Source organism: Syngnathus scovelli, chromosome 2 (genome assembly GCF_024217435.2).
Source record: "Syngnathus scovelli strain Florida chromosome 2, RoL_Ssco_1.2, whole genome shotgun sequence".
In the NCBI taxonomy this organism is placed as follows: Eukaryota; Metazoa; Chordata; class Actinopteri; order Syngnathiformes; family Syngnathidae; genus Syngnathus; species Syngnathus scovelli.
In genome coordinates, this window is record NC_090848.1 from 22,543,276 (window position 1) to 22,684,850 (window position 141,575).

Genomic DNA, 141,575 nt, shown 5'->3' on the forward strand with positions numbered 1-141,575 from the left:
GATTTTCTCAAAATTTAGACAAGGTTGATGTGTGCCCAATGATACAGGTGCCAAACCCTAATGTAGGGGAAGGCCAACTCCCACATACATATGTTTTCCGGCCATGGACATTGGAAGAGGCAAGAAAAGCTGTTGAAGGGGTTACCCCTGTTGCTGAAGACCCAGCTATATGGGCAGAGGACATGGCTGGAATTATACATTCCTATAGACTGAATGGACATGAGGCAGGAGAAGCTGCAATGTCCTCCTTGGGAAAAGACTGGGCAAAGGTTAGAGGAAATTATACAGGTAGAAATAATCAAGGGCCTTTTCCCTATCCCGTTGAGGGAAATCAATTGGGAGAGGAGTATGCAGCACAATGGAATGGTCTTGTGCAAAGAGTGCGAACTATATTTCAAAGACGAGCGAATTATGGTCATTTGGCAGGAATAAAACAGAAGCCTGGCGAAGATACTGATGATTTTCGTTTGAGATTTGAAAAAGAATTCAGGGTGCATAGTGGCATCCCATTCAATGATACAGCTGAGAGTGCTTATCAACAACAGCTTAAAAATGCGCTCCTCACTAATTTCCGCCCTGAAATAGGCAACTGGGTGAGGAAACATTTGGTGGAAGTGGATGTTGCAAGTGTGACAACAACTATGCAATGGGCCAGACATGCTGAAAAAGTGATCAAAAAAGGCAAGAGTTCTGATGTATTTCATCTAGATAATGATGATGATGAACTAGATGAAGATACAACAGTCTTCTTCCAAGGGTCCCAGCTAGGCAGAGGGAGAGGTAGAGGCCAACAAGGTCACAGGCCGCCATATAAATCAAAACCCCCATCAGATACAAACTGTTGGAACTGTGGGAAACGAGGACACTTTGCAAGGGAGTGTCGCTCTGCAAAACAATATCAATCAAAGGGTGCAGGGAGGGGCAGAGGAAAGGCCAAATTCTCAGCATGACTAGACCCCCCCCCTTTGACCCCTGGTGCTCCTATAGAGGAAGAAATAGTAGATGTCCATACAGCATGGGACATTCTGAGTACATTAAAAGAAAAACCATATGTTACTCTAAACATTGGAGGCAGTGATGTTGAGTTTTTGTGTGATACTGGGGCTTGTAAAACCGTGATAAAAACTAAAGTCCCAAATCTAAAGGCCTCCCAAAATACTATTTGGGTGAAATCTGCTGATGGGCAGGTACACAAGGAGAGTATCTCTAATCCAGTTGAAGTGAGAGATAAGGAAACTGGAAGCATGGCTTCAGTTTCAATTGTCCTATCTCCAAAATGTCCCATAAACCTGCTGGGACGAGATCTGATGACTCGGTTGGGAATTGCAATAATTCCAGTAAAGGATGGCATGCGAGCATGTAGAGTGAGAGATGTGGACTCATATGCTGCACAAGCAGGTGAACAGATTTGCTGCTCCTATGCCATCCCTCCTGAACGAAATCCTAAACTCCCAAGCAGATTGCTGAGTGAAGCTCGAAAACAATTGTCCCAACCTGAATCAGAAATGACTTGTACTGAATTACATGTCACCATGAATATTCTCACTGATCCACAAGATGACTATATTGGAAGTTTTCTCAGCGACACAGAAGTAACTTTAACAATCACTGCTCTGTACACTGATCGCAGGTCATTTGCGGCTGCCGCTGTACGCCTGCCCGCTCCTCAGAAAGATAGATACAAATTGTCGGCTGTACCCCACATCTCATTGTTTAAACCTCACAATATAACGTGGGCAGATGTGGGTTCCCGAATTAAACTTGCTGGATCTGTGACTGATTATGAGGACAAAGGTGATGGGTGGAGCTACAGTACCAGTTGTGACGTGTGGAAGCAAACAGTGTGTGAAGTGGCTGTAGGCAGAGCAGGCGCTTGTGCGCTTCCCTGACTAGTTGACATTTGTTTGAGTGAAAAGGAGGAGGGGGAATTGGCTGGGCTTCCTGAAAAACTGTGGACCAAGGGCCCATCTGATGTAGGACTTTTAAAATCCATTTCCCCAGTACAGATCAAACCAAGATCAGAGTGGCGTCCAAGAGTTAAACAATATCCTTTAAAACAGGAGGCAATGAACGGGATTGCCCCTGTTATAAATGATCTTTTGACAGGAGGAATCATTAGGGAGTGTTCGGATTCTCCTTGCAACACTCCCATTTTTCCAGTCCAAAAGGCCGACAAAATTAATTGGCGAATGTTACAAGATTTACGAGCAGTGAATGATGCAGTGCAAACAAGAGCACCCAATGTGCCTGACCCACACACACTTCTGAACACTTTGAAACCTAATCAGAAGTATTTCACAGTAATTGATCTCAGCAATGCATTTTTCTCAGTGCCAATTCACCCAGACTCACAGTTTTGGTTCGCTTTTACCTTTAAAGGACAAAGCTATACATACACCAGATTGCCACAAGGATTTGCTGATAGTCCAACTATTTTCGTTCAAGCTATCATGTCCTGTTTGGCTGATTTTCAGATGTCAAACAAAAGCCAACTTCTAGTTTATGTAGATGAGCTCCTGGTAGCCTCTGAAACTGAAGCTGCTTGCAAGGCAGACTCCTTAGCATTGTTACACTATCTCTGCAAAACAGGGAATAAAGTGAACAAAAATAAGTTACAATGGGTCAGACAGGAAGTGAACTATTTAGGTCACACTTTGTCAGCTTCTGGAAGACAGATACAAAGAACCAGAAAGCAGATTATTTCAGATACACCGAAACCTGAAACAAAAAAACAAATGATGTCATTTTTGGGGCTCTGCAATTACTGCAGAGCATGGATCCCATATTATGCGGAAAAAACACAACCGCTGCTGGATATTGTGCATGGAGTTCCCATGACAATGACAGAAAAAATCATGTGGACACCAGCAGCGGATGATGCTTTAGTAGTGCTGAAACAGGCTCTGATAGAAACCACAACTCTTATCTTGCCAGACTACAATAAAACCTTTGTGCAAACAGCAGACTGCAGGAATGGTTTTATGACCTCAGTGTTGCTGCAGAGTCATGGCAGCAAACTAAGACCAATTGCATTTTATTCAAAAAAACTGGATCCAGTGGCTCTGTCTTTGCCAGACTGTGTCCAAGCAGTATGCGCGGCGGCGCTTGCAGTGAGACAATCTGCAGATGTGGTGCTCTTTCACAAAATGGAGCTGCTGGTTCCACATGCTGTAGATGTGTTGCTGCTGCAAAGCAAAATGAACTTTTTGTCACCAGCCAGACATCTGTCCTACACTGCTATACTTCTGTCACAACCACACATTGTGATAAAGAGGTGCACAATCCTTAACCCAGCAACGTTGATCCCGTTGCCAGGGGATGGAACACCACATAACTGTTTGGATGCTACAGAACATCTACAGCTGCCCAGAGGAGATTTAAGTGACACGCCACTTGACAAGGGGGAAAAGTGGTTTGTGGATGGATCATGTTCAAAGGATCCTAAAGGAAACAATCAAAGTGGTTATGCAATTGTGAAATTGCCAAACCAGATTGTTGAAGCAGAGAAGCTTCCATACACCAGGTCAGCACAGGCTGCTGAGCTGATTGCTCTAACAAGAGCTTGTCAATTAGCGGAAGATAAGGAAGTCACTGTATACACAGACAGTCAGTATGCGTTTTCTACTCTGTTCTATTTTGCGAAACAATGGGAGCGCAGAGGGATGACAACATCAACCGGTAAGCCGGTTACCCATGCCTCCTTGTTAAAAGACTTGTTGCAGGCCATTCTTTTACCTGCTAAACTAGCTGTGTGTAAATGTGCTGCTCACACCACTGGCAGAGATGAAGTCTCAAATGGAAACAGATTAGCAGACAAGATTGCAAAAGAAGCAGCTGCAGGGAGACATGGCCATGAAATTTTTTTAATGGGTTCAGAGGACACACAACTCATAGATAAGACTGTACTGACAGATATGCAGGGCAATGCTCCAATGATGGAAAAACGAATGTGGACGACAAAAGGTGCAATAGTGGATACAGATAATATCCACCGCATCAATGACAAACCTGTTTTACCAAAATCACTTTTTAAGGCAGCAGCGCTTGCGACACATGGGCCTTGCCATGTGTCGACAGGAGGGATGAAGTCCATCATAGATCAACAATTCACTACCTTTGGTTTAGATGCTTACTTAAAAAATTTTTGTAAAGCATGTCCTGTTTGTGTGAAACATAATCCACAAGGAAACATGAGACCTAAGAGAGGCTCATTTCCAAAACCCTCTTATCCATTCCAAATCATGCATATGGATTTTATTGAACTCACACAAAGTGGACCTTACAAATACTGCCTAGTGATGATTGATGCATTTTCAAAATGGGTGGAAGTAGTTCCATCTAAACGCGCAGATGCCTTAACAGTGGCAAAAGCTATCTGCAAAACCATCATACCAACTCATGGCATCCCCCAAACCATTTACAGTGACAATGGTCCACACTTTGTGAACCAAGTTGTGCAGAACATGGCTGTACACCTTGGAATAACGTTAAAAAACCACTGTGCTTGGCATCCTTTGAGCGCAGGCCTGGTTGAACGGGCAAACTTTACCATCAAAAGCAGGTTGAAAAAATGCATGGAAACAACAGGCAGACCTTGGCCAGAGTGCCTCGACTTAGTGAAGCTCTATATGAGAATTACTCCCACTTCAGAAGGACTAACACCTTTTGAAATCATACATGGGAGACCATATAGACTACCAGTGTTCCCTGCAGATTTGCAAAAAGCAGATGAAGAACAGACCTTGGCAGATTATCTAATCAGGACGCTCAAACTGAAAGATGTGTCAAATGCAAATTTACTGCCGCCTGACCTCTCTCCCTCACAGGTGGACAACACCATCAATCCAGGAGACTGGGTCTACATCAAGGTCATCAAAAGAAAGAACTGGGCCAGCCCGCGGTGGGAGGGACCGTTCCAAGTTTTGCTTGCTACTCCCACGGCGGTAAAAATCTCTCAACGGCCCAGCTGGATTCACCTCAGCCACTGCAAGTTGCAGAGAGTGCTGGACCCCTAATTCGGAGTGGTGGGGAAGGCTAACTACAAAGGGGCCTCGTCGTTTAGGGCGAGGCGTCTCAATGTTGGTGAAGAATTCATCGATCCCCACTCCGCTAGGCGAGGGGATGTCCCAGTGTCTCTGCCATCCTAGTAGCAACGGGGCTCCATATGCCAGATGGATCCTCTGCTGCGTTGTGGTTGGAGCGTGCTATGGTCTATTGACTCATCTGAACAGACCAAATGACAATGTTGCCCGTGGTAAACGATGGTCACATGATGAGAACTATGAAGACTGGTCAGGGGACCCCAGAAACCCATACGAAACCAACACTTGGTACCGGTATGTCAGGTTCACTGTGAGAGCTCACACACAGGAGGGATGCTATGTGTGTTCGAAACTCCCCCCTTCCTCCACGCAAGTTCGCTTGGAGGCCAGAGCAATGAATGTCACTGAAGCAAAATGTATGGCATCCATGGGAGGAGTTGGATATCAGCACCGTGCCGTCGCAGTCAATGATGCCGACCCTTACCGCCCTGGACTTGCTGACGGTGCCTGTGATCAGCTATTCTGGACAAATCTCAATGTGACTGTTAGAGGACGAACAATACCACAAGTGGCCTACACAGAGAGACCAGCTGGAGTGAATTACACATGTTACATCCAAGGTAACAAGACCCACGTCTGCATTAACGACGACTGCTCTCCAGGAGGAAACTGGATGGGAGCTCTGGACATCACCGATGAGTGTCAAGATAAGAGAGCCATTTCAGGAGGGGAGGGCTCTCCAACCAACATGGCTACACCATCGAACGGAACATACTTCATACAGAATGGCTGGTGGCTTTGTGGTCACAAGGTTTATCCGATGCTGCCCGCCAACTGGACAGGAGTGTGTGCACCAGTGTGGGTGACAGACCACACCTACAGGATACGACACCATTTGTTGACAGGAGCACGTAACTCTACTGGACGTCGACGCAGAGCAGTTGCAACCTTTGACCCTCATGACCCTGTCTGGGGTGCGAACGTTCCAGAGGACCATAAAGTATGGTCTGCCGGAGACAAAGTTGTCCTTGCGCTCTTCCCCCAGAGTGGGGTTGGGAAACTATCGCTCTTCATCGAGACACTGAACTATCGTTTTCAATCCTTTGTGAATCTCTCACTGCAAGTCAACGATGGACAAAATAGAGAGATTCAGGCTATTAGACTGATGGTCTTGCAAAACAGGATGGTTCTGGACTTGTTGACGGCAGCACAAGGTGGTGTGTGCCACATCATTGGGACTTCCTGTTGCACATACATACCAGGAGAAAATGACACCCACATAAACGACGCCATGAATTCGCTGAAGAACTTACAGCAGGCCATGTCTAAAGACAAGGTCCCACTTCAGTTTGATTTCTTTTCATGGCTATTCTCTGGCAACTGGTGGCAACTGCTGTTGAAATTGCTGTCTCCTGTGCTTGTTGTGCTGATGGTGTTGTGCTTGTTTACGACCTGCGTTATCCCATGTTTGAAGTCTGCTGTGTCAAAGTTTGTGTCCTCTACTGTAGCCCAGGTTCATATACAACTCCTTAGAGATGACGGATGTGATGACGATGATGAAGCGGGGATTGCGTAGATGCTGTTCTATTGAGCATGTTTTACAGAAACTTGATGATTTGACCATCGAAAATGCTTCGCAAGTGATGGATACAATGATGTACTGTTTCTGTGTTTTTCTTTTTATTTTTTATTATTCATAGCATTCTGGTTGTCTTAGGCAAAGGGACCGTGTAAGAATTTTCCTGCTAATAACATCTGGCCGGCAGGTTTTTCGCTTACACAATAAGTTTGATCTTGGGGTATCAAGGTAATGCCTCATCTTCACTGGAAAGTGTTGCTATCATTGTTTGTTGTTTTTATTTTTACCATTCTACTTTCTTCATTATACGTATATATGTTTTTTTCCTTGCTTGTCTTTGTTGTTTGGGGTGGCATAATCATATGATAAATCAGGAGGGAGATGTTAGGGTTTTCCAGGTTATCTTTATCGTAGGATTATGTTGGAGTGCAACAGGTAATAAATACCTTACCTTGTCCTCCTTATCACAATGTCATAAAACATCCCCTGACATGTTTAGACTAGAGGGCAAGGGCTTTAGCCAGCCTACCCATACCCCCACTCTGTTTCTCTTAATAAATATGCCCTTGCAGGAAGGAGACCTTTGAGATTTCATTCCTGGAGCGAGTGATCTCTCCACCTGCAGGTGTCTAAAAGAACTTGCTTGTCTACCGTGTGGTTCTTGCAAAATAAGTTGGAGTGAGCAAATCTCTAACATTTTGGTGCCGAAACCCGGGACCCTCATACCCATCATCTGGCTGACGGAGGACGACGCGCTGTACACCGTCGACGGGCCAGCGTCCATTAGCCGGACCTGGTAAAGAAAGACCTGGGAAGGAAATTCTTCGCTGGGCCAGCATCTTAGGTCTGCCTTCGTCTGACAGAGGTGGATTGACGGGACCCGGCAGTGCAACGAACCAGGGGACAAGTAAGTTAAAGGCTTGAAATTGTGTTGTGTTGTTAAACGCGTAACACATAGAGGTGCACGGGAGATAGCTTGGGTTCAAGTCCCAGTGGAAGAAACAGGCTAAGAAAGGCAGAGCTTCTTTTTCGTTCATCGAAGAAGTGTGTAGACTCTTCTTTGTCTGTTTTTCCGAGCTGAGGGATCTGGCTTGGGTTAAAGTCCCAGTGGAAGGAACGTGCTAAGAAACACGGAGCTTCTTTTTTGTTAATCAAAGAAGGGCGTAGATTTTTCTTTGTATGTTTTTCCAAGCAAAAGAATAGCTTGGGTTCAAGTCCCAGTGGAAGAAACGGGCTAAGAAAAACAGAGCTTCTTTTTCTTAATTGAAGAATCTCTAACAGGGATCCTTCCATCTGTGGTCCCTTCTCAAGGTTTCTCATTTTCCCCTGGCAGGGTTTTTTTGAGTTTTTCTTTGCCCTTTTGGGAGCTTAAGATCAGGGGATGCTTTGAGAATAATTGTCAATTTTGGCTATGTGAAGCCCTTTGAGACTGTTTGTGATTTAGGGCTATACAAATAAACTTGACTTGACTTGGAAGGGGGAACAAAATGGGCCACTGCTTTTTTTAAACTGATGCTGCCTGATGATGCTACTGCAGACTTAAGGGACAGTCTACCTTTCTACCCCATCTCCCAACGTATTTGGGATGCACTTCAGCTGATATACCCATCTCGGCCTTCTACCAAGGCTATGGGTGAGGTGGTGCGTGAGAAGGGGGAAAGCCCTGCCAAGTACTTTGAACGTGTTCGCTTCTTGTGGGAGGCTGAAACAGGTGAATACCCGTTGTCCAACAATCTACAGTCTCTGATGAAGCAGGCAATTTACAAAGTGCAACCTAAAATGGTACAGGAGGCATTAGATGCTATTGTAGACCCAGACGCATTGTCTTTGGAGAGCTGGGGAAAGCATCTGTGCCATTTTATAAACAACAATGATAAGGTTCAGGAGGATGAAAATAAACGGGTTGAGAAGCTTGATCAAAAACTTAAAAGAATGCAGTTGCGCGCCCTGAAAGAACAACTCGAGAAGAAAGACAAGGAGGCTTCAAATTTGCAAAGGTCACAAACTGGGGCTTGGCAGCGCAACTCTGCTTTCTATGCAGGAAGGGGGTGGCGTGTGCCGGGTCAAGGTAGAGATTCAAGAGATTCAACATTCAAGAGTTTTTTATTCGCCATGTTTGAGCGTGCCAAACAAGGAATTTGACTTCGGTAAATCACAGCCTCTGTTCAACATTTAGGTGACTAACAACACCTAGGACACCTCAGGACATGTGAAAAACGAAAGATATTCTCAAACATCCCCTGATCTTAAACTCCCAAGAGGGCAAGGAAAGACTCAAAACTCCAGCTAGGGGAAATGAGAAACCTTGAGAAGAGACCACAGATGGGAGGGTCCCTCTTCTAGGATGACCAGGCTGCAATGGATGCAGAGAGTACACATAGTACAAACAGTGTAGACAAAAAAGGTGTGGAAAGCGGGATGTTATTGCACAGTAATGACTCTGAGACTCTAAGAGTGGTGTGAGTTCATCAGAGCGACAGCCTGGGGGAAGAAGCTGTCTCTGTGTCTGCTGGTTTTAGTGTACAGAGCTCTATAACGGCGTCCGGAGGGGAGTAGTTCAAACAGGCTGCAACCTGGGTGCGAAGGGTCTGTTGAGATGTTACTTGCACGTTTCCTGGTCCTGGACAGGTACAAGTCTTGGATAGATGGGAGGTTCCAATTATCTTTTCTGCAGTCCTTATTGTCCGTTGCAGTCTGTGCTTGTCTTGTTTGGAGGCCGATCCAAACCAGACAGTGATGGAGGTGCAGAGGACAGACTGGATGATGGCAGTGTAGAAGGTCTTCAGCAGCTCCCGCGGCAGGTTGAACTTCTTGAGCTGTCTCAGGAAGTACAGCCTCTGCTGGGCCTTCTTCCGGACAGAGTCTATGTGGCCGGTCCATTTCAGGTCCCGAGAGATTGTGGTTCCCAGGAACTTGAAGGTGTCTGATGAAAGAATAGCATTACTGCGGATAGTGAGGGGTGAAAGTGGTGAAGGGCCTCGCCTGAAGTCCACTGTCATCTCCATGGTCTTGAGCGGGTTCAGGTCCAGGTGGTTTTGGCTGCACCAGTGGACCAGCCGCTCCACCTCCTGTCTGTACGCAGTCTCATCACCGTTCTGGATCAGTCCGATGAGAGTGGTGTCGTCTGCATACTTCAGGAGCTTCACAGAAGAGTCACTTGCGGAGAAATCGTTGGTGTAGAGGGAGAAGAGCAGTGGGGAGAGGACGCACCCCTGAGGGGCTCCAGTATTGGTGGTCAGGGTGTCAGATGTGATGCTCCCCAGCCTCACACGCTGTCTCCTGTTGGTCAGGAAGCTGGTGATCCACTGACAGGTGGAGGCAGGCACCGCGAGCTGGATGAGCTTCTGTTGGAGGATGTCAGGAGCGATGGTGTTGAACGCCGAGCTGAAGTCCACAAACAGGATCCTGGCGTACTTTCCTGGGGTGTCCAGGTGTTGCAGGATGTAGTGCAGTCCCATGTTGACCGCATCATCCACCGACCTGTTTGCCCGGTAGGCAAACTGGAGGGGGTCCAGCAGGGGGCCCGTGACATCCTTCAGGTGGTTCAGCACTAACCTCTCGAAAGATTTCATGACCACAGATGTCAGTGCAACAGGTCTATAGTCATTCAGACCTGTGATGGCAGGCTTCTTGGCCACTGGAACGATGGTGGAGCTCTTGAAGCACGAGGGCACCTCACACAGCTCCAGGGAACTGTCACGCCCGTGCCACAGCACGCTCGGCCTGCACTTTGCTCGGCCACACCCCTTTCGTTACCATAATGTCTGTCACCTGCTTCCTATTGTTACCCTGTGTATTTAAGCCCTGCCCGTGTGTTTCTCCCGGTCGGTGTCTACTGTTGTGTCCATTCCTGTTCGTGCCCAGTGTTCCTGTTCGTGTCATCTGGTTTTCCCTCGGTCTGTCTGAAGGCTCACGGTCAGAATTTTAATCTTGTCCAAGGGGACTTCATGTCGGTCAGTCTGTCTGTTTTGCTGGCCGTGAGTCTTCCTCCCGTCTGTGTCGTTCGTTCCCCACCTGCCTCCCTTCCAACTCCTTTTCCCTGCAATAAATCCTGGTTCAAGCTGCATTTGGTCGCCCTGGCTCAACTCATTCCTGACAGAAGACACCGACCATCACAGCGACCAGCGCTTGGACCAACCCTTTGCCGGCTCCCGCAACTGTTGCATGGTCGCCAAGGAGATGAGTTCAAGCGACGCAAGATGCACGGTTGCCCCCCCCCCAAAACAGATCCGACGGCGCGGATGTTGCGGCCGCCACTTGTTCCGGCGGCGCGGATCCAGCGGCTGTCACCGTCGGCCTTCAACGGTGCATGACGCACGGCCGCCCCCCGACCCAGTCCCGACGGCGCGGATGCTGCGGCCGCCACCAGTTCCGGCGGCGCGGATCCAGCGGCCGTCACCCCGTCGGCTTCAACGGCGCATGACGCACGGCCGCCCCCCGATCCAATCCCGACGGCGCGGATGCTGCGGCCGCCACCAGTTCCGGCGGCGTGGATCCAGCGGCCGTCACCCAGTCGGCCTTCGGCGGTGTGTGACATGCGGCCACCTCCCCATTTCCTCCCGGCTCTTGTTGGACAGTCTTGGACTTTTTCTTTTTTGGGACGTCGGGAGCCGTCCCTTGTGGGAGGGGTACTGTCACGCCCGTGCCACAGCACGCTCGGCCTGCACTTTGCTCGGCCACACCCCTTTCGTTACCATAATGTCTGTCACCTGCTTCCTATTGTTACCCTGTGTATTTAAGCCCTGCCCGTGTGTTTCTCCCGGTCGGTGTCTACTGTTGTGTCCATTCCTGTTCGTGCCCAGTGTTCCTGTTCGTGTCATCTGGTTTTCCCTCGGTCTGTCTGAAGGCTCACGGTCAGAATTTTAATCTTGTCCAAGGGGACTTCATGTCGGTCAGTCTGTCTGTTTTGCTGGCCGTGAGTCTTCCTCCCGTCTGTGTCGTTCGTTCCCCACCTGCCTCCCTTCCAACTCCTTTTCCCTGCAATAAATCCTGGTTCAAGCTGCATTTGGTCGCCCTGGCTCAACTCATTCCTGACAGGAACGGTTGAAGATCCGTGCAAAGGTGGGCGCCAGCTGCTCAGCGCAGACTTTCAAGCAGGAAGGTGACACGCCGTCTGGGCCCGGTGCCTTCCTGATCTTTTGTCTCCGGAACATCTGGCGCACTTCCTCCTCGCGGATCTGGAGTGCGGGCGCGGCCTCTGCAAGAGAGAGAGTCGGTGACCACGGTGATGGAGGTGTGGACAGAGCAGTTGTGGGGGGAGGTGAGTATGTGGATTGTGCTGCAGGAGGTCCCGTTGTGTGGGAGGACCGGTCAAACCTGCAGTAGAACCTGTTTAGCTGGTTAGCGAGCCTTGGGCTCTCCACAGGACGGGGGGTTTGTTTCTTGAAGCCCGTGATGCTCTGCAGGCCTTTCCACACTGTTGAGGGATCAGGATTGGCAGAGAGGTGTCTCTCCAGGCTCTCCCCGTAACACCTCCTGGCTTTCCTGACCTCTCGGTTCAGTGTGTTTCTGGTCTGCTTGAACAGGTCCCGGTCGCCGCTCCTGTAGGCCTCCTCCTTGACTTTGCGCAGCCTCCTAAGGTTCGGTGTAAACCAAGGTTTGTCGTTGTTGTACGTGCAGAAGGTCTTAGTCTGCACACACAGATCCTCACAAAAACTGATGTATGATGTGACAGTGTCAGTGAGTTCATGCAAGTCTGAATTTGCAGCTTCAAAAACTCTCCAATCGGTGCAGTCAAAGCAGGCTTGGAGGTCCTGCCTTGACTCCACTGTCCACTTCCTTACAGTCCTCACCACAGGCTTAGAAGTTTTTAGTTTCTGTCTGTAGGCAGGGATCAGGTGAACTAGACAGTGGTCCGAGAGTCCTAAAGCTGCACGAGCCACAGAGTGGTATGCATCCTTAATTACGGTGTAGCAGTGGTCCAGTGTTTGTGCCCCTCTGGTGGGACACGTTATGTGCTGTCTGTATCTGTTTGTGTGCGAGGTTCGCCCTGTTAAGACCACCCAGAACAATGATTAGTGAATTTGGTAGAAGTTTCTCCATGTCTGTCACCTGGTCAGCCAGCATCTGCGTGGCTTCACTCGGACGTGCGTGTGGTGGAATGTAAACAGCTGCCATGACGATCGAGGAGAACTCCCGTGGTGAATAGAAAGGCCGGCAGTTTATGAAAAGTGGTTCTAGGAGAGGGCTGCAAAACTCTTTCAACACCATGACATCGGTACACCAACGTTCATTAATGTAGAAACAGAGACCACCTCCCTTTGATTTTCCGGAGAGCTCCGCGCTGCGATCTGCACGTGTTAGCCGAAACCCAGCTAACTCCATGGCGTGGTGGGGGGTTCGTTCGTAAAGCCACGTTTCAACAAAACACAGCGCGGCGGATCTGCTGAAGTCTGTGTTCCTTGAAGTGAGGAGCAGCAGTTCGTCCATCTTGTTCGCCAGGGAGCGGACATTCGCCAGATGAATTGACGGTAGGGCAGAACGGAACCCTCTCTGCCTCAGCTTTACGAGGGCTCCGGCTCGTTTTCTGCGCCGCCGCCGTCGCGCTAGCTTGTATAGCACCGCCGCTCCGGCTAAAATCTCCGACAAACAGTCTGAATCAGAGAGAACAGGAGAGAAAATACCAGAAAAAGACTGACTGATGTTTAACAGTGCTTCTCTAGTAAAAGTGATCCGGGATGGACAGCAGAAGACACAGAAAACACACAAAATAAGACAAAGAAACAGAGAGCGACTCACCGTGGCAGCCATCCGCGGCGCCATCAGAGGCTTTAAACCTAATAATAGAACCCAGTACTATGACTATAATACCAATCTATACAGTAACTACCAGTGTTACATATGTGGGGAATATGGACACATAGCTCGAACTTGTCCTAGGGTTACATCACAGGTCAGTTCACTGCCCTCATTTTAACAGTCTTATCCGGCATTACCCCCACCAGAAACGTCGAGGGTACCAGCCTTGACGTACCAGCCACCTAACGCATATTTATTGCCTTTAGTGCAGCATGCCCAACTGCACATTAATCAAGCATATCATTCCGGATAGGGATGCCCGGACCCCACTGGGGAGGGTGAACCATTTACAGCTCCAGAAAGCATGCTCAAGGTACAAGGAAGACAATACACATTTATGTTAGATCAGTGGTTCTTAACCTTGTTGGCGGTACCGAACCCCACTAGTTTCATTTGTGCATTCACCGAACCCCTCTTTAGTGAAAAAAATAAATATTTTTTTCAAATTCAAGACATCTATGTTTTTTTTACTGGTGCACAAAATGAGCCGTGCATGAACTAACTGTACATTTACAATTCAAAATTCTCTGAAAGGACATTTCTGCATCAGTTTTTATTGCAAATGCCCAACCAACTTGATGGCCAGGGACTTGGTTGCAGCATTAGAGGCCACAATAATTTGTACAGCAAAATATATAGATGTTAAGTTTCCTGACAGGCAAATTCTGCTGACATTTGATCACGTAGATCGAGATGAAGGTTCTGCTGTAATTAATTGGGCAGCTCTCGATTTTCCCTCTACAATGATAATGGAAAAAACCATTAGGCCCTAGTTGAGTCGGATTGAGGCACTTTAGAGGGTATGCGGCGCCCGAAGATGAGTTCCAAACCACTGTGAATTATTTCCTCTTGCTGGAATGACATAATGAAGAAGAGATGTACACCGAGTACTTTGGAGACATTTCCCATGTGTTGGCACCCTCTGATGCTAAATTGGAGGTAAAAAAATATTTAGTTGTCATTGGGAGAGTGGGTGTGACTGCTCACCCAGAGTGGAATATGGAGCTGGTTGAATTGTACAAAATGAATCCTGAATTGGCACCTCACATATCACTTCTTGTGCCAGAGTGGGAGCAGGCAAGAAACCTTGGCTCTATGATGGTACAAGCATTACAACAAACTGATTAGCATCCTACAAGTGAGGATGGTTTGGAACATTCCAAGGCAGCCAACTTGTTTAGAATCTTGGGATGTGAGAAGCTAGAGGCAAAACTTGACAGAGTGATCCGCTCACGTACGCATGGGTAAGAAGGGACTGACTCTGGGATACCGACAGATATGCTATCTTCCGTGCTGGAGTGGGTGTGGGCGCAATGCCCTTTTATTGTAACGTGGAGCCAGTTGTGGTTAAATTGGATCTTGAGGTACTAATTTGTCATGCTCAATACCTGGTCAGCAGTCTCATTATTGGAAAAATTGAATTGACAGGGGATGCTTGCACCGGGTGTTTTGGTTCCCTGCTTATCACCTTACAATACCCCCATAGATCCGGTTGATAAAAACGGGTAAGCCACATGCTAGGTTGGGTGATGATTGAAGACTTATCAACACGCACGTCAAACATGTATCATTTGAGACCCCAAATTTTGGCTAATTTGTCATCCAAGCATAATTGGCTCACTGTTATGGATCTTTCGAATGCTTTTTTATGCATACCACTTGCAAAACAGTCAAGGTCATATTTTGCTTCTACATATAAGGGACAACAGTGCACTTACACAAGGGTGCCACAGGGCTTCTCTGATTCGCCTGCACTGTTTAATGATGATAAAGTTCAACGTGAATGTTTGAAAGAATTGCATGCTGCTGTCCAGTTTATTTCTTTTCAGAATACCGACCTCCTACACTCTGATAATTCCAGTCCTGATCCTCCGGAGGTGCCTTCCGGGTTTGTGGGTGTACAAGATGGTCCTACGCCGGGAATGAAATGAGCCACGGTGGGCTGGTCCTTTCAAGGTGGTTGAGTCTACAACTCATTCCTTACGTGTCTGGCTAGACACGACGGAAACGTGGAAGAGTAGGTGTTGGCACAAGTCGCACTGTTGGGTAACAACGCAACCTTTGGAACGCACACTTTGTGAAATTCGGGCTAATTTGGCCTTAATTGGGGAAGATAACGATGAAACAAGGGGGTACGAGAGGATGAAGAATCATGAAACTGAGGTTGTAAATATGCTGTTTGTGTGTATTTTTTTAATGGCATGTTTTCAGTGCGTCTTCAAATTAATGGTGAAGAAGAGTTTCTAATTACTTGTTTTGAATTACACTTATGGGGAGACAATCACTTATCAATTTGACTTGTGACATAATGGATTGTGGGGCGTCAGATATGGAATGGAGATATTATGATATGTATATATGTGGGTTTACGTAGGCGGGGCCGAGTGGGTTGGAATTGAGGACAACAAATAAGAGGTGGTGCCCTTTTTACTGGGATGTTCTAGGGTCTACTTCCCCCACAGCGAATAAAGATGATGGGTATTTGGGAAATTGCAAAGGTTTTCGGCTCGCCTTGACTTATAATTACTATAAATGGAAAAATGCAATGACAAAACAAGCTAAAGGCAGGTATCATCATAATCTAGTTTTGGCATGAAAAACAAGATATTTTATGTAGGAATCTTTGTCTATTGTGCGTGGGCAGGGTAATGCCAAAGATTCCTTGAAATTGAACTATATTTTTAACGATCACAAATTGAACTTTGATGGGTTGCCAATACTTGGAGCTCGCTCATCTGAGGATCAAACAGGGAGGTCATTTCATCTGACTCTAGGGGGTAGATACGTTTGGAAGGGACCCCATGAAGTTATTAAAAATGTATGGTTAGAATTGATTAAGTTTGCTGTACACACTGCTTGTAAGTCCAATTGTATTGTATGTTAAAAAATCAGGCACACCCTTGTATTGGTTCCATCAGCTATGGGAGATAGAAATGTGTTTATCAATAGGTCTGATGCTGGAGTATGTATGGTAGCCATCATGAGTCGAAATACACCTAAAGATGAGTGTATTGGGTGGGTGTGGTGTATCCCATGACCCTGATGAGCGACACTCTGCCAGTCTTTGCTCCAAGAGTCCAGCAGAAGGTGAGCTGTATCATGAGGAGTCAGAGGGCTGCTAAACGTCGGATGAACTTCCATCACAGCGTTGCCATAACACAAGCAATATAACAGGTAATGCGGCCACCAAACTGTTAGTGGCAAGAAATGACATTTGGTGGTATTGTGGGGGAAGATCACTCTATGGGTATTTACCTCCTGATTGGAGTGGTCTGGTTCCCTTACTATCACCAATTAAAATTTATGAAGTGGGGTCCGGGGATATAGAGCGGTTGTCATCAATGTTTACATCGGGTTCAAAGCATTGAGAAGAGTAATAAAGGCTTTTAGTGTAGACCCGTATTATGGTAGCCCGGTATATATTGATGTCATAGGGATACCCAGGGGTGTCCCTAATGAATACAAACTAGTGGATCAAATTGCTGCAGGGTAGGAATCTATTTTTATGGATCACTCCTAACAAAAATGTGATGGTAAGAGCTTTGCCGTGTCGGGGGCCACACACACATATAGGTAGGACTTTTGCACACACAAACAAGGGGTGGGATGAACTGGCAGTTTAGGCTAGTTCAACAGGGGGAGATGCATATTTTTTTTCATCAAAAGCTCAAGTATAGTTGAGTGACCCATAAGGTCACTCAAACAGGGGGATTGTTTGAATAGGCCTCTTTGGCACATGTGATTAGCTCGGTAGCTTGAGCTATGCTGTTATCGTGGCTTTCCCTTCTCTATGACACTCTTTGTACATATTAGTTGATCTCAGTTAAGACTGCAAGGTCACGCATTGTCTCACAGGCTAGGCAGAGTCGCCCCCTTGCAGGAGGGCGGCCAAGAGTAGTATAAGGATAGAGACCTTGGTTTAGACCAGTGGTTCCCAAACTTTTTCAGACTAGCGCCCGCTTGGCTCCCCAGTGAATTCCTAGCGCCCCCCCGTCGACTGACTCGTCCAACCGCACATGTGTACAAATTGTCGTCCGTCCACCCACAACCGCACATATTGTGTACAAATTGTCGTCCGTCGACTCACATGTGTCGTCAAACAAACGTTCGAACTTCTGACTTCGGACTGCGTCCTCACCGCCCCCCCCAGATCTTTCCACCGCCCCCAGGGGGGCGGTACCGCCCACTTTGGGAACCACTGGTTTAGACCTTCTTCCGCAATCTCGCAGAGAAGGCTCCACAGCTTTGTATCGATCTTTCTGGCTTACATTAAAGAGTTAGATTGAGAAGGTAGCCTCCTGGTCATTACTATTAGCATTGTGATCATTAAAGCTAAAAGATCTGGGACATAATCTAACAAATCCATCCACAGTGAAGAAAATATTGAGGTGATAAAGTCTCCATTACCCCAGGATTCAAAGGTTGTGCACAATTGTATGTATTTTATTCATACCATTATTGACACGTCAACTGTTGAAAGTCATCATTAAGGCATTGAAAATTGTTGAGAGAGAGAGAGAGAGAGAGAGAGAGAGAGAGAGAGAGAGAGAGAGAGAGAGAGAGAGAGAGAGAGAGAGAGAGAGAGAGAGAGAGAGAGAGAGAGAGCGCAGCCTATACACAAAGTTTCTACAAGATGGTGGGTATTTCACACATGCGCAGTGCGGTTGGCGGCAGATTCAGTTCCGTGTATGTAAAGCTACGTACCTCTATGGACGAAGATGAATGCCGGTCAGTTGCTGAATCGCTTTGACGGACAATGGAAGCTGTTGGCCCGGTCGTTGTTTTTCGGGGTTTCCGGTGCACACAGAACACTCGAGGTCTTCAAGCGACAGCAGCGGGCCACACCTGACAGATCATTGTCCGACTTAATTGAAACACTTTGTCGAGACGAAATCACCTATCCAGGGGGGAATGGGCAACCCCTCACCGTGTAAGTCCAACCTGATAGCTGCGAGTCAACTATAAAATTCGCTTTCCAGTGCTTCTAATTGCAAAATATGAACTCTAACGCGAAATGAGATGTAAGGAAACAGTTGCAGTAGGAGTATTAAGCAGAGATGAGAAAACAATGCGCACCAATAGCTAGCTAGCTTCAAGTTGTACCACATAGTTCTCAAAACAAAATTCAACATCGAAAATAATTCCGGAGTCCATATTGTCATAAACATGTAATCTCACTTTGTGTACCTACTGTAAGAACATGGACTATTAGACAACATTTTAATTCCGTTTTGATGATGCAGTCCTGTGTCATCTATGCTCATCAGTAAACCAATCCTGCCAAATATGTATGCCACCTACGATGATGACTGGAATTTTGTGGCATATTTGAAATTCAAATTTATCAATTACAATACTGTGTTAGTCTTGTTTGTGCTTATCTCTCACAACTGTTTCCCCTCACAGTAAACCTCTGGTGTTGCTCTTTCCACCGCTGTTCAAGCAAAACTTGCTGGCGTTCATCTTCCTTATCCACTCACGCTTCCCCAAAGCCGCCATCCTCCATCTACTCCGGTGTCTTGATCTGGACCCCTGTCCAAGCTTGTGGGTCGCCGTATGGACGAAGCAACTGAAAAGAATCATAATGGGCTGTCCCCTCGAGGAACCCCTTTACAGCCCAGCGTGCGCTGAGCGACTAACAGCACTGTCACAGCGAGTGGGTGGTGAGACTGGATGGTGGGATGAGTGCAGTGGTTTGCAAGTGGAGGAAGCACAGACTGCGGCTGTTTTGTCTGAGACAGGAAGTCAGAAGAAAAGAAAGGCCCGTTTCGGTATTCTGAATGAAGAAATGCAGCAGGAGAAGAAACGAATGAAGACAGATGAACCCATCGATGGGCAAGTGCATGATCGGGATTGTCTGCTTGAACATATGAAGGTAAAGATGGACAACACACAGATTTATTCACTTACTGTCATTATTTTAGCGTATTATTTGGTACTGGTACGTGAGTCTGTAGTATTATTAGTCCATCTGGAAAAATGGTCCCTGCAGAGACCTTCCAGTTTGTCCTAAAATCAAATTATTAAAATAATCGCTTTAATCCTGCTTGTCTCATTTGCTCTTAGATGGCAGAAGAATTGGAAACGGATGCGCCAGAACAGGCCAACACCCATGAACCTCTGCCTGAACATATGAAGGTAAAGATGAATGCGTTTAAATCCATCACTTTTTTCCAAAGTTCTTGTTGCAAATGGTGAAACTGATGATTGGATACCCTTTTTGGTACACTGCTACACATTAAGTTCATTTTCATAGCACCAGGTCCTATTGAGTAAATGTGTTGTCTTTTTGTGCGCTACCTCAGGCATCTGTTCTTCAAATCAAGGAATTATTAAAAAGTCCAACTGAGGTATGTAGAGAATTCGGATTTCTTCTGCTACTCCGCAATGTTTGTTGTGACTTTGTTTAATCCTTTGACAGTGGGACAACCACTCACTTGATGAGTTAAAAGTGCTGAATGACTGTAATGCCACTCAGGTATGTGCTGTACTAGAAATCTTTTTACACATAAAGCTGGCACATCTGAATAGTTCTGGCATTCATTTGCCGTGTCTTTCACACTGAACCCAGCAAAACTTGACATTGTGGAGGTTTGTGTGCTTGCACAAAGACACACATTTCACAAAGCCAGCGTTCCACCTCTTAGCGCTTTCCCACTGCCGAAAGCAAAGGTTTTCAGTTTTTTTTTTTCCGCAGGGATCGTTGTTCTGTATGGTAAAAATTGGAAAATCAAGAAATTATAAGACTACTACACGATCCTTATTCACCAGGGCCTTTCAACTTTGCAAATTGGGACATTGCAATGTCTACTATGTACGTTTTCGCACAGCCAAGATGGCTTTTCGCATTCAGATACTTGGAGGACAGCAGAAATTGTGTTCAACACAAGGAGAGAAGTGAGTCCCAGGTTTTCAATTTGAAGCCCTTGTCCCGGCTTTCCACTACTGCCCTTTTACAAAACTACCACGCCTCTTCAGTAAAGCAACAGCAAACCCAACAACTTGTTGCAGATGTTGAACGACTGCAGTCTCCTTAGGACGTACATCCTGCTCTGCGTTTTCCTGTGCAGATGTCTGGTGTGTGCTGACCAGTCCAATTTACTATCCAGTCACACCCCAAGATATTTGTACGGGTCCACAGCCTCCACCTCAGCCCCCTTTAGTAGTACAGGCCTGGGCTTTGAGCCGGTCTTTCCAAAGTCTATGACCAGCTCCTTTGTCTTTGAGATGTTGAGCTCCAGATGGTTGCTACGGCACCAGGTGACAAAGTTCCTGCTTCCTCCTCATTGTCATCACCCCCCAATGGCTGTGTCATCCGCATACTTCTGTATGTGACACAGCTGAGAGTTGTAACTGAAGTCAGAGGTGTACAGGGTGAAGAGAACAGGGACCAGCACTATACCCGGGGGCCCCAGTGCTGCTGAACACAGTGTCAGAGATGGTGTCTATCAGCCAGACGTACTGCCTGTGAGGTAGTCAGTTGGTTCTCCTAAGTCAAAGCAAACTATTGCTCAATGAATTGCTCAGATCTTGAAGAAATCTCAAGTTAGGTCGCTGCTGTCAAAGGGATTCATTAATAGCAGAACCCATTTTGTATTTTAAACACCAGATTGATGGTGCTGACATTATACTGACATCAAACTGTGGCAAATTGTCTTAGCTCTCTGACAGCTCGAACAAAAGCGTCAATGTTTAATGCTGGTGAAAGACACGGGCAAATAAATGCTGGATCTATGATTACATCACCTTTGTTTAAAGATCCTCTGTGTGCCCCTGGCCCTCGTTCTGTGTTGCTACCTTTCACACAGAGTAGCAACGGCACCCGTTGGAGCCTTTTTGACACAGTGAATCATTATGCTGCTCTTTTGTGTAAAAGGTGGAAGTGCTGTGTGGCCAGTTGAATTTGACCGACTTAGAGGAGCACACTCTGATACAAATCTGCGGCAGAATATCGGTTCTGTTGCCCGACCTCAGCTTCAGTACGGCAGCGACGCTCATCAAGAATCTACTGCTGCAGAGGGTGCGTACAGTCTGTGTTACTATTCACTTTGGGTCACTGTGCAATGATGGGTGGCTTGACAGAAGTCACCGCTGTCTGCAGGTGCTGTCTCTCACCGAGCCCCCGTCCAGATGCCTGGTGAGTGCTGTGACGTCACTCTGCAGCAGCTATCCCAGATCAATGTGCCACGCTCTGATTGGTCCACTTATAGAGCAAGACAATATGGGTGAGATTATGTGTCTCTTGAAAATTGGAGAGAAAAAATGCTGATGTGAATCCCAAAGCATCCTTTAATTAGAGCAATTGTTTATTTTAGGAGGTGCACAAGCTGAGCTCCTGAACAAACTCATAGAAGGCTGCCTGGATTCCCACTACAGGCTGCTTGTGCTTCAGTAAGACCAAATATTTCAGCACTTTGTTCTTAAATGGCTTCTTTTTCCTGTTTTTCTTCCAGGATGACACTGAAAATATCATGGAGTGAGATGTTGCTTTCTGTTATACACAGCTTGCTGGACTCCAAGGTTAGCGGAGGTCATTTTATGTCCAACAAGTAGCATCATAGAGTAAAAATATTTCCCGTAACAGTCAATTTTGTTTCTTTTTTTTTTTTTTTTTTGCAGCCTGACTTGAATGAAGAACTGTTCACACTGTTGATTGAACAGCTGGTTAACCAGACCCCTCTGTTCACAAAATCTGTCCGCTTAGCAAAAATGATGCTGACTGCCCTCACAAAATATGGCAACCTAGTAAGTATGCAAAAATGCATTTCAATATTTTACAAGTATTCATTTTTAATCATAATGTATCCATATTTTACTTTCCAGGTGAATGCTTTACACAAGCATTCCCTGTCTGATTGCCTGATGCTAAATGAGACATTCTTAAAAAAGGCTCTTCAAGCAGTGTTGAAAAGAATCCCAGATGCATAAAAAAAACATTTATATTTATGTTGCCATATACAAACCTATTGTCTTGCATGCACTGTATTTTTCCCCCACACGTGGACAGTGTATTCATCTTTTTTGGGGGGCTGTACCTGCAAAAGATCCATTTCACCAAAGCACTTTTTTCCTGACTTGTTGCAGAATTTCCCATTTTGACAGCTATACTTTTTTAGTTGTTATATTTACTTGTATTTTATTTTATTAAACGAGTTTTACATTTTGCACAGAAAGGAAAACACATAAAAACATAGTGTCATTATTAATATGTGAATTTTAAACAAAAATAAACGATTCAGTGGTTCAGAAAATTAATGGATGAGTGGACAGAATATAAATTTAAAACAATTAAAAACTAAAAACCAACTACAGAGGAATCACACTCTTCAGCCTTACAAGTTCTATTCAGGGGTGCTGGAGAGTAGGGTCTGTCGGGAGGTCGAATCGCAGATTCAAGAGGAGCAATGTGGTATTTGTCCTGGCTGTGGAACAGCTCTACACCCTCAGCAGAGTCATGGAAGGTGCATGGGAGTTCGCCAACCAGTCTACATGTGCTTTGTGGACTTGGAGAAGGCCCTCGACTGTGTCGTTTGGAGAGTTCTGTGGGGGGTGCCAACCCCACTGATAAGTGCAGTTCGGTCCCTGTATTAACAAAGTCAGAGTTTGGTCTGCATTTCCGGCAGTAAGTCGGATTTGTTGTGGTGTTAGACTCCGCAAAGGCTGCCCTTTGTCGCCGTTTCTGTTCATAACTTTTATAGACAGTATTTCTAGGCGCCACTGAGGTGTTGGTCAGGTTTAGTGACCTCAGTGTAAAGCGGAACGTGTGCATGTGTGTGCATTTTAGTCTGTAAACCTGCTTTGTGAATCACGCTGTGATCGCGTCTGATACAATCATACATTTATACATTTTTAAGTATCTACGGAAAGTGACTGCCATTGTTTTTTTTTTCTGCAAAGTTGTAAAAAAAACAACGATTCTGCCGTTTGATTATGACGTAGGTTATAGGCAGCATTAAATTGACGCAACTTCCTCTTGCACTTCCTTTCTAGCGTAGCGAGTCAAGAGGACAGCTGCAAAAATGAGGTAGAGCCTATCTAAATAAAGTAATCTGGTTAAAAGAAAGTTATATGGTATTTGAGCCCGGGTTTTTTCCCCAACATTAGTAGTGCTTGATAGGTGTAGTCATTTCATGTAATTTTTCCTTTTCGGCTGCCATACAGCCAATAGTCCGTTATTGTTGCACGGCACGTTGTTACGTTTCAGGACATAATCTCCGTGCATCCATGATTATCCGATACATTTAGTCTTGCTTTTTTGCGTGTAATTTACGGAATAATTGTTAAGCATCACTATTCTTTCTGTATTAGTGGATTATCGTGTGAAAATGGATCAAATCTAGGATGTGCTATCGTATGTTTTATTAAGTCAACAGTGACAGCGGTTATTAAAATTCAACCACTGTAAACAGTGAACAATACTATATACGGTTCCTTAATCAAGAACGAGACTATTTCTGATAGATATTTTAAGTTGTTTTCTCAGAAGTAAACGTTTAACATTTGGAAAAGCTGCCATTTTGTTTTGGCAGTGCTTAGTGTGTGCTGTACCCGGCAACTCACCCGCAAGAGTTTTTATGCCTTAAACTGCTTAGCTCGGTCAAACGCTGGAGCGAGGAAATCTGGGCCAGCCGTGGAGATATTGGATATGATTTATAGGCTGCCTTTAAACATTTTAGTCAGTTTCCAGAATAACTGACTTTCGATTCCATCAGTAGCCATTAGGGCGACGTGTTTTTTTTTTTTTTGTTTGTCTTAAGCTTCACCAAGGACCCCAGGAAGAGTAGCGCTGGCATTGCCATAGCTAACGGGGATCTAAATAAAACAAACAAACCACAAGCTACTTTAAAATTGTTTAACTGCGTACTTCAATTTTTGATTACTCAAAATACAAACAAAACATAACTCGTTTACAACTCCAGACTGGCTGCAAGATTTGTTAACCTAAAAAAAAAACCCAAATGAATAAAAAAGTGGCACATAATTAGTACTTTTAATCCTCACGCGATTCATTTGTAAACGCTGTTGGTCACAGTGAATTAACCACCGAGTTTTGGGTATACTATTCACATCCCCACACCAGTCTTATAATCGGGCAATATTCTCTCTCTCTCTCTCTCTCTCTCTCTCTCTCTCTCTCTCTCTCTCTCTATATATATATATATATATATATGATGGTGAATTCCTCCCAAAGATTCACAGACAAACTCATTATAGCTCATGAAATTCTCATCCCAGTTCGTACATACATCAGAGGGTGACAAGTAAGATGGACTCTAATAAAAATTCACGACTAAAGAAGAAATTGCGTTCATGAAATTGTGTGGTCACTCAACAGCTTTATGCATGCATATTGCCAATCAGGGTGCGTTGGCACCCTAGTGTGCCCTGAGCATCATTGCAATGGGACATTATCGATTTTCACAAAATTTCTCAGCTGTTTATTCAATATTTTTTTGTTGTCCTTCTATTTGCCAGGAATGTATAGTGAGCGTCAGAACAAATAAATGTTCTGGCAGAGGGTACAATAAATCTTGAATATCCAATGCAATTTGTCCTAATTTGTGTTGCAGTAAGGTTTCCAGAGACACTTTGCAGGAAGCTGTGAAGGAAGTTCTAGCGAACTCCAGAGCTAAGAAGAGGAAGTAAGTTTTCATACCAGAACATGGCTTTGCCCGTGACTATTTTACAGTAAAATGCTAATAAGTGTGTGTTGCTGTATTAGGTTTGTGGAGACTGTGGAGCTGCAGATCAGCCTGAAAAATTATGATCCCCAGAAGGACAAGCGTTTCTCTGGCACTGTCAGGTTGGACCATTTTCTGTCTCACCAGACCTTTTCCCTGTTTTTTGTCTGGCCCTGTCAGAATGTTGAGTAAAGCTGTAGTGTATTGATTTTTTTGTTTTTTTTTGTTAAGCTAAAGTATGGTCAGACAGGCCAGACCAGGCATGGAGAAGTACTTTGGGTCGTCTGCTTGAGGTGACAGTCTTCTTGGCAGACGGACCCTTACCCTGGGTCTTAAAAGATGAGGGAAGGCTTTGAGGGGCTGAGCTATTTTTTTTTAAGCTCATGACCCTTTGAGCCGACCAATATTCACTATATTATGAATGAAGACTCCTGGCCTTGTGGCGGTATGGTAAGACTTTCAATATAGAAACTGATGTGTTGTACATGAGCTCAATTCTTGCTCTCTACGTTGTCTGTAGGTCTTAAATTATTTCCAGAAATAGTTTCATATCAAGTGACTTATTTTGCTAGTGCCATGCTTAATGAACTGTTCTGTTATACACGAGCTAGATTCTTGTCTACTCTTGCGCTGTAGCTTGTCTATAGGTCTTAAATTATTATCAGAAATGGTTCCATGTTAAGTGATCAATGCGAAAGTGTATTAAGTGAAGTGTATTTTGCCAGTCCCTTGCTTATTGATCATTTTGAAGAAGAAAAAGTGTTTTTGTTTCTTTTAAAATAATGTTTGACACATAAATGAGTCTTGAGAGAGAATGTTTGGTTCCACTTGTGAACTTGTAACTCTTATTGTGTAGGTTGAAGACTCCCCCCAGGCCCAAGTTCTCTGTCTGCCTCTTGGGAGACCAGCAGCATTGTGATGAGGCCAAAGCTGCTAACCTGCCACACATGGATGTCGAGGCGCTCAAAAAGCTCAACAAGAATAAGAAGCTGGTCAAAAAGCTTGGTGAGCAGCCTTCCCTGGATGTTTTGAGTTGGCTTGGGGTCTTGACTACTTGCGTGTCTTCCAGCCAAGAAGTATGATGCGTTCCTGGCTTCAGAGTCTCTGATCAAGCAGATACCCCGTATCCTGGGCCCGGGGCTCAATAAGGCTGGAAAGTTCCCCTCGTTGCTCACCCATAATGAGAACTTGAACAGCAAAGTGGATGAGGTCAAATCGACAATAAAATTTCAGATGAAGAAGGTAAGATGAGCTGCCAGTGTCTTCTGCAAAAGCTTCACGCAATGCTTCATTGCTAATTTGTGCCCCTCAGGTGCTCTGCCTGGCTGTGGCTGTTGGACACGTGAAAATGAAGGAGGCTGCGCTGGTGTACAACATCCACTTGGCTGTCAACTTCTTGGTGTCCCTCCTTAAGAAGAACTGGCAAAATGTGCGTGCCCTGTATATCAAGAGCACCATGGGAAAGCCACAGCGCCTCTACTAAATGATAAGATTCCACAAATAATAAAAATGTGGATTTTCCAAGAATGTTTTTGTGCCATGCTCATTTTATTTACTGTTGTAGAACTGACGACAGACACAGTTCCATGATTTCTTTCTGTCCTGTGGCTAAAGGGGAGCTGAAAAACAATTCATAAATGTTTTAGAATATCAAACAAAATGTCAGAGGCTTAACTGTGGCTAAACGCAGGCTTGGGAGCCCTGGTCCTACTGCAGCCATATCCTGCCTAGTTTCCATGTCTCTCTGCCGCAACACTCCCAATTCTAATGTTAATCAGTTGTGTTGGAGTAGGCAGACTGAAAATAATACTGGAACAGGGTTCCCTACTCGGGATAACCGTCTGCTTGACAGTGCCTAGAGTCTAGGCCAGGGGTGGGCAAACTTTTTGACTTGCGGGCCGAATTGGGTTCTAAATTTTGACCGGGGGGCCGAACCAGGAGCAGATGGATGTAGTGTTTGTGTGAAGTAATATAAACGACCTGTAAGGGTCATTGCATAAAAGGTTTTGGCCTTTAGTAGGTAGTAAAGCATGGATATTCAAAAAAAGTTTTTTGAAAACAAATGCATTTATTAACAGCATTAAAAAAAAAAAAAACATCCCTAAAAAACTGCTATCAGTGATTCTCATAAAATATGACACTGTTATTATGAATAACAGTCTCCATCACTTCAGTGCCTGCAGGTCAGATTAATGAAAGATGTATGTTTATCTTATGAGATCACATCAAACGGCAAACATTTTGACCAAATATATCATCTTGAAGAATCGGTGAAAGCATACATCCAAATAAAGTAATCAAAACGGCAACACGGTGAGGGGTATCTGAAAATCAGAGCAGTTTTAACTCACAAACACCTGGTAACAGAAGTGAGGAAACGGAAAACACTTCCTTAAAGTAAGCCTTAAGAACTTTAAAGGTTAAGATTAGTCACAAACAGGTGGTGCATCAATGTCCTTGAGCATCCTGCATTGTTTGAAAATGAGAATGGTCGCTAGTTTCAATCCCTGCTATTTGTACAGATCATATTCAAAATGCATTTTTTTACAACAAACTTGAAAGCCTCCCCTTCATTTTCAGTGTTCATTTGATGTTGATGTTCATGTGGCTGAACGTCACGTCGCGTACGTCGAGCCAAATTGGCCACTCTTTTTAAACACTCGGCACTGTGTCCACCTTGCTTTTCCTTGGGCGACTCATTTTAATGGAAGGATTCCAGGGGAAGGTTTGTGGGTGGCTTTAGCGTAAAACTGTATCCGAAAACTCGGCGCGCAAATTACAAGAATGCTGTCATCACAGCCCACACTCTAAATTCGGTACTGCTACAAATAGAGCGCGAGTGCGCCATTTCCGTACTACTGAGTACGTACACGCACTTGTGAGTGTGCACCGAGCTTTCTGACACGGCTTCCGGTAGTAAATGCGCAGGCGAGTGGTTCCCCATCTACTGGGGAAACGCAGTCATTGCAGGAAAAATGACCGAAAAAAAAAAAAAAGTTTAATAATACAATTTATTTAGGGTTGGCGGGCCGGATTAAACGGTCCCGCAGGCCGGATGTGGCCCGCGGGCCGTAGTTTGCCCATACCTGGTCTAGGCAAACATGGCAAGCAGGAGGCTCAAAGTTACTTGTCCTGTTATACCTTGACTGTGGATCTCATAATGGGATTATCTATTCTCAGTGCGCCACACAGTGAGTCCAAATGCAATACAGAGTAATCGGTCACCATGAAATAGGTGAGAGGTAGCGCTGAGGAATTGTATTCTCCTAAATCAGTAAATGGAGCTGTAGAGCAGTCATGCACCCACAGGTGAGTTGAATCGAGCAAAGGATCTAAAAAAATTTCACACATGCAGCAGCTTGGTTGTCTTTTAGCTGGATGCGGAGGCAAACGGCTGTCAGGCGTCGTTTCATGACAATGATGACAGTGATTCAGGTTAGTTACAAGAATACACAGACATCTGAAACCCTTAAAAATGCTTGGTTACAAATTGTACTCATCCCGGAAATTGGGTCAATTTCACCACGAGCGCTATACATATGTATATGTGTATGTATAGATCCCTTTGATGGGAATAAGAAAAACTGACTTAAAACAAATGTCTGTCACCTTTAGCAACTTTTAGCAAGTCGAATGAAACAACACTTTGGCTAAGAGTAGCAAGCACACAGCAGTCAATGAGATATAGATTTTTGCATGATGAAAAAGAAAAAGTGAGTAGTGAATCATATTTTGTTGTTGTTTACCTCAAATGTTACCAACAAAAGTGTCACAATAAATGCACATCTTACAATTAAGTTTTCTGAACGACAGAAAGCAGTCAGGAGGAGCCACCACCAACTAACTGGAATGAACTATCCATCATAGATCGAGTGGGCCTCAACAGGTCTCAGCCTGGCATCCACAAAATATTAATTTTACACTGTATATTAAATATGTGTGTTCATTGAACTTCTGTTTTCTTGACAGTGTTGAGATGTCAGAGACCGATTTGGAAGTAAGTCCATTTATTTCTATAGCTTCAGAGATTGTAATAACAGGTGAGTTACTAAAACGTCAACATCAGGCCCTAATTTGACGGTTTTACTTAACATATGGACACGAGTTGCCGTATACTTTGTCTAAAAAAAACACGGTTATTAATTCTGTTTCTTTTTATCTTCATCTGCACAGAAGCAGTTCACTCAGATTGCCTTGGCCTTCCGATGTGACCAATACACCTTGAAGCAGAGGCTCCAGGCAGAAGAGCATGCTCGCAACCTGGCCGAGGAGAATGTCCTACTGGAGCTTTCCAGAGGCAGAGAGACGCTGGAGGTATACAGTGCAGTAATACAGTAATACCAGTGACACAATGTGAAGGAAATGCAAGCAGGTGTGGGTTGTACAGTGGAGTACCATAAAGTGTGTGTTTATGGTGTTTTATAGGCACTAAAAGGTCTGTGTCTGGACAGTAAACGTAGTAAAATCGTGCAGAAGTTGGAGTTGTCATTGGACATCCTCACTGGCACCGTTGAACGCATCTCCAACACGGCCGAGGTGCTTGGAGCAGTACACCAGGTAAACGGATGGAATTGAACACTATGGCATCAACGTTTCATGATCATTTGGGCAATTGGCAATGAAAAGGAAATACTACCAAGCAGAGATGGGACAGCAATGTCACAAACCGACGGCCATTGTGTGGATGAAGGATGGACGACCAGATTACTCCTCTGTTTGTCTTTCACAGTGACTTTTCCTTCCTTGATCTGCTCAGAACACTGTCAGCAGTCATAGATGTAATGTTAAGAGTGTAAAACCTGAACCAGTGAGCGTATTACGTTTGCTGGCTGCTGTGTCTAACAGGAGGCTCGTGTGAGTCGCGCAGTAGAGCTCATGGTGGCTCATGTGGAGAACGTCAAGAGGCGACTGGAGCGACATGAGACGGAGCTGGAGGAGGTCAAGAAAATGATCCAGCAGCAGAATTTCCGCAGGAGCATCGACGAGCCTGGAGGTCCTCTTAATATATCATAATTTCCTTAAAGTTTTGTTTGGTTGTGTGATTTAACCAGATTTGTTTCACCACTATAGATGTGGACGAAAGTGACAACTGGAAGAAAAGCTTTCTGCAGGTAACGGGTCTCGTTTTCAGTGGCAAGATGGCTGCCGCTGCTTGGATTCACTCCTATGCTCTTGGCTAGAATGGCAGTCGTCGCAGAATTAGTATGTCACTGATTCCAAGTGACATCGAGGTGAGGCTTCTCTAGTGACCCGTCCATCCCACTGATCTCAACATGTATATGATTAGACAACTTGGTAACGAAGCAACAATAATCAACAAATTGTAAAAATACTCCAAAGTATTTTTCCTGTATATGTGCTTCAACCTGACCGAGACTTCCATAGAACTGCTTCAAAGTGTGCTTCAAGGCAACCGCTTCTTTCCCTAAACAAACCACCTGGTTTGCAGTCCAATTAGGTCCCAATAATGTCAATTTTGTAGCTGTTTGTTTCACTACATGTCATCACACGTGCATGTCCGCAGAGCTTCTAGAAAAGTTTTATTTAGAAAGGTTTACTTACCTCTCTAAATAATTTAGGCAAAACATTTTGACTGGTGTTCCTTTTCAAATGTGGTGGTTCTGGGCAAACAAACAGAAAACAATTCAAACTCAATACTAAACTTGCTAAAAAAACAATGTACCCAACTTTGAATATCTCCATCCCACATGGTGGTCATTGTTGCACCCAAGCCATTTCTCCCCATAATTTTCCGATCAAAATTAGTACACACTGCACATATTCCTCAACCTTCAACAGTAAAAATTTGTTTTCATTTGTAAAGATTTAATAAAGCCTTATACGTGTGTGTATGTGTGCATGTGTGAATCAAAACTTACAAAATAAATTATAAAATTTATTGTAGCCTTGCTTTTTGCCATCTAATTATTATGCATTAACCAACGTCTTAATAAAATAAATCATTGTGTCTCTGTGCTGTAAGGTTCATTCATGGGCCACATTTTATATGAGGTTTTATCAGAAACGATTTGTTTGCATGTCAGCCTCTCAAGAAGGCAAAGCGAGATTCCAAGAAGCGCCGCACTCGTAGGGAAGCTGACCCAGGCAGTAAGCTGTTCCCTGCTTGCCCGTCTCCCTGCTTGAGCTCGGCATCCAGCTGCAGCGGCATCAACAAGGACGACAACAACTTGGTGGATGACAGGTGCTCCACCCCTCCTTTCCTCTTCTTCCTCGTCTCCATTTCTTATTTAGTCCTTGTTCTTCTTCCATTATCTTTTCTACATCTTCAAGCCCACTTGATCCAGATGAAGTATCTGCCCATGTGCCTGAGTCAGAGCCACCTCCCCATCCGTCTCCCATCCCAGAAGGTCTTGTCCCATGTAAAAGTGGAAAGGTGCCACACAAAAGGTTGTTTATTCTACGCAATAGAAATTGACTGCAAAATTATGACCATTTGCAATCTATAAATATTCTGTCTTGATTAAGATGGTTTATTTAATCCTCCTGTTCTGTTATTGGATGAAAATGTTTATTGATGACTAGTATTTATAATCTCGTTACAATTTCTGTTGGCTTTGACAAAGGGAACTTTAACTTATTGCAGGCTTTCTTTATGTTAGAGTCGAAGCTGAGATTCGTGTCAATGTGTATTTATCATCTGTAAAACCTGTAGCTGCTCGTCAGAGACAAAAATGCCTGGATTTATGATTGAGTTGTCACATTTAGAGGGAAAAAAGCAGACAGTTTTGATGAGTTATATATAAACAGCATTGATTCAACAAAGATTGCACATCTCCATTGTCGTACGTCTTCCCATGTCCATGGTCTAATTTCGCAGCCAGCTAAGTCTTTGGTGTACAAATGTTTGTTTTTATACTAAACTGATGAATGTGCTTCCAACAATGGTCTTTCAGTTGCATGCTGGACACAACGAGGCAAAGGCACAAGAGCAAATCTTCAATGGCAAAGAAAAAGACTGCTGACAAGGAGAAGAAAAGGTCAAACGTCTGCCAAAGGATTTCTGTGTAAGACTCAGTTTTTGTTGAATCGTAAATCCTAACAAAAGATTTTACTCAATGATGATGTCGTCTTCAGAGAGGGCTCGCCGTCCAGGAAGCGCCCACTGGCTTGCCATCGCTCCCTGATGTTCTGCATCTTTGTGCTCCTTTCCTTCATCACTTGGATTTTTTTCTTTGTGTAAAAATGCTAAAAGTAACATAGTATGGGAAATATACTTTGAAATGCCCATATATATTGGAAAAAGTCTTATATTGGTAAAATGGTGCTTGCCCGACATTACAATCTGTGTGAAATTAAACAGAAAAAAAGTCAATCTTTTGTTAGCTGCCTATTGCTAAAATTGTGTCTGTGAGTGGGCAGTGGCTAAATTGTGTAAATGTACGTGTTTTGCCTTAAGAAGGTCACAGCCTTATCTTCAAGGAACTCCTACATGGTAACGGTATTCAATTTTGCAAACAATTCAAAACTTAAGTATTTTCTTATTAACACGTTGCTTTGTAGTTTCTTTAAAGGTAACCAAAGGTGTAAAAAGTCCACAAAGTGAAGTTGTAAATTCTTTACTTTAAATATAGAAAAAAAAATACAATCACCTGGTTAGTAAGAACATTCTGCAAGAACAACAAGCATCAAAGCACCATTAAAGGCATCAGTGAGGAAAAATTCATCTTTCAATTCAACGTACTCTATGTTAAATTTTAACAATGTTACACACAACCGGTAGGTTGACATCGAACCTTTAGTAGTCTCAGTTAAGAGCAACGACCTTCAAATAGTTTATAAATAGACACATTATATTAGGAATGCTTGGTGAACTTTTTTGTGCAAAATGTACGAGTTCTGCATTAAACATTGTGAGCTCCAAACTGGAGAAGAATCTACTAAAAAGCAATTAAAAATAAATAGCTTACTTTAAATTATAAAGGAGGGAGAGGTATGCTCATCTGGGAGTGCACGTTTGCTGAATGCAGTATAATCTCAAAGGTCCAAATACTTAATAAATACAGACTTAAATATGAACGATAGAAAGGGGCAGGATAGATCAAACTAAGACTAAAATTCTACACCTGGCTCACAATTTCATGGTCCTCTGCCACAAACCACTGGACTGGGGTCCCATCTGCAGATCTTTGGAGAACCAAATTACCTGAACCCTGGGAGAAAAGACAAAAGGATAGAAACACAATCAGTGTAAGTGTACAGCAGAAACATCAATGCAGAGAAAGATGGCGACGAGTGGGCATTTATTATCTAACTGCAGAGGGTAGCAGCTAGGGCACAACAGAATTGGCACCCACGGACACACACGCACAGAGTACATACGCACTCCAGTTGAAATGCTAGTATTTTTTTGAAAAAAATATACCAGGATGAATCACTTCATTAAACATTTAAAACAATTCAAACATTAACTGAGACAATATGGTTGCACAAGTGTGCACATCCTCTTAAAAGGAAATGAGGTCGTGATCAATATGAAGCATTAACATTCAAACTCATAATTTGTTAAAAGGGAGTTCATTTCATGAAGTTCCCATTTAGTTTCGACACATTTATATTACTGGTCAGCCCACATGTGTGTGTAAATTATGACAAATCAAAAGTGCTGAAAATATCTATTAGTGGTGGCAAAACAGTAAAAATCCAGCCACACTTTGAGTAGAAGCACCTGTGGCAAGGCTTTTAGTTTCTGGGCCAGGATTTGCCACGTCTGGCTTTCTTTGATAATGTAATATATGCATCATATTATCATTATAGACTAGTGTATCATGACAAATTTGATTCTTTTTTGGAGACGACGGGTAAAAAAAATAGATGTCTTATTAATTAACTGTTAAAAAACAGTTTCATTCTTAAACGAGCTCACTATTGCACTTGTGTATGGTTACGGTTAGGGTTAGGGTTACATTTACCAAGTGCATGTCTCAGTCAGCTGGATGACAATGTACCAACCTGATCAAACGGAGGCACGTGCAGTAAAGTGGGGCTCTTCATTCCAAGGGGACTTTGCAGCTCCTCACAGCCCAGCACTGAGCTGTGGCTCTGACTGCGCTGGTGCCACGACTTGAGCTCCTCTGACACCACTTCCCTGGGCATGATGCGGAGGCCGTAGCTGGCGTACTCTTTCAGCGAAGGCGTCCGCACAACCCTTGTGTAAGGGGGTGGGAGCTTGGGCACCTTCCTGGTAGAAGCTGTGCCCTCCTGCCAAGGTCTTTGCTGAGGGCTGCATTGGCTCACGAGTGGGGAGGACACCAAGCGCTTGCCCGAGTCCTGAGGGGAGAGGGGCTGCGTGTTCCCGCAACCAGGCAGCTCCTTCTTGAAGTGGAAGCCATACGGTGGAGGGCAGAGCTTGGGGATCTCCGTGGGCGCGTCCTGGCCTACCACGTAAGAGGAGGCAGAGTGCTCAGAGCTGCTGTCCTCCGAGCTAGACTGGTATGGCCGCAGGGGGGAGGACTCTGGGGAAAGCACCAAGTCTGTGGCACAGCGTCGCTGCGGCAGGCGGGATCTCACTCTGAGGGACTCTGAGCTGAGGCACTCTTTGTCAGCACACGGCTTACTCTTTGGAAATCTGGGGAGACATCATGAACACTTGTAAACGGCATAGATGGGTGTGTCAGTTAATTTTACCGATTCATTTGTCAGCGGCCTGGACACACGTCCGTCACGGCTTATAAACGAGCTTATAAAGTTTTCCTGTTTATCCTCTGTTTTTGTGCAGTGCATGTTTTGTGGAGTGTACCTGAAGGACTGAGAGTATTGTCGGCGCACGTGCAGCTCTGGTGTGGAGGGGGCGCTGGCGGAGTGGTTGTGCCGCAGCGCAGAGTTCTTAATGAACTGTGAGAGAGGAATTCTGCTGGCGTCGGCCGAAACTTGCGCTCCCACTGTACTGCTGGGTGCAGATGACAAAAGAGGATTTTAAAAATATGGAATCAGGAATGTCACAGAAGCTCGATTTCTACACAGGCTGAAATTCAAAAGTCCCACCTGGAGTTGCTGCCGTCAGCAGGCAGAGGTTTTGCAGCCTTGTGATAAGGCTGGTCCAGACTGGACTCCTTCCAGGGAGAATTCTGGATGGGAGAGGGCTCGTACTCCACAATGGGGGTCTGCAGGTTGGGTACCGGAGCAGAGACAGGGCCAAGGGAGTCCAGATCTGTGCATGGATACTAGTCAGCATATGGTGCCAGTTGCATTCAGTAAAGAGTCATGTACTGTCATCACCTGTGACAGCATCCTATCAGGCTAAACCTCAGCATACCTCAATAAACCTCACCTCAGCCAGCATCAAAAGATTAACTTTTTTTTTTTTTTTTGGACTTTTGTATGTCTTGTGCTGCTACTACTTTTACTTTGAAGGGATTCACCTTCCTGTTTTTGTGCCATTTCCCCAGTCTTAATAGGTTGCTCAATCGCTATAGAGATTTTTTTTTTAACTTTGCTTTGGATATTCTGTAACTTGTGTGGTGTATTTGAGTTCTTAATTCTGTCACTAAGAATGAAATTTGTCTTTGATTACCTTCATCCAGGGCCACCACATCAGACAGCGAGCTGTCATCAGACATATTCAAATCTGCATACAAAAAAAGTTCAAGTTGAAGATAGTGCAGTACCACGTCTGGTCTGAGGGTGGCAGAAGTGTCCCTCACCTTTGCCTTTAGCGGAGGTGTTGCCAATGCATGGTGAGTTGCTCCTTATCCTACACTGGAAAACCGCCTCCTGCAGCTCGCGCACCTTCTTCTCCTCGCGCTTGCACTGCTGCACGCGGCTTTTCTTCTGAGGCTTGCTGAGCTTCTCTTCCAGCGAGAGTTTGCGCGCCGCCTCATAGATCTGCCGCTGGAGAGCCAGTTCCGTCTCAAGGCCGTGCAACTCTGAGCCCTATGACCAAGCGAGAGATACACAGGACGGGTGGATCTCAACAAATCTGAATATTGTATAGACATTTATTTCAGTTGTTCATCCTTCTAGTTGCTCAGTTGTTGCCTTTTAGATTGATTGCGTAAACATTAGCGAGCGCTTGAGCTGCAAACCATTTTGAAGCTGAGAGCAAGAGAGCTGTTTATAGAGTAGCTGCGTGGTCAGAATACAAAGTATGTATGTATGTATGTTCCAAACCTCTTTCTCCAGATAGATTAAACCTTCGTCTAACTTGAAGGATGCCCCGATCCTCCTTCTGACTTGCGGCGGGTTCTCATCGGGCATGAGAGGATAATCTGAGGGCAGTGTACCAGTCAGCTCCTGTGGAGGGAATAACAAGTTTCATTTCTTCTAAAACAAACCCCGAATGTGATCGTTAGTATACACAGGCATTTGGTATGTATAAATTCCTTGACAAAACATTTATCATTATTCTCAACAATGACTCTGTGGCACAGTGGTGAGCTGTGAGTTAAATGACCATTTACTAATTACAAATATATCTTTGTTTTGCAATTTATATCATCGACATACAAACCAATTAAAACAAGTGAAAGGTCATCCATTAGATTGTCTAAAATACAATAAACCATGTCATCATTCATAAAACAGAATAAAACATGTCTTAAGATGTTTGATGTCCACCTGATGGTCCGTAAAGGTGCTTAACTACTTGAGTGCATCAATACTGATGTTGTGCATGTGAAAACAAAGTGTATGACTCTCGTATCTAGTCCTCTTAGGAGTCCCACACAGTCCAAGGCCCTCTCACACATATTACTGAAACGTTCTCACTGCTGCTTTGGTTAAGATACTTGCAGGCTGTTGAAGGAGGTGAACTACTGTCAAGCAAGAGCTGTCGTAATGAAACATTTCAGTCATGTACGTGATAGAGTTTCAGTCGTGAACGTGAGAGTTAATCCTGAATTAGGTCCCCATGGGCCTCTCAGAATCACTCCTGCCATCATAGAGACGCTTGCAATCACTCTCATCATCACTGAGGTATTACTCACGGCCTCTCGAATGCACAGCTTCCTCAGCTCCAGCAGGCAGAGCTCCAGACGGCCCTCCAGAGACTGCTGCTTGAGTTGGAGGGCTCTGGTGTGCGTGCTTGATTCCTTGACTGGTGACGTGGGGCTTTCTGGACCTGCTCGGCAAGCAAACGGCATCATGGCCTGTGACACGCGCCAAATTTCATGCAGTAGAAGCTCGAAAGGCAAAGGCGGGGTTCTCACCACAGTGCAATATAATCCCGCTGTCGGAGTCACTGATCTCCTCTTTGCTCTCAATGGCTGTCATCTTGATTTAGGAACTCTGTGACAAAGTATGGTTACAAATATGTCACATTGAGGAAGCACATTAGTACAACCTTATTATACTTTGTAATAGACATATTGTAGGCCAACTCATTAGCATACCTTTGGAATGCCTTATAGGAAAAGACAATACTAAAGGAAAATTGGAAAAAGGAATTACAATTGACTCCCACCGGCGATAATTTGGGGGTTCCAAGATGTTCTTTTTTCCTCACAACGTGGCTTCGTTCCTGCTGGCCTTCTGCTTTACTTGACAAAAGTGAGTGGAGAGTGTCTTTTCACACAACAATCCAGGCAGCCCCCTCTACCGTCTTTCTCCCTCCCACGCTACATCACAAAAGAGGCACACCCCCACAGGGTGACTCAGCACATGTGCGGGGTTAATCCCCATGGTGGTGCCATGGCGACGGCACACGGCCGACCGAAGGAGCGTGTCGCCATGAGGCGCAGTTGCAGGGGTGTTTCAAAAGTTTCAGACCTCAAAAAGGAAAGCAGATGGCTGCAGAAAGGAGCCCCAACTCCCACCCCACCCCTCTCCTGCTCTGCACCTGTTCTCCCCGCGCACCCCTCCCTTGGCCTCCTATTCAACCAGTGTCCACTAAACCCCCTGGGGAGCTTTGAAGTGGAAGAATGTCTCGATGCTGGGCTTGTCCACGCCGCATCATGTCACAATGAAGAGTCCAGTGACACCTTCACAAACAGGCGAGCACTAGTCACGATTACGGCCGGCCCACTCTGTTGTTCTTTAGGAGCCCTGCTCCAAACCAACCTCTGACACAGCGGTGATGAGATAACAACAACAGCAAAAAGAGGAAAACAATGACAATTAGAACTGCCAGCAGCAATGAATGGAATGGGCCCTTGCAACCGTGTTTTCGTTCCAGTGACCAAACTTTGATGCCATGCTCCGCCCACATTTAATGAATCTTGCAATTTGGCATCACCCATCTGTCTCGGATACCTGCTTTGGACTGGGGCTCATTTGGATGGGTCCCCTAGCAGTTGTTTTGGTGTTTCAAACGGGATGATGGGGAGGTGCATCAATGTGATTCGGTCAATGTGACACCGACAACAAATGCTATAGTAGGCACACTCGAAGACAACGACCATGTATCCCATCAATTGATACTGAAATTTTCCGATATATACACTTATACACTGACTTGGTGCGTGAATGAAGTACCTTGGCAATAAGTGGAATATGTTCATCTTTGATTAATTGACAAACTGATTAGTATCAAAATGATCATTATGAGATATGAAATAGTTGCTGCATTTCGACTGAAACCACATAAAACTGTAATCTGTGTTCTGACCACTAAAACAAGTGACTCCGCTCTAGGCCGACGTGCAAAATATAACATAGAAGAAAACAAGACTCGTCCCCCAGAAAGAGAGCGTCTTTCTCCTCTATTTTAGGTCAATTCATTTAGTCTGCATCTCACATGCTTGCTAGTGTGCCCTTGAAAAGGCTGATCACAAGGGATGGCATTACAGGAAATAACATGATTAACGGATGTGCTTTGCTTGCCCCTTCCTTGTGATAGTATCATGACAGCAAAACTGGAAGTAAACAGCAGAGATGCAAACAGAGGCATATGCTTCCTCTTCTGTGTTTGGAGATGGCTATCCAGGCCCTTTCCTGTCGGGATCAGGAAGACAGAGCATATGTAGTAGGATATGATTGTGTATTCCATATACGGGCCGGGACCATTCAACATGGCAACTCATGTGCACTGAGAAGCAGCCGCTAGCACAATGAGGCACAGGCAGCCTGATTCAGTAAAACAACAGTACAACAAAAGGCCTTGTGTCCACGCAGTGGCTTCAATATCCTGCTGAGGGTGCGAGATGTGCTGACAACACAGCCGGGAATCCAGCTCGGGAGGAAAAGTAATGTAGGACTTACCCACTTGCACCCCATAAGTCTTTCTGTGGTTATGTTTGGAATGAGTGGGTGGATGTTGGGGAGAGGGGTGGGACTGACTTATTTGGAGCTGACATGTTGCTACATTTTATAGTATCGTTGAGGCACTCGCCGCTTTTAGAGCCTTCCTGTCAGTACAGACGACATGCATTTCAATGTCTCTTCAACACATGCCTTTAGATGCATAACTATTAAGCACTGACAATTGCTTTCAATGCAACAAGGTAGGGGAAATAAATGTTACAATTTACAGTTAAATTGTCAGTTTTCTGCTATTCAAAAGTGATATTACAATGTGTCGGGAAGTGTTGAAATTGATAAGCGCCTCGTCTTCTGTTGAGGTAAGCAGCATTTTCAAGGTAGAGTGCAAAAATGACTTCACATTGTTATCAAACTTTGAAGGACGGGCAATGAGAAAGCGTCTATTGCCTGGTTTTGTTCCTGCCACCATTCTGTGCCCTTCCTTGGCTGAGTGGGGCAGTGGAAAGTTCTACCCCAAGTTGCTAACAGGTGATCACAGTGCAGCTCAAGTAAATCCAATCAGACACGATGTCTTATATAATGTGAAGTCATAGCATCAGCAACTGGCCAATTTATTTACTATCTATATCAGGAATGAAGAAGTGACGGCCCAGTTTTTAAATAAACTTTTTGTTTTTTTACAAACCCCCAAATTCTTCAAAAAAAGGAAAAAAATGAATTGGGGAGACACAAAATGGAAAAAAAACCCTCAAATATGAACAAATATTTAAAAAAGAAAGAGAAAAATAACAAAGAAATTCGCTAGGATACAGAATCGTTGGTGCTGAACAGTGAATATGCAGGGGAAAACTATAGTTTGTAAAACTACATATAATATCACCAATCATCACTAGATGGCAGAAATGCTGTAGTTGCGCTTACTTTAGGTCTTACACTAACCCTATGTACTGCAACATAAGTACTAAAATTATGAGTGAGTTGATTTTTGCGAGAAAAAAAAGTATAAAAAGAGTTCTTACACTTTATGCTGGTTTCTTGTTCAGCAGTTTTATGCTGTCGAATGGAAATTTTATATGAGAGAACAGTATGCACTGTGAAACACCCTCCCCTAAAAGTGGTACTTTTCTTTCCAAAAGGTCATATGAAGCAAAAAGCTCATATGAGATCACAGAAAGAGAATATGCATCGGAATTGTCTCAAGACTGATAATGATGACCATCACACCCATCCTCACAGCCCACTCGACCGTGATTACATTCACGGAAGGGAGTGTTTATAGGGAGAGATTATAAATGGGGATTCACTGTCTCCCAAATTTCCCCCACCACCCTTTCCCATGAGCCTTGGGAGTTGCAATTGCCTGGAATGTCGCCACCTCTGCATTCGTTACCACTGCGGTCGGCCCTGGAATTACCAAGTTGGACCGGCCTCAGCTCACTGAAGAGAGGCAGCGAAAGATGGCTGGAATCAAGCCGAGGCCTGCTGGAAACCAGCAATTAAAATCTTTCACGGAATGCTGATGCGAAAGATGGCTGGAATCAAGCCGAGGCCTGCTGGAAACCAGCAATTAAAATCTTTCACGGAATGCTGATGTGATGGAAGAAAACCAAATGACTTTTCAGTATGCCTAAATCCGAAGTCAAACCGAACATCAATGTGGGGGAGAGAAATGTAGTTTGGTGACAAGTGCTCTGGCAATGAATGCCGAAGCCCAAAGGTTTGCTCACCACTGTATCTTTCTGTGTGTCCGCAGGTGGGAGTGAGCCGAAACAATTTTGAATTGAATGTGTGTATATTGGTCACGTGGAATTTGTTGGTTGCCAAATATCAGTAATACTGTGTGGCTTCTACTACTAGTAGTTTTTACCTTTTTTTATTTTGCATGTGACCCATGATACTGATGAATAGTGATTCTACATTGCTTCTGAATTTAGCCAGCATTCTTTGGAGATGGCCTCATCTTGGGTCATGCGCAGGACTTGTTTACCAGCAGAGACAATGCAAAAGGTAATCAGCACCACCTAAACTGAGTGCAGTCCATATGCTGAGTAGACCAAGACTCAAAGAGAAGAGATTCTCCATTGTTCTCCACTGGTAGTGGATTGTGACACCTCATCCCATTGAGACGTCCTTTCCAAAGGACCAACAGGATGCAGATGCGGCTTTTCACCAAGGGTGAAATCCTATGGCATGTTTGGGGGTGGGGCGGGGGGGGTCATGCTGGGACCTGTCGTCTTAAGCATCGCAAGTCTTTCAACATGTGAACTGTGATGTTGATTCTGCACAAGTGTCACAATGGCATTTATCAGGGAAAAGACTATTTATAGTACATCAACTCATTTGGCCCACTCCAAGTGATCACATGAAATGAAAGGTCTTGAACTTTATAAAAGCAGATTTATAAAGTTTTCAACTTGCTTTCCTTAAACCTCCAGATAGTCTGTAATCATAAACAGTCATATTTACAATAGTTTTGTTGCTAACATGGCAAATCTAAGGCTGTGTAAAGAAAACACAACACTATCCAAAAGTCTCCGTTCAAGATACACTTCATCATAGTCATCAATTGATGTGTCTTCGATAGAAGTAAAACCTAATTTGAAGAGATGTATCACATATAAGGCTGACTGTCACTATACAATATTTTCAGAATCGATTATTCTATCACTGCGAATGGTTGGCAACCAGTTCAGGGTGTCCCTCACCTACTGCTGGATGACTGCTGGAATAAGTTCCAGTACGCCCGCGACCCCCGTGGGGAAAAGCGGTATAGAAAATGGATGGATTATTCTATCAATCAATTGAATAATCTGATACAATTTGATTTTCAATTAAACTGTATTACTAAACATTTTTATTCAAGCATTTCACTGCTTATTAACCAAATATTGTTGTTAGTTCGGTATTATTGAGTGATGGATGGGGAGAGAGAGAGAGAGAGAGAGAGAGAGAGAGAGAGAGAGAGAGAGAGAGAGAGAGAGAGAGAGAGAGACTAAATGGTTACTCGATTGTTAAAACTGTTGTTGATAAACAGTTGTTCGATAATAATTCGCTGCCGTTTAATTATGACACCTCATATCACAATCCTTTAACAATTGAGCCCACTTGTGTCAATAATGGATCTTAAATGATACTATTTCTTCAATTGAACTCACTGTATGTTTTTATTAAATTGGATGGTATGTATTCAAAGTACCATTGAAATATTGAATTTTGTTTGGTAGGAGTGCATTTGTGCAACAAAGTTTCTTCTGTAAATCGATTTGCATATCCAGGGTTGGAAATAATGCACATTCAAAATTAAGTAGGAAAAAAAAAACTTTTCTAGAAATACCGCACCATACATTCATTAATTTCATTAGGCTACTTGTACGAATACTGATGTTCAGAATAAATGTTTACTTACAGTTTGCGTTCGTCTTCAGGCACTCATTGCTAGTACGCCAGCTGCGAGACTTTCTCCTAAGGGCCGGCGGTCAAACGTGAGAGAAGAGCCGCTTAGGATATCTGTTCCAGTCCATATAATTTCTCTGTGAAGGGGGTGGACCTCTTAGTTTAATCCAACTAACCCATTAAAGTCACGGTTACTATTCTATCCAACCAAATTCGTAGATTATGTAATATTGACAGTCGAAAAGCAACGTACTTCCCTTAGTTTTATAGAAGAACGGTGACGTGATTTATTTCATCACCGATGCTCCCACCCCTCTTTGCTCTGTTCCAATGGTACAGTCTAACTTCGGACACGCTTTAGCCTTTCGGCTAGGCACGCGACTTGTTGCGAAGAGGCTTTGGTTGCCAGCTTTTTTTTCTCCCTATTGAACTTAGTTTACAAAGAAAACATTTATTGCCTCCTCTACAATTGTTGTAAGCTCAAAAAAGTCGAACAGTACACTTTAACGCTCATTCATTTGGAGTGATGATAAAGTGTGCCACATTGTTGTCCAGTTGTGTTGAGCCAATTAAAATTAACATTTTAATGTTTCATTTTTTTCAAGTATCAATAGACTTTTACTTGTAAGTTTACATTTATAAATGCAGCAATCTACAAATGCTGAGAAATATATTTTATTTCAGCATATTGCCTTAAACCTTTGTGTACCCTGTAATCACTAAAAACATAATTTTAAAATCGTTTTAGGCTATGAGCCATTATTGACATAGTTATTATTAGCTTGTGTAAAAACAGCTTAAACATACTGTACATCTGAAATGGGCCAATTTCACTCAGTGGCTAGGCCTTGTTTCACCAAATGTCTGAAGTGCCTTTACCATACCCTTGGGTAATCCCAGCATGTGTGTCCTGAAAAGCCTCCTCCAGATGGTCCACTTTCTCCTCTGACTCCGTAAAGGATTGAAAAGATCAGCTAATTAAACAAAGAGTCATATCCATGTGAAAGAGAGGTGCAGGTCCACGGGGAGAAGAGATACATGCAAATCGATCGCCAAACAATTTGAATGGTGTCCAATAAAACACGAGTGAGCCTCTGTGAGCAATACACTTTATTTTCACTGCTCTCAGGGAACAGCAAATGTTGTGACGTACAGTAAATCTCTCAGTTTGTTACACTGATGTTTCTTTTGTTTAGACATATTGTCCCAAAACATCCTGAAAATGTCTCATGACAGTTGTAGCCTACTGCTGAGCAGTTGATTCAAGTTAAGGTTAAATAACAACGTAACAGTAAAAAAAAAAAACACATCAAAACCACTCACTCAGCACACACAAAGACAACTGTGAAGAATACCTGAACCTGCTGTATTGAACTTGGTGTGTTTCCTGGCATGAGTGACTTATTGTTCAAAGTTGGACACAAGACACAATTTGAAAACCAGTGAATAATGTGTAGTAATTGCGGGGACCTCACTGCATGAACATCTGCGTGCGTCTCAGGTTGTCCTTCACACGAACAAACTCTGGTACCTTGTTCTGGTTTTCCTTCTGCCTGATCTCCTCCTGCTCGTACTGCAAAAATTAATGCGGTTTAGTTATTCTCCCACTGTAGAGCGACACACACACATGCACGCACACACACACGCACGCACGCACGCACGCACGCACGCACGCACGCACGCACGCACGCACGCACACGACAATTCAAAAGTTTGGGGTCACCCAGACAATTTAGTGTTTTCCATGAAATCTAATATAATCGCACAAGGGTTTTCCCATAATCCATTAGCCTTCCAACGCAATTAGCAAACACAATGGTCCATTAGAACACTTGAGAGATGGTTGCTGGAAATGGGCCTATGCAGATATTGCATTAAAAAACACGCTTGCAGCTAGAATTGTCATTTACCACGTTAACAATGTATAAAGTCTATTCCTGATTGGTTTAATGTTGTCCTCATTGAAAAAAAATAAAGATTTGATTTTGAAAATAAGGACGGGACGTTTCTAAGTGACCCCAAACTTTTCCCTTAATTTCTCAGGTTTCGTATTTGAGATCGTTGTCATTCTAGAGATGCAGCCAGTTTTCACAAAAACAGCCCATAAGCACAACCTCCATGTTCTACATTAGATATGGTGCTCTTTGGATGCAACTCGGCATTCTTCTTCATGCAAAACACCATGTGCTAACATATATTTTTGTTTCATTGGCCCATATTACATTCTCCCAATCCTTTTCTGGATCATCCACATGCTCTCTGGCATAGGCCAGGACATGAACTGGCTTAAGCAGGCAGACACGTCTGGCACTGCAGGATTTGATTCTCTGTTGGTGGAGTGTGTTAATGATGGTAACCTTTGTAGCCTTCTCACCAAGCCAATAAACGCGTACACTTCTTTGTCCTAACAAGTAAAGGGAAATGTGCTTAAACATATTTTAAGGTTGTGTTAAACTTATAATCATATTAATATCTAGTATTGGAGCGCTCGTGTGGATTGGTGGGTGGCGAAGAATGTGCAGGCAAACTGCATGAACTTGTTTTCGTTGAAGTGTTGTGGATAGGCCCAGACAGGGAGCACCGGACGAGAACACCTCAAGGTCGGTGAGAAACAAAAACAACAGCACGTCTATGTGGTCGGGCTTCGCGGGGAAATCCAACCACCTGACCTCAGCAATAACACCGACATGGGGAGGAGATGGCCATCGACCAATCATCTCACAATATTTTGCATGTTTTAATATTCATATTGTGTTTCTTTAAAACTGGGCAACCCGGAAGAATGTGTCGTCTTTTGGTGGTCACAAAAACGCACGAGTTTTAGTGTGAGGGACCCGGGACCCAGGCCTGTATTAGTGCGCTTTGTCAGGAATAAACAATTGGTAAATTTGGTCTGATTGATCTACTGGTCTTCTCTTTGACAGAACGAACTCGCAAAATTGTTAGGCGCGCCAGTGTGTGGATTCGGACATAGCAATTTATGTGTTAAGTGTTGATTGCAATTTGGAGTCAGATCAACAACTAAAATCCGTAACCTAACACAAGCAAGCAACTGATTAAATATCAATATGAGTAAGTTCATCAATGTTTTAAGTGATTTTCACGGGGGTTTGCTTGCTCACAAAACATTACTATGACCTCTTATTGGAGATATGCGCAACCATGTGGCGCAATGAGGTATAACATCTAAGTGGCATGCATGTTTTCTCAGCCACTGATTTTATTTTGGTTGTAACAGTTATTTATTAATTCATTCATTTATTCAGTCATTTATTTATTTGTTCATTTATTTATATTATATTACCGTAATTTCCGGACTATAAGCCGCACCGGACTATAAGCCGCACCAGCTACAATTCGTGGATATTTTAGTTTTTTTCTTACATACGCCGCGCCGGACTATAAGCCGCACGTGCAAACGAGTTTTTTTACAAAGAAAGACAGTACACAGAAAGCCTTTTTAAAGTTTTAATAACATACTTTAACATGTCTTTCTAAACATTGCCTGTGACGCAGCAGTAGTACCGCAGCAACACGGAAATGTGCACACGAGTTATTAACAAAGAAAGACTGGACACAGAAAGCTTTTTTAAAGTTTTAATAACATACCTTAACATTCCTTTTCAAACACTGCCTGTGACGCGGCAGTAATACCGCAGCAACACAGAAGTAACACAGCACTAATAGGGTTTGATTAAATAAAACATACCCGTAAAAGTCACTGAGACGCGGCGGTAACACTGCAGCAACACGGTAGCACAGCACTAACAGGGCTGGTTAAAGTAAAAGTAAAGAAAAGGGCTTCATCGTCTTCATCTTCCTCCTGTGCACTGAGACCGTCGAAGTCTTCCTCCTCAATTTTCGAATGGAATAGCGTTAGATATCCTTTGCCACACACTTTCTCAGTATCTCTTTCGTCGTCGTTTTTATCCATTTCTTCTAGCATTTTCCATGACGGGACCACGAAATAAAGAAAAGGGTGCCGCAATGTCATCAACATCAACTGCCTTTAGCTTAAAGGCGGCATCATGTGCATTTCTTTTGTCCCCCATAATGACGGTTTGTGTATAAAAGCTTCCTTTCAGTAATGTCCGTCTTGATCGCGTTTTGCGTGATGCGCGAAATGTTGTAAACACAAACTAGGCATCTTCTTCGGCGCATTATCTCTTCTTCGTCTGTCTCGCTCTTGCTTCCTGCTAGAGCGCCCCTTGGAGGCAGGAGGCCGTAAAAATCCATAAGTACGCCGCGCCGCCATTTAAGCCTCAGGGTTCAAAGTAACCTTCTGAATAAAATGCATTAAAAGTTCACATTCATTACAACTTGTTTTTGGTGAGCAAAATGTCAGAAGAATTGAATTTAAATGCTGAGTGATTGGGTTTTAATACAATGCAGAAGGTCCAAACAGCGTCACTGCTTTGTGTAATCTCTGAGGGTGTTTTCACACTTGGTCCCTTTCAGCCCTCGAAGCGAACTCATATCGATGACTCAGCATTTTTTGCGCATATGTGAACGCGGCAACCGTACTCAGACTCCTCAACGATACGGTTCACCTAATCTGTGCATTGTGAACACAAAGCGCACTGGGTTCACTTCGCCTTTTTGCACTGTATTGTAACCTCCTTGGCTTGCCGTAGATTGGTCACGTGACTTCAGGCGCAAAAACAAAACTGTAGAGAACAGAGAATCCAAAGTATGGCAGCAGCAAGTCGCGGTCTTGGTCGTGACCGTAGTTCTAATAGTCAACGTAGAGAAGCATGTGCCGTTCAAAGTTCTGCCACGGCACCTGGACGCGGCATAGTTTGGGGAGAAGGCAAAACGGAATGTCTTTTGGAAATTTGGAACGACGACAGCATTAAATCACAACTATCTACGACCCACTGTAATGCGAAATTATTTCAAGAATTTTCTGAGAGAATGAAAGCAGCCGGTTTTGATAGAACTTCTATACAATGCAGAATAAAAGTAAAAAAACTAAAGTATTTAGCTACTCGAGATAAAATGCGAAGAAGTAGGGAGTCAGGGGATATCAAAAACTACCCAGAATGCAGGGCAGTGGGAGTGTGAGAGCTCTAGAGGACCTAGTGTGAACAGAAAGAGGACTGAGGCCCCAACAAGGCTGAACAGAACCAGAAAGAGAACTCGGTCCTCTTTGAAACACACTCACAATGTGAACAGAAAAAGAACTGAGTTCATTTCCTCTTGGTCCACTTTTTGGTCCACTTAAAGAGGTTTGAGTTCGGTTGTTTTAAAAGGGTGCAGGTGTGAAAACACCCTGAGTCACATGGCAGAGTAAGAGAAAGGGTTTAGAGCACAGGTGTCAAAGTCAAGGCCCGGGGGCCAGATACGGCCCGCCACATCATTCTATGTGGCCCGCGAAGACAAATTGTGCATCAAATTCGTGTGTCATTACTAGAATTGCAAATTGTCTTCACTTTTAATAATATCTTTTTTTTTTTATATTTGACCAGTTTTTACTCGTCTGATTTGAAAACGAGTTATTTGTCAGTTTGTTTTGTAGCTTTTACTGTATATAATATGAGGTGCTCATACATTTATTTGGGTTGACAGTCATAATGGCCCTCCGAAAGACGCTATGACTACAATGCGGCCCGCGAAAGAAATTAGTTCGACACCCCTGGTTTAGAGCCCTTTGACGCAGGTCACCTAGCGTGGATTCCTACTAAAGCTCACAAGCAAGACAGCCAGAATAAGCAACAGCCATAGTAGTGTTTCAAAATAGTATTTTTGTTGTTGTTTTTTCTTCAAGATACCGCACAACAAGTGGTCCACAGCCTTTTTACGAGTGTATAAAAGTGATCAAGTCATCACAAAAATGGCGAAAAAAATCTTATATAAGCCGCACCTGACTATAAGCCGCAGGGTTCAAAATTTTGGAAAAAAGTCGCGGCTTATAGTCCGGAAATTACGTTATATTATATTATATTATATTATATTATATTATATTATATTATATTATATTATATTAATAAATCATTAAAATTTGGACACAAAATTTCACCATAAAATACCGACATCATTATCATCGTAATGAAACAACTAACAAGATAGCTTTACCAATTCTTTGAGACATACTTACTATATCTCAAGCCAGTGAAGGGATAGGGTCAAAAGACAAAAAACCCGCATAGCCACAATAACAGATAGGCTCACATCTCTTTGGATAAAGTATATAAGCAGACAAGTATATTCACGTAATCAACCAATAAGGACGACATAACTAGACATTCTTTGATAATACGATAATAACAGAAGTTGCTACAACTTCACGATTCAATATGTATTTGTGTGCACTGCAAAATAAATGTCTTTTGATATATTGCCCAAATAGCTGAATGACCTTTAAAGAACTGTGTAATGCATGCCTGATGTTTTTCTCTAAATCATGGACACGGCCAGAGTCGTCGTGACCGTTCAGTATTTGATTATATCTTGTGTTTTATAACTTGTGTTTTGACTAAACGTCATATGTTGCCTAATGCGAGACGCCAACTTTTTGATTACTACTGAACGTTCTGCACAGAGGGAAATATTTTGGCCTAACAAAGAAAAGATACGGTTGGAAACATGATTAAACTAAGAATATAATGACGTAAGCAAAGACATGAAGTATCAAAAGCACAAACCTTACATAGTCAGGTAAGAGCAATAGATTAATGATGTCACAGCCAAAAGCTAACATAAATTCGCACAGGATGACACAATTGAAAGAATGAGGTACGACAGTGTATGTCCAAGATTGGAGAAGAATGTTCACAGGAAGGTCACGTGGAGATAAAACTAGCAGATGCCAGAAGGAGCCACCCGAGAACTCGGCCAAAGATGATCGCCAAGGCCGAAAGACGGGAGGGAAGACAACAGCCCCCAGCCGAGAACTCGGCCAAAGATGATCGCCAAGGCCGAGAGACGGGATGGAAGACAACAGCCCCCTCCACACACACACACACCAACAGCCCCCCACCTACACACCGAATCGCCCATAACCAGCACCACTCCCATGGAAGCAGACTCTCCTTCGAACTTGCCCCACCCCGAAGACTCATCGCCCATCAATCCCGGCCCACAATGTGCTACTGAATATAAAACTGGTCTAACAACCTTGGACTTTGCCTTTTCTGAATGGAGACTTTCTGCTCTTGAAGGGCCCAGTGCTGTATTGTACTTTCCTGAAAACAGAGCTTTTTGAACAATAATTTGAACTCAACCAATCTGTCTAAGTCTAATTTCTGCTTCAGTGTCTTTGCATTTTCCTAAATCTGAAGAAATCAAACTAGCACGCAGTGAGTAAATTGGATAACAGGTGATTGGCAAAGGCTTTTGCCGTGAGGCGCAGATAACGCGCTCCCTAAATTGTGGACAGAATCCAACACCATCTTAATAGTGGTGTCTTAAGACAAAGGAAACATGTCTTGAGATGTCTCAATACATCTCATGTCTTCAAGTCACAAAAATCTGTTTCAGGCACTATTCCATATGCTGCTCCATCATGATTTAAGACAGGGGTGGCATCTTCAAACGTTTGTCTTAAGAGGTCTTGATGGACCATGATGTCTTGAGATGTCTCGATTTAGGTTATGAAAGTATCGTAAGACTTCTTGAAACATGTTGATAGCCATCAACATGTTTCAAGAAGTCTTAATGTATGTACACTGTATGTACTGTATGTACGGTGTGTATGACATTAAACAGACTGCAGTCGTAGCATACAGTACAGCATACACAATGGTCGATTTTTATAAAAAAGTGGCAAATCATTGAAACAAGACAGCCAAAGAAGCTTTGCAACTCAGTGCCATCCATTTTTTGTTTAGGACACCCTCTTCTGCTTGGGACTCATTTGCCCTCACAATTTTGTGTGGATTGGTGAAACTATTGTTATGAGCATTTTTTTTTTTTACTTTCCAGAGGGCACTTAGTTTCCTTGGGGGGCATTTAATAGAGGGTCTCTAAAGTCCATATTCATTTTGATTGAGACATCACATATTTACCAGGACTTGTCTCCATGCCAACAATACACAGGCAGCCTGTTACTGGGTCACTCAGAGTTCTCTGCTGCTACTTTCACTTTCGCTTTTGGGGCAGTGCGCATATTGTTGACACCTTATCCGAAAATAGCATGTTCCAAGCTCACAAAAAGAAAAGTGAATGGTGAAAAATGACATTTCAGAGAAGATTGGACTGAAATTTGCGCTTTCACACAGCTGTAGCTGTAACAAAGAGCTTTACAGAACATCACTGAAAATAACAACAATACAAGAGAACAAATAACATTAAACATTGACAATAATACGGTCATCCTTCATTTTCACCCCCTTTGACGCACTCGACCCTAAGTGATGCAGAGAGGTTGGACCATCAGAGGCAGGCCAACCCTCCCTCTCACTGGCTACTTTTACATGGACAAAATTGATTCTATCCGATTAGAGTTCAGATTTAAATTGTGATTGGATGCACTGTTTTCATAGGACACTATTAAAATATTGATCAGCTTACAACTTGCGTGTTCATGATTCACACTTTCGATCGGAACAAATCACAAACCACTTGTATCCTCCAGAACATACGTTTCTTTTTGCAAATGTTGATTATTAAGACATGAGGCCAGCTGTACATTCTTCAACATGTGATAAAGCTAGGGAGACGACATCTTACGTGAATAACAGAAAGGCGTATACTGACGTCACAGACATGCGCAGCGAAGGTGGTTTGTTCCGAAATGACACAATAAATGCTGTCATACGCAACAATTGGATTATCAATTGACATAAACCACCCCTCTCATTCAGAATAAAATACTGATCAAAATGAGCTTGAGCCAATCAGAATATTCCGAATGGGGTGTGTACATTTTTATGCCGATCAGGCTATTAATCAGAATAAATGCGTCTATAGCTACTGTATCACAAATCCTGTTCATTGACTATAGCTTAGCATTGAACGCACTGGCTGGCTAAGAAAATACTTTGGCTCAGACTAATATCCCATCTCTGCAACTGAGCGCAGGATATCTTCAGATACAAACCTATATCCTTCTTACTTTGTAAACAGTAACAATATAACTATAAATGAACTTGCAATGATTGCAGAGGAGTTTAATGATTACTATGGTATTGGGCCTACTTTGGCGGAAGAAGTACCAAAAAAAGGGAGTACAAGTGACCTAATTAAGGATGTACCCATAGCCAAAAGTATGGTTCTAAGGGGAACGGATGAGACGGAAATAATAGAAATTGTTAGAGGATTTAAAGGTAAAAAGTCAACTGATTGTAATGGGATAGATATGTCACTTGTTAAAAATATTATTGAAAGTGTGGTGAAACCCCTAACACATATTTGCAACCAATCCCTGACAAATGGTGTTTTTCCGAGTGAAATGAAAACAGCTAAAATTATTCCGATATATAAAGCTGGGGACAAACACATATTCTCAAATTACAGGCCAATATCTTTACTACCACAATTCTCCAAAATACTAGAAAAAATATTTTATAAAAGGCTTGATGATTTCATCACAAAACAAAATATTCTGTGTGACCAACAGTATGGATTTCGGAAAAATAGAACCACCACAATGGCTTTGTTAGATTTCGTAGCTGAAATAACAACAGCTATTGAAAATAAACGATATGCTGTAGGTGTCTTCTTGGATCTTAAGAAAGCTTTTGATACTGTAAATTATGAAATACTGTTAACAAAACTTGAGAGATATGGCATACAAGGTATGCCACTCACTTGGTTAAACAGTTATTTATCAAACAGGAATCAATATGTGCAATTAATGGACTTCAAATCAAAACTAAAACAGGTAAAGTGTGGGGTTCCTCAGGGCTCAATATTAGGCCCCGTGTTATTTATTTTGTATGTTAATGATATGTGCAAGGTCTCCAGGTTACTCAAGGCCGTAGTTTTTGTAGATGACACAAATCTGCTCTCTAGTGGGGACGACCTGGACCAACTACTGGATACTGTGGGTATTGAAATGGAAAAATTACAGAGTTGGTTTGACACAAATAAACTTACATTGAATTTAAGTAAAACAAGGTATATTATATTTGGAAACCGTCCGACAAACACAAACAAAATTCTTACAATAAATAATATAGAAATAGAAAGAATGAATGAAGTAAAATTTCTTGGAGTGCTAATAGATAAAAAATTAAGTTGGAAACCACATATAATGTATATCAAATCAAAGATCTCAAAATCACTGGCAGTATTGTATAAAGTAAAAGATCTTATAAACCAAACATCAATATATTCCTTGTACTGCTCCTTCATACTCCCATACATTATGTACTGTGTGGAGGTGAGGGGCAACACATACAAAACAAACACAGATCCAATCTACATTCTACAAAAAAAAGCAATACGACTTGTAAATAATGTTGATTACAGAGAACCATCTAACCCTCTTTTTGTAAAACTGAATGCACTGAAATACAATGATCTAGTCGATTTTAAAACCATCCAGCTCATGTACAAAATAAAAAAATAATCAATTACCAAACAGTATCCAGAGGTTGTTTGAGTGGAGGGAAAGTACCTATTATTTAAGAGGAACACTTATGTTTAAAAGAGATTTGGTGAGAACAACTTTAAAGTTGCATTGTATAACAGCTAAAGGTGTGGAATAATGAAACACCAGCAGTGACGAACTAAAGAATTGTAGTACTTTACCTCAGTTTAAAAAAATTTATAAAGGCAAAATACTGATGGGATACCGTAACATGCTGTGAGGTGTTTAAACTGCTGTAAACTGTATTTATCTAAAGGAGGTGTATGTATGTATAAGTGTGTGTATGTATAATATCTATATGTATGTATGTATGTGTGTGTATATGTGTGTGTATATGTATATATGTGTGTAGTATGTATGTATGTATGTATGTGTACATGCATGTATATATGTATGTATATATATATGTACATATATATGTATGTATATGTACGTGTATATGTGTATATGTGTATGTATGTATATGTATATCTTTAACATATCTGAAAATGGACAAATCTTGACGGAATCAAGCAAACATGTGGTTACAAGGGGTAGAGCTAGATAAGCCTAGGCTTCCTTCTACTCCCTTTTGAACAAATAAGATTTTATGATAAAGTGAAAATTTATAACGCAATGTCTTTTTTTCTTTTTTTTCTTTTCTTTCTTCTCTATTGTACTATGGAGTTATTATTTTCAGTATTTTTTACTTTCTTTTCTTGTATTTCTTTAAATGTTCGAAATAAACAAAACAAACAAACAAACAAACAAACAAACAAACAAACAAACAAACAAACAAACAAACAAACAAACCGCAGTTGCCAGAGTTGGCAATTTATAATCCAACTGAAGGACAGTGAACACGGGGACCCCACACCCACAAAGCTGTGTGCGCAGCCCTCTTCTGTACACCTTATTTATCACCCATTACATCACCCCTAACTGCCCCAATATGCCTTTATTTGTGTTTTCAACATCGGGTTTCACCTTTTCTAACCCGAATATTGGCTCCTGTATGTATATTGCCAATTGTTTTTGGAAATGTTAGTTTGTCTTACGTCTTCATCTTCCCCAACCGTAAATAAAAAGTTCGTGCTGCACTTGGTTGCCCTACCGCATCCCTTACACGGTCCCTATGGTAAAAATGACACCGTCTATCTGTAAATCTGTCTATATATAAATCTGTATATCTAGCTGTTAAAGGGAGTGAATGTCTTTGTATCTTTTCTGTGAAGCAGTTCTGACCTCTTGTAGCTTCTGCTGTCTCTTGCGGAGCTCCGTCTCCAGGTCCGAGGGCCGCTGCTGAGCCATCTCCTGCTCCCTGTGCAGCTCCAGTCGTCGTTGCTCCAGCACTCGCTTCAGCTCGGGCTTCTCCTCCAGCACAAGGCCACTGCAGGCAGAGTCACAGCTCAGCACAAACAAATTGGGACAATGACGAGACAAGCTTGGCTTCGCGTGTAGGTACCGCTTGTGACTGAGAAGCAGCTCCCGGTGTAAGTTCTGGTAGCTTGGCGCCTCAACAGAAGAGCCGTTGAGTTTCCGGGGCTGAGTATCGCCACTGCCATCCACTGCACACAGGCTGAGTGATGTGTCTGTGAAAGACCAATATGCATATATGGATCACATCCTACACGCTTTAAAATCAAAACACAGTTGACGAGCATGTTGCACATCACCGTACACTGAGTAGCCACACAAAATTCATATTCAATCAATTACCCATTTTTTAACCGATTATCCTCACGGGTCGTGGGCGTACTGGAGCCTATACCAGCTGACTTCGGGTTGTACGCGGGATGTATCCTGAATTGTTCGCTAGCCAATCGCAAGGCACATATAGACTAACAACCATTCATTCACACCTACAGGCAATTTGGAGAGGTCTATCGGCCTACCATGCATGTTTTTTTTTTTTTAACGTAGGAGGAAATATAATTTTCATCTTATCTATTTAAGTAAAAATAAAATAGAGATACAAATAAAAATTAGAGGCTGTCCAAGGTGTTTCTAAACTCTACTAACATCTTGTCCTCACTTGTCATTGTAGTCACATAAACTGACAACTAATTTGAAACAAAAACAAGTTTGTCAGTATAACCAGTATTTCAATAAAATTGAGACAACATAAATCTAATTATTCATGAAAAAGAGACAAAAATGGGTGACTTCTTGATAAATGCTATGGAAGCCCCCCCCCCCCTCATCAATATTGATTATGGAGCACTTTATTGAGACCTGCAATTTTAACAAACATTTGTCCTGCTGAAACAATTAACTGGCTCAGTCTGAATCTGTTCAACATAGGTTAATAGATTAGTACGTATGTACACCACTGATGGTATGGAAAGAAGAAAATTAAAATTTGTTTTGGAAAGAGCTCTTAATGTATTTGCTGAGTATTTGATGAGTGCTTTTAGGTTACTGTTTTATTATTATTTGTTAGGTTTTGTGTGTCCCTTTGTACCTTTCTGATGATGTCCATATCCACCTTTCTGTGAAAGAAGAGAAAAAAATATTAGTCGTATAAAAATGTTAATCTTTCACTGCAAAACAATGGTTGGATGGGGCATGTAAATGACGTGAAAATGCCGATTGGACTGCTTTAACACTCAAAGCAAGAGTGATGTAACATTTCTGTTGGACAGTGAGAAACTCAGAGAACGGTCTACACAGTGCAAGTGCAGTCGGGTTCTAAAAACTCATCTCATGGGTTTAGGAATTAGACAAACACCTGCCATGCAATGGATACTACATTGGCGCTCAAATGACCGCGGTCAGGGGGTGCATTGTCAGCTCAGGGTCAGAAGCAAGTGTGGAGTGTGAGTTGGTGTGTGAGCTTAAAACGTTCCGACCACATATATGGTCAGGTTCGCCTCAACGCACGCCTTGGGCTCTAGAACCAGTCTTCTTGAGCGGGTTGAGATCTTGACTGTTGTTTGTGCACATGCATCAAAAAGCAGTTAAGGGTGCCCAGCTCCTTTCTGGAGTCCTAAGACGGGGTGCTGAATAGCGCTCCTGTTGGGGACTCTCATGGCTGGTCTGTGAACACCTCAAAAGCCCCTGGTTGAAATAGTTGGGGAGAGGAAAGTTTGGGCTACTCTGCTTCGTTTTCTGCCCCCGTGACCTGATTCCAGATGAAATGGATGGATGTTTCAGCATAAAAGGAAATCAACCATTAATGTAATGTTAGTGTTGACATACAGCACACTTATAACACTCTACAACGGAGAAATGCATCGTAGCTAGCAAATGACTGGAGCAAGAATCTAATGTAGCACTTTGACATAATAAGGCGACAGATTTAAATACACATCAGAAATAGGAGAAAATACAAATCAAAGTCCCTTTTCCACAAAAAACTGATCCAGACTGACTAAGGGATCTGACAAGCCAATGGACCAAAAATAGGGAGTACAATCTCACTTACCAAAAGCACAAACCAACAAATTGCGACCACTCACTTTGTTTGCATCAGACTCTCCCAACTCTTCCATGGTATAGCGGGTAAAGCGTGTCTCTTTCGGTGCAGTCTTTTTTTTAGTCCATTGTGCAAAACACAAAACAAAACAATTCCACCTCCTCACATCACCTTTGTTGTCTGATTCTTCACAGCGCATTGGCGTATTGTTGTTGACGTGGAACTTAAGTGTCACCTTCCTGCTGTAGTAGACGCTCCAATCTGATTACGCCATTCAAAATGACCTCACCCCATGCGGCATAGGATGCTGGATTAGTTAAATGGCATGGACACAAATGCGGCTTAAATCCAATATAGCACAGCAATATTACTAATCCACTGCTCTGTTGTGCACTTCATTAAGATGGCAAGGGACCTGAACAACTATCAGGAATAAACATAAAATGTGTCTGTCCGTCCAGCCATCCATCTTGTTTACTGCTTACTAGGGGTGGCAGAGAGCCAAACATTTTCTCAGAAGGCGTCAGTGAAAATCCCTAGATTGGTCTCCAGCCAATTACAGGTAATCTATGGGGGACAGACAAGCAGTTGCAATCCCAGTCTCACCGTCACTGACAGGAATCTGAACAAGGAAGGCAGGCATTACCAGCACAACGTCAGTGACAAGTTGTAGGCAAATGCATGATCTACTTCATTATCTGCATCGCTTATCTTCACGAGGGTCACGGCGTGCTGGATGGAGCCTATCTCGACCGACTTTGGGTTGTACACCCTGAATTGGTTGCCAGCCAATTGCAGGGCACACATAGACAACCATTCACCCGAAAAGACAATTTAGAGTACCAAATTAACTTACCATGCATGTCTTTAGAATGTCGAAGGAAACTGGAGTACCCCAAAAAAATAAAAAATAAACCACGCAGGCACTGGGATAACATGCAAACTCCACTCATGAGGGCCAGAGCCGGAATCGAACCCCGTAACCCACTTAATGCATTAAATTATGGCAATAATATGGAAATATTGTGTGTGTGCTTTTTTTTGTAACGGTGAAAAATGACAGTAAGAGAGGAGAAATAAACACAAAAAGTCAGTGTGAAGCAACCATTCTAATATTCTAAACAGAAGAATCTCAGATGGTGTCCAGGTACTTTTGTCGAACCTTAGTGTTTTGGTGTCATGCTAGGTAGAGAGTATGGGTGGTAAGCCCCAGTGGCTTAATAGGCGATACATGTGGCCCTGGAACTGATTTTAATTTGAGAGGTTTCTATTTCCCAGATTTGTTCCATTGCCATTCGCTTGATAAGATTTTCATGGCAGAGCTTTCTCTCTGTGGTACAGTAATCCCTCGTTTATCGCGGATAATTGGTTCCAAGACCACCCGCGATAGGTGAATATCCGCAAAGTCGTGTCACCCTCTCATTTTTAACATACATAATTTTTTTTGTGTATCAATAAATCTATATTAAACCATATAAGTGCATATGTTACCATTAGAACATTAACTCATAGTTTCAAACATGTAAATACTATATTAATAGTATAAATGACATACAGAAAATAATGTATAAATGTGATACGTCTGTGTCTGTGTGTAACATATGTAGATGTTGCTAAAGTATACATACTGTAAATATGTTCTTGGAACTCTTTTATTATTATAACAACTTTTTATAACAAGATACAAGAGTACATACTGTAAATATGTTTTAATAACTTTTTTATTAGTAGTTTTATTATTAGTTTTTTTACAACAAGGTACAATACTGTAAATATGTTTGTAGAACTCTTATTATTATAACAACTTTTTTATAATAAGGTACAAGTGTATGTATTGCAATTGTGTGGGCACTCCCTGCCTTCTGCTGGCGTGCGGGCAACTTTCGTGCCATAATTCCTTAATTTAGAATTTTTATTTTTAATTTTTTTTTCATTTTTCATTTTTTGGGGAAAAAAATCTGTGATGTACTGAAGCCGTGATAAATGAACTGCAATGTAGCGAGGGATTACTGTACATAATTTACAGCATATTTTATTGTTTCCAGTGAATTTATATTAGTATGATTAACTTCAGTTTGTACTGTATTTGAATGACAATTTATCATGTTAAAATTATACTTAACAACAGCGCATGCACAGTGAATAAAGATCTTATGAGAATGACAGTTTGGACTAGAGTGAATTCCAAATACAATCCATCTGAATTGGAAATCGGGTTGTGGCCAAATCAAAGTTACACAATCAACAAGGAATCATGCTCCAACATGAGTGTCATATTTGATTTGATTGATTTTAGTGGAGCCAGAGACAGACGGTGCCCACCTTTGACATTGTGGCAGGTGTTCGCCAATGTGACTTGGAGTCCCTCAACATGATGGTGGCCTCAATGACAACCAGCAATGCAGCAATGTGTGTGCATGTCTGACCCAGGCACATGTACAGTAAGATGCACAAATCCTCCCAGCCTTGTCCGCTATTATCCAGGATTCCACAGGGTTATTTCCAGTATGTTCGGGGCCTGAGTACCTGCATGCAAGAGACCTATAGAACTTTGGACTGTACACATATATTTAAACAATTTTCTGACAACGGAAAATTAAGTTTCGACAGGGTTGTTTGTTGAAGTTAGAGACTTCAGCACATATGCTAATACACATGAGCTCCAGGTGCATTTTTTGCTCAATCAAATTAGCTGGAAGTCATTTATTTTCTTCAGGTAATGATGAGTTTTACATCAAATTAAAGTGTTTAGAAACCATAGTTTGCGCTACTTTATGGTACAAACTATAAATATAGCAGGCACGTGCACTCATAGGAGGCAGGTGAGGCAGTGCCTCACCTTGCCACCAGGGGCGGTAGAGGGGTGTCACCATAAGTTGTTAAAAAATGAATAATATAATAAAACATAATATAATATCTGTCCTGTGGTCTATGATTTTAATGCAATTTTGGTGTGTTTCCTATACATTTGGATCATTTTCATAGTCAAAATAGCTGTATTTCTTGTTCAAATAACAACGGGAGACGAGAATCATGGAGGCTGAGGCAGTGACAGGTAGTGCCTCGCAGGGCGTGCGTGTAAGAGTATGCACCACTCACACACTGTACTGAGTGCGTGCGAACGGCGCGTGCTTGCAGTCAGCGGGAAAATACGGGCCTTGAGGCAGCCAGTACTTTTGCCTCAAAGAAGGGCCGATAGTGAGCCTGCGGCTAATAGTTCACGACACGAGTAAATGCGAGAGTAAATTAAGAAGAAAAAAAAGAAAAGAAAAACAACCAACAACATTCGATGCTAACGCGTTGCTATTTGGCTTTATTTTCCCTGAAAATGGAGGATATAATCTCGAAGATAAGACATTTTTCAAAACTTGACTTTCAGTCAAAGCAAGAAGTCATAAGTAAGGGAAGACAAACGCCAGATTTGCGAGGATTAATTCAAACTACGGGCCTCTCGGGACGGACTACAACACGTTCGTTTCAAAAGGATTGGTACTCTAAAAAAGACTTCATTTACAAGTAAAGGTAAGAATACTGCGGTGGTGTATTTAAATGTACAGTGGTGTGTTTAAAATGTTATTAAATTTAATCAAGAATGGGATAACAACCATGTATGCTTGTAAATCTGACTTGTGAGTCAGTGCCTTAGTGCCATACAGTACGTTTATAAATCTGACTCTGAGTCAGTGCCTCACCAACCCCAACCCTCACCGCACGTCACTGGAATATAGGGTGATTGTTTGATAAGTTTTTCGCTATTCTTGGGGTGACTGAGCCTTTTTATAGACATATATAAGTGCTGATTCTACTCCTGGACTTAAGTAAAACTAAATAAGTCATACTTAAAGCCATGCTTAAAGGGAAGTCTGTAGTTTAAGATAGGAAACCCAACCGGCCGTATGTATTGTGCTTCACAACAGTATAAGCAGTATTTATATTTCATTCTGGATGAAATGGATAAGCGCCCACTCTGTCGCCATCAGGCACCAGCAAGTACATATAGCGGTCGTGTGTCAGTGAATGGGGGCCATCTTTGGAGCTGTCTCGAATGTGCATGCTGTCCTTTATAAAATGCCAGTACAGTATAACTACCAGACTGATATATTTTCTTATTTATTTACATGAGAAGGACTTAACTGGATGATGCGTTTCGCAGACACCAAAGCCTTTTCCGACATGGACAGGGGAGAGCATTCAATTTTTGAAAAAGATAGGCCGGCTTTATGGGTACAAGGCCAGAAAATAGACCAGAAAACTAAACAGAAGCATATTTATAAGACGAGGAACGGATGAACACCAGTGACCGCTGGAGAGAGCTGATTGGATTACACAAGGGATCAGGCTGACGAAAACAAGTGGAAACAAAACCTAATATCAAGCAATTTCCTTGTGTGGGACTAAATATCAAGATGAAAGACATAAAAAAGACAACTAAATAAATAGTATAAACTAAATGTAATCTAATCATCACAGATCAACAGATGTTCACAAACCGATGAATCTCATCCCATCCTTGCTTGTACATAACTAAGCCTTTCAAGGATGGAAACAAACAAACAAACAAACAAACAAACAAACAAACAAACAAACAAACAAACAAACAAACAAACAAACAAACAAACAAACAAAAAGTAAATCATCAGTGTTCATCGGTTTGAACATGAAATAGCTTGGCTTTAATTGAATATAGGTTGAAAAAGATTTGCAAATCACTGAATTCTTATTTTATTTACTTCTACACATTACCCCAACTTTATTGAAATTGGGGTTTATATGGACTTGAAATTTTTTTTAACTTTACAAAAAGTTCAAGTACATTTTGGCGTCGTTTTTTTACCCACATGAGTTGAATCAGCTGCTTCTATTTGAATCTTTATTTTTTTTTTTAAAACACAAGTATCTGTAGCCCACTTCTACTTATATACAGAGTGTGAATACTTTTGTTGATCTCCAAACGAGCAACCTGACGATAATGAATAACTGATGTTCCAAAAACAGCCAAACACTTTTGATGAATACGTTATAATTATCAATATCACAAGAATGATTGGATCATTGATCTATAATCATAATGTGCTAATCGACCTTAAGTAAGAATTGGGAACAAGCAAGTGATGAAGAGCGTCATACCACGACGAGCCTGGCAGCTTGGATGGATCTTTACGCACCCTTTTGTTCTAAGTAGCGTTCTTTCCTGGTTATGTTGACCTCAGCAGCTTTGTGTTGTTCTGAGCGTGTCCGAAATTACGATATTTCAGAACTAACTTAATTTCATTTCACTTTCCTAATGTTGTTGCAGTATCTCCATGGTTACTTGTCCGGCGGTGACGTCAGGTGACGCTAACGTCGTAAATTGACAAACCTGGGAATTTATTCCGTTTAATAGATTATATTAACCAAATGTTGCATTCAACGATTTTAGTCATAATGAGCCAAACGTGCTCATAGAAAACGGTGCATTTCTTACTGTACTAATAGAATACAATTTTCTTAGTTTTAGCCTGGCTAACATTAATTTTAAAACACATTTTTTAAATTTACTTTTGATCTTTGTAATTATCATGTTGTTTTGCAGATATTGTATGTTTGTGTCGTAATGTTTCAGTAGTTAGAGAGAGAGAGAGAGAGAGAGAGAGAGAGCGAGAGAGAGCGAGAGAGAGCGAGAGAGAGCGAGAGAGAGCGAGAGAGCGATGGATGGGCGGTGCGTTTACCATGATGCAACGCGAGCTTTTGCATTCCTCCCGGAACCGGTAGTCGTCGAACCAGTTGCATGAGGGAATTCGTGGTGCGTGATTGTTTGTGTTGCGTGCGAGTGGGTATGCGTGTGAATGCGGAATGCGTGTGATTTTTGTCCAAAACCTACACACTGATCTTATTTGATCTGGTCGTAGTTGTGGCCCGACTATGACTGGAAGTGATATGAAATCAGCTTGCTTAGCCTCAGTGGCAATGGGCATCAAGCTCGAGTTCGACCTTCAGGGCCTCCACGCTTGTAAGTTGTGGTCAGAGGTGATGAATTGATCAGATATACTAGTTCGGAGTGCGTTTGGTTTCTTTCCAAACTCCACGACGGGCAATGAGTATAGAAGCGATTCTGATCTAACCACAAGAAAAGACATAAAATCAAATGTTCGACCGATACGTACTTAAAACATTTACTCTTGTTTTTGTAATATTTGTCACTGTCCTTTATATTTTGAACTGTTTACATAATGTGCATTTCTGTTTGATTTGTTAATGTCGCTAAGATTAATAAACCCATGCCGATAAGTAAGATAGGCAAACAGAGTTAGCTTTCTGTGTGTAAAAGATGGCAACCAAAAACGTGCTCCGACTTAACATGGTGAACCGTTTATGATAGCAGTGTGTATGCATTTAACTGTAACAATAATAAAGTAATAAAGACAAAATACGACTGGTGTTTCCGCTGCATTCGTGGAAAGTCGGAATGTTCCATGAAAAAAGGACCGCAACTTCACCGAATGGCTTGAGTATGATGCCACTCGAGAATGGGAGCCCCAGTGGAGATCCAGACCATGAATGGCAAAGTATAAATTGCAAGATTATATATATATATATATATATATATATATATATATATATATATATATATATATATAGTTGTTAGACCCCATTGGGCACCATAATGTAGTGTTTGCAAACTTGTCATGTTTTGGTAAGGTTTTATGGACACGTTGTAACGTTACAAAGTTGGGTGGGATGGGTAGCAGAATTTCCTGTAGGCCTCGTGTGGTCCTACTCATTGTCTAGTCAAGGTAAACTTCTTTAATCCTATGTTAGACAGTGAAGGAATGGGGTCAAAATACAAAAAGTCCTGCCAAGCTACAAAAACATGTGCTCAAACCTCATTGAATAAAGTACATAAGCAGACAAGTATATTCACATATTAAATCAATAAAATAAACATTTTAAGCATATAATTATACCTACACACCAAATCGATAAATAAGACATAACTAGACATTTTTGATAAGTGGTAATGAGGAAGGTTTTTATAACTTTATGATCTGATATATATTTCTGAGCACTTTGAAATAACAAAGGACTTTTGATATATGGCCTAAATAACTTAATGACCCTTAAGGAACTGTGTAATGCATGCCTGATGTTTTTCTCTAAATCATGGACACGGCCAGAGTCGTCTTGACCGTTCACTACTTGATTGTATCTTATGTTTTGACTAATGCTAGACGCCAGTTTTTGATTACTACTGAACGCTCTGCACAGAGGGAAATATTTTGCCTAACAAAGAAAGAATGAGGTACGACAGTTTATGTCCAAGATTGGAGAAGAATGTTCATAGGAAGGTCACGTGGAGATAAAATCAGCAGGTGCCAGAGGGAGCCGGCCAAGGACTCGGCCAAAGATGATCGCCAAGGCCGAAAGACGGGATGGAAGACAACAGCCCCCACACACACCGAATCGCCCATAACCAGCACCCACTTCCATGGCGAACTTGCCCCACCCCAAAGACTCATCACCCATCGGAGACAGTGTTAGCAATCGCTTTTTTTACGGTTGTATTAAATGTTTGTCGTGCCTGTGTTGATGCACGAAGACACCTACCTGGACAACAGCTCCCTTCCAGACAAGGTTGAGGTAGGCGAGTTGTCGCGGCTAGCTGGTTTTCATTTCCAAACTTTACGCCATGCCGCCCAAAGAAAATGAGGGCTACGATGAACTCAAATCATCAGTTGACTTGATACGGCAAGACCTTACCACACTCTTAGAGCAGCAAGCCACCCTGCTCCAGCTAACGTCTGAACTAACGGAGCTTAAGAAATTATCCAAGGAGAAAGATGAGAAAATCCTGTCGCTTGTACGGAGAGTAGATGCACTGGAGCAGTACTCCCGACAAGAAGACCTCATAATCACCGGTCTTAAAACAACACACCGCTCGTATGCCAGGGCGGCGGGTCCTCCGGATCCCTCGACAGATGACTCTCCATCGGACGAACTGGCCACGCTTGAAAATCAGGTAGTACCGTTTTTTGAGAGTAAGCATATGGAACTCCAGAAAGGAAACATTGCCGCTGGTCACACACTCCCAAGAAACCGAAAACGACCAAAAGATGCTCCGAAAATTATCATTCGGTTCGTCAATAGGAAACATAAAGTGGATCTTTTGAAGCAAGGGAGGAAACTAAAAGGAACGGGTGTTTACCTAAATGAAAACCTCACTACGAAGAATGCTGAGATAGCCTGGAACGCACGCAAACTGAAGAAGGAAAACAAGATTCTCGCAACGTGGGTCAGAAACTGCAAAGTATGGATTAAAACAAACGGAGCAACACCTGAAGATGTCAAAACCCTCGTTGTGAGTGAACTGGAAGAACTGAAGATCTATGGCCTGGTGCAACCTAACATCTACAATGGCTGAACTGATGACCATAAACTGGTACCTAATGGACCCTCCTGACGAGAATGGTGGATTACAGCGGAGCACAACATGGCAAACAGAAACTGGCGGGAAGGACATCCAACTCAGGAGTGGAGCTTCTTACAATACAATTTTCCTCAATAGAAAATCAACTGGAGTGGACTTGGAACTGAATGGAGGTAACAACACAAAACACAAACATAATGCTCAGGGACACTACTCAACCTACATCAAGCAACAATGGACATGTAACACAGTGGATACAAGAACATGAACAACTTCAACTAACGTTTGATTACAGTGAAAGCAGCACTCTGGTCATAGATCAGGACATCGACCCAGACAATAATTTCTTCTCCACCACAAACAACACATGTTATTATTACAGCAATGATCAGTACAATATGGACATCTTAACAAAAGATAAGCTATCTATTATCCATTTCAATAGCCGGAGTCTATATAAAAATAGTAGCATTCGGGCTTACTTAAACACATTCAAACAACCATTTAATATAATAACTATTTCCGAGACCTGGATTACGACTGAGAAGGGAATGCACTTTGAGATGGAAGGCTATGAATTCATACAAAAAACAGACAGAGTAAAGGTGGGGGTGGTGTTGCAATCTATGTTGATTTGAATATGAAATTCAAGATTGTAGAGGCTATGACACAGGTGGTGGACAATCTTCTTGAATGTCTCACGATACAGATTTATGTTGAAAAGAAAAAAGACATTATTATAAGCTGTGTCTATAGAGCTCCTGGTTCTAGCATTGAGACATTCACAGAATGGATAGAAAGTGTGATTACCGTATTTGCCGGTGTATTGGTCGACCTTTTTCGATCCAAAATCGACCAAAAAAAATCGACCTCGACTTATACACCGAGTCATAAAATTTAACTTCGTATTCATCGCTTCAAATGTGATGGTAACCAAGGCCGTTTCTCATGCATCTCATTGTGCGTTGCACTTAGAAAGTTTGAACCGGGCGGCGTGCGCGAGTGCGCGGCCCGCTGGAAGTCCAATGAGGCGCCGCGATCTCCTGCGCGGTGCTTATAAAGTGCCGATCCGCTCGGCTTGGAGCTATTTCCGGCCTCCCGTTGGTGCCGGGCGGCGTGCGCGAGCTCGCCGGCCGCGATCTCCTCCGCGGTGCTTATAAAGTGCCGATCCGCTCGGCTTGGAGCTATTTCCAACCTCCCGTTGGTGCCGGGCGGCGTGCGCGAGCTCGCCGGCCGCGATCTCCTCTGCGGTGCTTATAAAGTGCCGATCCGCTCGGCTTGGAGCTATTTCCGGCCTCCCGTTGGTGCCGGGCGGCGTGCGCGAGCTCACCGGCCGCGATCTCCTCCGCGGTGCTTATAAACAGCCGCATGCGCACGGCCTCCCGGAATTTGAACACATTTCGTCAATAAATTTCGCGTATTGAATTTTGAAGTTTAATATAATGCAACAATTGAGCTCGACTTATACAAAGGATATATCATAAAATCGTAAATTTCCGTCGAATTTTAGGGGGTCGACTTATACACCGAGTCGACCTGTACACCGGCAAATACGGTATATAAAAAGGCAACAAAAATATTTTTATTTGTGGGGATTATAACATTGATTTATTAAATCCAAATAAGCAACAAAATATTGATGATTTTTTAAATTTAATGCATAGCTTGAGTCTCTTTCCTACAATCACTAGACCCATGAGGGTAACATCACAGAGTGCTACGCTGATAGATAACATATTCACCAATATAATAGAAAACAGGACAACAAGCGGGTTATTAATTACTGATATTACTGACCACCTTCCAGTGTTCACAGTATATGACAATAACTTCAAATCTGAAATTGGGGTGTATAAACAACAAAGAAGAATTAGGACAGATGAGACAATTGCTACTCTAAAACATGAATTAATGGAACAGAACTGGGATGCAATATATAAAGAAAAAGATGTAAATAATGCTTACCATAAATTGACGACTATATTCACTTCATTATATAATAAGCATTGTCCAATCAAGGAATATAATAAAAAAACTAAGTATAAGAACAGTCCATGGTTGACGAAAGGCTTAAGAAATGCCTGTAAAAAAGAAAAATTTACTCTATAGGAATTTCATAAAACAGAGAACAGAAGGCGCTGAAGATAAATATAAGAGATATAAGAATAAATTAACCAATATTATAAAATTAAGTAAGAAAGAATATTATAAGCATAAATTAGAGGATAACAAAAATAATATTAAGGGGATATGGACTCTCCTAAACCACATTATTAGAGAAGGTACCGAACAACACAAATTACCAAAATATTTTGTTATAAATGATACTGAAAATTATAATATGGAAGAAGTGGCAACCAGTTTTAATCAGTTCTTTGTAAATGTTGGGCCTCAAATAGCAAAAAACATACCGATTCCAGCGCCAGATGTAGGCAACAGAGATAAATTTATAGAAAGGAATCCTCACTCAATGTTTTTGAAGGCAGTTGATGAAAATGAAATCATTAACATTGTAAAACAATGCAAAAATAAAACATCTACCGACTGCAATGGGATTTATATGATGTTAGTTAAAGGGCTAGGGACATCCCTTTTTTTTTTCAATTAGAACGGAATTTGATAGAATGTATAAAGTGAACACATTTGCCGCATTGGAAATTAAAAATGGACACCGATTACTAAGAATAAAGCTGAAATGAAATGCCAGTTTATCGATCGGGTCCCGCCGAAGCCAAACTGGCGGCGCCATTACTGTGACGTCACAAGTTGTACATCTGGATGTCAACAAACCCAAACAACATGGCAGATGATAGCGACAGCTCCGTTTCTAGCAGCAATATTAGCATCATTTTAACCGATTCAGAAACCTCTTTTGACGCAGAATCAAAGTCAAAGTCAAAGTCAAAGTCAGCTTTATTGTCAATTTCTCCACATGCCAAAGACACACAAAGAAACCGAAATTTCGTTCCCCCCTATCCCACGGTGACAAGACATGGCTCACAACAGACAAACAAGTAACAAGTATAACAAAAGCGTGCTGAATAAATAATGAATAAATAACACAACAATAAATAAATAAATAAGAGGAGCAGAAAAAAAAAAAAAAAATATGATGAATCTAGCCGTTCACTTGGGCTGAGCTGAACACATTTTCTGAATTGTGCCCCTCCCGTCACTCTGGTTAGGTTGGCATAGTAAAAAGTGCTCTTGGGGGCTTTAGAGTGCCGAGTTGATCTCGGCACATGAAGACATGACCACCTGCAACGTTTGGTTTAGGTTTTATAAGCATTTTTAATTTTATTGCTTAAATCGCATTTTTTCGTCGAGCTGAGCACGTTTTCTGAATTGTGCCCCTCCCGTCACGCTTCAACATACTTTTCAAAGTCAAAGTCTCAAAGTCTCCTTTATTGTCAATTCCTCCGCATGTCAAGACACACAAAGAGATCGAAATTACGTTTCTCACTATCCCAGGGTGACAAGACAGCGTTCACAACGCACATACAAGTAAACAACACAGGAAAAATAAAACAAGAAGATGAACAATAAGAGTGATAGCACGCTAGCCGCTCCCGATGCACAGCAGAGTCCGGAAAGATAAGACAGAGTTCACAACGCACATACAAGTAAACAACACAGGAAAAATAAAACAAGAAGATGAACAATAAGAGTGATAGCTCGCTAGCCGCTCCCGATGCACAGCAGAGTCCGGAAAGATAAGACAGAGTTCACAACGCACATACAAGTAAACAACACAGGAAAATTAAAACAAGAAGATGAACAATAAGAGTGATAGCACGCTAGCCGCTCCCGATGCACAGCAGAGTCCGGAAAGATGACAGTCAACCAGGCCACTGTGAACACGAGCACACAGCAGGCACGCACTGTCCGGTTCGTGGATCCTATCAGGCTTACTCAACCCATCTTGTCCCACGAACGAACGTACGCCAGGATAATGGAAGGCACGGCTAGGCAAGCTGGGTTGGCCGCAAACCTGGCCCGACGTCTCCGCGCTGGCCCCTCTTCTCTTTTTGTTTACATTCACTGAAGCTAAACGCGTACAACTTGAGACGTCATGAGACGTCACTTCCGGCTGGCGGCTCGGTGCAGTCAAACTCGTCTGTGCGGCAAATTTAAATTATATTTTTCAGAGCAACAGCTTCCTTTTCGTTTCCACTTGTGTACATCTGTAACTTGTCATTTTTAACTGGTACATTCCCAAAGAAGATGAAAATTGCTAAGGTCATTCCTCTTTATAAAACTGGGAGCAAACACAACTTTACAAACTACAGACCTATCTCAATATTGCCACAACTCTCAAAAATATTGAAAAAGCTTTTTAACAGTAGAATGGATGGATTTTTGGAAAAACATAAATTATTTGCAGAGAACCAATATGGTTTTAGAGTAAACAGATCAACAGCACAGGCATTATTGGAATCAATCGAGGAAATCACAGATGCAATAGATAACAAACGACATGCAGTGGGAGTTATCATTGACCTCAAAAAAGCTTTTGACACAATTAATCATAATATACTATTCAATAAATTAGAAAAATATGGGATAAGGGGAATTGTATTAGACTGGATAAAGGATTATCTGCGAGAACGGCAACAGTATGTAATGTAATCACTGCTCTGGATATTTGGACATAGCTTGTGGTGTTCCACAAGGGTCAGTTTTAGGCCTTAAATTATTTATTTTGTATATAAATGACATGTGCAAAGTCTCTAAAGAACTAAAACTCATCAATTTTGCAGGTGACACAAATATCTTTTGTTCAGGTGATAACATCCAACAAGTGGAATCAGTGTTGAATGAGGAAATGAAAAAAATAAAAATGTGGTTTGACTGGAACAAATTATCATTAAATGTAAGTAAGACCAAGTTTATGGTATTTGGCAAAGCGAACATAAAGATACGAATAGAAATAGATGGGACTGAAATTGAAAGAGTGCAGGAAAACAAATTTTTTGGGGTTATAATAGATGACAGGCTGAGTTGGAAGCCACACATCAAAAACGTAAAGTCTAAAATTTCAAGAAGCATGGCAGTCATATACAAAGCAAAATAATTACTGGATTATCATTCACTTCGTACACTTTATTGTTCTCTTGTCTTGCCCTATTTGCATTACTGTGCTGAGGTTTGGGGGAATACTTATAAAACTTCACTACAGCTACTTATCATTCTGCAGAAAAGAGCAATAAGGACTATTCTTAAAGTCAACTACTTGGAACACACAAATCCACTTTTCATACAATCCAAACTATTCAAATTCACTAACATAGTATCTTATCAAACAGCAATCATCATGCATAGGGCAAAAGCAAAACAACTACCAGAAAATATCCCAAACTTATTTAGGAATCGGGAGGGAGGTTATAAGTTAAGGGGGAATCACAACTTCAAAATCTTAAACATAAGAACAACCTTAAAAAGTTTCTGTATCACTATAACTGGGGTCAAACTATGGAACAATCTAAGTGAGGAACTCAAGCAAAGTCCAAATATCCACCAGTTTAAAATAATGTACAAAAATATGGTGTTTAGCGGGTACAAAGGCTAAAAGTGCCAAAGGGCTACACACAAGTTAAAATGAAACAGAAAAATAAGTGTGAAAGTGTATCTACTTGTGTTCTATTGTAGAATTACAGTATATGTTGAATCATTGGTTTAATGGATAAAGTGAGAAAGGGGTAGGAATCTAAAAAGCTATGCTTCTTCCTACTTCTTTTCGAGCATTCTTTATTGATTTATTTATCCATCCATCCATTTTCTGAACCACTTAGTCCCCACGGGGGTCGCGGGCGTGCTGGAGCCTATCCCAGCCGTCATCGGGCAGTAGGCGGGGGACACCCTGAACCGGTTGCCAGCCAATCGCAGGGCACACAGAGACAGACAACCATTCACACTCACACTCACACCTAGGGACAATTTGGAGTCTTCAATCGGCCTACCAAGCATGTTTTTTGGAATGTGGGAGGAAACCGGAACGCCCGGAGAAAACCCACGCGGGCCCGGGGAGAACATGCAAACTCCACACAGGGAGGGCCGGAGGTGGAATCGAACCCGCACCCTCCTAACTGTGAGGCGGACGTGCTACCCAGTGCGCCACCGAGCCGACTTGATTTATTTACTTATATATTATTATTATTATTATTTATTTATGTATTGTTTCTGTTGGTTTATATTTTGTTTGTTGTTGTATGGACTTATATTTGGCACTTTAGAGTGTGATTTGTTTTGTTTTTTTGTTTTTTTTGTTTTGGATGTTCGAAATAAAGATATCAATCAATCAATCAATCAATCAATCAATCAATCAATCAATCAATCAATCAATCAATCAATCAATCAATCAATCAAACTCGGCCCACACCGGCATGTGCAGCTGATATAAGCTAACCAAAGAACCTTGAACGTTGCGTTTTCTGAATGGAGACTTTCCGCTCTTGAAGGGCCCAGCGCTGTATTGTACTTTCCTGAAAACAGAGCTGTCTGAACAAGAATAGTGATTGAACTCAACCAACCTGTGTAAGTCTAATTTGTGCTTCAGTGTCTTAGCATTTTCCTAAATCTGAAGAAATGAAACGAGCACGCAGTGAGTAAATTGGATAACAGGTGATTGGCAATGGCTTTTGCCGTGAGGCGCAGATAACGCGCTCCCTAAATTGTGGACAAAATCCAGCAATATATATAAATACGATTAAAGACAATGATGCGACTGGCATAAAAACAAATACGAAGCGTATAAAAACGCGTGCTCGTTTGATTTCTTCAGATTTAGGAAAATGCTAAGACACTGAACCACAAATTAGACTTACACAGGTTGGTTGAGTTCAATCACAATTCTTGTTCAGACAGCTCTGTTTTCAGGAAAGTACAATACAGCGCTGGGCCCTTCAAGAGTGGAAAGTCTCCATTCAGAAAAGGCAACGTCCAAGGTTCTTTGGTTAGCTTATATCAGGTGCACATGCCGGTGTGGGCCGAGTTTGATGGGTGATGAGTCTTTGGGGTGGGGCAACTTCGCCATAGGAGTGGGTGCTGGTTATGGGCGATTCGGTGTGTGTGGGGGCTGTTGTCTTCCATCCCGTCTTTCGGCCTTGGCGATCATCTTTGGCCGAGTCCTTGGCTGGCTCCCTCTGGCACCTGCTGGTTTTATCTCCACGTGACCTTCCTGTGAACATTCTTCTCCAATCTTGGACATACACTGTCGTACCTCATTCTTTCAATTTTGTCATTTTGTACGAAATTATGTTAGCTTTTGGCTGTGACATCATTAATCTATTGCTGTTCTTTTGATACTTCATGTCTTTGCTTATTCTTAGTTTAATCATGCTTCCAACCGTATCTTTTCTTTGTTAGGCAAAATATTTCCCTCTGTGCAGAGCGTTCAGTAGTAATCAAAAACTGGCGTCTAGCATTAGTCAAAACATAAGATACAATCAAGTACTGAACGGTCAAGACGACTCTGGCCGTGTCCATGATTTAGAGAAAAAACATCAGGCATGCATTACACAGTTCCTTAAGGGTCATTAAGCTATTTAGGCAATATATCAAAAGTCATTTGTTATTTCAAAGTGCTCAGAAATATATATCAGATCATAAAGTTATAAAAACCTTTCTCATCACCACTTATCAAAAATGTCTAGTTATGTCTTATTTATTGATTTGGTGTGTAGGTATAATTATATGCTTAAAATGTTTCTTTTATTTATTTAATATGTATACTTGTCTGCTTATGTACTTTATTCAATGAGGTTTGAGCATATCTGTTTTTGTGGCTAGGCAGGACTTTTTGTATTTTGACCCCATCCCTTCAATATGTATTACAAATGTATTGTTTATTTATATAAATGTATTATTTATTTATTTATTTATATAAAGGCCGGTCCGCAAAAATATTTCTGACACGTGACCGGTCCGTGGCGCAAAAAAGGTTGGGGACCACTGCTGTAGGGCAGTGTCTGTAGCGCCCTCTCTTCTTCGTCTTCATTGGGAGATGACCAAGAAGGTCCTTACGCACATCCGGTGGTGGGTGTGGACATGTTTTCTTGGGTGGGACGCTGGTTGGATTCTCATTAGTCTTGATTGTGTCCTTCAGAATGAGAGAGGATGCTAGCTGTGCCTGGAACAGTCTCAGGTTCAGTGTCTCTTTCGGAGAGACCCCAAGAGCCTTGCAGCCCCGCGTGTAGATGAGCCAGGCGTTGACCACAGCAAGGGTGATGGTGTGCCAGAAGATAAATAAATAAATAAATTATATTTATAACGCACTTTACATTCGGAGGAATCTTAAAGTGCTACATAGCAAATAAAAACAAGAAAACAAAGCAAGGACAAGTATAAAACAACTGGACGACAACCAGGATATGAGAACAGGACTTACGGAAATGCTAGAGTAAAGAGGTGAGTTTTAAGTCTGGTTTTGAAAGAGTCAGTGGATTGGGGTGCTCTTAGGTGGTCGGGGAGGGAGTTCCACACTGTGGGGGCTGCATGGCAGAAGGCCCGGTCGCCCATGGTGCGCAACTTGGTTTTCAGGACGTGGAGAAGGTGTGAATTGGATGAGCGGAGGCTTCGGGTGGCAGGTTTTATGTACATGTACCAGCGGCGAGATTTCACGGGGAACCTGTATTTGGCTGTGAATGAATCCAGCAAATCCACACCTCCCATGTATTTGTTGTAGATGCCCACGATGTGAGGCCTTTCAACTTCTATGTAGGTCTTGTTGACTTTGTCCCAGAATTGGATCTTCTCCACAGGCTCAGTTCCAGCAAAGGACGAGACACAAGTGTGACCGCCCGGTTGTCATACCATTTGACGGCAGAGATGTTGTGTTTCACCTCCACTCTGTGGTCAAAGGCTCCTCTCCCCTTCTTCTTCAAACTCTTGTCGTCTTCAAGGTTGCAGTTGGGTAGGCGCACCTGCCTGGCTGTTCCGACGTAATGTATTCCTCGATCAAGGAGCTTCTCTACCAGTGGAACAGAGGTGAAGACGTTGTTTGCATAGATCTTGTAGTTGTGACCTTCTGGCAGTGTTGAAGCTAGCTTTGTCACAACATCACCAGACAAGCCAAGTTCTGATTTGGCTCGCAGTCCATTGTTGCTTCTTTGGTAGACATCAAAGTCACACATCACGCCAGAGACTCCAGTTCTCCCATACTTTGAAGCCCCATGGGTGTGGCTTGCCTCGCATGTACTGTTTGATGCTGCTAAATCTCCCCTTGAAAGGAATCATCATCTCATCCACAGAGTTGTACTCTTCTGGGATCACAAATGTCAGGTCTAAATACGATCAGACATTAAATCACACGCTGGAAGGAAGCAGAGAAGACAACCAGAACAGGTTTAGTCGCAAGGAGAACGATAGAAAAAAGAACCTCAGTTACCATCTCCATCAATTCTGAGTCCTTACTTCACGTGCCCCTCTTTTTAATGTTTTGGTTGCCCTGGTTACAGATGCGTTGCTACACTAAAGGGAGGGGAGATTGTGTCTGTAGCAACGCTGATTAACTAAAGAATGTAGTGTGGTGTGAATTAGCACTTCATTGTCGGACCGTGACCCCCGCAGAGTCTGTCCTCTTTCCTCAACCAGCCGTCTTCCCTCACAGTTGGCTGACTCGTCTTCGACTGTGATCAGAGACCTTGAAGCATGTTGATTGCCACTCTGCTGTGGAACAAATGCAACTAGACCTTTGCTAACTTTATCTATGTTGGGTCTAAATACGATTAGACATTAAATCACTCGCTGGAATGAAGAGGAGAAGACAACCAGAACAGGGTTACTCGCGAGGAGAACGATAGAGAAAGCAATCCCAGTTACAACTTCCATCAGTTCTGAGTCCTTACTCCACGTGCCCCTCTTTTTAATGTTATGGTTGCCCTGGTTACAGAGGCGTTGCTACACTAAGGGAGGGGGGATTGTGTCTGTAGCAACGCTGATTAGCAAAAGAATGTAGTGTGGTGTGAATTAGCACTTCGTTGTTGGCTCGTGACCCCCCGCAGAGGCCGTCCCCAGCCGTCTTCCCTCACAGTTGGCTGACTCGTCCTCGACTGTGGTCAAATACCTTGAAGCACGTTGATTGCCGCTTTGCTGTGGAACAAATGCAACTAGACCTTTGCTAACTTTATCTACTTGGTAAATTAACACATAATAATAATAAGTAACTTGTCCTAAAAACTTCAACACACATTAAGCAAACGTGAGGTAACTGGTATGCAGTTCCTTAAACAAACATTGAGTAAATATGGGATAACTTTTATGCAACTACTTCTAACTGTATGTAACCCTTAACAAAGAAAAACAGGTCTGATAAACTACAATCTATGAACCAAACCTATATCTAAATGAAAAGGAATGAAGTTCCTGTGAATCAAACAAAAAACATGTCACCTATGCAAATAAGCCCTGCTCATTGTTAGTGAAGGCCTCTTACGGGAACGAAAACACACAGACAACATAAGGACAGGAATGATACAAATGGCTGACAGGGATCAAAAGACATCCCTATCACTAAAAAGGAAGAACCTAGATAAAAGGAAAGATAAATTCGTAAAGGCGAGGCCTCCAGGTCTGGCAGGCCAAAGCTTCACTTAAAATTATTCCAACAATCTACTTGGTAAATTAACACACAACATTAACACGAGTTTTTTACAAAGAAAGACAGTACATAGAAAGCCTTTTTAACGTTTTAATAACATACTTGAACATGTCTTTCTAAACATTGCCTGTGACGCAGCAGTAGGACCGCAGCAACGCGGAAGTGTGCACACGAGTTATTAGCAAAGAAAGACTGGACACAGAAAGTTTTTTTTAAAGCTTTAATAACATACCTTAACATTTCTTTCCAAACACTGCCTGTGACGCGGCAGTAATACCACAACAACACGGAATTAACACAGCAAAGTCACTGAGACGCGGCGGTAATGGCGGCGGCTACACAGCAGCAACACGGTAGCACAGCACGAATAGGGCTGGTTAAAAAAAACATACCAGTAAAAGTACAAAAAGAGCCGTCTTCATCTTCCTCCTGTGCACTGAAACCAAGTCTTCCTCCTTAGTGTCCGATTGGAATAGCGTTAGATATCCTTCGCCTCACACTTTCTCAGTCTCTCTTTTGTCGTCGGTTTTATGCATTTCTTCGAGTGTGAAGAGGTTCTGTTCATGCTAATCTTATTCATGCACGAAGCGCTACATTATATTAAACTAGCGAGCGACACGTATAGCTTAAAAGCGGCATCATATTCATTTATTTTATCCCCCATAATGACGGTTTGTGTATAAAAGCTTCCTGTCTTTGTGTAAATGTGGGTGTGTGCGTGATGCGCGAGACGATCACGTCTTCTTCGGCGCATTATCTCTTCTTCGTCTGTCTCGCTCTTGCTTCCTGCTAGAGCGCCCCCTGGAGAGCGGAGGCCGTAAAAATCCATAAGTACGCTCCAGAGTAGACACAAGATAATGTCATCAACATCGACTGCCTTTGGCTTAAAAGCTGCATCATATGCATTTATTTTGTCCCCCATGATGACGGTTTGTGTATAAAGGCTTCCTTTCAGTAATGTCCGTCTTGATCGCGTGATGCGCGAAATGTAAACAAAAACTAGCACGTCTTCTTCGGCGCATTATCTCTTCTTCGCCTGTCTCGCTCTTGCTTCCGGCTAGAGCGCCCCCTGGAGACCGGAGGCCGTAAAAATCCATAAGTACGCTCCAGAGTAGACACAAGATAATGTCATCAACATCGACTGCCTTTGGCTTAAAAGCTGCATCATATGCATTTATTTTGTCCCCCATGATGACGGTTTGTGTATAAAGGCTTCCTTTCAGTAATGTCCGTCTTGATCGCGTGATGCGCGAAATGTAAACAAAAACTAGCACGTCTTCTTCGGCGCATTGTCTCTTCTTCGCCTGTCTCGCTCTTGCTTCTTGCTTGAGCGCCTCCTGGAGGCCGGAGGCCGTAAAAATCCATAAGTACGCCGCGCCGCCGTTTAAGGTTCAAAGTAACCTTCTGAATAAAATGCATTAAAAGTTCACATTCATTACAACCTGTTTTTGGTGAGCAAAATGTCAGAAGAATTGAATTTAAATGCTGATTGATTGGGTTTTAATACAATGCAGATTACTTCACTGGTTTCTTTTAAATCAAACAAGTTGTTATCAAACAACTTGTTTGATTTAAAAGAAACCAGTGAAGTGATTAAAAAAAGGAAAAACAAGATGAACTTAGTACAATTACAATGCAGATTGTCCAAACAGCGCCACTGCTTTGTGTAATCTCTGAGTGATATGGCAGAGTAAGAGAAAGGGTTTAGAGCACAGGTGTCAAACTCAAGGCCCGGGGGCCAGATACGGCCCACCACATCATTCTATGTGGCCCGCGAAGACAAATTGTGCATCAAATTCGTGTCATTACTAGAATTGCAAATTGTCTTCACTTTTAATAATAGCTTTTTTTAAAAATATTTGACCAGTTTTTACTCGTCTGATTTGAAAACGAGTTATTTGTCAGTTTGTTTTGTAGCTTTTACTGTATATAATAGTGTTAAGAGTAAAAGTGATCAAGTCATCACAAAAATCACGAAAAAAATCTTATATAAGCCGCACCTGACTATAAGCCGCAGGGTCCAAAATTTTGGAAAAAAGTCGCGGCTTATAGTCCGGCAATTACGGTACTTCTAACTGTATATAACACTTTTCAAAGAAAAACAGTTCTGATCAACAACAATCTATGAACCAAACCTACAGCTAACTAAAAGGAATGAAGTTCCTTTGAATCAAACAAAGAACATTTCACCTATGCAATTAAGCCCTGATCATTGTTAGTGAAGGCCTCTTACGGGAACAAAAACACACAGACAACATAAGGACAGGAAGGATACAAATGGCTGGCAGGGATCAAAAGACATCCCTGTCACTAAAGAGGAAGAACCTAGATCAAAGGAAAGTCATAAACTCATAAAGACGAGGCCTCCAAGTCTGGCAGGCCAAGGCTTCACTTAAATTATTCCAACACCTGCAGGCAGTTCTCTCTGAATTAATCAAGCCAAGGTCTGATCTTCCACAGTTTGTCCTTCTTTTCAGTCGCTGGTGCTGTCAAGTTGTTGACGAAATGTAAGGCTGTCAACAAAGACTGGAATCTGTTCCGTGGCATCACGTCAGCAACAGGAGGGTGTCATGTGTCTTTCTCCCAGTACATACGGGTACCAGCCATTTGTACTAGGCCAGGTATGGGCAAACTACGGCCCGCGGGCCACATCCGGCCCATGGGACCGTTTAATCCGGCCCGCCAACCCTAAATAAATTGTATTATTAAACTTTTTTTTTCGGTCATTTTGCCTACAATGACTGCGTTTCCCCAGTAGATGGGGAACCACTCGCCTGCGCATTTACTACCGGAAGCCGTGTCAGAAAGCTCGGTGCACACTCACAAGTGCGTGTACGTAAAAAGTTAAAGTCCCAATGATTGTCACACACACAACTGGGTGCGGTGAAATTTGTCTCTGCATTTAACCCATCCCCGAAGGGAGCAGTGAGCAGCAGCGGTGCCGCGCCCGGGAATCATTTGGTGATCTAACCCCCCAATTCCAACCCTTAATGCTGAGTGCCAAGCAGGGAGGCAATGGGTCCCATTTTTATAGTCTTTGGTATGACCCGGCCAGGGTTTGAACCCACAACCTTCCAGTCTCAGGGCAGACACTCTACCACTAGGCCACTGAGCTGATATATACTCAGTAGTACGGAAATGGCGCACTCGCGCTCTATTTGTATCAGTGCCGAATTTAGAGGCTGTGATGACAGCATTCTTGTAATTTGCGCGCCGAGCTTTCGGATACAGTTTTACGCTAAAGCCACCCACAAACCTTCCCCTGGAATCCTTCCATTAAAATGAGTCGCCCAAGGAAAAGCAAGGTGGACACTGAGTGCCGAGTGTTTAAAAAGAGTGGCCAATTTGGCTCGACGTACGCGACGTGACGTTCAGCCACATGAACGTGAACATCAACCCGTCACAGATCTAGGTAAACGGACCAACACCTCGGATCTCTCCTAAGAATTGCCACAACAAATTTTACTCCAGACTATGACACACTAGCAAAAAAAAGGGAGACCAACAACACTGTTCCCACTGAAAATGAAGGGGAGGCTTTCAAGTTTGTTGTAAAAAAATGCATTTTGAATATGATCTGTACAAATAGCAGGGATTGAAACTAGTGACCATTCTCATTTTCAAACAATGCAGGATGCTCAAGGACATTGATGCACCACCAGTTTGTGACTAATCTTAACCTGTAAAGTTCTTAAGGCTTACTTTAAGGAAGTGTTTCCCGTTTCCTCACCTCTGTTACCAGGTGTTTGTGAGTTAAAACTCTGCTCTGATTTTCAGATACCCCTCACCGTGTTGCCGTTTTGATTACTTTATTTGGATGTATGCTTTCACCGATTCTTCAAGATGATATATTTGGTCAGAATGTTTGCCGTTTGATGTGATCTCATAAAATAAACATCTTTCATTAATCTGACCTGCAGGCACTGAAGTGATGGAGACTGTTATTCATAATAACAGTGTCGTATTTTATGAGAATCACTGATAGCAGTTTTTTAGGGATTTTTTTTTTTTTAATGCTGTTAATAAATGCATTTGTTTTCAAAAAACTTTTTTTGAATATCCATGCTTTACTACCTACTAAAGGCCAAAACGTTTTATGCAATGACCTTTACAGGTCGTTTATATTACTTCACACAAACACTACATCCATCTGCTCCTGGTTCGGCCCCCCGGTCAAAATTTAGAACCCAATTCGGCCCGCAAGTCAAAAGGTTTGCCCACCCCTGTACTAGGCCCATCTTCAGGTACATGCCCAACATTTTCTCAATTTCCTTGGAATTGGTGTTCACACATGTTCCCTTTGTTTGAAAGCTGTAGTCATTTGTGTTTGTCATCAGAGACTGAATCATTTCTTTAGAAACATACTGGTTGAAGTACTCCAGTGGTGTGTGGAGAGAAATCACATCTTTGGTGAGAGGTGGACCAGAAAATTCCTTATTGGGGCTAGTGAAATCCTTTTTCTCCCACCGATATCTGTCACAGGGCTTGGCCTGTTTGGATGGTTGTGGCTCAATGTCCGTGTCTACTCGGCAGTCAGTGGGTGGTTGGTTCTCTTTCACATCACCACAATCTTCTTCATCTAACTGTTAGGCTACGGATTTTAGTTATTGATCTGACTCCAAATTGCGATCAACACTTAACACATGAGTTGCTATGTCCCAATCCACACACTGGCGCACCTAACAATTTTACAAGTTTGTTCTGTCAAAGAGAAGATCAATCAGACCAAATTTACCAATTGTTTATTACTGACAAAGCGAACTAATACAGGCCTGGGTCTCGGGTCCCTCACACTAAAACTCGTGCGTTTTTGTGACCACCAAAAGACGACACATTCTTCCGGGTTGCCCAGTTTTGAAGAAACACAATATGAATATTAAAGCATGCAAAACATTGTGTGATGATTGGTCGATGACCATCTCCTCCCCGTCTAGGTGTTATTGCTGAGGTCAGGTGGTTGGGTTTTCCCCACGAAGCCCGACCACCTGGACGTGATGTTGTTCTCGTTTCTCACCGACCTTGAGGTGTTCTCGTCCGGTACTCCCTGTCTGGGCCTGTTCCACAACACTTCGAAGAAAACAAGTTCATGCAGTTTGCCTGCACATTCTTCGCCACCCACCAATCCACACGAGCACTCCAATACTAGATATTATATTAATATGATAAGTTTAACACAACCTTAAAAATATGTTTGCAAACTACCAAAAGCACATTTCCCTTTATAACTCCTCGTCAGTTTCATTGAAGTCAATGTCCACATTGAAGGGATAGGGTCGAAAGACACGATAACAGATAGGCTCACATCTCTTTGGATAAAGTATATAAGCAGACAAGTATATTCACGTAATCAACCAATAAAGACGACATAACTAGACATTCTTTGATAATACGATAATAACAGAAGTTGCTACAACTTCACGATTCAATATGTATTTCTAAATCTTAATTTGTGTGTGTAAGTATGTGTCGGACCTACAGCTGTAGGTATACGTATATGTATACATTTAAATATATTAACTACCTGTACGTACGTAAGCTTATAAAAAATTAAACGTATGCCTTCGGGAAACTGATTTACTAAAACCTAGCCCTAACTATTATCTTAGTGTATCAGGTCCACTTTCACGTTACCTCATATTAAAGTCTCATTGTTGGATCCCCAATTCTGTCATCTAGTGGTGAAAGGTTTATACTGCACCCGAATACACAAACCACAAGTCCACACGGGGTGTTGAGTTATTTGTGCTCTCATAGTACTATTATTTATGTCAGTGTGTTATTTGTTAGGTGTCTTATGCCGTATTATGTGTGGACTGCAGTGACGTTTTTCTCTTTTATGTACTGTGGACACTTTACGTTGGCTTTTACCTTGTTTGCGGCAACGGGAAGTAGGAAGTGAATATAAGGAAGCGCGCCAAGAAACACAAGTGTTGAGATGAGAGTGAGCGAGGGACAATAAAGAAGTGAATACCAAACGCCACCATTGTGTCGTGTCGTGTCGGAGAGAAAATGGACTACGAAGCTGCAAACCCAACATGTTGGACCACTCAGAACAGCAATTTAAAGGACACGACACTTGTCATTGTCCAGGAAAACCGAATTAGTTTGATGAAAATTTGGTACCACACTGGTACAACCGGATTTGTGGGTTTGCTATAGCAGCAGATTCTATTAACAATGAGACATTCATTCCGTTCACATCAAAGTATGCTTTTGCTATAAAAAAAAAAAAAAAAAAAAAAAAGGTAAAGACCCAATGATTGTCACACACCAAGTGGGTGTGGTGAAATTTGTCTCTGCATTTAACCCATCCCCGAGGGCAGCAGTGAGCAGCAGCGGTGCCGCGCCCGGGAATCATTTGGTGATCCAACCCCCAATTCCAACCCTTAATGCTGAGTGCCAAGCAATGGGTCCCATTTTTATAGTCTTTGGTATGACCCGACCGGGGTTTGTAGTCTCAGAGCGGACACTCTACCACTAGGCCACTGAGCGTTGTTGATCTGTAACCTCAGGGGATGTTGAATATATGACTACTTTCCACGTGTTTTATTGTTTATGGGTTATTATTCGTAAGTCTGTTACGTAATGGCACACCGGGCCCTTTAAGTGAACCTTGGACACATGAACAGCGGCTCGGCGGCGCACTGGGTAGCACGTCCGCCTCACAGTTAGGAGGGTGCGGGTTCGATTCCACCTCCGGCCCTCCCTGTGCGGAGTTTGCATGTTCTCCCCGAGCCCGCGTGGGTTTTCTCCGGGCACTCCGGTTTCCTCCCACATCCCAAAAACATGCTTGGTAGGCCGATTGATCACTCCAAATTGTCCCTAGGTGTGAGCGCGCGTGCGAATGGTTGTTTGTCTCTGTGTGCCCTGCGATTGGCTGGCAACCGGTTCAGGGTGTCCCCCGCCCACTGCCCGATGACGGCTGGGATAGGCTCCAGCACGCCCGCGACCCCCGTGGGGACTAAGCGGTACAGATGGATGGATGGACACATGAATGAAGTGCGGCCATTCATAAAAACAGTGAAGGAGGGACCCATGAATGCTCGCATATGTGATTGGTTGGATTTGATTGACACATTTGGTTGCCAATGGGAAGGGAGTACTGGAATCTGCTCTCACTGAGCGCCAAGGCGTCTCCATTGAAGAAAATCTGCGGTCGCGTTTTGATTCGAAGATCTGCGGGGAATGTAGGTGTGGAAAACAGGTCGAGTTCAACTTTGACACAATTTAAAACTTCTTATCAGGGTGAGACGTGCGGTATTCATATTGTTTTTTTGTTTTCTTATTGTCTGCTTCGTTGAGGCAGACGCTTGCAACGTCATTCGCCATTTTCTGACGAAGGGGCACAGCTGCGTCCCTTTTTTTAAACTCTCCACAGCACGACTGCGGTTGAGACTGTGTGTAATTCGGAATGTTTTGCGCGTACCCCCGCTTTATACGTTTGTGTTAAATTACTAAAATGGAGATCGGCACCAGCCTCATCCTTTACGCTTACCAGGATCAAGTTTCACTTCATTTCACTTCATGTATATATATATATATATATATATATATATATATATATATATATATATATATATATATATATATATATATATATATATATATATATATATATATATATGGGGCTCGGTGGCGCACTAGGTAGCACGTCCGCCTCACAGTTAGGAGGGTGCGGGTTAGATTCCACCTCCGGCCCTCCCTGTGTGGAGTTTGCATGTTCTTCCCGGGCCCGCGTGGGTTTTCTCCGGGCACTCCGGTTTCCTCCCACATTCCAAAAACATGCTTGGTAGGCCGATTGAAGACTCCAAATTGTCCCTAGGTGTGAGTGCGATTGGTTGTCTGTCTCTGTGTGCCCTGCGATTGGCTGGCAACCAATTCAGGGTGTCCCCCGCCTACTGCCCGATGACGGCTGGGATAGGCTCCAGCACGCCCGCGACCCCCGTGGGGACTAAGCGGTTCAGAAAATGGATGGATGGATGGATATATGTGTGTGTGTGTGTGTGTGTGTGTGTGTGTGTGTGTGTGTGTGTGTGTGTGTGTGTATATATATATATATATATATATATGTATATATAATGTGTGTGTATATATATATATATGTGTGTATATATATATATGTGTGTGTGTGTGTGTGTGTGTATATATATATATATATATATATATATATATATATATATATATATATATATATATATATATATATATATATATATAGTGTGTGTGTGTGTGTGTGTGCGTGCGTGTTTGTGTAATGTTCACTTTCTTTTAATTCATTATTATTATAATTAAATTATAATTAATTGTGATTAAATTATTGCATACATAGTCTGGAAGCTGTGTCAACCACTCACTGTCCCATCTTTATTTATTTCAGGGTGAAGACGTTTGCAACATGGACTGCTTTTATGACCAGCAGGTCCCTTTTGTGGTACCAGAGAATGTGAGTTTGGACCAGAATTTGATGTTTTGTTGTTGAGAATGAATAAAAGATGACCCTTTGATGCCTAATCTTTGCCGTTTGTGATTGAACATGTCACTCACAGGGAAACAAGCGATGCCTTGGTGATAGGAAAAGAAAGTTCATGGATGCTGGTTTGGATCAAGACACAGAAGGTACTATGGCCACAATGTTTACTTCCCAAAAATCTGAAGGTGTGAGCATTTTTTGGGAGAAAATTCTTTGTTAGGATGATGCCTGTCTACAGATACAATTGAATGTCTGGTTTGCAGAACTTTTCCAAGATCTCAGCCAGCTTCAGGAAATCTGGATAGTGGAAGGTTTAGGGACATGTAAGCATTGACCTCATGATCTCCATTTAAGGACATGTAAGCATTGACCTCCTGGGGCATCAATATCTAGTATCTGACCTTTTCTCCCTTTTCTGCTACCTGCCTCTACAGCTCAGAATCCTGATGATGAACAGTTTGTTCCAGATTTCCAGTCCAGTAACTGTGAGTAGACCACTGGGGCTGGAGCAAGCTTTGCGTAGAGCAGTACTATACATTGAAACTGCACAAATTATTAAAAGAGCATATGTTATTTATTTACTTTGCAATTTAAAGCATTTCCTAGGTGTCTAAACATGTCAGTGTGATGCTCTTGTAAAAATACCATGGATAAAGAAAAATTGCTCACTTTAGACACTTCTTGTTGAAATGGCCCCATTTTGATGGGTGAGAGGGATAGAAAGACTTCTAGTACTTCTTCAACACCTACTGATTGATAGTGGTTATGTGACATTGTCTTTTGTGATTGCAGCGATGTTTCAAGCTCCACCGGCTGGCAAAGTGAAACGAGAGTCCAGTCCAACCAAAGATCTGTGCTCCATCAGTATGCGTCACATAGACATGCGCCTTTATAACAACAGGTAGGACGACTACCAAGAAGAGGCCTTCCGTTATGAGAGGGAGAGTGTCTTTCTCTCCATCATCACCATCTCTCCATCTACATCTTTCTCTCTACAGTGCCTGGGACAGGAAAGCATCGGAGTTGACATGTACCTCTGCGCTTGGCACCGACCACCTGACTGGACCCGTGCCCCAGGAGCAGCAGCGTGCAAGGCAGGTGTCCAGCTGCCTCACCCACCACCACCACCACCACCACCACATATCACAGGGCAATCAAAGTCATCAGTTTGCATTGCCACACCCTCCCATCAGCTGCGCCACTGCAGCTTTCAGTTCAGAGCAGAGGTCAGTGCAAAAATACTGTCATTTTTTGGGTCAATTTTACATTTGCTGAGACTATGACTTTCATTACCAACTGTGAGGCTGAAGGAAGCAAGTCTTCTCTTTCCCCAGAGTCGGAAAATAAAACATTTTGGTTTAAAGGAACAGTCATCCGAAATGGCAGAGTTGACAGCAATTTCTCACATGAAAAATGTTCAACATGAGTATGAGAATATACGTAGAAGACCAAATGACTTGTAGGCACGAAAACCATCTGCAGGACATGGCCAAATCGCATACATTCAGTGAAATAAAAAAAGATTAATATTCCATTTTTTTAAAAGTTACCTGATTGTTTGAGTTCATATTTGATAGATAGACAGGCACTCCACAGACCCACTTTTTGTATGCAGGCAATTATGTACTACAGTAAAAAAAAAAAAAAAGATAATAATAAGAAAACTTACAAAAAATACATAGGTTGTAATAAACACTTTTGCAAAAAGGCAAGGTCAAACTACTTTTTCTAAATTATTTTATTCCTGACTCTATTATATACATATATAGAGAAGAGGAAATTGCAAATGAATTCCGTCATTAATTTGTGAACATTGGCCATAGTTTATCACAGACTAACCCAGATGAAAATATTGACGATGTAACTATACCAAATAATGTTAAATTTTTTTTGAGAAGGTACAAGCAAGTGAAATTCTGAACACTGTTCAAAAATGTTCAAAAAAAAATCTAACAATTATTCTATGAGCATGTCACTGATCAAACAAATCATTGACATGATTATTGAGCCTTTCACATACATTTGTAATTAATAATGTATCACAGTCATTTTTTCAGAAAGTATAAAATAGCCAAAATAATTCCAATCTTTAAAAAAGGTATAATTAGAATGATTTTTTTTAATTACCAGTAATATCTTTATCATTTTAAGCAACAGCCAATTTGGATTTTGCTTAAATCACTCTACTGCTACAGCATTTATGGACTTAACTGAAGAAATTTGTACGGCCATGGATGTTTTAGTCAGTGTTTTTGTTGATCTTGAAAAAGCAATTGATACACTCACCTATTGGATAAATTGTATAAATACGGCGTAAGAGGTGTTGCTCAATAATGGGTTAAGAGTTATTTAAAAGACAGAAGACAGTTTGTTGAAATTAACAACAAGCAATACCGTAGAATAACTTGTGGGGTACCTCAAGGACCCGTCCTGTAATCAGAACTTTTCCTTCTTTCTGTCAATGATATTGTAACAGTCCAAATGATTTATTTGCGGACAATAGCACTTTATTTTACACTGGCAAATATTTAACTGAATTAGTTTAAGAAAATTATGAAGTACTGTATTTGTGGACCACTGTATTTTACACTTGCAAATATTTAACCGCATGAGTTTAATTAGTTCAATGTTAACAGATTATCTTTATCCTTTGTTATTAGCAAAACCAAATGTATGGGTTTGAGATCTAGGTTTATAGACATGAAGGCAACATTGAGTCTGCATGAATTTAACGGACAAATGAAATCAAATTGCAATTTATGACCTGTAATAATCAGTATATAAATGTGCAAATTCCCTCTCAGGTCCTTTCTACTGAGCACAGCAAACATGCCCTACCCTTCCAACTCAAGCACCGCGGGCCACCCGTTGTATCAGCGGCACCTGTCAGAGCCTCTGGTTCCGGTCGGTGGTGAAGGTGTTTACAAACAGGAGATGGTGAAGCCCCACTACTCTGAGGCAGGGTCCTGTGGTTCTAACGGGATGGCCTTCAAACACATCACCATCAAACAAGAGCCAAGGGACTTTGGCTTTGACGCAGGTGTGTTTTGAACTGGAGAGCTACATTTTCACCTTGCTGTTTGTTGCAGTCAAGGATAGAACCTGGAGCAGCCGACTCAAGATATTGATAAGTTACTGTTGGATTTTGTCCACAATTTAGGGAGCGCGTTATCTGCGCCTCACGGCAAAAGCCTTTGCCAATCACCTGTTATCCAATTTACTCGCTGCGTGCTCGTTTGATTTCTTCAGATTTAGGAAAATGCAAAGACACTGAAGCAGAAATTAGACTTAGACAGATTGGTTGAGTTCAATCACAATTCTTGTTCAAAAAGCTCTGTTTTCAGGAAAGTACAATACAGCGCTGGGCCCTTCAAGAGCGGAAAGTCTCCATTCAGAAAAGGCAAAGTCCAAGGTTGTTAGATCAGTTTTATATTCAGTAGCACATTGTGGGCCGGGATTGATGGGCGATGAGTCTTCGGGGTGGGGCAAGTTCGAAGGAGAGTCTGCTTCCATGGGAGTGGTGCTGGTTATGGGCGATTCGGTGTGTAGGTGGGGGGCTGTTGGTGTGTGTGTGTGGAGGGGGCTGTTGTCTTCCATCCCGTCTCTCGGCCTTGGCGATCATCTTTGGCCGAGTTCTCGGCTGGGGGCTGTTGTCTTCCCTCCCGTCTTTCGGCCTTGGCGATCATCTTTGGCCGAGTTCTCGGGTGGCTCCTTCTGGCACCTGCTGGTTTTATCTCCACGTGACCTTCCTGTGAACATTCTCCTCCAATCTTGGACATAGACTATCGTACCTCATTCTTCCAATTGTGTCATCTTGTGCGAATTTATGTTAGCTTTTGGCTGTGACATCATTAATCTATTGCTCTTACCTGACTATGTAAAGTTTGTGCTTTTGATACTTCATGTCTTTGCTTACGTCATTATATTCTTAGTTTAATCATGTTTCCAACCGTATCTTTTCTTTGTTAGGCCAAAATATTTTCCTCTGTGCAGAACGTTCAGTAGTAATCAAAAACTGGCGTCTAGCATTCGTCAAAACACAAGATACAATCAAGTACTGAACGGTCAAGACGACTCTGGCTGTGTCCATGATTCAGAGAAAAAACATCAGGCATGCATTCCACAGTTCCTTAAGGGTCATTAAGCTATTTAGGTAATATATCAAAAGTCATTTGTTATTTCAAAGTCCTCAGAAATATATCAGATCATAAAGTTATAAAAACCTTTCTCATCACCACTTATCAAAAATGTCTAGTTATGTCTTCTTTATTGATTTGGTGTGTAGCTATAATTATATGCTTAAAATGTTTCTTTTATTTATTTATTTAATATGTGAATATACTTGTCTGCTTATGTACTTTATTCAATGAGGTTTGAGCATATCTGTTTTTGTAGCGAGGCAGGACATTTTGTATTTCGACCTCATTCCTTCATTACCTTTCACTTTTGTGTCCTGAAGATGTTCAAACCTGCCAGTCCTTCAGTAAAACACCAGTCTTGTTCCCGCATGGTGGTGCAGGTGAGAGCCCATCTGTTATGCTCCACAGTCTTGCTTCAGTGCAGCCTCGTTCATCTCATATTCTTTACTGGCAGGTTTTGGTCATGATTCAGAAGCACGCTTCTACCATGATGATGCTTGTGTTGTGCCAGACAGACTGCAGGGTAAGAGAGTAAGACTTGACACCTGACCAATGACTGTGACTCCAGTCTCTTTTTTACTTATGTGCAGATAAAGTAAAGCATGATGGTTTGCCTTACCAGCGCCGTGGTTCTCTACAGCTGTGGCAGTTTCTCCTCACGCTTCTGGACAACCCGGCCAATGCACATCTAATTGTGTGGACAGGGCATAATATGGAGTTCAAACTTATTGACTGTGAAGAGGTTATTGTTATGCACATGGCACTGAATCTCAACTTTCCTAATTTTACATCAAGTTTTCTTCTCGCTATCCAGGTGGCCCGGCTCTGGGGCATCCAGAAGAACCGACCTGCCATGAACTACGACAAGCTGAGCCGCTCGCTGAGGTACTACTATGAGAAGGGCCTCATGCAGAAGGTAAAGGTCAAATGGATTTGCACTCTGACCCAGACGTGTACGCTGAGTGCTCAGCTCGTCTCCTCTGATTGACTCCACTCACTGGCAGGTTGCTGGGGAGAGATACGTCTATAAGTTTGTGTGCAACCCCAAGGCCCTCTTCTCCTTGGTTTTCCCAGACAAACAGAGGCCCAGTCTGAAGTCTGACCCTGACGCTCTTCCTGCCAGTGAGGAGGAGGTCTTAACTCTGCCGCCCCACGAGGAGGAGGGTCCTTACTTGACCGATGGAGGCGAGCAGTGCATTCAGGGACTGGTCTTCCCCGAAAGCTGCCTGTACTAGTCTACAAAATGGTGATGTGGGATTTGTAACATTTAAAATTGAAAAATGAACATCATTTGGTATATTCTAGCTCACAGAAATGCCAATGATGTTTCACTCATATTTTTCAGCCAGCAACCCAAGAAGACATACACTGTGCAGGGTAGAATCATGATTTTACCTCAGACCAGGACATTCCATCCATACATCCATCTTCTTCCGCTTATCCGGGGTCGGGTTGCGGGGGCAGCAGCTTTAGGAGGGACTCCCAGACTTCCCTCTCCCCAGCCACTTCATCCAGCTCATCCCGGGGGATCCCAAGGCGGTCCCAGGCCAGCTGAGAGACATAGTCTCTCCAGCGCATCCTGGGTCGTCCCCGGGGTCTCCTACCGGTGGGACATGCCCGGAACACCTCCCCAGGGAGGCGTCCAGGAGGCATCCTGATAAGATGCCCGAGCCACCTCATCTGGCTCCTCTCAACGTGGAGGAGTAGCGACTCTACTCCGAGTCTCTCCCGGATGACCGAGCTTCTCACCCTATCTCTAAGGGAGAGCCCGGACATCCTGCGGAGAAAACTAATTTCGGCCGCTTGTATCCGAGCCAGGACGTTATTAGGGAAAATGTAGTCCAACAGAACTGGTACGATTATACCAAAAACACATTTTTCCAAGCCTTGCAGCACCTTAACTTGCCTGAAAGGGACATGCTCGTATTTTTCAGTCCTCCTCATCCGCTTGTAAATTTCTGTATTGAAATGTTGTTTTTCTTTTTGAAAGCTAATACTTTTGTCATTATATGAACTTGTAAGTTTTTCGGTAGAACTGTTTTAATAAAAAGTGTAGCCCGTATTTTTGACTCCGACTTCAATGCTACTAAACGGGAATTTCTTACAATCGGCTTAATGTGTCTTTGTATGGTAGAGTAGCCTCAGTCTTCGAAACACGGTACAGTTGACCCCTATACACTTGTGGTTTGGCACTCGCGGCTTTGTAAGTTTGAAAAATTTTCCCCAATATGATTTGAAATATATATTTTTCTTTCCCCAGTGCATTTCCCTCGCAAGTAGTGAGGATTGATTGTATAATTCTGTATATGAATACGTATATTTTTGCAAAAGACTGATTTGCACAGTTTTACTTAATGTGTCACGGACCAATGTCTTTCTTTGCAGATTACTCATGTTTTTTGTGTGGGCTCACTGCAGGAGAGTAATGGCCTTCACATGCTGTACATGTGCCTTCTGTCAATCTTCAATGATACAATAAAACATTTTTACTCTTAAGTCTTTTCTATTTCAGACCAACTATTCTCATTGCATTCAACAAAAACTAATTTTAATTTGGGTCCAAATCTTATTTGTTCATGTTCTGGGGTGCTGTGGATCAGTGGTCATCTCCCAACCCAGAGGTTGTGGGTTCAATCCTATTGGTTTGAGATATTGTGACCATGTCAAAATATCCTTAAGCAAGACACTGAATCCTGAGTTGCTCCTGATGCTGCATGATCAGTAGGTGAATGATAAAGTCAGTGTGAATGCACTGTGAGGGCCTTAACAGCTAGGTGGAAAAGCGCAATACAAAAGACCATTTACCATGAATAAAACTACATCCATCCATTTTCTGAATGTATCTTCACAAGGGTCATGTATGTGCTGGGGTCTATCCCAACTGACTTTGGTCAGTAGGCTGGGGACACACTGAACTAGTAGCCAGCCAGTGGCAGGGCACATATAGACAACAACCTTTCACACTCACACCTATGGACAATTGAATCGGCCCACACTGGAAGGTCAGAGCCAGAATTGAACCCACAACCACTGCACTGTGAGGCGGAGGTTCTCACCAGTCAATTACCGTGCCGCCCATAAAACTACATTCATAATTACATGACAACATACAACAAGAGTGCTCCCCATCCACCGGGCTCCACTGGAGATATTTTGTCAAAGAGAATGAGAAAATACTTTCAACCAGAATCCAGACTCTCGTATAGAAAGTGTTTAGAGGGTGTTATTTCTGCAAAAGGAGGATCTACTAAATATTGATGTCATTTTTCTGTTGGGGTGCCCAAATCTATGCACCTGCCTACTTTTGTTTAGGTAATGATTGCACACTTTCTGTAAATCCTATAAACTACATTCCACTTCTCAAATATCACTGTTTTTGTCTGCTATATAATATATTTAACTGAAATTGTTGATCCGAACAACCAATTACCGTATTTGCCGGTGTATTGGTCGACCTTTTTCGATCCAAAATCGACCGAAAAAAATCGACCTCGACTTATACACCGAGTCATAAAATTTAACTTCGTACTCATCGCTTCAAATGTGATGGTAACCAAGGCCGTTTCTCATGCATCTCATTGTGCGTTGCACTTAGAAAATTTGAACCGGGCGGCGTGCGCGAGTGCGCGGCCCGCTGGAAGTCGAATGAGGCTCAGCGATCTCCTCCGCGGTGCTTATAAACAGCCGATCCGCTCGGCGGGGGCTATTTTCGGCCACTCGGCGCGTGCGCACGGCCTCCCGGATGTGCCGGGCGGCGTGCGCGAGTGCGCGGCCCGCTGGAAGTCGAATGAGGCTCAGCGACCTCCTCCGTGGTGCTTATAAACAGCCGATCCGCTCGGCGGGGGCTATTTTCGGCCACTCGGCCCGTTCGCACGGCCTCCCGGATGTGCCGGGCGGCGTGCGCGAGTGCGCGGCCCGCTGGAAGTCGAATGAGGCTCAGCGATCTCCTCTGCGGTGCTTATAAACAGCCGATCCGCTCGGCGGGGGCTATTTTCGGCCACTCGGCGCGTGCGCACGGCCTCCCGGATGTGCCGTGCGGCGTGCGTGAGTGCGCGGCCCGCTGGAAGTCGAATGAGGCTCAGCGATCTCCTCCGCGGTGCTTATAAACAGCCGATCCGCTCGGCGGGGGCTATTTTCGGCCACTTGGCGCGTGCGCACGGCCTCCCGGATGTGCCGGGCGGGTGCGCGAGCTCGCCGGCCGCTGGAAGTCGAATGAGGCTCCGCGATCTCCTCCGCGGTGCTTATAAAGTGCCGATCCGCTCGGCTTGGAGCTATTTCCGACCTCCCGTTGGTGCCGGGCGGCGTGCGCGAGCTCGCCGGCCGCTGGAAGTCGAATGAGGCTCCGCGATCTCCTCCGCGGTGCTTATAAACAGCCGCATGCGCACGGCCTCCCGGAATTTGAACACATTTCGTCAATAAATTTCGCATATTGAATTTTGAAGTTTAATATAATGCAACAATTGAGCTCGACTTATACAAAGGATATATCATAAAATCGTAAATTTCCGTCGAATTTTAGGGGGTTGACATACACCGAGTCGACCTGTACACCGGCAAATACGGTATTTTTTAAAAGAAAATCTTGAAAATGTTCAGGGGTGCCCAAACTTTTGACTGTATGTACGTAAATATGATATAAAAAGTCAAGTGTTCTTGTCCCTGAAGGAATTTTGAGTGCATTGGAGTGTTTATGTGTAAGATTATGTCCGCATTATCTATGTTTGTGGAATTGTCACACTCTTTCCCAATCCGGGAGGCACGGCTTCACCAACTTATGTGAGTATTGAGTTGCGAAAAAAACCTCAGGTTTTGTCATTTGTAGGCCTACAGTAAATGGACTTGCATGCGTAATGTATCCATATTCTTCTGTTTTGCATGCACCCCCCCCAGTGCAGCGCTGTCTATTTATGTAGTTTACCACTACCAGAGTGTGAATGTGTGAGTGCATGAATAGCGATGTATTCACGATGTATTCTCGAATGTTACTATATTCACTGTAAAGCGTTTTTGAGTGTCCCGAAAAGTGCTGTATAAATCTGCATTGTTATTATTAATCATCAGTCAATTCATCATTAGTTCTCATCAAGTGTAATTACAACCAATTGTAGTTCTGACTGTTAAAAAGTGACTGTTCAAAAAAAAATACAACAGGCGGTATTATAACGGCTCTTTTATTTAGCAAAAAAAAATTTCTTAGTCACTTGGAGCTCTGCTTTAAACACAGCTGCCTCCAAAGTCACATAGTTTTATTTAAGTCTTCCTTATAAATTGGAATGGTATATTATGCATGCAATACCGCATTAGCCGCTGAAGATTTTCACCTTCCACAGACAAATCCACAATAAACACAAGATTCCCTCAATGGTCCAGATGAAGCTATGCGGAAAAGGGGAGGTGCAAAGAGGCAACAGTATGAAGTTGGCGATTGCATAGTACATGAAGATCCTCATTTAATGCAGAGCATGCTGCTTTGAATTGCACATGACTGAAACCTTGCTTTTGTAATAGTATATCTTTGATTCTCCACATCTCTCAAAAGACTGTATGTATGTACATTTGTTAGAAAACAAACCCAAACGCAAGAATCACAAATGCCCATCTGTTGCATTTTGACTGGAATAAAGGTACGTTCCTAATAAATGTACTTTCTCCCCCTAAGCATTGTTGAATTTTTCAACTAATTGGCTCAAAGTAATTTATACTGCATATCTTAATAAAGACACAGAGACATGAATGGTTTAAAATATTTGTCCACTCAAGCAGCATAGTTGAACTTTTTTTTTTTTTTTTTTTAGTATAATTGCGAAGTCATTCCTCTTTATACTGTTCTATGTGGCAGAGGGCTAAAAAAAAAAGCACAATTTATGTTAATGTGCAATCACTATTTTAACCTATTGTATCACATTTTAAATGAAACAACCAGAAATTTTGGAGCTGGTTTTAAAGTCATCATTGTTAACTATGGCTCCAATTTAATCTCATTATTTCCCTCATGATATAGTAGATATCTGGCATTAAAATGCTGTCCATTTCAATATCTTGCAGAGCATTTCAATCCAGTCCTGATAGCAAGAGTAACGTTCCTACAAGCTGGCAGTTGCACTGGTGCACATTATTCGGCACACGTCAAGAGAAGCAAACTGTCTAACTTGATCAACAGGTGTGGTCATCCGTCCATACCGATTTTGAAAGGTCTGTTCGATATAAATGAGGAAATATGTTTGATTCATCATCTCCAATGAAAGGTCTCGCAACCTTAACTGCAGAGGTCACTTATTTAATCGATTCAATAGATTTTTGGGTTTGTTTTACTGCCCATTGCATGCCTCAACGCCTCACCAAATGCCTCGCATTTATCTGAAACGATCTTCATGAAATCCCATTTCCCCTGCAAAAAAAACTAACAACCCAAATAACAAAACAAATCACATTTACAGTAAAACTACAACATAAAGTGCCTTAAAATCATTATTAGCCACATTTGTACTTGTTTATTTCAGTCAAACTTAAATTACACTGCCACTTAACAGCGATGCAAACACAAAAAGGTTGCTGCTGTCCCGGATTAGAATCTCAAGTTTAGGGAGCTATTGTAGCTGGCTGCACTGATACAATTTCACATTGTTTCATTTGCCTTAAATGTCTTACTGAATATCTTTTGCTTGATTTGTAGAATTCAAGGGTGGAGGTGAAACTAGATATAACTTGTGAACTTGTACAAATGGGGTAAAAAACCAAAACAAATCGAAGTGAAAATATGACAGATATGCAGCCAGGAAACCAGGAGCTAAATGCATGAGGACAATGCAACTCGACACAAATGACCAAGCAGGAATCTAATTGGCTGATGGATGTCGGTGGGTCTGGGAAGGACCTGTGGAGCCCCAAGCAAAACCAATCACAGGAAACAATTCACTAAAAGGACACTGAAAGCCCAAACAAAAAGCCAGAAACACCTGTGATTTAAATGCTATCAAATGGAAACATATAGGCAGAATCTCTTTTAAAATTTCTCCTATTTGCTAGCTAGATTCTAGCTTCCAAACTGCTTACAACAGAAGCAGAGCACTGTTTTCTCTCTCGTCTGATCTGTATGCCGCAGCAAGAGTCTTTCCTCCTTAATGAACCACTAAAGCTATACAATTCAAGAAGTAACGTTCAATGATCAAAATAGTTCAAGAATGTGAAGCACCAATTTTTCAACTAGGAGCACGCAAGACAATTTCCAATGTGCATGTGCTTTCCAAGGCCACCCCAGACCACGCATCTACAAGCTAGTGATTTAAAAAAAAAAAAAAAAACAGAACTACAGGATAGATACCAAAGATCTAGGAAGGAAGGAAGGAAGGAAGCAGACCTTCATCATCTATTAGCATGCAATAAGCTAAAAGAGGGTTTTTACATGGTTAGGGAAGGGGTCTGTGTCCAGTGGACCTCCTTCCCACCTGGTGTGACATCACATCAGCACTGTGTGACCACTGCTGATAGCAGCGAGCATAATCAATGCAATATGTCTTCTGAGCGTGATCCAGAAGGTCCAGTAGTTGGCTGGGCATCCTGAAACATAAACTTCAATTTCTGCGAATGTTTTGGAGGTTTCATACACAAACAACCCCCCTGAAAATAGGGAAAACTTGGGACAATCTTGGCTCTGTGGTAGCAGTTATTTGTGGATGGATTCTGTTCACCCATGATGACTCAACAGGGTTCAGAGCCGGTGCCGGGAGTCATGGCTGTAGCTGCCCGGGGAGCTGCGGTTGCGGTGTGGCTTGTATGCATCCTGATAGGGGTCCTGGTAGTCCTGGTAGGGGTCCTGCGCTTCTCGGCTATGCTGCGAGCCTGACGACATTCGATTGCGTCCCTTGTGCGCCCGTTCATTATGGTAGTTTTCGTCAGATGTCATCAGGTTGCGACGCTCGTTTGCAGTAGAATGGTCGCTCGTGTGGTTGCTTTGTTGCATTCTTTGGCTCTGGCATTATAAGGGACAAGTAAGGCATGATACACATGGTGTGTCAAACCAACATGATCTTGAAGTTGCCTTGGCATACCTGCAGTCCAGAGATGCTGGTAGGGTACGCTGTGAGGGTGCTGGGGCCTAGGTTGCGTCCCAGCAACGGGTTTAGAGGCGTTGCCATGGAGGTATGAGTTGCTTTCCAATAGGCCTCAAGGTATTCTGCAAGATGCTCACAGGCATCTTCGAGCTGATTCTCGTCTAGGATGATGTCAAACATTTCCTGTTGGCAGCAAAACGCTCGACAGCTATTATTTGTTGTCATTTCAATGAAACAAAGAGAACAGTATGCTATGAAGCTGGCCCCTTACTGGTGGACATTGAGCGAGTTTGTCTGCAGCCACAAGCTGCACATTCAGGTGTTTGCTCTGGGACTTCCCTCTGGACTTGACTAGCCTCTGCAGAACCTGAAGGACAAGGACAGACAAATGTGATCAAATTAGTGGGGCTTTTTATGGTGTCCTCGGCACCGCCGTTCTGGGTGGTCCTCAGCATGTCAGTGTGACTACACCTTAGCTCATGTCAGTGTGATTACACCTTAGCTCCACATGATCATTGTATTACTGCCTGTGAAAATGTGAAAAATACCAGACTAAGATTTTGTTAGGGAAGTTTATAGTAATCCCATTTGCTGTGGTGCAAAATACTCATTCTAGATTCAAAGGAAGACAATTATGTACCTACCATTGGCACTGCACAAATATCAAGACGTGATTGTTGTCACTGCTGAATAGGTATTGCATGCTCTATTCAACAATAGAATTTTACGCTGATGGGCATGATCACCGTTCAACTGGACTTGCTTGAGCTTACTTTTGGCGAGGACACTTTGACGTGGACAATGATAGGAGCCAAGGAGGTCTTGAGTAGTTGTGCTGGGTGGTTGATAGTGTCAGCATCCAACACTACCAGCTGCAATGAGCGGGCCAACTCAAAGATGCGCTCAATCTCACTTTGCACTTCAGCTGATGACACAAAAAAGGAGTAAGGATCGGCCGAAGGTGCCATGAGAGAATCTTATCTGTTCTCTAACTAACTTTCCATTAGACCGCATTTAAGGCATAATTTCTTACCCAAGCTCGAACGGGTGTTGGACCGCTCTATAATGGCCCTCTTGCTGGGGTTGTTAAGGACGGACCTCTTGGCTAAAGATATATCTGCTGTGACTCGAGTGATTGATATTCTGCAAGAGTGTGACATATAATCTGTAAATCCATTTGATGGAAAAAAACGAAAAACTAAGAGGAAACATTGCATTCGTTTTACCTGCCGTCAAATCTGTGCTTGAGAAAGTCAAAGAGTGCTTTCTGCATCATATCAGTCACCTGCACAGAACAATGTAAAACAACTTGCCAACTGCTGAAAAGTTTTTAGTTTTTCAATCCGTCTGTCCACCCGTCCGTCCGTCCGTCCGTCCATCCATCCATCCATCCATCCATGCATCCATCCATCATTTTTCCAAGGTCACATTCCCAGTGCAGCAGTTTAACCAGACTTCACTGTGGGCAATGCAGACCTATCAGAGGGACAGAACAACCTGTATCGGGCGGTCAAGTACCCCAAACTCCTGGAGCACCACCCGCACAGAACTCCCAGAGGGACATGATCAAATGCCTTGTCGACAAAGCCCTCATTGCCTGGTTGGGAGAACTCCCATTCATCCTTCAAGACCCTGCTGAGTGTGCAACTGTTCCGATCCCAGGACAAAAACCGCATTGCTCCACCAGAATCTGAGAATTGAATTCTTGGCACGCCGTCCTATTTAGAACACCAGATTAGACTTTACCAAGGAGGCGGAGGATTGTCAGGCCCTATAGTATGGAACTCATGCTCCGGTCCCCCTTTTCAATGAAATACGCATTGTAACTTGGAGGGTTGACAGAAACTATGAACAACAGAGGGACCACCATCCTAGTGGATTCCGGTTGGCCCATGAATGAATGACTGAATGAATGAACGAATGAATGGACGAACAAACGAACGAACGAACAAACGAACGAACGAACAAACGAACGAACGAGTGTATGAACGGACGAACGGGGGAACGAACGAGTGAACAAATGAGAATAAATGAAAATAAATAAATGAAAAAAATAAATGAATGACAATTTCTTTTTGATACGTCATGAAAAAAAAAATGAGCCAAAGGGCACAGGCTGAAGCACGCTTATTTTGGCCTACCCTTTTGGAACAATTAACTCAAATATCACAAAATAGTCACATAAAAGTAACACAAAGCAATAAGACAACCTTCATTCTCATATTTTTCAATGTTTGAACTCTTAAATTGTCATGCACGCTTTCAAATCCTTTTCGATTATTCCATACTTTGACACCGCTTACAGAAATACATTAATCTTTCATTTTCGTCCTGGGTTTTATTTTCTCAAAAATTTGTTTCCCTCAAAGCTCATATCAAGAATCCCTTTTCTTAAACATATTTTTGTAATGACCAGAAAACTGATTATAATACAACCGCAGTCATCTTTTGTAGAATAAAAATTTGTTTGGTTGAGTGGGATATGCGCTACCCATCTGCTGCCTCCAGAATCCCAAAAGGACTCTTTCTTCAAATTGATGGCAACATCGGTGTTCGCTCATGGGTTCGGGGATTTCTGCCATGACAGGTACTGACCACCTTTTAGCCATGGATCCAGTCAGCTGCCTCAACAAATGTGGTATGACCAACGCTGACTCAATTTGGGGACCATGTTGTAGGTGAGCCGTGCTTTTTTTTTGGTCCCTCATCTATGACCCATTTGCGATGGGCATAAAGCCTCAGACAACTTGGCTCCTAAGATCACAAAGACACACAAACCCCTCCACCATGATAAGGTGATGTCTCAGGAAGGAAGGAAGGAAGGAAGCCGGAGTACTCTGAGAAAACCCCCACAAGCATAACGCGCGCACACACACACACACAACAAGTCTTCTCAAGCTCACCTCATAACCCTTGAGTGAGGGTCCCACCAGCACCACAGGTCGCATGGAAGGAACCACATCATACGGGGGGACATGCTCCGTCTGTCAATCCAAAAATATAGTCAGCGGTGGGTGGAGTGAGACAATGGGGCCAAAATAACACAATCAGACAGGTCCAATGGGCAGCGGATGAATGTGCATTACAATCAGTAGTTAAAATGACAGGCTGCTCTTGCATGATGCAAACTCACAGAAACCATGTTTCCAACAAACACTACAGTTCAGTTTAAGTCAGTGCTTGTATTTGTATTGCAAAGTGTCCCACCAACACACTTTCTTAATAGTTGATCTTAGTTGACAGCTGTCAGCTACAGTGTGCTATGCTTACCAGTTCTATTAAATGGACGCAACAGTTATGAGGTATGTATGGCAATGAAGATGGAAAAGATCTGGCAATATGTTTTGCATTTCTTTAGCATGGTGTTAGAGTATTTCTTACAAGAACAACACAAATGTGTTTGTGAAAAGCTATTATGTGGTCTTCGAATTCCTTTTGTTTTTGGTAGTTATGGCACTTGGTCATAATAAATGTGTGCCCACCTTTGTATTATTTTGGTCACTTTCACAACAATGTCGACTAATTAAATCAAATTGTAATGAATGATGAAAACAAGGCTTAAATGTAACAAGAGAATGAAAGGATGAGGAGCAACATGCCAATGTTGTCTGCAAACAGACGGTTAGCTGATTCATTATAGTTTATATTTTTAAAGATGTGAAAAAAGACAACTTTGATACTTCAGTCAGCCTGAAGTATTGCGCTCCGTGTGAAATGTGGCCACTTGCTGCAGCGCCACAAGCTCCTGTCATTCGGCAATGGAGGCCACAAGAACTCAGTGGAATGCTTCGTGAGCGGGTCTCACCAACTTACCACTTTCTGTTTCTGCTTTCCTGTGGGAAGGGAGAGAAGACAGCGACAGTGTCGTCAGTGGCTGCTTGGGGAAGGAGTCACAGTTAGAAACCTTGCAGGTCATGAGCAAAGAAAACCTAGCAGCTATCAACTAGGATCAAGAAAAATCATCAGAGAAAAGGCTATGTTCCTATTATAGTCAGAAAATCACATGAGTGCTGTTCAGGGGGGGTTCATAGTCTTGTCGTTGGATTCACACTGTGGTAAGCCCCACTCTCAGAACGCCTGCAGTCCTCAACTGGAGGAAGAGGAGCATCATGGAAAAAATGTACCAACAACTGTAGGCAGTGAACTTAGGCTTTAAGCAGAGACAACGGGAAAGCTTTACGCTCTTATTCTATGCTCTTGTGCTTCAGGAGGCTCGTTCGTCTCTAAGCAGGTGGCTGGCTACTTAGGGCCCACTCCCCCTGTCTGATGCTCTCACCTGCCGAGGATATGAGGGGTCGGATAGAGGCAGACACCTCATCCTCTACACTGGAAGAGGAGTTCCCTCCGGACTTACTGGAAAACACAAGAGGGGGATAAAGAGAGACAAAAACACAGCGTGGCATTAATGCAGAAAATGGGAGAAAGTGTGAGGAAACGTTAAGGGATCAGTCCAGGAATTCCAGCTACAGTGAATATAAGCGTCCCCGCTTGTCTGAGATGCTGGTGGCAGTCACCAAGCTCACGCAAGTAGAGCTCTGGAGCAGTCGGGTCCACAGAGATTAGCGTTAAAGTCGACTTTGAAGCTTGAAGAGGTGCATGAGTTACTGTACGAATGCCGGGTGACATAACCTTCAAGACACATTACGCTTGTGAGAAAGCGCACACAAAGTTAATGGGAACTCTTAATAGGGCTGCTGAAAGTGACCGCGGGTGTGTGTGTGTGTGTGTGTGTGTGTGTGTGTGTGTGTGTGTGTGTGTGTGTGCGTGCGTGTGTGCGTGTGTGTGAATAGAGGAGATGGTCTATCTAAACAGGCATGAGTCATAACCAGATTTGCACCCGGTAAAGAGTTCAGGAGAATGTCAGCTGTTTGACGTGACGTTTATTTGACTTTAGTAGAGACCTCAAATCATTAGCAATTTTGGGAATGCATGTTCTTGGATGAAAATAAAAAAACAGGTCTTCTGCTACTTACCCTTGCACTCGTCCTCTTTTTTGCTCCTGCTGAAGCCTGATGTTCTCCAGCTTCAGGGGGCTCGGGATGAAGCCGATCTCACATCCCTCCTTCACCAAGCGTCCAATCCACCAGTCGTTATTGAACTTCTAGAAACAGAACACAAGGAACAACACCACAAACTTGACACCATTTTTCTTTGTTATTGATGAATAGATGTAATAGCTAATTTTAAAAAAGGCCAAAAGAACCTCTTTTATGTGGAGAAAGTCCTTGGCATCAAAGGAGATTGCTGTGGCGGGAACTGGAACATCTTCATCCAGAGCCCCACAGTAGCTGACATTGGTCCTTACAGCAAATGCTACAGGCTTGGTCTGGAGACATAGTCACATGATACTTTGGGATGAGAATTGCACCAGAATCTTACAGTATGTGTGCGTATACACCTTGGCTCTCTCCAGCTGGACGGTGGCCTGCTGCTCCTGCTCCTGTCGGCTCTGTCCCGGTCCTTGGCTCTGGCTTGGACTCTGGCTCTGGACCTGGGCCTGCACGTCACGCTCCTCCTCCAAAGAGACATCTGAGTCTGATGGTCGGCTAGTGTATGAATCAGCTGAGCCCTGCAAACATGTCATGGTAAATGGTAAACGGAGTGCACTTGTATAGCGCTTTTATCTACACCACATGTTGCCCAAAGCACTTTACAATCCCTCACAATCACACATTCATACACACACCAATTGGAGGCTGCTGCCATGCAAAGCACAACCCTGGGAACAAAATGTGGTTCAGTGTCTTGCTCAAGGACACTTCGACATGGTCAGCGGGGTTGAGGATTGATCCCACAACCTTAGAGTTGAGAGGATTGTTCAACAATCTTTTCAGGATTGGGGAGAATTTAGATCGTTACGGTGTCTCAAGACTGATTGCACAGCGCCATTTACTTACTACTCATCTCTATACACCAAGTCTAAGCTTGCCTCTCACAGGGTCTAACAACAAGCAGACTGCTGGATTGTGCCATTATTAGGACAACAAAGATATCCAAATGGGGAAATATAGTCCACACCCAAAGAGAACACAAAAAACACTCTAGTCTGTTTTGGTATTATTAAATAGAAATAAAAGACACATTCTGCTGACTCTTTTCATTGAGATCAGTTCAGCGCAGCGTGCTCAGCTGAGTAAGTCATCTGTGTAATGGCTTTTTTGAGGACACAAAACGGTTACTTCAGCTTCAGTGCAAATTTATAAAAGATAGGCTACAATGTGGAGTTTAAAGTGAATTAGGGTTGAGTTGCAGGAAATGTGTGAGGGCCAAGACTGTCTTGATTTGATGTCTCTCTGTTAGGAAAATTGTATATATATATGTTATAATGCGTTCGCTAATAAGTACTTATTCATAATGTTACTGCTCAGCATGCTTGCTGCTTTGCCTTGCTTATTCTTATCTTGTGCAACAGAACAGAAGGATTACGGCTGGGTCAGGGGCGAGATGACGGTTGTGTCAAACAAGATACTGCTGACATCTCAGCAGAAAAATGATGTCCACCTAAACTGATCGTGAAAACAACACGTCAAACGATGCGCCATGAACCTTCTGATCTTCCTTAAAGAACATCACTTTCTCTTTTTATCTCTCGGAATATTGCTTAAACTGTTTTGCTGATATAGCTATATCTGCACGCAACACTTTGTGCATTACTTTTTGTTTCTTTTCTTACGAGACGAAGCCCGCAATCTTTTTTTTCCCCCTCACCCTCAGGGGCTAATCGTCTCACACTGTGGGTAGGGCATTCCAAATAAAAAGAGCGAGGAGTGTAAACAGATTTTTAGTGTAGTCAGATTGTAGAAAGCAATCTGTATCTCACTCCTCGCGAGAAAACTCAATATTCTGCCTCACTTGTGTTTGTCTGCTGATCCTTTTTATCTATATGTGGATGCTTTGCAGCATCCCAACCCTCACCCAATAGAGTAGCTTCAGCATGTGACTCATCAACATCACAATCCACTTAATGACATCACAATGCATGATTCTTACAGCCTGGGCAGAGCCTACACAAACGGGCCGCCTCAGGTGGAGTGGAAATGCTTGGTCGCATCTTTTTCGAGCAGTATCATGTCACAATGAACATCTTTCCATCTTCTTCCTGGTGCTGGCATTAGCAGCATTTCTGGGAGCATCAGAGCAATGAGCACTCAATGGACTGCAGCAGCTGCACATCACGAGCATACATGGTGGGAACGGAGATAAAATTGACGGTCTTCACACATCAGAAACCATCTGCCAAATTTGCACCCCCACCCTGTCTCACGCACACACACACACACACACACACACGCACACGCACCGACCCCCGCTTCCAGCCTAAGCAGAGCCCACCATCACACTATGTTGTTGGCTTAAAGGCCTTTCGACTATTCTACGCGTGAGCACAAAGAGTGAGAGCCGCATGCATACAAACACTCACCGCCTCCGAGTCTTCAAATCCATGCAGGTACAAATTGTCATACATGGAGGTTTGTTATTCCAACGCACGCCTCTGACACAGAATGAGAGGGGATAGAGCAAATGTAGAGTCAGAAGAGGAAGGAGGGGGCGCCAGAGAAGGGGGTAAAGGATGGATGGGATGACGACAATCCCCTCTCCTCACAGCATGGAAGGCTCTTTAAAAAAAAAAAAAAGATCTCGCTCCTCCCGTTTGGTCTTCTGGAGCCTTGATGGATGCAACGTCTCCCTGATCCCACAGAGTTGCTAGCTGGCTCACATTATAGGCTCTCCCTGGAGGTAGCCCAATCCTGGCATTTCATTTCATCACACAGGCAAACAGCGAGCAGCAGCAGCAGATCCAAGCCTGATGACTGAGCAAATGTGCACCAATGTGATTGGTTAGCTCACTGGCCAGTCAGCTCGGCGGCAGCAGGAATCAGTGGGGGAGGAGGGTGGATCAGCATCCTCCATTTTCTTTTTGAACCCGTTCTCAGAGAGCTGAAGTTATTCCAAGGAAATACTAATACTAATACTAATACTACTACTACTACTACTACTACTACTACTACTACTACTACTAATAATAATAATAATAATAATAATAATAATAATGGGCAGCATGGTGGTCCATGGTTAGCACATTCGCCTCACGGTTCAGAGGTGCGGGGCTCGATCCTTCCTGTGTAGGGTTTGCATGCTCTACCTATGCCTGGGTAGGTTCCTTCCAGCTGCTCCGGTTTGATCCACATTCCAAAAACATGCACGATAGGCCGATTAACCACTACAAATTGTCCGTATGATTCGTGAGTGCGAGTAGTTGATTGTGTGGTTGGTGGTCTATGTGTGCTCTGCATTTGGCTGCAAGCCTTGTGGAAGATGAATAATAATAATAATAATAATTTATCAATGGATGGTGTGGCACTATATAAATTCAAGTTGTTTTTAATGTAATACAATGGTGCTGTGGTAGAACTAGTCAATTTGGAGCATTAATACATTTTATTCCACTTATCTGGGTCGGGTCTTGGGTGCAGCTTTAGCAAGGATACCCAGACTTCCTTCCTCCTCGCTACTTGGTCCAACCCTTCAGACCCTTCCCAGGCCAGCTGTGGGACATTGTGTCTTCACCATGTCCGAGGAGGCCTTCTTTCAACGGGATATTCCTGAAATCCTTCACCATAGAGGGATTCCTAAGCCAGACAAAACTCATATTTTGGCTCTTCTATCTGACCTGATCTGTGTAAGCATACACTGAATGGTAAATGGAAAGCTTTGACTTTTGGTTCAGCTCCTTCTTCACCACCAGAGATCGATACAGAGTCCATATCAATGAAGATGCTACACCGATCAGCCTGTCAACCTCCTGCTCCATCCTCCCTTTGATTGACAACAACAAAAATGCCATATCCCATATCCTCCATATCCCCCATACTCAAAAAACACCTCCCATAGAACTCCCCAAAGGATCCGGTCAAACGCCTTCTCAAGTGCACAGAACTCATGTCGACTGGTTAGGCAAACTCCCACACACCCTCAAGGACCCTGCGATGAGTGTTGTGTTGTTCTACCGTTCCACAGCCAGAATTAAAGCCACACTGTTCCACCAGAATCTGAGATTCGACTTTCCTCTTCTGCAGCACCCCTGAACAGACCTTCCTAGGGAGGCTGAGCAGTGTGTTCCTCCTATACACCCTCGGACTGCCACTCCAGTCTGCCAATCCAGAGGCCCCCTTCCCATTGTCCATGCAATGTTGTAGAGGTGTGTCAACCAGGACAGCCCCACAACATCCAGAGTCTGTTGTAACTTAAGGTGGATCTCATCCACCTCTGGGGACTTGCCACTGATGAACCACATCGGTGACTTCAGTACCAGAGATAGGACAGCACACTTCAGTCTCCAGTCTCCCTCAAAGAAGGCCATGGAATTGAGGAGGTCATTCTCCCCAAGACACAATGTCCTGAGTCGAGGTCAGCAGCACCCGGTCTCTATGATATACAGTAGTGCATTTCTTCCCCTTTCTGAGACACCAAAAGGCAGATGATAATTTCTGTGAAGTCGCCTGGAAGTGATTTTCCATGGCCCAACCGAACCCCTCTTATGTTTGAGTTGGTACCTCGGCAACCACCAAAGCCACATTCCGCAAGGGCAGCCGATACCCATCAGCTGCCTCTAGAGTTCCAGAGGCCAAAAGAGGCCAGATAGAACTTAACTGCTGGTGTCCAACAACAGGTTCTGGTTGAAAACAATTTGCAAATCATTATATTCCTTTTTATTGACATTTTACACAGTCCCAACTTTATTGGAACCGGATTTGTGGTATTTGACTGCTTGAGGAAATCAAGCAGTCGTAAGTAAAAAAGGCTTCTTTTCCTCACACTTAGCTGCCAACAGATGAATGTGTTTCATGTTGCTCAACTGAAGTATGAAGCTGCTGGCAGTCATCTTGTGGTGTACTGCAATCACCCAACAGTGAAAGAAAGTGGTGCAGGTAACGTGCACAACGCAATAATTTCTCATTGCTGTGCCCGGGACAAGCTTCTTCTCAGCAAAAGTGCAATTTCATGATTGTGTGTGATTCTCACTGCTTAGCACCTGTCTGAGGATGAAGCTGGTTGAAGTGGTGCTGCCATCAGACCTCTTCAGACGGCTTCTTCGGGAGTAAGTGCCCCGGTTCACCTGCAGTAAGCATTGTCAACAAAAGAGAAAACTGCAAAGCTGCATTATTATAAACATTAAGGTTCAAAATTAATCATTAAGGTTCAAAATCCCATTTATTTTTATGACTCAAGTTGTCCATTATCTACTATATCTATTTAATTCATTCACTCATACAGTTGGGCATAGAAAATTAATGATCGATTTATAATTTGTGGACTCAGATAATATAGCATGATGTCACTGTTAGCGCTAGTTCTCTGATAGTTACAGACAAACTTGTGGGAGGAATGTTGGTTGATGCCGAAACCTGATTCCTTCTAAGAAACTCTTTCGATTAATCAAACTCCACAGGAAGGCCGGAGCCAGAATCAAACCTGCAACCTCTGCACTGTGAGGCGGACGTGCTATTATTATTATTATCATTATCATTATTATTATTATTATTATTATTATTATTATTATTATCATTAGATATTGGGAGGAATCTTAAAGACAGGTAGTTACAATTAAATTAACCACCCTGGCAAAGTTAAAATCAGAATACCCCATTCTAAGACAATAAGTGAAAATAATGTGGCAGATTGCTTGTTTCTTGCGTCATTCCTGAAGAAGCCAGACTGGGTAACCGTAGACAATTTTTGGGATCGATTCAAAAAGACTACATTGGCAGTTGGAGGACTAGAAATCTGAGGTGCAAAAGCTCGTTGACTTAAAAAGAATAAAGCCCAACTGTGCCACGGTTTCTGAACCTGAATTTGCCACCTTTGGAGAAAATCCTCCAACAGCAGTGTTGCTGTCTATTAAGATGTACCTGTCTTTTGAGGAACACATGCACCTGGCTGTTGTGTCAAAATACTATATCATCAGTTTATTTGCATTCCACCTCCGGCCCTACCTGTGCGGAGTTTGCATGTTCTCCCCGAGCCCCGCGTGGGTTTTCTCCGGGCACTGCGGTTTCCTCCCACATCCCAAAAACATGCTTGGTAGGCCGATTGATCACTCCAAATTGTCCCTAGGTGTGAGTGCGAGTGCGAATGGTTGTTTGTCTCTGTGTGCCCTGCGATTGGCTGGCAACCAGTTCAGGGTGTTCCCCGCCTACTGCCCGATGACGGCTGGGATAGGCTCCAGCACGCCCGCGACCCCTGTGGGGACTAAGCGGTTCAGAAAATGGATGGATGGATGGATGGATAGCTTATTTGCTAAATTTGATGTATTCTTTGCTTAACCGTTGTGTTTTACTCCTTTTTCCCTCAATGCTTTCATTCTTTGTCTCACCTCCATAAATACCATGTATAACAACGAACTTACTCTCTAGAGAGCAAAATTAATTATCTGCCAGTGATTTGTTCCATTTCGGTCCGTGTCTCTAGAGTGAACGACAATGTCAGGGAAGTCAGGGCCCAATTCTGTCAATGTCTACAACAAGGTCATTAATCTGGGCCACCATCTTTCTCTGTCGCCAAATGCATGCCAAGAAAAGCCAGTAAGACTGAGGTCTCTAAATAGCCTTCTATTATAATTAGATGGAATTCTATTAAGATATTTTGTACAGCTACATTGCTTTCACCCGTAAGAAATGTTTCTATCGCTTTGAAGAGGGGTGATGGGCAAACTTCAAAGAAATAGTCTTAAAAAGGATATTGACTCATTGCAATGACACATTGTAGAAGATTTTCATTGGAAAAGCTGAAGTTTGTATCAGACTCAAGTATAAACCGCCATAATAAAGAAAATACGTAGAACTCCTGAGCACGTTAAGCAATTCAATTTCGAGAAGATACCTGAAATATGGGCGCTTGGATGCCCTCACCAATCTTGTTCCGTATGTAGATATGTCGGGACATTTCAGCCAGGACATCGGTCCAGACTGCTGGCTGCTCCGGTGTGGCCCAGCGGAGGGGTGACGGCTTGCGGGCTGCGTGCTCCAGCTTCACACCACACCGCGGAACATGGGCTCTTGCTGTCTAATCTCCTCCGCTGCGAGGACACAGGTGCTCCTGCTGCTGCTGTTGAGCACTGGGAAGCTTGAGAGGATGATGATGAGACAATGATGATGATGGCGATGATTGTGATGCTCGCCCACTCATAAGCAGATGGACTTGAGTGATAGATGAGGGAGGGGGGTCTTTATTTAGCCTGAAGAGAGGGCTAATTGTGGGCTATTTCAGACACTATGTAAGAGTTATTCTCAGCTCTCCCTGGAAACAGGCTCATTTGGAATAATACAAAAAGCGTTACGAAGGACTGGACATCAATTGGAAAAGCTGTCATGGTCTGTCTTTGATTTGAAAAAAGCATTAATCAACCTAATTGTTTCCTTTATTAATTAAATAAATCTAATGAATATATAAATGCTTCATTAAATAATTAAATACATTTCTCCATTAAGTAAATGTTTCATTTGTTAAATGTTTCATTTCATTCATTCCGCACTTTTTGACCAAGACATTGACTGCAATTTTAGAAATACTTGAGAGCTTCACTGGAACTCAGCTACCTATAAAGCAGCAGTTAAATTCTTTACTAAACACGTGGAATAAAAGGTCTTGTTTACAACATCAGACCAGCTGCAAAAAACTGTAAACAGTAAAAAATATAATCTAATATAGAATATAAAGCTGATTGAGCTTTCATGGTTTTTTCAAAGTCAAAGTCAGCTTTATTGTCAATTTCTCCACATGCCAAAGACACACAAAGAAACCGAAATTTCGTTCCCCCCTATCCCACGGTGACAAGACATGGCTCACAACAGACAAACAAGTAAACAAGTATAACAAAAGCGTGCTGAATAAATAATGAATAAATAACACAACAATAAATAAATAAATAAGAGGAGCAGAAAAAAAAGGAGCAAGTGCGCGTACAGCAGACATTCCCGAAAATAGCGCAACAGTGCCGCACGCTACGCAGAAGGGGGTAGCGAGTTCAGGGCCCTAACAGCCTGGAGAAAGAAGCTGTTGGCGAGTCTGGTGGTGCGGGAGCGCAGGCTCCTGTACCTCTTCCCAGAGGGCAGAAGGTCAAACAAAGAGTGAGCCGGGTGACTCACATCTCTGGCAATCGAGGTTGCCTTGCGGGCGAGATGGGAGGTGTAAATGTTTGGAAGGACTCTGGTCACAATTGTGTAAGCATTCGCTGCATACCAAGAAAAGGAGCTGGAGAAGAAAATTGTGTTAATAATGCTATCGGCGATGAGAGGACCACTGTGTTGTTCTACATCTGCATAGGAATCCAGATGCAGGCTTCTGGGAGGTGGCAGCATTTTACCTTACTTTATCATCTGACGCCATTTTTGGTACGTATGATGTTGTTGTTTGTCCTTCAGATTCGAAGATGACCATTGACTTCAATCTAGATCGATGAGCAGAGATTGTGGGTCCGGAGGTGACTGATGAGGCCAATCTTCAAATCCATCCATCCATCCATCCATCCATCCATCCATCCATCCATCCATCCATCCATCCATCCATCCATCCATCCATCCATCCATCCATCCATCCATCCATCCATCCATCCATCCATCCATCCATTTTCAACACCGCTTATCCCGATCAGTGTCATGGGGTTGCTGAGCCTATCCCAGCCAAAGGCAGACTACACTCTGAACTGGTCGCCAGACAGTCGCAGGGCATACGATCAATCACACACACCAGCATGCACACTACCACTGAGTGGGAATCGATCCCTCGCTTCCCGCACACAAGTCAGGCCTGTGCACCCCTACACCATCAGCGACTTAGCTTCAGATTTAATTCACGAATTCATGACATCACAGTAATTTGATATGAAATGTGAATGCCATAATATCTAACTCATCCACCCATTTACTACAAAATGCATCCTGTTGACAGGGAATTGAGACAATTGCAGTTGGTTTAAGATGAGGGGCAGGGTACACCCAGGGCTGATTACCTGTCAGTCACATCAATGACATTATTAACACACCGACAGAGAATCTAATTTACATGTTTATGGATGTTTATGAACAGGGACATATAAAAATATCAGCATATTGAACATCAGGAGTTCAGTGTTCAAAAGACACTGATGCCTTTCAATACAAAACTATGAACTCTACATTTGAACATTTCAGTATGCAGTTTTTCTCCATGAAAGTCTTCTGGCAGGTAAAGTCAAATTGGTGAAAAACCAAACGCAAATAGTGTCTGTGAAGGAATCATTCTTTTGAAGTCGTTAAAGCGGAAGTCAACCCCCAAATTTTGTTCTGTGCAGCCCAACTGGTTGAAACCCCGTGTTGTGATTTATGTTTTGTTTGTGGAATATGAATCAAACAGGCAAAACCAAACTGCTTTTATTTTTATTATTTTTCTGAATACTCTGTTTTGACTAGTGGGGGCACATACAACATATTATTGAAAAGAACATTTTGGGGTTGACTTCTTCTTTAATAAGGAAGAAAACCCTACACCCTCATCATCCCAAGGAAGGTCAGTTGGCGTCTTCTGTTGTTTTGTGCTAAATGACTTCAGTAGGTCTTACTTACTGTCTTTGCTCTGCAGGTGCGTGACAATACGTCATTTTACTGTTTTCATTCATATTTTTCTTCTCCAAGTAGCAGATGTCCAAGACGGTCCAAACTGCAGCATCCCATCTTGTTAGCTATGTAGCACACCTACCGGTATGTCTATTTTTTAAGGAAATAAAATAGCAATAATAGTATATGTGCTTTCTTAGTGGATCCTTCACGGTTTTGTTTATGTCTTTCTTTTTTTTTTTTTCTTTTCTTTTTGATCGCTCAGTTACCAAACAATATTACAGTGTTTGGTTGAGATGTTGGTAATGTGTGCTACAAGACAATAAAAATTCATTTGGGTAGTTTAGCGCCCATGAACACCAGGGCGATTTGGGTGATTTAGTTTGAGCTGATGAGCTGTTAGCTGTGGACGTAGGCCCTGCATGGTGCTTCCGGTGGAAAGTCATACTTGGTCAAGTTGGGCGGGTAGTACGTGGTGGTGAACATGTTGCTGGAAGGGACGGGGGAAGGGAAGTGGCGGTTGGTGTCGTCGTTTACATGAAGATTGTTCTTGTGTAGCATCTGCAAGGTTGGGTTTAGCTCGAGTTAGCAAAATATCAATGCACAGGTGTACGATTGTGGAAAAACCACAAGTGTTGATTGGAACCTACCACGACCTCCATCGGAATGTACTTCTCATTCTTTGGCGTGGTGTTATCGTGCTTGTTGTAGGTGAGGTGGTTGTGTGTGCTGGGGTGGATGACGACTGACTCTACTGAGGGTCGGTTCAAATGATGACAGTAAGCGACGGCCAATGCTGACAAGAGGGCAGCTGCACAAAAACTGGCCATTCCCACAGCGACCAGTTGGAACAATGTGAAAGCTGTCAAAAACAAAGTGGGCAGTGAGCTCGTGAGAATAATAATCTATAGGACGTGGAAGACAATCCTTATTTTTACTTACTTCCACAGTTGTGGTCCTCCTGTTCAGGCAAAATCACTGAAATGGTACAAAAATTAAATGGGGTTGGACACACTTTTTCGAACACTTTTATGACAGATAAATTTGTTAAAATACTCCCATCCATTTATTTTCCATAAAGATTGCCCTAATTATGGCCATGAGTATATTTGGCCATATCCAAGCAGACTTTGGGTGAGAAGAGGGTTGCATCCTGAACTGTTTGCCAGCCAATTGCAGCAAATGTTAAAATTGCCTATAAACTGCCTCAGTTTGACACTGGGCTGGATTATAAGATCAGTGACTCTTTAGAATTCTGTCTTTCTTTGTTGTTGTTGTTTTTACCATTGACTGTCACGTCTCGTCCCCAACTGCTCCACTATGTGTCTGTTGTCTTGGTTTCTGTGTGCTCGCCCCTCCCTTCCTGTGTGCCCATGATCAGTGTGATTATTCCCACCTGCCTCTCGTTACCTGTCGTGTATATAAGTCCTGTCTGCCCCTCACTCCCTGTCGGATCATTGGTTGTGGTCGTTCGGTGTTGGAATTATGTTATGTGTTAACGTCATGATGTCTTTTTGGTTCCAGTTGCTGTCATTGGTAATGTCACCCTGTCATTTTGTTTCACGTCTTTTTGTTAGTCAGTCTTGTTGTTAGGTTTTGTTAGGTCATGTCAGTTGCCGAGTCTGTTAGTTTGCCTTTTTTGAGTTCACCAATAAACCCTGGTCCAAGCTGCACTTGGTCGTCCTGCTCCATGCTCCACCTGATCCTGACATTGACAGCATCTAGAGTCTAGATTCTAGACATCTGACAGTCAAATCATTGTGTGATGTTTACCTGCCACCTCGTGTGTCTGGCATGGTCTGGCCTGACTTATGTTACCCTGGCACAAATTAGCTTCCTGGTTTTCACCACAGGAGTGAGAGCGATACTGCAGGCCCTCCTCATCGCAGTCCCCCCAGTCTGACCACAGACCCCAGCCTGATGACCAGTGGAGGAAAAAACAATTCACAATCTATCAATTCATCTTTTTTTTTTTATAAAACTGATCCAGTGACCTTGTTCAGTGTCAATACAGTTTTGAGACTTGAGTGCATCTGAATTGACATCCTGGACTAAATGATGGCTACATTTTTGCAGCATGCCGCAAATATGAAAATCAAGCAACCCCCAGAACCTGCTTTCGACATGGACGAGATTTACCAGCAGTCTACATACTATATAAAAATGTCCATCTGTCCATCCGTCCCGTCCGTCCGTCCGTCCGTCCGTCCGTCCATCCATCCATCCATCCATCCATCCATCCATCCATCCATCCATTCTTTGCACTGCATATCGTATTCAGGGTTGGGGAATCTGAAGTCTATCTCAGCTAATGTGCAATTGGCGCCTGGTCATCATCAGTCAAAGGACACATATAGAAGAGACAACCATCATCTCGAACGCACATCACTCTATGAATGAAATTAAGTCACGTGAGTTACAACATATTTGACATATTTATGGGTAACCCTTTAAATCAAAACACTAAATTGAACATAATGTACTCAATTTGCATGGCATTATTTGTCAGTATAAATGACCAGTACAATCACACAGAATTGGCTTGCTCCATGATGTAGGTACCTTCACAAGTGTGTGTATTGCAAAGTGCCTCTTCGGTGTGTAGACCAATACAGATCCCACCTCCATTGGCAGGAGGTGGATTGTCACATGACCTCATCCGCCGGAAATGGCCACCCCCACAACTCACAGTACATTCGGTCCATGTAGACCAACATGACCAGGCTCCGCTCACTGGAACAAAAGCAGTCATGTTTGGTGGCAATTTTTATTTTTTACCTTACATCAAGAAGGCTTCCAGTTTTATTTACAGCTATTCTGAAAACTTGAACATGTCTTTATGTGTGCTGTTTGTATGTTCTATTTGTGCTTTTGTGGGTTTTGTGCAGGTGGTCCAGTTCCTGTCTACAATATATTTATATTTTTTTAGATATTCCTTGACCAAGGTGCATACACACAATATGGCACAATGTATATTGTAACAAAGTACCTGGGCACGGTTGCATGTTGCAATCTTGATAATCCACCGGGGATCCGATACATGCACTTGGACCGATTTTGCCCTCTGCTGTTGAGCAACCACGTCTCCGAGTTCGAAAGCCTCTGGAACATTGCTGGGAACAGGTAGACCATGTTTCCCAAGAACTCCAGTACGTATCTTTGGGTTGTGACAAAGTCCGGCCACCTGACTTTACCAAGTCATCAACCAGAGCTGGAAGTAAGATACAGAAAACAATTTCTAAAGTCAGGCCTTGTACATCTCAATCCACCAAATAAATGCCTTCTGGTCTCAGGTCCTCACAGTCGGTCTGGCAGGTTCCAGAACCGTCATTTGGACAAAACCTGGTCTCTATTTTCTTCTTTCCTAATTGAAGTTGCTGGACATCCCTTAGCAATGCCCGGCACGTGTATCTATATCTCTGTTCTTGGCGTGATCCATCTTGGCTGATGTTGACTGGCATCCAGGAAGTCCATGGGGTGTTGCGACGCACCTCAGGGCAGGCCTCCAGGTTACAGGTCTTATACTCCTAAACAGCAAAATCGATAGCTTCACTGTTACGGTTCATTATAACGGAGAATCAATTGATTCAGTGCGCAAACAACACAGTACCACGACACATCCGGGACAGATGATTCCATTCCCACAAGTTCTGGTCCTGGAGTATACCCCTCCTCCACATTCAGCACTGCATTGAGCCCAGGGCCCCCACGTAGTCCAAAGCACTGGTAATGGGCATGTACTTTTTTCATTGCACAGCCTGAAACATACAAGTATTGCTAAATATGTATGTTTAATGCTCACCATGTGCATTGTGCCAATTATTTCTTTTTTTATATACTTTTGATGTTCCCACATATATTTTCCTCCAAGTCCCAATTCCTCTCATTCCTTCTCACCTCTCCTCTCGACCTTGGCCAACACAGATTCGACCTCCGTAACGAGGTGAGGGGTTGTTGCAGGACCGCTGCCTCACTTCAAAACCAACACCACAACTACTGCTACAATGGCCCCATGAAGACCAGGGAGTCCAGCCACCATTCCTGAACAGGAGATAGAAAATCAACATAATTTCAACATACATGAGCAAGTCTGGGATTATTAGGAGAGATGGTGTCTTCCACTTGTTCCATTTGTTAGCATGCCTTGCACATGACTAAAAGACTTGAACAAATAATTTAAAAGAAAATTCTACAGACTTTACAGTGCTGAATCTAAGATTAAAAATAATGAGGATCTCGAATATCATCACTCTGGGTGAAATTTTAGCCTTTTTCTTTTTTGATAATTCCCATGCGAGTCAAACTCAAATTGTTCAGCTTGTTCATCTACCTTATTATGAAAAACACTCATTTGAGTAAAACCGCTAACGCTAAGAAAGAGAAACACAAATAAGATAGCTCTATGGTACAACTCATGTGTTTTAAAGGCATTTGTTGTTTCATTATTTCTTCAAAATTATTGGGTAAACTAGAAAATACCAACTTTTTTCATTTTCCTGATCAAAAACTACATAAACTGGTCCACTTAATGAAAAATGAACTATCCTTGCTTTACTGTCTCTTTAAAATAATAAACAAGTTCCATTGAAACTAGAAAATGGCTGGGAATTTATTCCAGTTTCATCCAGTCTAGTGCAACCTGTGACTTTTCCCATACGCCCTACTCTGGGCTCAATCCCACACTGCCATCGAATCAGCTAATAAAAGCCTAGACTGCATTTTCCAAATCAATTATACACTTAGTGAAAATGTTCCCACATTTGCATTTTAGCAAAAAAATAAAAGTGAAAACAATTTGAAATTTTGGCATTTTAGCAAGAAACAAGGACTCAATGCACATAATTTGCTTTAGGCTTGTCAGCAAGCTGTGAAGCTTGATAATGACTGATTTCTTGAAGCAAGTCCGCCTTACAGTTTGAAGGTGCAGTGTTTGATTCCGGCAGCAGCCTTCCTGTGTGGAGTTTGCATGTTCTCCCCATGCCTGCGTGGGTTTCCTCCAGGTACTCAGGTTTCCTCCCACATTCCAAAATCATGTATGTTAGGCCGGTTGATGACTCCAAATTGTTCGTAGGTGTGATTGTGAGTGTGAATGGTTGTCTGTCTATGTCTGCCCTGCGATTAGCGGACGACCAAGTCAGGGTGTACCCCGCTGACTGACCGAAGACTGCTGGGATAGGTTCCAGCACGCCCGCGACCCTCGTGAGGACGCGTGGTTCGGAGAAACAACTAAACAATGACAAGTTACGTTGCTTTAATAATGTTGTACTTGGATTACATTACTTACTACTTTTTTTTTTAACTAGTAACTTTATCGGAATACATTGTAACTCTGATTACAGAATATTGACCTCACATGAAGACCGCTGTTTTTGACACAGAGTACCTCTGAGATTAGTTGCCTCAGCATGTTGAGTTTACCTGGAGCAGTTGGCCACCTGAATGTTTGGACCTTTACAGTCGACCCCACCGCATCGGGGCACAGGTCCATCACACGAGCGAGAGCGGCAAATGCAACTGCTGATGTAACCCTCGCCGTCATTGTGGTTACAGGGTTGCCATGGTGCCCACGGGCCAAAGCCACCATCTTGCTTCAGATTCCTCACCTTGAGAAATAACAAATGTGTGTGTCTATGTGAGAGAGATAGCGTGAGATTATATGATTTACTGGGCACTGGGTGATGTTCTGGGCCCACTGGTTGATGTCGATGCTCTCTTCAAAGGTTGTACAACGCTCCTGTTTGCGATCCCAGCCACAATATGGGTCCCGGGCTTCTAGGCAGTGTCTAAATAGAACAAGTGCTATTGTTACAATATTTAGATATATTTTATAATATTTTGATCAATATTCAAAATTCCAGTCATATATGAAGGATTATATAATAAACATTTTCGCACTGCTGTGTTGGATGGCCGTAGCATCGTTGTAATGGGATTTTCACCAGTCTGTCATCAAGCCCCACAAACAAAGATTTGTCACCGTGTAGGATCTGGAGGCTCTTGATTGAGCCGGTTTGCCCTTCAGGAAGGATCTTGAGCTCCTCCAGGTAGCAGCCATGAAGAGTTCCATTTGTTGTGGCGAGAGTCTTCAAGATGCTGCCATATTCTGGTTGGCCAAAAGTTAACATTCAAGGCTTTTGTAGGATTCAAATTCAAGTCAATGTCGTGCTTCATTTACCGGTGCCGATGTACATGACGTGGTAAAGGGCATCGCGGCCCTGCACAATGTCCACTACTAGCTTAGAGAAGCGTACGTTGTCCTGGGTGAGCAGAGGGTTGACTGTCACCGGCTGTACCACATCATGCATTAGAAAGAGCCTTTGAGCATCTTGGAGGTTGCGTTCAGTCAGGTTCCCACCAATGCCTCCTTCATCCAGCGTGCCACACTGACAATACAGGAAACCCTTTTAGGATGCCCATCAGAAAAGCCTGTGTGTTTGATTACACAAACACACATGGTGTTACCTGGAAATTGGGTATGGGATTTAGCGCAGAGAGCCAGGCAGTCCGGGGGTTCTCCTGGTAGCGGAAAGGTCCATTGAAAGCTCGTGTGATGGCAGTCAGGTTGTAGGCACAAACAGCAGTTGCCGACATGCTGTTTCTGTAAGAGCAATTAGACTATTGGGAATTACAACATTCTGCAAAGGCATTTGCAGAGCAACGGGTAGGACTAGTACAAAAGTGTGTGTAATACTGACTTTGGTTCGCATGTCTTGATTAACCACAGGTTATTCTTAAATGTCAGTGCTGTCATTACACTGTGAAATCGCCTCCTGACATAACATTATACAAAGGAGAAAATAGTCTGGACTGTGCTTGGACACAAAGATAATATAGGTCTGAATGGTCTTTGGACAAAATAGCCTATGTTTATGAAGAGATGTTTGATCGCAGCGCTATTCAGGATAACTCACACATTAGTTGTAAAAATGCCATAGATCAAGTCCTGCTCTGGTAAGTAGAAGGTGCTCTGTAGTTCGTTGTAATGAAAGGGGATTTCTCCTGAGCGTGAGCAGTTTAATCGAGCCTTCATAAAGGTAGTCCAGGTGTCTTCCAAAAGGAAACGACCGCCCATGTCATTTTTACACATTCGGGCCACGCGAGAGAACACCATCTTTCCACAGTCGTTTTCAACAGCAGTTTCCCTCAGGAAGAAGTAGGCGAATCGGCCAATGTCATAAGCAGACACAAACTGAGGCTCTAAAGGGGGTGAAGTCATTAAAAAGAGAAAGGATGAGATGAAGAGAAGAGAAGGCTGATAGACAGTATGGGTGTCTTTGTTTACCATTCAGCCATTTAGAGTTATACTGGGCCGTGCGCAGTGGTTGCATGTTTCCCAGGCTCCTGTAGATGACTGGGTCGCGTCCAGAAAAGTCAATCACTGTGGCCGCGTACAGCTCGCCCATCTCCGAAATCATGGCGGTGGAGTTGTGGCGGGGGTCATACGGACATCGGGCAACACCGTTCACTGTGTCCAACACCTGACTGATGTTGTCAATCTGACAGCAAATGGGAAACCCTCACACAGGTTAATGAAGGTTGCTGGAGGATAATGAAATGGAGCGGTTGGTCAAACATCAAGCTAGCACCAACCTGCCTTGTCGTGCAGACAGGAGTGAAAGCATTGGTCCCACATGTTACAAGCGTCCTCCCGCTGAGCAATAAAACTCGTACGTAGTTTTGACACTCCTCCTGCATACAAGCATGACATGAGCAAACGTCATCGATTACATTTTGAACAGGCACTTCAAGAACTACCTCGGACTTCCCCTTGCTTTTGCATGAGTGCATTGTGACTTCATCGGGTGTCCATTCTGTTGCCTTGGGCAAAACAAAAAAAAAAAAAGAAGAAAAACACTGGTTTGGAAACGTTTAAAGTTTGACAACACAAACTCTAACACTGGGAAAGTACAAACCTGTATAAGTGAGGCATTGTCCAAACTCAGGCTGAAGAGAAAGTTTCTGTGAAAGACAATATTCAAGATCAGTATTTTTAATTTGTTTGTTTCTGCTTGGTGTGTAATTACTTGCACCTCGCTCCCACAATAATCTGCTTTCTGCTCAGGTCCACAGCCAACTGAGAGAAGTCCTTCACTCCTGGGTGTGAGAACTCCGACACCCATAACTTTAGACCTGTAATTATATGAAAAGGCCATGTTGCTATATCCACATATACAATATAATTAAAAGTAGCAGAACACCTGGAACACATAATGAACTGGAACTGATAATGGAAGAAAATACCAGCTCAGTGGCCTAGTAGTGGAGTGTCCGCCCTGAGACTGGAAGGTTGTGGGTTCAAACCACAGCCGGGTCATACCAAGGACTATAAAAATGGGACCCATTGCCTCCCTGCTTGGCACTCAGCATTAAGGGTCGGAATTGGGGGGTTAGATCACCAATTGATTCCCGAGCGCGGCACCGCTGCTGCTCACTGCTCCCCTCTCCCCCAGGGGATGGATCAAAATCACATGGGGATGGGTTAAATACAGAGGACAAATTTCACCACACCCAGATGTGTGTGTGACGATGATCATTGGGACTTTAACTAAGGTTAGGCAAGAGAGTGTGGCTCACTATAACTATTCCACAAACCCCAATTCCAATGAAGTTGAGCGGTAGTGTAGACCATAAAAGCACAATACAATGATTTGTAAATCCTAATCAAATCCTAAACTTGCAAACATGGGTTACTTAATGTTCAAACTGATGGAGCGAAGAAAGAAAGAAAGAAAGAAAGAAAGAAAGAAAGAAAGAAAGAAAGAAAGAAAGAAAGAAAGAAAGAAAGAAAGAATAGACCCCCAGGGATCCTGCGGCTCTAATGGAAGACCAGCCTTTATCCAATGACTGTCCAGTTTACAGCAGTGAAAAAACACAGTAGACTTCCGGCTGTGTCAAAGCGCTGTGACTTGTCACAAGTAGCTGCCACACCGCCACAAAGCTATTGGCACGGGGAACCAATAAACTCTCAAGCCGCAGGAATGTTTACTTTCACTCTGGAGTTTGTCATCTTTTTTGTAGATTGTAGTAGTACTCATTATTAGTAACTTATTATTGGCTGTCATTTGGGTTTTCATAACCTCAATGCATATGCACCTTAGAATATGTATATGAAGGCATTCCATCCATCCATTTTCCGTACCGCTTTGTCCCCACGGGGGTCGCGGCCATGCTGGAGCCTATCCCAGCTGTCATCGGGCAGTAGGCGGGGGACACCCTGAACTGGTCGCCAGCCAATCGCAGGGCACACAGAGACGAACAACCATCCCCATTCACACTCACACCTAGGGACAATTTGGAGTGCTCAATCAGCTTACCAAGCATGTTTTTGGGATGTGGGAGGAAACTGGAGTGCCCGGAGAAAACCCACACGGACCCGGGGAGAACATGCAAACTCCACACAGGGAGGGCCAGAGATGGAATTGAACCCGCACCCTCCTAACTGTGAGGCGGACGTGCTAACCAGTGTGCACCGAGCCAAGGCATTCCACAGTATTTTATTTGTCTTTCTTTATTGCAGTTGTTGTTTTTAAGTGTTTCAAAAGAAGCTGTGCAAGTACACACGGATGCATGTATGTAATTTGCATGTAACTTTAAACACTGCAAAACGAAGCTTCAAATTTGCTTCAAGAACCAGTATTGTATTTTTTTTTTTTTTACTCCTCCAAATGTGACTGTTCAACATTGAACTAAAAGCACACTGAATTTCCATTTCCTAAACCCCTTAACCAAAAGTGCCATATTGAAGAGTCTAAAAATAAATTAACTGGTTCATCAAACATAATTTTCTCATCACTATTAAACAGCAAACGACTCATTAAATCAGATATGTTGATTTAATCACTTCAGCAAAACTCAGATAACTGTAGCAATTAGAAAGGTAAACATGTAATTCTAGGAGACAGCAAATATATTATAAAAAGTTTGATGTTGGGTCTTGAGACTATGCATTAGACCAGTGGACCCCAAACCCCCGGCTGTGGACCAGTACTGGTCTGTGGATCATTTGGTACCGGGCTGCACAAGAAAGAATAAATAACTTATTTTACACCTCGGTGCCGTGCGCATCACATAACATTACTAATGTTATGTTGCTGGCACGATGTTATGAGGATGCTGCAAGTAAAGTTGCATAGAATACTCAGTGGATTCACGTTTATTATTATAGTATTATACTGTGATGTTCCCATACAGGATTCCCCCATGGAACTAAGGGTTAAAGGCTGAGTTGGGATGAGAGTTTCGAAAAAAAATTCCTCAGTTCCCAAATGCTTACTGGGTGTTGTTAAAAGGAAAGATGAACACATCCTCCATCCCACCTTTTTTTGAGTTGCAGACAAAGTCAAACGTGTGATTGAGTAAATATTTATACACACACGCACCGCACGCACATGCACGCACGCACATGCACGCACGCACATGCACGTGCACGCATGCGCACGCACGCACGCAAGCACGCACACACACACACACACACACACACACACACACACACACACACACACACACACACACACACACACTATAGTTTATCCACTTGAACATTAAATTGTAGTATTGAATAAAGGTTGTATGCTGTCAGATGCAACATCACAACTTAACTGAAATTGGGATTTGTAGTTCATCCTGAATGTGAGGTATGGCGTTAAAAATCAGGGCTCTCAAATTCTGTAATTCTCTAATCCAGTGACTGACAACTGCAAAAGCAAGTCATGGTCATGATAAAGACTGAGAGGGTCCCAGTTTCTTCAAACAGGTCAAAGCAATCAATATAAACTAAATCTGTGTAGTTGTGAACTTCAAAGAGTTCAAAGAGATGGGACACAAACAAAACAAGCAAAAAATGGCAGGGATCATTGGTTTATGGTGGTTGATATATGAGTTAATGTCTGTTGAGACGAGTTGCAAGCCGCACCCTCTCTGCCTGGGTGTGTCTCAGCCACACCCAAAGAGGCAGGCTGTTGAGAGCACCAGGTGGGGTTAATTAAGAGGGAGAGTGTTGGAGCTCACGGTAACCTGCCATGATTTAGACAAGGCAGCATTTCCAAAGGGCAGGACTGCAGCGGAAAGCTTGGAAAACGAAGCAAAAGAAGGAGCCGGTGAGCCTTTGGACATTTAAATATGGGGCTACAGCTCACATCTGGGTGTCTTAGGAAATTAATATGTAAAATTGATATGGGTTATGGTTATGCTCAGCATTATAGTGAAATTGTGGTAAATTATGTGGTGTATTCTAAAAAGTAAAAGCTAAAAAAGAAATCGGGAAAAATGTTTGTATGTACTTACCAGGGTTGAAAGCTGTTTGGCTAAGTCATCCTGACTTAGTATTTAAAACCTAAGTATTTGATTTTGGATTGTATTGCTTAATTATGGTTTAGAGCTTGACAATCTATTTGTGTTTATTTTAAGGTTTTTCACCTGTGTCAGCTGTGTTGCAAATAAACCAAAGACAAGGGAAAAAAAAACCCAGTCATGATCACTGAGTGAAGTCCAGTTCAAATCCTTTTGTCCAAGCGCCTTTCAAGTGGGGAGCTGCAGTGTAACCCCACAAAAGTGTGGGCCACTTGACAATGTCTATATTTTCATATCAAAGCAGTCTTCAGACTTTTCTACTGTGTTAATGAAGGTTCGTGATAGACTAAAACGTGTTCAGACTTAGATAAAGATTCATAACAGATAAATGCTGTTTTTAGCTGAAAATACATAAATATCTTACTTCCTTTTTATTTGGAAACTATTTTAACAGAAAAACACCAGTAATGTAATGGTAAATGTATTCATATATCAAACATATTACCAAGTAGAGGACACTTTCAAAATTATAATAATAATAATAATAATAACATAATTTAGACATACAAGTATATTTATGTAATACTGACCTGGGTGCAGAATACTACCAACAAGTTCTAAGTTAAATTTTGTGGTCCTATTTTTGGGGAATTTTGACATTTAATTTTATGGTAGTCCTTTATGTAATTGGAGTGGTCATTTTAATCTTTAATTTCTTCAATGTTTGCTATGTTTTAAATGTTATTTGGAACTATATATTATCTTTATTGTTCATAACTTAAACATGTGGTATCCACGTACCAACAACAGAAAAATGTGGATGGTAACAATTGACATCTGAGGCAAATATGATTGTGTCCCACTAAAACAAAATTTTGAAATCTTGGATTTTAATCTTGATTGATAACACATTTGATGATAACTTCTTGCTTCCGGTCTGTTAAGGACTTTCATTGAAAGAGATACTTAGGACTTTCATTGAAAGAGATACTTAGGCAACAATTTTACAATACCACTGACAGGCTTTATGTCAAACTGTCATTCAAAACTGGGCAAAAATTCAACTTTTTCTCAAGATGTCCTCACCTTGGTTGGACGCGACCGGATGTTCCTTTCGATCACAGTCTTCAGGTTTGGTAGGGGGTGGCTGCGACAGACACACAAGTACACACATGGCCAGCACAACGCCGCAGGGAGACAGGGCCCCCCAATTTAATGGAACCATAGTTCTAGTTGCATCCAATCTTCTATTGGGTGCCGTGGAACCACCTGTAGAAGCCAAAGAGATGCCTGTCAATCTTAACAACAATGTGGTATCAGTCATATTGAACGTACATATCCATCACACCGGAATTTTCACAAACTGCCGACACATCAGACCAAATTAGTTTCATCATGGACTGTCTTCTTGTTGTCCAGTCTTTCATTATCTTGGTCAAAGCTATTTCAACACCAATGACTTATAGCTCTGGCTATAAAATGTGTGTGTGTGTGTGTGTGTGTGTGTGTGCGCGCGTGTGCGCGCGTGCGTGCGTGCGTGCGTGTGTGTGTGGAGGGGGGGGGGGACACTTGCGGTGCCCTTTCAGAGACCAGCCTGGGCTCAGTGCCAGATGTCGGTTTAACTTTGAAGGCTCTTTGTGTCAGATTTGAATACCTTCAAACAAAAGGATGTGATAATGAAAATTAAGATAATGAAAAAAGAAAAATATGAGCCTACAGGCTTCGTCAATTCAAATGAAAGTAGCTGAATCTGAGTCTCATCAGACGGCCTGCTGGGTGACATGTTTGTGTTTATTTACGGCCGTTAACTTGTTTTGATGCCTGCCCTGACCTGTTTTGCTACAAAGCCACTTGGGAGACTCTTCTTCTGTGTAGACCTGGGCTGGCCAATCTGAACCTAATTTTATAGTTTGACATTTATGCCAGTTATATAACTTGAACAATATCCGCAATCTACTGAAGCCGCGATAATCGAACCACGATGTAGCGAAGGATTACTGTACATATCACCCCGCCCCTAACTGTTGGCCTCCTGGGTGAGAGGCCTGCTACTGAGGTCTGCCAGACTGTCCCCCCCGCTCCCCACTAACACCCATTCACTCAAAACACACAAAAAAAACAAAACAAAACACGGGGTCCATGAACTGGTGCAAATGCGGTTCAACGGTGCACTCCGGTGGTCTGTGGGTGTTGCGTTTATATTTTTTAACACACCGGTCTCATATTAAAGACGTTTTCTGTTTGGCATGTCTTTTCAGAAGACAAAATACATACTACATCAACAGTTAAAAAAAAAAAACTTACACTTTTTACCATGGCCATTTCCATATCCCAATTTTTACTTTACTCTGAGGAAAACAAATGTGAAATTGAAATAAATCATACATTGACCAACATTTCAAAACAGGTGGTGTCCGACATTCGTGTCCACTGTATCAAACATTTCAAAACTGTTTAATGGGAAGAAATGAGTCAATCATTCAATAACTGAGTTTGTCGGATCATTTGCTGGTTTTTGCTGTGACCGGTGTTAGAAAAACAATTTAAAGCCTTAACAACTTGAAGAGTGAAGAGATTAGCAGCACAGTGTGTCCAATTCATGTGACTTACATGTTTCTTAGTGGACAGGAGGAAATGAGTGAACATGTGACTACCAGACAAACATACCGAAATTGAGTTAAAAAGCCGACCATTGAGAGATTCTAGTCCATGAGCTCATTCCTTTACTAACTACTCAAGTCTTACAGCTTTATTATTTCTTTTTTTCTCTCTGCGTGGGCACATAACTTGTCACTGTGTGCTACACTTCAGTAATAACAAAGGTGCATTCACCTTGCCTGGAGAGTACACAGGGGTGGCTGAGTTTGTAGAGCTGTCAGAGATACACTGTACAGAAGGCTCCAACACTAAACATGTTCGATGGGCAATTTTAATTGTGGATACATCCATCCATTATCCTCACAAGGTTCGTGGGCGAACTGGAGCCTATCTCAGCGGTTTCTGGGTAGTAGGCAGGGGACAACCTGAACGGGTTGCCAGACAATCGCAGGGCACACATAGACAACCATTTGCACACACAATCAAAATTTGGAGTGGTCAATCAACCGTGCATTTTGCATTACATTTTTGAAATGTGGGAGGACACCGGTGTACCCAGGGAAAACCCACACGGGAACAGGAAGAACATCCAAAATAGGCTAGAGCCATTATCAGACCCACCACCTCTACACGATGAGGCGGTCGTGCTAACATGTGCGCCACTGTGCTGCACAAAAATTACTCTCAATGGCTCTTAATTTCCAAAATGTTTCAAAGAGCTTCACATACCGACAGTTAACAATTATTGAGGACATCACCTGATCTTAACCCCCAGGAGGGCAAGGTGGAAAAAATTAAAAACAAACAAAAAACATAAAAAAGAAAAAAAAGAAATACAAATCTTTTTAGACAGTTTAGGGAAAAAACTTCCAAGAATTGTGTTCTAAAATCCACAGCACATGATAAATGGACTGCACTTATATAGCACTTTATCACCACATTGTGCGTCACATTCACCCATTCACTCACACATTCATACACCAATGTACCGTATTTTTTGGACTATAATTCGCTCCGGAGTATAAGTCGCACCAGCCATAAAATGCACATTAAAGTGAAAAAAAAAAACATATATAAGTCGCACCGGAGTATGAGTCGCACTTTTGGGGCAAATTTATTTGTCAAAATCCAACACCAAGAACCAGCAACAACAGGCAAAACGATACGGTATGCTAACGTGACATATACACAAACGAGGACCTGAGAACGGGCCTGATGTAACATTCAGAGTTATTCAAATAACTTTTACATAAATAACACGTTTATCAAACCATCGGTGTCACTCCAATTCATGAAACTAAGCAAAGTTACAAGTTACAACACAGCTATAAGCTACGCTACAAAGCTACGCTACAAGCTACGCTACAAGCTACGCTGCAAGCTACGCTACAAGCTACGCTGAAAGCTGCAAGCTACAAGCCACAAAGTTACAGAACAGAAAACAACATCATGCCTGGAGATAGACACAAAGGTCTATCTTGGAAACAAGGAACCTCCTCACGACCAGCATTGACAATTCTATCTGTGAACATCGAAGGGTTCTCCTCTGCAAAACGAACAATCTTAGCCGCCCTGCACAGCACCAGACTTAGCAGAGTTTATTGAGAAGGGACAGAAATGTGTTCAGCTGTAGCTGAACCACATCTAGCAAGCCTTGTAACTAATTGCCTTGTAGCCACGATAAGAAGAAGAACTCCAATTCATTAAATCCATCGATCGTCCTTTATGTAAACAATGCCGCATATGCGCCGCGCCGCTGACGTCGGACTCGTGAGTTGCATTTCTAATTATTCCACAGACCCATATAACGATATACGTATAAATTATATATCAAATAACTATCATATAACAACAATATTATCAAACCATCTGTGTCACTCCTAATCATTAAATCCATCGATCAAACTCCTCGTCCTTTATGTCAACAACACCGCGCGTGCGCCGCATAGATCTAGTATATGACTATATTGTAGCGTTAACAAAGTACCAGGAAAGACGTGGGTTTGGTAAACGGCTCTTTATTTAACAAAACAAGGGTTCAACAAGCCAACAACTACTGAACTGTAATGATAAAAACATATAAGTTGCTACACGAAATAAAATATATCAAATAACTATAACATAAATAAGTTTTTCAAAACTTGTGTCACTCCAAATCATTAAATCCTTCAAACGTGGGGCCCTTCTTCATCTTCGTCATCCCGTGATGGAATCATTTGTCCTTTATGTAAACAACCGCGCGCGCCGCGCCGCTGACATCACTAGCAGGTCAAATTACAGTAATCCCTTGCTACATCGCGGTTCGTTTATCGCGGTTTCACTACATCGCGGATTTTTGTATTTTGAAAATTTGTGAAAAAATTCACATATAAGTCGCTCCTGAGTATAAGTCGCCCCCCACCCAAACTATGAAAAAAAACCGCGACTTATAGTCCGAAAATTACGGTAGTAAAGGAAACATGTTTACAATTGCCCTCTCTTTTTTTTTAAATTTAATTATTATTTAGGTATCGTAATTTTAAGTAAACAACAGGCCACTCACTCTTAGTGTGGATCGTGGCCCCTCAGTTGGCAATTCTTTTTTTTTTTTTTATGACAACCCTTTTAAACACAAACAACAGTGTCATTTGAGAATTTTGATGTTGCAGTGTTGCTCAGGTTTTGTCTCCACACAAACTCCAGCTATTGAGTCTTGAACTCACCAAGTTTGCCCTTATGTTTGAATTAATTGAGTTGATAAAAGAAGAATCTAGGAGAAAGTCTATGGGTCACCGCGCTTAAATAGTCTGACAGAGCCTCCATCTTGCTGTGACGTGTCTATTTTATTTTCCACCAGGGTGTGTAAAAGCACAAAAACAGGAAGAATTATTTGTGATTGGGCTACTTGCACTAGGCTCCTTGCAAACGGACATGCTGAGACGCTGAATGCACCCATGAAGAGAGCTTCATTAAAATCCAGTCAAGGCCTCTTTACTGGCGTTATTTATAACAGTGATATCGATCACAAGTCGTAATGTCCCCATTGAAAAGGGGTTTAATTTGTTCCGCATGACATCCCAAATAAAAGAGTTGCCTTGGGTCTGACTTTGTATATATATATATATATGAGCCTTGTCTAACTAAACCAGAGCACTTGGACTCCATCCAAACATAATCAAGAGGCACAGCGAATCCCTTTCTCTGCACCCACCCACCTGCCTCCTGGGATCCTGGGATTCCAAAATCTCTTCTCTTTATTTTAACAAAAAACATAAATAAAAATCCAATTGCGACATTGGCAGGGTCCATATGTTTTAAAAAAAAATCTCACCTATGTATATAGGTTGGAGAGCAGTGGAGGCAAGTCATGCAGACAAGGGGCATTTAAGGACCTCAGAAGGCATCCAAAGTCTCCCTATTAAAATGTTGGACCAGGGGTGAGCATTTCCGAAGCAGTTCTCAGCTCCTTCCTACGGAGGTGAATGGCCTCTCTGTGCAACCGGCCAACTATCTGCCAATGGGCACACTCTTTTACAAGTGAATGGACTTAGTTTTGCTACACTTAAAAGGAAACACTAACGGGCCGTGGCCACACCACAATGCGTAATCGGAAAATTGCCAAACCTCAGGATAGCACTTTGGCAATGGTGAGACGAGGCTGGGAGCAAGAATCCTAAAGAGGCACAGCTGCCCTGGACGTCACATCTCTCACTCGTTACACCAGCCCCACTTCTGTAGCGCTTTCTTAGTGACAGGGCACAGATGTAGGGTCAAGGTTCCTGGCGTCCTCCAAGTAATTCAATGGCCATATCAATTCAAAAGGATACCTGTAGGTCACCTGAAATTTGGCATTGATAGCGAACACATAACATATCAGAACATTAGCAAATGCCTTTTTGACATACATACAGTCATTCAAACCAAATATGCACTAAGTGAGGTGCAAAATGAGCCTGCGCAGAGCAGGCAGACAAACTGGTGCAAGCGGCAAATATTATGCTATAAAATACATTACAAATAAGAAAAGAATATACTCATAAAACCTACTTGATCACCATCACCGAAGTAATGCTGCAGGCAAAGGGTTGGCACAGGTCCCGCATCGCATGTTGAGCAAAGATGAGAAACAAGAGGGAGAGAAGTTGTCACGCACTGGCACGCTGACCGGCCTGTATGCAAGGAGGAGGGAGGAGTAGTGTGGAGTGTGACAGGGGGGCTGCTAGTGGTGAAGCCGTCCCGTTTCAGCACACTAGACTGTTACTGCAGGGGGTGGAGTGCTGAGGTTATTTTTCTAGTCTACAATTGGCTTGACGGGTTCAAACTTTTTTGCTACTACTCCAATGACTAATTCCATTTTGAGACCAACTAATCCAAACTCTGAGCATGTCTCTAACTAGAAATTATTTAAGAGAATATGCATTGTGTTCAACCAGATGTAAAATGTTCTTGAAATATGTTGTTTACGCCAATACATAAGGATCTGAGCCCCCAGTTAAGCAAACAGCTTTGCTGCAAAATCCAGGTTAAGGAGCTTGAGGAACTAAAAACTAAACCTACCCACAATTTAGCAAAATACACATTATATTGTGCTAAATTGTTTTCTTGCGAGGTTGGAATTGTGATGATTATGAAACAGTGTGACCTTTGCTGCAGTCAATTGGTTAAATGTTTTGTCCAAGTCATCAAGCACAAATAAATGTCGCGTTCCACAGGACAGTACTTCCATCGCTGTTCTGTAAGGCTGATGTTAATGCTCAAATTTTCACAACTGCTTACACACCCAGTTTCTTCGCATGACATGACCAATTATTGAGTGAAAATGTAGTAATACTATAGAAATGGCATAAGACACATTGATTCTGATGTTATTCTTGACCCACTTATGGAAATGTGTATTCGTGTAGCTAAGGGCTTATTTATGAGGAGGGCGAGTAAAAGTTTCCTGATTTTTTGTGATTGGCTTTTTTTTTTTTCAATAGACATTCCCGAGAGATTTCTTCAAATTTGTCAAAAGCAGTCTGTTAAACGAAATGGTATGCAAAATGCATGTCATTTTCCCCTAAACAGGAACTGCAAAGTTTACAACACATCCATCATTTTTCTGCAGCGCTCACCCTTATTTGAGTCACAAGTGAGCTGGCGCCAATCATCACTTAATTTTGGAAAGAGGTGGGTTAAACCTTGGAATGCTTGCCAGCCCACATAGACAAACATTCACACTTGCATTCACATCCTGCATGCATGCTTTTGAAATGTGGGAGCAACCTGGAAAAACCCACATAGGGTGACCGAATGTAGTGGGAAGAGTGAAATGCAACCATGACAGACAGCCTCATGGGGACAAGCACAGGAAGAACTTGCAAACTCAACACAGGGTGCTGGAACCTTGATTAGAAGCCTGAAGCTCAGAGCTGTGAGGCAGCCATGTGCAACACTAATACCCTATGTCTGCAAAGGCAACATGTGATTCAATAATGGTAACAATATACAAGCCAACACAAATGGACAAAATAAAATAGTAAGGGAATACTGGCAATATGCCAATAAAGGATGTGATGTATTTGCATGTATTGTGTTTCTCTTAGTGAGTACATTAGTTTATTTTATAGTCTATTTACTATGAACCAATCTAAAATTATGTAATAATTGCTAGTTGGAAAAAAATGATCCTCGTGCCATATCTTTTCTTTGTAAAGATAATGGTCTGTGTATACTGACACATTCAGAGTTATGAATTAAACAATGACTTGTAGTTTGAAGCTTGTAAAATATATTGCCAAGTTAATATTTGTTTTGGTATTCAATGCAGAGTATCTTTTTAAAGAAATAAGGCGACCTACAGCCTTTATCTATTCATAAACTCCTATCCCACTGGCGGAAAAACAATCACGAGTGGTTTTGAAGGCAGTGAATGTTGCAGGGTTTGTTCAAAGTGGCAAATGGTCGCCAAACGCTTCGCAGACATTTGCCTGAACTTTTCTTGTTGCAAGGAAATTTTGAGCGTTCAAAGTTCTCTTGCGACAAGAAAAATTACTAAAACCGCTGGCAAACATTTGCGACCTTGAACGAACCCCAACGCAATATTTGTTGCTTTCGAAAACATTCTCAATTGTTCACGACTGTACTGGTGTATCTCATATTGTGGCTGGTGAGTGTTGATCAAATGTGGCTTACTTTATTTAAAGGGCTAGAGACACCGGTATATGTATAAATCGGTTTTAGTTAGCTTATGGGCTTATAAATATAAATTGACGCTCGAAACAACGAAAAGGAAGCTGTTGCTCTGAAAAATATAATTTAAATTTGCCGCACAGACGAGTTTGACTGCACCGAGCCGCCAGCCGGAAGTGATGTCTCATGACGTCTCAAGTTGTACGCGTTTAGCTTCAGTGAATGTAAACAAAAAGAGAAGAGGGGCCAGCGCGGAGACGTCGGGCCAGGTTTGCGGCCAACCCAGCTCGCCTAGCCGTGCCTTCCATTATCCTGGCGTACGTTCGTTCGCGGGACGACAAGATGGGTTGAGTAAGCCTGATAGGATCCACGAACCGGACAGTGCGTGCCTGCTGTGTGCTCGTGTTCACAGTGGCCTGGTTGACTGTCATCTTTCCGGACTCTGCTGTGCATCGGGAGCGGCTAGCGTGCTATCACTCTTATTGTTCATCTTCTTGTTTTATTTTTTCCTGTGTTGTTTACTTGTATGTGCGTTGTGAACTCTGTCTTATCTTTCCGGACTCTGCTGTGCATCGGGAGCGGCTAGCGGGCTATCACTCTTATTGTTCATCTTCTTGTTTTATTTTTCCTGTGTTGTTTACTTGTATGTGCGTTGTGAACGCTGTCTTGTCACCCTGGGATAGTGAGAAACGTAATTTCGATCTCTTTGTGTGTCTTGACATGCGGAGGAATTGACAATAAAGGAGACTTTAAGACTTTGACTTTGAAAAGTATGTCGAAGCGTGACGGGAGGGGCACAATTCAGAAAACGTGCTCAGCTCGTCGAAAAAATGCGATTTAAGAAATAAAATTAAAAATGCGCCTAAAACCTAAACCAAACGCTGCAGATGTTCATTTCTTCATTCGCAGTGGTCAACTCGGCACTCTACTCTTTTTACTATGCCAACCTAACCACAGTGACGGGAGAGGCACAATTCAGAAAACGTGCTCAGCTCGTCGAGAAAATGTGATTTAAGCAATAAAATTAAAAATGCTTATAAAACCTAAACCAAACGTTGCAGGTGGTCATGTCTTCATGTGCCGAGATCAACTCGGCACTCTAAAGCCCCCAAGAGCACTTTTTACTTTTTACTATGCCAACCTAACCAGAGTGACGGGAGGGGCACAATTCAGAAAATGTGCTCAGCTCAGCCCAAGTGAACTGCTAGATTCATCATATTCTGCGTCAAAAGAGGTTTCTGAATCGGATAAAATGATGCTAATATTGCCGCTAGAAACGGAGCTGTCACTATCATCTGCCATGTTGTTTGGGTTTGTTGACATCCAGATGTACAACTTGTGACGTCACAGTAATGGCGCCGCCAGTTTGGCTTCGTGCGGGACCCGATCGATAAACTGGCATTTCATTTCAGCTTTATTCTTAGTAATCGGTGTCCATTTTTAATTTCCAATGCGGCAAATGTGTTCACTTTATACATTCTATCAAATTCCGTTCTAATTGAAAAAAAAAAAGGGATGTCTCTAGCACTTTAAATGCAAACTCACAGTTGAGACTACTGTTGAATGTGGAGAGTAATCAAGAACTATAATTTGTCATAGGAGACACCTTGAAACATTTGTGACCTTCATTAATAAGCATCATTTTGGTTTATTTATCTTCATGAAGCCACAACCAGCAGCAGCAAAGGAGTCCCACAGTGGTTAGCCTGCTCCATAGCCCCCACGCCCCCACCCTCACATAATGAACTTCAATGGCAGCCTTGTGCAGCACATAGCACTCCACTGTGAAACAAGCCTGCGTGTCACCAGGAAATATTGACTCAAAACGCTTCGTAAAAAAAGATGCCTTCACAAGCTTGGCGGTGTTGCCCCTGCAATCACTGAAATGGTCACGCACACAAATAGATGGTTAGACAAATAAATGATCATGGTTGACTGCAGAGAGAAATTCTGGGGGATAGGTTGATATGAACACTATCCAACAGTGGGGGTGCAATAACAAGCCATCATGTATATGTACTTGTGTGTAGGAGTAGAAATGTGAGAGGAAAGGCACAGATTGCGCAGCGCGTGGAGGATTAAGCCCGCGTGTCATGAGAGTTCATCAAGACTGAGTGCCAAACAAAATTATCCAGTTTTGCATTATTTGCCCATATTAATATTCATTCATCACAAATGTATCATTGGTCATCTGTGCTAGTGTCGTATTGTAACAGGCAGAACAATTAAATGCTCTTCTATTTGATGGCAAGAGGTACAATAAACCTGCTGCCACTCATACAACAGCGTAAATCATAATCTCCTGCCAGTATGACAACTTTGTGTTCAATTAAATAGGCCCAGATTTCACAATGACATTTATGAGTAAAATGAAACAAGATCATCAGTATTTTCAAGATTCACACTTTTTAGGCAAAGCTGCATTTGAGCACACAAACTGACGTGCCCTAATTTTTGTGCCAGTACAAGCCTAGTTTTGCCTCTTTGGGGATTTGGCAACCGCTCTGTGGTTGCTGGCATACCGAGGGTGGTTTCCTTTGACATGCGCCTGATGCACCTGACTATTTAATGCTGACTGAAAGTTGTCTAAATGTATTGCCTGCTAGAACCACATCTCATTATTGGCACAGGATTAGAATGCAATTTTGGGTGTATTTAATCGGGGCGCAGGTTAATGGATTCTGTGTGGTGGATGTCATCGTATGGTATTTAATTCATTAATATGGCAAGGGCACGCATAAATCTATTTAAATCATTGCAGAATTGCTTCATGGTTTGGATAACTCTTTCTGCCAGACCATTTGTAGCAGGATGATACGGCGCAGACTTGATGTGCTGAATACCATACCATTCACTTGCATGAATGTTCTGAACTTTTCTGACACCAGCCGTGGGCCAATATCACTGATAACTTGTTGAGGAATCCCAAAACTGCTGAAGGTAGACCTTAGCTCTTTGATGGTTCTCTCCGAATAGTTGTTTTTCATGATTCCGAGGCTACTTCTGGCCATTTGGTCCTCTAGTGGTCCAACAAAATCAACATGGACTTTTTGCCACCTTAGTCCCATGGATGGAAAGTTGCCAGCTTTGGGAGGTTTCTTCATTTCTGGCATTCACTACATTCTCTTCTATTGCTGCATCCAAGCTTGGCCACCATAGAGTAACTGCGTGTAGTTTTTTTCAGCCTATCTACAGCTCAGTTCCCAACATGTAGCTGAGTCAAAATGACTGCCCTGGTAGTTTTTGTGCTATAACCAACCAATGTGTTCGCCACCAGGCAGCTCTTTGTTCAAAATATTGTATGCTGTTATTTATTCATTTCCAATAAGATGAAACTCTGAACAGTCAGTGGCACACACTTTAATTTGGTGTGTGATAAATACTGCATAGTAAGGGCATTGCAGCGTAACCTAATTATTTAAGCTTATCTGATAGTAATTTCATAACATAAAAGTGCTTATCATCCACTGTTTTAAATGGTACACAGAGTAATTTACTGAATATCTAGCAAACAGCTCTGTACGCATAAATTTCCTTCATGTGGTAAATATCAGGCGAAAAACTTGGCAAAGACACATTGGGGCGATATGCTGATGAAATTTTTTTTCCCCTATATTTAACAACCCAAAGTTGACAAGTACGCTTGCCATCTTCTGCGCGTTTAACTCATCTCCTTCATATAATGATGAAATTTGGGCATCTTATGCACTTTATCATGCAACATACCTTTATTATTTTTAGCTGACACAAACTCAAATTAGTGACTCTATTTCTAACTTTAAAATGATGATCCTGTTCCTTGCCATGGCAAAGGATTGGAAAAAGCAAAATATTCCCAATTCATGGCTTTCATTTAAGAGAATAGTTTGATGGCAGGGGCGACAACAATATGGTAGAGAATGTGTTAATTGTGTCTTGTGCCATCTTGAAAAATACCTGCTTCGGCTATTAAAAAATTCTCAGTCTAATCCAAAATCATACATATAATTTTATATATTTTCATTAATATTATTATTAGACGACTCAATTCACATGTTGACAAAACTATGAGAAAAGAAGCAAGTGTTTGGATTAAAAACAACCTTTCAATATGTAATGTGGTTATTTTTCCTGTCACCATGACTACCATACAGATTAATGAAAGAAGTCAGGGATTTAATGTGCAGAACAGCTACCTTTTTATTTATTTATTTATTTATTTATTTATTTATTTATTTATTTATTTATTTTAAGTAAATGTATTTCCAGTGAAAGGGCTTTTGCTACCAGTAGATTCACCAAAAGTCATGGCCAACACATCTATTTTTGGAGGCTCTGTCTTTTCAGTTAGATCGCCATCTGCTGGTCAAAGTTGGAAACATCCAACTGGCATTTCAAGTTCCCATAAATAACTGCCCACACCATTCTAAAATCAAGACATTTATTTCGTCAGAAAATAAAACCAAGGTATATTTTTCAAGAGTAACCTTGCCAAGGTGGAAACACAATTCGTGTCATGGCAATACAATATACAGGACTGTCTCAGAAAATTAGAATATTGGGATGAAGTTCTTTATTTTCTGTAATGCAATTAAAAAAACAAATCATGAAAAAGTATATTAGTAGGGTATTCAACTAATCACTTGAATCGTCTAATTAACTCAAGACACCTGCAAGGGTTTCCTGAGCCTTGAAACACACTCAGCTTGGTTCAGTAAACTAAATCACAAGTATGGGGAAGACTGCTGATCTGACTGCTGTCCAGAGGACCATCATTGACACCCTCCATCAGGAGGGTAAGACACATAAAGACATTTCTCAAAGAGCAAACTGTTCACAGAGTGCAGTTTCAAAGCACATCCACAAAAGGTCTGTTGGAAGGGGGAAATGTGGCAGGAAACGCTGCACAACCAAGAGAGATGATCTCAGCCTTAACAGCATGGTGAAGAAGAGTCGTTTCCAGAATTTGGGGGCGCTTCAAAGACAGTAGACTCAAGCTGGAGTCCAGGTATCAAAAGACACTGTTCACAGACGTGTCCGGGAAATGGGCTACAATAGCCTTATTCCCATGGTCAAACCACTTCTGAACTCAAGACCACGGAATAAGCGTCTGACTTGGGCTATGGAAAAGAAGCACTGGACAGTTCCAAAGTGGTCCAAAGTCCTCTTTTCAGACTAAAGCAAGTTTTGTATTTCACTTGGAAGTCAAGGCACCAGAGTCTGAAGAACGGCTGGAGAGAAGCAAAATCCAAGTTGCTTGAAATCCAGTGAGAAGTTCCCACAGTCAGCGCTGGTTTTCGGGAGCCATGTCAGCTGCTGGTGTTGGTCCACTGTGTTTCATCAAGTCCAGAGTAAATGCAACATACAAATGAAGAAGGCACTAGGCCTTGATGTCTATTCATATGCAAATGAGTTAGGGGTCATAAAATTTTATGACCTTTTTATGACTTGTTATGGTATCATAAATCACCCCCTTTTGGATTGGGGCGGGGTTAGGGGCATCAAGATGGCGCCTGTCGTGATGGCGCCATCTTTGACTGTCGCCGTTTTGGTTTGCTGGCGCCATTTTTAGATGTGGATATGTATGGGCATCTATTTTTATGAATCAAAACAGGTGCAGCATCTGAGCTAGCTTTGCTACCAGCCAGTACGTGTGGGTTGAAGGGGGCCGTTTTGTTGAGAAGGCGAAGTGTTTGTGTCAGTGTGGGGGTCGTGAGAGTCGTCAGCATGGTCCCAAAGTTATCTGAAAGAGAAAAAATCAAGGTGTTGTCGCATGTAATTTGACAAACAATATCCATCCATCCATTTTCTGAACCGCTTAGTCCCCACGGGGGTCGCGGGCGTGCTGGAGCCTATCCTAGCCGTCATCGGGCAGTAGGCAGGGGACACCCTGAACCGGTTGCCAGCCAATCGCAGGGCACACAGAGACAAACAACCATTCGCACTTGCACTCACACCTAGGGACAATTTGGAGTGATCAATCGGCCTACCAATCATGTTTTTGGGATGTGGGAGGAAACCGGAGTGCCCGGAGAAAACCCACGCGGGCTTGGGGAAAACATGCAAACTCCACACAGGGAGGGCCGGAGGTGGAATCGAACCCGCACCCTCCTAACTGTGAGGCGGACGTGCTACCCAGTGCGCCACCGAGCCGCCCTGACAAACAATAGTTTAGCCAAAGTTGTCTGAAAGAGAGTCGCATGTAATTTGACAATAGTTTAGAGGATCAAGGGGGTTTTGTTGAGAAAATCATTGAAGTGTCGTCAGCATGGTGCCAAAGTTATCTGAAAGAGAAAAAATCAAGGTGTTGTCGCATGTAATTTGACAAACAATAGTGGAGTCGGCATTATTGGTGCCAAAGATATCTGATGAGGTAGAGCCTGCTGGAATCGTTTATTTTTGGAGGGAGATAGATGAAGGCCTCTGTTTTTATGAAGGTTGTCTAAGTTTAAAACATATCCTGATTAAAAAAACAAAAAAAAAAAACACGTGATACACAGAGGTGTGGTTTGAGAGAGGGGCTGGACCTGTTGTTGTTATATTACACCAGAGTATTGTGCTGCTAGTTCACAGAAAAGAGCTAAGCTAAAGCTGTGGTGTTAAACTGCAAACCTAGCTCAAATCATGATAGCAGAAACGCCGGTCAGTATCCATCTTTGCCGTAAAGGTCCTGATGGCTTGTTAGATGCCCCTAGGAAGAAACAGATGTATTTAAAGCGTATGCAACAGAGGCCTACAGAAAAACTTGAGCGGAGCTGGCATCTAATCTACTCTATGGGGATTTAAATTTTTTTACGAGACTGGTGAGTTGTCTTTCTTTATGAGAAATCAAGAGAGCTCTGGATCAAACAACCGCAACTGTGAGCAGGCCGGTGCGTATGGTACGTTGAACTCAAATGACTGGGGTGTTTTAAATCAACTCCTGCCCGAGGTTTTGACTGAATTTCTCAATGAATACGGGTTAGAAGGTGAGCTGAATGTAACTTGGATTTCAAGAATTACAGCCAGCGGAAGATGTTTTTTCCGGCTTAAAGTTTTTCCTCAAACTGTTGATGGGACAGAAGATGGAGAGCTAATCGATCTAATGTATCTAAAGCTAGAAGTGTTTAATAGCGAATGTGGAGTTTTCCAGACAATACTGAATATACCATTGACTGCCTGGTATTAAAGGATGCAAGCATTTGGTGAGAATATTACGGGACTTTTTCTATCAAGCCGTGTCTGGACAAACGTCGTCGGAGTGAAACGTAAACTGACTTTAGATTAACCCTTACTAAAAAAATTAACTTTAAACTACCCCCCTTGGCCCTCCTCAGCACACTAGACTGTGCTCCTCCTAGTCCCCCTCTTTTTCTCACCTGCAGTCACAGAAAGGTGGAGTTGTAGTCATTAGCATAAATATCTAAAATGTATAAGAGCGGACTTGCAGACGCCTCTTTCACACACATACACACACAACAGAGAAAGAAGATGGCTCAGAAAATCCTAGCCAGACGACTTTTACCAAGTTTTGTACCTATGGAACATGGGCCTGGCATCACATTCTGGTCCAGCCCTGACAACTCTGATGCAGAGACAGATGATGCGAACACGGCCTTCATAGCGGCACCACGGCCAAGCACGGCGGCTGAACAACCGGGACCAACGCCAGCGACAGGGGTGGAAAAGTTTGAGATTCTTCCATTGCCTACTCCCGACCCGAGCGAACGCATGTCACCGATCTGCCTCAACGATCTGCAACCCGATTCTCTCTACGGAGCTTTGTCATCAACCTTTGACGTGTTTGAAACCCCTGAAACCTCGGGGTACAACCTAGCAAGCACGATGGAGCAGCAACAGCAGCAGCACCAGCAACAGCATGAACCGTGGTTCTCGCCACGAGCGATCGAGCTGTTTGACGACGCATGCGCACGCTATCCTGAAAATGGCATGGATTTGCCCTGCTTGTCTGCTGCTGACATAAGAGTCATGCCTAGAGAGACAGAGACAGAGGTGCCCGGTGATTTTGAGGAGGCTGACGACACGATCGTTGACAACTACCTTGAGTTTGGCATCGTTCCTACCGTGACGTCGACACTTGTGAGAATCAACACACAACAGGACGCAGAATATAATATGACGGTAGAGCCTCTTAAATGGCTGGTGTTAGGGTTTTCCAGGTTATCTTGATCCTATGATTATGTTGGAATGTAACCTGTAATAATTAAACTCGCCTGTCCTGTCTTAACAAAAGTAGTAGAACAAAGTGCTAAGATCTTTTGAACTGATTGACTAGCTGCAGAGGAAGCAATCAAAGTTGTTCTGTTTCCCACAACATCGTAAAACACCCCCTGCTCTGATCTTACCAGAGGCCGGGGGTTCACCAAACCTGTCCACTCTCACCCCCACTCTGTTCCTCCTAATAAATATGCCCTTGCAGGGAGGAGACTTTTCAGACTTCATTCGATAATCGCTGTTCAGACAGCGACGAATGGACTCTCCACCTGCAGGTGTCTAAAAGAACTTGCTTGTCTCCTGTTTGGTTCTTGCAAAATAAGTTGGAGTGAGCAAATCTCTAACAGCTGGTGATTGAAGATTACATACGCCTGAAACTGATGGTCGCTCATCTTTTGTATGATGCCTTAATGAAGCATGCGAAAATAACGTGTGACGGATGTGCTCTTGATGACCTTAGCCAGATGCATCATACGTGCTTGTTTATTGAGGATCGAAGCTTTTATTTCTACGCGAATTATGAAGCAGTGACGGCTGAGTTGTGCAATGCTGACTTCCTCCATACGTTGTCGACAATGCTTTTCTATTTTAAAACCTCAGCATCTCTTATAAACACTCGCAATACGGTTTCTGCCATTCTACACGACCTAGCTCACGAGTGCAAGATCTTTGCGCGGCTCCGTATGATAAAACAAGAAGCTCGTGACACTGTGTTGAGTAACAACGAAGTAGCGCTATTATTTAGAACGTTTGGAAAGACACAATGGGAAATATTGTGAAAAAATGTGGGCCCAACTGGTGACTAACTATTTCTAGATATAACCGGGGAGCAGCTAAAGAAGTTTAAAACTCTAATAGGGTCCAAAGTAACACCATCTGTGTTATCTTCATTCATGCGTTATGTTAAACCTTAGGAGTTGTAGAATTTTTTTTTTTTTACCATGTTTTTATTTTTACCATGTTTTTATTTTTACCATGTTTTATACCTGTTTCTGCTTATTAGTAATGTTTTTAAGAACTTGTTGATTTTTTTCTGTAATGAACTATTGTGACCAGAAAAGCGATTGTTTCTCTGTGTTTATTCAATTAAAAATCACAAGACGTCATACCTGTTTGTTTTATTAACAGCGTCACACTCTGATATCCAGCAGAACTTACCTATCAATGGGTGGCGTGAGATGTCTTCAAAGACTCTATTAGTGTGCTAAGAGTCCAGCTAGTTTTGGGGGAGAGACACGCCTACACAGAACAGCGGCTGTTAGCTGTAAAAACACTAACATTAAAAAAGTGAAAGCTTTTTTATCCGATCAAGATGCTTACACTTTACACAAACCAGCCAGAATAACTTTTCCTAGAAATACACTTTACACAAACCAGCCAGAATAACTTTTCCTAGAAATAAAGTTTTTGTTCGAGGTCCTATGAGACAATTCCAAGCAGATTTATGCGATATGTGTCACGTCTCGTCCCCAACTGCTCCACTATGTGTCTGTTGTCTTGGTTTCTGTCTGTGTGCTCGCCCCTCCCCTCCTGTGCCCATGATCAGTGTGATTGTTCCCACCTGCCTCTCGTTACCTGTCGTGTATAAAAGTCCTGTCTGCCCCTCACTCCCTGTCGGATCATTGGTATTGGTTGCTGCTGGTTTTGGTTGCTGTCGTTCGGGGTTGTCGTACTGTCCTGCTGTCTTCTTGTTTCACGTCCCGGTCAGTCAAGTTATTGTTTGTTAAGTCATGTCAGTTTGCCTTTTGAGTTCCGCCAATAAACCCTGGTCCAAGCTGCACTTGGTCGTCCTGCTCCATGCTCCACCCCCGACCATCACAGCGACCAGCGCTTGGACCCCCCCTCCTCCATCAGATCCTGCTGCGATGCCCAATTCACGACCGCCAATCCGTGTATGTTCCAGCGCCATGGGCTTTGCGGCATCGTTGGGACTCTGCTGCCGGAACGCCGGACCCGTGGCCACCATCGGACTTTGTTCCGGCGACGCTGGACCCGCGGCCGCCATCGGAGTGCTTCTGGCGCCAGCGGCTTTGCGGCCGCGATCGGACTCTGGTGCCGCGACGCCGGACCCACGGCCGCCGTTGGAGTGCCTCCCGGCGTCATCAGACTCACGACCGCCATCGGGCTCCACCCCAGCGTCGCAGGACCCGCAAACGTCAGCAGACATCCAAGCCAGCTGCGTCGGACCCGCGATCGTCCCTGGCTCCACTCCCACTGCTGCAGCGCGTGACGGCTCTTGCCGCCGCGCACAGCCCCGCCTTCCGAATGCCGCCGATCACGGTACGGACTTTGTGAGTGGCCGCCGATCGCGGTACAGACTTCCGGAGTCGCCGCCAATTGCCGTACGGACTTCCTGAGTTGCCGCCGATCGCGGCACAGACTTCCAAGTCACCGCCCGAGTGCGATTCGGTTCCCCTAGTTTTTTTTTCCCCCCCAAGTCACCGCCAGAGTGCGGTTCTGTCCCCTAGGTCGCCGCCTGAGCGCGGTTCTGTTCCCCGAAGTCGCCGCCCGAGTG

General features: G+C 42.8%; 8 protein-coding genes, 1 long non-coding RNA gene and 1 other non-coding gene across 44 annotated transcripts; 6 read left to right on the top strand and 4 right to left on the bottom strand.

Moving 5' to 3' along the window:
* The first annotated feature begins 18,061 nt into the window (after positions 1 to 18,061).
* On the top strand, positions 18,062 to 22,674 carry fance (FA complementation group E). Of its 2 annotated transcripts, XM_049754710.2 has the most exons (11): positions 18,062 to 18,349; positions 18,826 to 19,294; positions 19,486 to 19,557; positions 19,725 to 19,769; positions 19,841 to 19,897; positions 21,296 to 21,439; positions 21,521 to 21,644; positions 21,735 to 21,810; positions 21,873 to 21,939; positions 22,039 to 22,164; positions 22,243 to 22,674. In XM_049754710.2, exons 1-11 carry the CDS (start codon positions 18,138 to 18,140, stop codon positions 22,345 to 22,347), a joined length of 1,497 nt encoding a protein of 498 aa, XP_049610667.1. In that variant the 5' UTR covers positions 18,062 to 18,137; the 3' UTR covers positions 22,348 to 22,674. The 2 variants fall into 2 exon arrangements, with proteins under 2 accessions (XP_049610667.1, XP_049610668.1); XM_049754711.2 differs by lacking the exon at positions 19,841 to 19,897.
* Positions 22,675 to 23,338: 664 nt separating this feature from the next.
* Positions 23,339 to 26,627, top strand: rpl10a (ribosomal protein L10a). The gene is made up of 6 exons (XM_049754861.2): positions 23,339 to 23,443; positions 24,990 to 25,061; positions 25,142 to 25,222; positions 25,957 to 26,105; positions 26,170 to 26,342; positions 26,413 to 26,627. The coding sequence occupies exons 1-6, from the start codon at positions 23,439 to 23,441 to the stop codon at positions 26,581 to 26,583; spliced, it is 651 nt and encodes a 216-aa protein (XP_049610818.1). The 5' UTR covers positions 23,339 to 23,438; the 3' UTR covers positions 26,584 to 26,627.
* A 151-nt stretch (positions 26,628 to 26,778) lies between these two features.
* Positions 26,779 to 32,433, top strand: si:ch211-163l21.11 (inositol 1,4,5-triphosphate receptor associated 2). 4 transcript variants are annotated; one of them, XM_049754754.2, is made up of 14 exons: positions 26,779 to 27,825; positions 28,281 to 28,409; positions 28,475 to 28,535; positions 28,914 to 28,986; positions 29,070 to 29,097; positions 29,274 to 29,414; positions 29,526 to 29,657; positions 29,946 to 30,093; positions 30,171 to 30,211; positions 30,281 to 30,331; positions 31,145 to 31,302; positions 31,392 to 31,508; positions 32,015 to 32,125; positions 32,196 to 32,433. In XM_049754754.2, exons 2-14 carry the CDS (start codon positions 28,398 to 28,400, stop codon positions 32,299 to 32,301), a joined length of 1,179 nt encoding a protein of 392 aa, XP_049610711.1. In that variant the 5' UTR covers positions 26,779 to 27,825; positions 28,281 to 28,397; the 3' UTR covers positions 32,302 to 32,433. The 4 variants fall into 4 exon arrangements, with proteins under 4 accessions (XP_049610711.1, XP_049610714.1, XP_049610712.1 ...); XM_049754757.2 differs by having other exon boundaries at positions 26,779 to 28,409; positions 28,459 to 28,535; XM_049754755.2 differs by having other exon boundaries at positions 26,779 to 28,409; positions 29,277 to 29,414.
* Positions 32,434 to 32,661: 228 nt separating this feature from the next.
* inavaa (innate immunity activator a) lies at positions 32,662 to 42,987 on the bottom strand. 2 transcript variants are annotated; one of them, XM_049754693.2, is made up of 10 exons: positions 42,661 to 42,987; positions 37,265 to 37,343; positions 37,043 to 37,176; positions 36,228 to 36,350; positions 35,762 to 35,990; positions 35,632 to 35,685; positions 35,103 to 35,268; positions 34,858 to 35,004; positions 34,071 to 34,686; positions 32,662 to 33,271 (listed from the first exon to the last, which is right to left on the bottom strand). In XM_049754693.2, the coding sequence occupies exons 2-10, from the start codon at positions 37,326 to 37,328 to the stop codon at positions 33,179 to 33,181; spliced, it is 1,626 nt and encodes a 541-aa protein (XP_049610650.1). In that variant the 5' UTR covers positions 37,329 to 37,343; positions 42,661 to 42,987; the 3' UTR covers positions 32,662 to 33,178. The 2 variants fall into 2 exon arrangements, with proteins under 2 accessions (XP_049610650.1, XP_049610649.1); XM_049754692.2 differs by having other exon boundaries at positions 34,858 to 35,007; positions 42,661 to 42,986.
* Positions 42,988 to 43,739: 752 nt separating this feature from the next.
* Positions 43,740 to 64,269, bottom strand: zgc:195245 (uncharacterized protein LOC565483 homolog). Of its 7 annotated transcripts, none has more exons than XM_049754871.2 (7): positions 61,706 to 61,912; positions 61,069 to 61,108; positions 58,901 to 59,104; positions 55,625 to 55,652; positions 54,626 to 54,752; positions 54,406 to 54,550; positions 43,740 to 44,220 (listed from the first exon to the last, which is right to left on the bottom strand). In XM_049754871.2, the coding sequence occupies exons 3-7, from the start codon at positions 59,012 to 59,014 to the stop codon at positions 44,119 to 44,121; spliced, it is 516 nt and encodes a 171-aa protein (XP_049610828.1). In that variant the 5' UTR covers positions 59,015 to 59,104; positions 61,069 to 61,108; positions 61,706 to 61,912; the 3' UTR covers positions 43,740 to 44,118. The 7 variants fall into 7 exon arrangements, with proteins under 7 accessions (XP_049610828.1, XP_049610830.1, XP_049610831.1 ...); XM_049754873.2 differs by having other exon boundaries at positions 61,744 to 61,911; XM_049754874.1 differs by lacking the exons at positions 61,069 to 61,108; positions 61,706 to 61,912 and adding an exon at positions 64,163 to 64,269.
* LOC125989531 (small Cajal body-specific RNA 2) lies at positions 62,245 to 62,678 on the top strand. The gene has a single exon (XR_007488707.1). It is a non-coding gene; the product is annotated as a small Cajal body-specific RNA 2 (non-coding RNA).
* A 495-nt stretch (positions 64,270 to 64,764) lies between the features above and the next one.
* LOC125988905 (ETS translocation variant 5) lies at positions 64,765 to 90,684 on the top strand. Of its 18 annotated transcripts, none has more exons than XM_049754686.2 (14): positions 82,533 to 82,766; positions 83,957 to 84,022; positions 84,126 to 84,234; positions 84,313 to 84,372; positions 84,484 to 84,534; positions 84,842 to 84,950; positions 85,048 to 85,275; positions 86,854 to 87,089; positions 87,394 to 87,461; positions 88,509 to 88,568; positions 88,643 to 88,711; positions 88,757 to 88,930; positions 89,003 to 89,104; positions 89,263 to 89,425. In XM_049754686.2, exons 1-14 carry the CDS (start codon positions 82,668 to 82,670, stop codon positions 89,281 to 89,283), a joined length of 1,452 nt encoding a protein of 483 aa, XP_049610643.1. In that variant the 5' UTR covers positions 82,533 to 82,667; the 3' UTR covers positions 89,284 to 89,425. The 18 variants fall into 18 exon arrangements, with proteins under 18 accessions (XP_049610636.1, XP_049610638.1, XP_049610642.1 ...); XM_049754674.2 differs by adding an exon at positions 89,534 to 90,684 and having other exon boundaries at positions 82,543 to 82,766; positions 88,757 to 89,104; positions 89,193 to 89,434; XM_049754676.2 differs by having other exon boundaries at positions 82,550 to 82,766; positions 89,193 to 90,684.
* A 2,657-nt stretch (positions 90,685 to 93,341) lies between these two features.
* cacnb4b (calcium channel, voltage-dependent, beta 4b subunit) lies at positions 93,342 to 108,395 on the bottom strand. Of its 3 annotated transcripts, XM_049754694.2 has the most exons (14): positions 108,120 to 108,395; positions 106,273 to 106,356; positions 101,638 to 101,808; positions 101,443 to 101,565; positions 101,213 to 101,340; positions 100,516 to 100,592; positions 100,053 to 100,072; positions 99,143 to 99,223; positions 97,466 to 97,524; positions 97,273 to 97,382; positions 97,013 to 97,164; positions 96,511 to 96,606; positions 96,237 to 96,422; positions 93,342 to 96,157 (listed from the first exon to the last, which is right to left on the bottom strand). In XM_049754694.2, exons 1-14 carry the CDS (start codon positions 108,180 to 108,182, stop codon positions 95,897 to 95,899), a joined length of 1,611 nt encoding a protein of 536 aa, XP_049610651.1. In that variant the 5' UTR covers positions 108,183 to 108,395; the 3' UTR covers positions 93,342 to 95,896. The 3 variants fall into 3 exon arrangements, with proteins under 3 accessions (XP_049610651.1, XP_049610652.1, XP_049610653.1); XM_049754695.2 differs by lacking the exon at positions 100,516 to 100,592 and having other exon boundaries at positions 100,053 to 100,071; positions 108,120 to 108,394; XM_049754696.2 differs by lacking the exons at positions 106,273 to 106,356; positions 108,120 to 108,395 and adding an exon at positions 103,660 to 104,057.
* Positions 108,396 to 110,290: 1,895 nt separating this feature from the next.
* LOC125988872 (semaphorin-5B) lies at positions 110,291 to 128,914 on the bottom strand. Of its 5 annotated transcripts, XM_049754579.2 has the most exons (23): positions 128,744 to 128,914; positions 128,321 to 128,534; positions 123,206 to 123,388; positions 118,861 to 118,960; positions 118,744 to 118,789; positions 118,586 to 118,648; positions 118,421 to 118,519; positions 118,113 to 118,326; positions 117,742 to 118,027; positions 117,293 to 117,428; positions 117,006 to 117,213; positions 116,726 to 116,933; positions 116,496 to 116,613; positions 116,249 to 116,433; positions 114,728 to 114,871; positions 114,441 to 114,588; positions 114,132 to 114,357; positions 113,820 to 114,041; positions 113,393 to 113,563; positions 112,604 to 112,747; positions 111,773 to 111,808; positions 111,481 to 111,692; positions 110,291 to 111,391 (listed from the first exon to the last, which is right to left on the bottom strand). In XM_049754579.2, exons 3-23 carry the CDS (start codon positions 123,342 to 123,344, stop codon positions 111,230 to 111,232), a joined length of 3,267 nt encoding a protein of 1,088 aa, XP_049610536.1. In that variant the 5' UTR covers positions 123,345 to 123,388; positions 128,321 to 128,534; positions 128,744 to 128,914; the 3' UTR covers positions 110,291 to 111,229. The 5 variants fall into 5 exon arrangements, with proteins under 5 accessions (XP_049610536.1, XP_049610538.1, XP_068506001.1 ...); XM_049754581.2 differs by lacking the exon at positions 118,586 to 118,648; XM_068649900.1 differs by having other exon boundaries at positions 118,421 to 118,648.
* LOC125988981 (uncharacterized) lies at positions 121,727 to 122,297 on the top strand. The gene is made up of 2 exons (XR_007488569.2): positions 121,727 to 121,926; positions 122,237 to 122,297. It is a non-coding gene; the product is annotated as an uncharacterized lncRNA (long non-coding RNA).
* Positions 128,915 to 141,575: the final 12,661 nt, after the last annotated feature.

Bases quoted from the DNA above. Each gene is read 5' to 3' on its own strand.
- rpl10a (XM_049754861.2), top strand. The intron at 25,223-25,956 runs GTTGGACCATTT...CTTATTGTGTAG, and splicing joins CGTTTCTCTGGCACTGTCAG to GTTGAAGACTCCCCCCAGGC. The intron at 26,106-26,169 runs GTGAGCAGCCTT...CGTGTCTTCCAG, and splicing joins GAAGCTGGTCAAAAAGCTTG to CCAAGAAGTATGATGCGTTC.
- LOC125988905 (XM_068653048.1), top strand. From the start codon at position 82,668: ATGGGAAGGGAGTACTGGAATCTGCTCTCACTGAGCGCCAAGGCGTCT. The intron at 84,535-84,841 runs GTGAGTAGACCA...TTGTGATTGCAG, and splicing joins AGATTTCCAGTCCAGTAACT to CGATGTTTCAAGCTCCACCG. The intron at 87,462-88,508 runs GTTGTTAGATCA...TGTGTCCTGAAG, and splicing joins CAGAAAAGGCAAAGTCCAAG to ATGTTCAAACCTGCCAGTCC.
- cacnb4b (XM_049754694.2), bottom strand. From the start codon at position 108,182: ATGTCCCGACATATCTACATACGGAACAAGATTGGTGAGGGCATCCAA. The intron at 100,593-101,212 runs GTAAGTAGCAGA...TGTGTTTTCCAG, and splicing joins AAAAGAGGACGAGTGCAAGG to TAAGTCCGGAGGGAACTCCT. The intron at 96,423-96,510 runs GTAAGGGGCCAG...TGCTGCCAACAG, and splicing joins AACTCGCTCAATGTCCACCA to GAAATGTTTGACATCATCCT.
- inavaa (XM_049754692.2), bottom strand. From the start codon at position 37,328: ATGACAGCCATTGAGAGCAAAGAGGAGATCAGTGACTCCGACAGCGGG. The intron at 37,177-37,264 runs GTGAGAACCCCG...CTTGCCGAGCAG, and splicing joins CGGGATTATATTGCACTGTG to GTCCAGAAAGCCCCACGTCA. The intron at 35,991-36,227 runs GTTTGGAACATA...GCTTGGTCATAG, and splicing joins TAATCTATCTGGAGAAAGAG to GGCTCAGAGTTGCACGGCCT.
- fance (XM_049754710.2), top strand. From the start codon at position 18,138: ATGAATGCCGGTCAGTTGCTGAATCGCTTTGACGGACAATGGAAGCTG. The intron at 19,558-19,724 runs GTAAAGATGAAT...GCGCTACCTCAG, and splicing joins CTCTGCCTGAACATATGAAG to GCATCTGTTCTTCAAATCAA. The intron at 22,165-22,242 runs GTAAGTATGCAA...TTTACTTTCCAG, and splicing joins TCACAAAATATGGCAACCTA to GTGAATGCTTTACACAAGCA.
- zgc:195245 (XM_049754868.2), bottom strand. From the start codon at position 56,777: ATGCGCTGTGAAGAATCAGACAACAAAGGTGATGTGAGGAGGTGGAAT. The intron at 54,753-55,624 runs GTACAAAGGGAC...GGTCTTTCACAG, and splicing joins ATATGGACATCATCAGAAAG to ACACATCACTCAGCCTGTGT. The intron at 44,221-54,405 runs GTCAGAACTGCT...TAATTTTTGCAG, and splicing joins GACAGCAGAAGCTACAAGAG to TACGAGCAGGAGGAGATCAG.
- si:ch211-163l21.11 (XM_049754754.2), top strand. The intron at 29,658-29,945 runs GTAAACGGATGG...TGTGTCTAACAG, and splicing joins TGCTTGGAGCAGTACACCAG to GAGGCTCGTGTGAGTCGCGC. The intron at 32,126-32,195 runs GTAAGACTCAGT...TGTCGTCTTCAG, and splicing joins GTCTGCCAAAGGATTTCTGT to AGAGGGCTCGCCGTCCAGGA.
- LOC125988872 (XM_068649901.1), bottom strand. From the start codon at position 123,344: ATGGTTCCATTAAATTGGGGGGCCCTGTCTCCCTGCGGCGTTGTGCTG. The intron at 118,327-118,420 runs GTTGGTGCTAGC...ATTTGCTGTCAG, and splicing joins CTGTCTGCACGACAAGGCAG to ATTGACAACATCAGTCAGGT. The intron at 114,358-114,440 runs GTACTGTGTTGT...TTTGCTGTTTAG, and splicing joins TCTGTCCCGGATGTGTCGTG to GAGTATAAGACCTGTAACCT.